Source organism: Hyalella azteca, unplaced genomic scaffold (genome assembly GCF_000764305.2).
Source record: "Hyalella azteca isolate HAZT.00-mixed unplaced genomic scaffold, Hazt_2.0.2 contig10249, whole genome shotgun sequence".
NCBI lineage: Eukaryota > Metazoa > Arthropoda > Malacostraca > Amphipoda > Hyalellidae > Hyalella > Hyalella azteca.
Window position 1 is genome coordinate 133378 of NW_025940295.1, and position 101281 is coordinate 234658.

Genomic DNA, 101281 nt, shown 5'->3' on the forward strand with positions numbered 1-101281 from the left:
TCATGAAATCCGTGGGAGCAGACGAGCTCTCACGCGTGCCACAGGCACGGGCCGGCGTCTCCATCTCACCGCGATCCGTAATCCGGATTACATGATAGCTCAAGTCAGGAACTCGTACGCTGCGTCGCAGATTAAGACGTGATAAATCCGCTCGTCATACGAACTTGTGATGTTGCGCTCCGGGTGTGCCCGTGAGTGGTGTGGTGGTGTGGTGTGGTGAGTGGTGGAGGGTGGTGGGTGGTGTGGTGGTGTGGTGGTGTAATGGTGAGGTGGTGTGGTGGTGTGGTGGTGGATGGTGTGTCAGGGTGATGTTGGGTGTCGTGTTGATGAGTGTGAGGCAGGGTGATGTTTGACGGTCAGGGTGATGTGTAGATGTCAGGGCAATGTGTGGTTGTAGTGTGGATGAACGCATAACAGGTCAGTTTGTAGGTTTTGGATGAGTGTGTGAGTATCGGTTTATATGATGACAAAGTATAAACAATCCCTTACTGACAAGGATTTTTACCTCGGGCAGGAATCCTTCCTAAACTTGGGATACTTTCTTTTGCGTAAAAACTAAATTATCAAAAGCTTTTTCCTTTTCAACATCAGAACCGCGTATATCAATCAATGATTGTTATTTTACAAATAAAATTTATTTATAATATGTTTTCTCATCTAATGCATTAAACTTGAATTTCCAACAGAAAACAAGTCACAAAGGTTGCTTACTATACAGGAAGTTAAAAATATATTGTCCGGTTCCCCCTAATCCCTGAACATGAGGACAGGGATTCGTTGACTAAGTGTGTGAGGAATAGTAAGTATATAAGGCACCAACTGCCTAGAGAACTTATTATGATACGGGGTGGTAATACATGAGAGTTATATTAGTGATATACGGCTAAGACGTCAACCGTTAGGTCGGAGTTTCCCAGCCCTTTGAAAGAATCACGGGCTAGGAACCTTTCCCAGCCCATTTATAGAATCACGACTTCCGCCCACTGCTGAGGTTTTGATCGCGTGATGTGTCGCGTGATGTCCATGCTGTCTCAGGTCTAGTATTTTTCCGTCAATCTCTACCACGTCTAGTGAATATTATGTCTCAATTAGAGATGATCTAATCTGAGATTATAATTATAATGAATAGAATGAGGCGCCTGACTGACACCGGGCATCGCTCGTTAAAAAATACACCCAGCACCGGCACACATTAAGGTGATACCTCACAAAATCGGATAAAAAAATTCACATTAGAATGACTTGATTCACATTTGTGTACTTAATATTTTGCGAGATGGAGGTATTCAAAGATACGTCAATATGTCAAGTTTATCATCATCCTACACTGAATTTACGCTCAACTTTTGATTTGACTGGCTTCTTAACTTTATAGAATGCCGGTTCAAGCACGCCCTCAGTCATATATAAGTCATCAACCATTTAATTTTTTTACATAAGCTAGTATAGACTTCATTAGGGCGAGGTAACATCATGAAGTGTGAGAAGACCACGACGAAGAAGTACTACGTTGCTATTCAACAGTTATCAGCTCCCGATGACAATCTTTTACGAATTTTATTTATCAGTATCCCAAAATTGTAGATTTCATTATCTGGTTATGATTAGTGCACATCCGCAGCGCCACATTAATGAGCACTCACATTTCCGCAATCAAGAAAACATACTCAAAATAAGCAGAAAGTTCCCCCTCAAAGCGATTAGATTATTCTTGTAGACGCATTCATTTGCTCGGCAAGTGCGACAAGACGTCATGAGCCTTACTATTGAGAGTAGTTACGACTTACGAGTATGTTACTACATCAGAAAATCACTGTGGGCTTTTCAAGCTAAACCCTCCAACTACAGACAAAAAAAAATATGCCGCTAAGTGTACATAAGCCGCCACTTGTATTTTGACGCTACATATACTTGAACCGTGTGTACTTGCAGTGCCGCTACGTGTACTTAATTAATAAAGCCTCTTCATGTATTTAGGCTGCTATGTTTACTTACTAAGCGAGTTTTGATAGTTCGGCGGTTAGCACAGGTGTGCTGCGTGGTACAGGAATGCTGACCTCAGCAGTTCAAGAATATTATTGCCAGCAGTTCAAGCAGTGTCAGTAATTAATATATTTGAGGCGCCACGAAAGTTTCATATACGTACACTGAAAAATTTCTCAGCTTGGGCTGAGAATGCGACAGCTTCTACGACAATAATTATGGGTGCCATAATCGGCAATTCAATTGACAATGAATTATTATGATCGTGAGTTATACTGATCGTAAATTAAATCTTCAATTAGTATATTAATTAAGGTTCAATTTAGAGCATGAAAATCGCTATTCAGACTCTCGTAGTTTTTGGTACGAGTTTTGGTACGAGTTTTAGTACGAATTTTGGACACTCGATGTGTGTTTTGTCTGTGGCATGTGAATTATCTTTTTATTTGGATATATCCTTTTCAAACTCATCCTCCATAGAAAACGATGGCACTTTGCACGATAAATTATTAAATTAACTGCAAGAGGATGCTTCTGTATCTACCATTCTATTCGGACTGGATAATTTTTCATTTATTTTCCATGTCACAATTGCCAAGAAATCCGTACTTATATTGTTATTTCTAATGTTTAATATTGGTTATCATCAATTATTTACGGCAATCCACCTTAACTGGCACAATTTAATAATATCTGTGATTATCATTCATAATTGACATAGGGCTGGATTTTCCTGATCATGATTTTAGGCAATTTATTCTTGATTAGCATTCATGATTATCACGAATGATTGTCATGTTTCGATTACTATTCTTTATTATCATACATGCATGATTACCAAATTTGGTAATCATGAATTAAATTATTCCTTATAATTCATTTTACACACATTATTTGTTGTTCTTGATCGTCATTGTTTGCTTACAATCATTTCGTAACTAATAAAATTCACGCTTACCTCCCATTCAACATGCCACGTTACAAAATAAATCAGCTAGTAATTAATCACCATGATGGCCCACATTTCGATGGCTATTTTGAAACAATTCCAAGAAATTACGCCAAGAAAAATGATAAAAATCATTCCTACTCGGTGGTTCAAAATTACTCAAATCGGGACAGAACTTTATAATCCAGAGTGTTTCATAAGACAAATAATTAATTATCAAATGAAAACAATTCAACTGAGGGCATCGCCAATGCATCGGCCCTAGAACCAGTCACATCCATTCACTGATATATAAGAAATAATTCCTAATAAAATAACAGCAGAAAAAGATCATTAATAATTTTGTTTAAATTGTTATTGTAGTGGTATAAATATCGTATAAAATATCTCTCACAAGTTTTCTCTTAATGGCATATAGACGGATACTTTTCTTAATAGTTACACACTCAAAAGATTTACTGGTACAAAATAACCGGGGATATCAAACACATTATCAATTAAATATTCTTACTCTTTAATAACGCGGTTATTTTTAAATTACTACTAATGGAAAATAACGCTGATATTTTCCAACCAATGACAACAGGAAGAGTAAAGTTTCTTTTTCTCGCTAATCAAACGCTGCTGTTATATTGATTAGGATAACTATATATATGCATTCCTACAGTGGTTGACGGAGTGCCTTTTAATACCTTATATGATATTAGCTCATGTGTGTCATATTTCAGGTCATATCGTGTCATATTTTCAATGGAAAATATGACACAAATGATTTACGGTATCTTAGGTACTTGAACAAATATTTTTATTATTTGTATCCGTACAATCATGTTTATCTTAGGATATGACCGAGCACAATAGATTAAAATGAAAAAGTATCATGTAAGTATCTCGTACAATACAACATTACATATTACACGTTTAAAAATGCATTCGTGAGCAATTTAAAATCGTACCTAAAACATTTGTGGATATGAGGTTGAAGTGCAGTGTCCACTAAACCGAACTAACGGAAAAAGGGGACACTTCAGAAATAGGCAAATAGCTAGGGAAAATCTAATCAACTATACTGTAAGTTTTAAATTAATAAATGAACAATTGAAATCGCCCACAATATTACTATCAATGTATTATATTATATTTACTTATCAATTAACCCTTGATGGAATTAGTGCAGCATCCATCCGGACGCGAGAGCATTCATCACATGTGAGCAAGATACACAGTTTATATGTTTGAATTATTATATCAGCCAATTAATGGGCAGTAATTAAGTATGAAAAACCTACTGTTAACTTAATTGTTAAAATATTTTATTCAACGCATTAATCCTGCATTAATTTAAACGTAGAAAAGTTATTTACGCGCAATAGCATCCGCAGCAACGCTGAAATTTCATTAATATGCTTCAAAAGCATTCCTTCATTCAGCATAATAATATGCTTCAGAAACACTATTATTAATAAATAATTTTAAATAGCATGCATTAGCATAGAATGCATATAATTACTCGAATTTTAAAAGCTTTTGCGGAATCCTAATAAATAAATTAAAGCTACTTGAATATAAAGTAGCTCTCCTTGACAGACACCCTCAACGCCAGATAATCTAGTAAACAATATACAGCAGCGAATTCTTCATGCATACAGAATAACTCACTCAAATTTTCAAACAAAAATTCATTAATTATGCATCACTTGTATAAATGCAGTAAATTAGACGAATTTGAAAAAATATAACTCAGTACTCACTGCAGTGAGTGACAGAGAGCGCATTTTCTCGTCGACGAAAAACGTGGTCACGGACGGACAGACAGACAGACGGACGGACGGACAAGACGAACACAATAGCGCCTTTTTTCCATAAATGAGAAAATGTGCTAAAAAGAGTGTTTAATTTGACGCGGGCTTTCCTCTACATCCTACAAAGTCCTAGAATAATATATTCATTAATCACTTCTCCGTATAAACTAATAATTTGGTATTCACCTTAAAGCTTTCAGTCATATAATATGAAAACCCGCAGAATACAATATTCCCTGCAACTTCTTTGTGTTACTAAATGCTACAATATAAATATAATAACGTAGTCATTAATTACTTATTTGTTTAAATTAATGATGCGGTTCCACTTTGAAACTTTGATTCAAAGAATCAAGGACAATTTTTTATTCGAAAAAGAATGCAAAACCATAGGATAAAATATTCAGTATAGCTTCCCATATTAATAATACAACATATGTAAAAATGAATTCAAAAACGAAATATTTATATTGATTATATATTAAATTATAATATATTATATTATATTATGTTATATTATATTATATTATATTATATTATATTATAATATATCACATTATTCACCTTGACACTAGGAGCCATGCAGCAGGCCGCGTCTCCCTCGCTGTTGGTGCCGGCCGATGTCTCGGGGCTGGAGACTGGGCTGCTGCGCTCTGCCTTGATTCTGCCCATGGGCAGCAACACGGTCGCGCTAGCCAACATGTTCATGCCTTTGTCTTCTTATATCAATAGAAGAACATAGACGTTTTATTGTTTGTGGGTTTTATTTATGGTAAACCATAGACGTTTTCTCGTTTGTGTGTCTTATATATAGAAAAACATAAAGGTTTTCTCGTTTGTGGGTTTTATTTATTGTAAACCATAGACGTTTTCTCGTTTGTGTGTTTTATATATGGAAAAACATAAACGTTTTCTCGTTGGTGTGTTTTATTTATGAAGAAACATAGACGTTTCTCGTTTATGGAAAAACATATACTTTTTTCGTTTGTGCGTTTCATTTATGGAAAAACATAAAAGTTTTCTCGTATGTGTGTTTTACACATGGACAAACATAGACGTTTTTTCTTTTACGTGTATATTCATTTACATTCTTTATCTGTATTTGTTTGATGCATTAATTCTGTTAATAATAATTTACGTTTTGTTGGGAATGTAATATTCTGATTGCTTTCTATAGCCGATTGATTTCTATAGTTCCATTACCGTTCTGAATCTGATAGAAATAATGTGCATTTTTTGCCTTAAAGTTTCCTGAACATGCCAACTCTTGGTGAATTAGATGCATTGAGATTGAATCACTCGGTGAATAATGTGGTGAATGATTGCATGGATGGATTTTCCGTGAATTTCTCTAGAGTTCTTCAGCTGATGAAAATCAGTCTCTGGGGACTGTTACACTAAAAAATATGAAGATCGAAAACGTCTCGCGAGAGAATCTTACAATTGCTATAGAATTAGAAAAAACGAGCACAGATTTTTGAGAATCATTCACCAATTCACCAATTTCCCTCTCTCTTCACAATTTTATACTCTTAACATCATCATTTGCTGTGTATAGGCTTCACGAGACATTCCAGGTTTGCTGTTCATCATTTGGGCTTTTTTATAACAAATTCGGCGGAAGGTTAATACGATTTACGTGTTCTCCACAAAGCTACGCGATGAAAAATCATGTCAATTTTATCTGTTCACACTGGGTACAAGTGATCGAAAACACGATCTAAAACACTCACAAGTGGTAAACACGTATGATTTATGAACCCTTCCGATCCATGAACACTTACGACTGGATAAATTTATGATCCACAACTCACTTACGAATCACGAACACTTGCGATCCATATATGAACACTCACGATCCCTGAACACTTACGATTCATAAACACTTCCGACTTAATTTTATAGCTGATTGAAGTTTATATACTACGCCTATGATTACAGGCACGATCGAGAGCCTGCGTTATACGAGGTCGAGGAACAACAGATCAGAGAAAAATTGTCTTTCTTCTATTCAATTAGTTCAGTTCATCGACATTCTGGAAACAATAGTTGAAACAATACTTGAATTAATTTTTTACCACCATTCAGAAGATCATACGTTCATATTCCTTGAAAAATTAAAGTTAATATGTTATGTTCAATGAAAAATATATTAAGTAAAACGTCGTAAAATAATTGAACTTCTACGCGAAATATAACACAGGTTCCAATTTATTCATGAATAAATTAACGTCTTTGATAATGAATAAACGTTTGAAGGAATACAAATAAAGAGAACGAATAAACGCGTTTATATTGGTGCCAAATGTAAAACACAATGAGGTTAATTTTCGGTGCTGTAAATAACTCGAAAAAATGTTGAAATTTTATGCTTTCAAAATGTATGCACAGAATTCCAATTTTGTTCGTCTTTATTCCCGACGTATACTGAACACCGTGCATTTTAAATTGTGTACATTACAAGTAAAAAATTGCACTAATTTCTCAATCAGCGCGACCATGTGCCGTGACTTATTGACTTGGTCTTCCCGTCTCCAGAAGTGAATAATCATTATAGTTTCCACACAAACGATTAACTTCGTAAATCATTAAATGATATCACAATTCCGCATTAAAGTGTTTAAAAAAAACATTTTTTCACGTTTGCATAAGAGAATTAAGGAAATGTTTATGGCATTACTTCAGTTTGTAAAAGCTGTTCAAACAATCCATACCCTACACAGTCACTCCAGTGGACAAACTGGAATGCTTGACTGTTGCCTGCCGGGGCGGAGCCTCCAGGAATGGGCGTGCTCATTCCCGATCCTTTTGGGGCCCTGGCAATCCTCCAGTCTGGAACCCATGGAAAAAAATTAGAAAATACTCATACCTGATTGGTGGTTGACGTTACAGGATAGAATTTCCTATTGGCCCAGGGATAAAGACCGGCCATTGGCTGTATGATCTCAAATGCGTGCAGTAGAGCAGCTGGAATTTTGTGACACTGAAAACACTCGCATGCAAGATTTTTTTTTTTAAATATCTGTGGTGAATTTGTATAGCAGAAAAACCCGTGCACAGTTCGCATAGAAAACATTGCAGTTTTGCTTCAAAATTTGGAGCCGCTCTCAAAATTTACGGCTCGCAAGAAATTTATTGGGTTGAGGTTTTTGCATTTCAGATTTTGAATTTAAGGATTTCTCTCTTTGAAAAACTGCTCCACCATACCAAATCCCATTTAAATTTTACGTTACCCCGTTCTGCCAACGCTGCTGAATTCACCCTCTTTTAAATACCGGAATTTCTACCTGAATTACTAAATTTAGCAGCTAGGCTGCACTCTACAGATCAAATTAACTCAAATGCTTCTATTGTTGATATTACATTTTTTCCGAAATATCCCATGAATATTTGAGAATGAGGAGAATTTGGGCGACAATTACTCATGAATGGCCGAACTGCCAAACAAAAACGACTTCGGTTGGTTAGCGCGTTCATTAACAAATATTAACGATCACAATTAAAAAAGATTACATATCTATAAAGGATATACATAATTCATTTCCTGGTTTAGCCAGATCAGAGTTTTTCCAGTACTGCATGAAACGATATTTTCCAGTCGGTACGAAATTTCATTATGCTTTTAAGAAAATGCTGGAACCCCTTTTTTCCCTGAATATTACAAAATTTTAAAGACGAGGCACTATTGGGGAAGAATGTTTCAAAAAATTAGGGATAATATTTTGGTGTGTAGCAGCTGTACGTGGTTTACTTTAAAAAGTTACTTTATGAATTGATGTTTTACGAATTGATGTTTATTAATTCATGTTTTTTCTTTACCGCTCCTAATTTATATTTAATTAAATCAAATTTCATTCATGAGACAGTCAAGTGAGTGTTGCATATTCATGTTTCTATGGTAGACAGGATGTACGTATACCTAAACACGTCCATTAAATTTGTATAGTTTTTGACACACCCTATATATAGCCCAAGGTGTTGTAATTTTATTATTATTATTATTTTAATTTTATTACTATTGTTAATATTATTATTCGGCGCTGGGAATTTTTAATTACGCCATCAAAACGGACTAAAGTTTTAATTTATTTTGCATTTGATTGATAATTACTTAACCAGATATATGTTCGATGTATTTCTTAAATCTAATTCCTGCATGCTGTTAATTCTTGACTCACAATTTTCATCTACTGAAAAATTCTGTTTATTTGAACCGATTTGTTTTAATATTTTTCCTTCAAATTTTTTTAATCGAAAGAATTAAGTTCTGAGTAATTTTAAGGGAAACGTTTTTGGATCCATTTATGAGAAACAAATCATTTTTTAAGGATACTTTGAATAACTTTGTTACAGTAATACTGCAATATAACTTCATTAGAGTAATGAAATTTCTGTAATAACTTTACTATTACTGTAACTATAACTATATTATCATTTCTATTACTCTAATAACATTGTTACAGTAATTATATATTGTAATATAATTTTAGTACAGTATTATTGCTAATATTCCTGCCAAGAATACTTCTGGCCTCATTGACTGACATTTATATATATGCACTACATTGGTTTACTCGCATTTGCTTTTTTGAGCCAGCGATCGGGTTAATGGATCCAAAAATGATACACGGTAAGAAGTCCAATGCATAATATCATTGGCATTAATTCATTGGTAAAAATTTTTTATGATACAATGAAACGATGATTTTTGGTATTTTCATATCACAATAATTCCAAAGCTCTTTTAGAATATTTTTGCAGGTGGTAGGTAAATCTCTGAAAAATTAAAAGCAAAATCAAAGCTAGAAATAATACTGCACCGAATAAACTAATATATATTAATTAATTGATTCATAGCTTTAAATTTTACTTGCGGAACATTTAGACAAGAAAAATCCCAAACTACAGCACTGCGAAAAAACGACCAAAGCGACAATTCTCATGAAAACTCTACGGTACCTACTCTGATTTTCTCAATATTAATCAATTTACTTCCTACAAAAAATTAATAGTATCAAAACTACTCATTGTTTCTAAGGATGAATGATGAAAAAGCCTACGCTGGTAGCTGATTACAAGCATTAAAGATTCTCTACAAGTAACTCAATTACCATAAACTTCTCCATGAAATTCATAAGTCAATATAAATCCGTTCGTTAGAGGAAAATTAATTCTTTTGAACTTTATTTGATATCAATAAATGTGCCAAGAATGTTTATGGTAGTTATTTGGTATAGATAAGTTTCCTGTAAATTTGTACGTGTTTTATGATATTTAAAATTAATAGACTAATAATGTCTTTGTTAAGTTCCTGTTGTAAAAACTCGCACAAGTTTTTTTAAATTTTTAAGGTTATTTAAAGCCCTAACGGTGTCATGCAGGGCGGCGACAAACTGTTACATGGAAGAGTTACAGGCTTACGGGTTGTCATTTGTGTATTGATTATTGACTTAATTAATACATGCAAGGCTGTCTGATTATGGCGCTTCAGGATGAGGACCTATAACACATCATTCCGAGCATGAATTAATGATTCTTGATTAGTATTCCTAGTTTAGGAGCATGATATATAGCCTTAGGAATACAACGATGTCGTTCTGATAAAAATATAACTTACTATCGTGCTATATTAAACAATGCTGAGTAATTGAAAAAATAGCTCCTAAATTATACGATGAGCATAATTTAAATTTCCAATTAGTTTACTGAAATTGATCATTACAAGAAATTATAGGCCGTTGTTTTTAGGATACACAAAAGTGTTAATGTATCTGGCTGACTTGTTATTTCCAGTCCTGAATGGCATGAAAATTAATGCAGGCTAAGAATGTATAGACAAAATAAATATTATCAAACAAAAACAAATTATTCAATTTTAAAACAAACTTAAAAATCACCAATCTTGAAAAAAGTGAAAATCGTGATTTATCTTTCGAATTACGTGATATAAAGCAGGGCAAAAGAAATTTAAAAATACATGTATAAGGTGCTATTTTCATTTGTCCAACTTATAGTAGATTCGGCGAGCGTTGGAAGCTTCTACAGCTCGTTCATTTGTCAACCATAATTTATTTAGTCTTAATTTCACGAGCAATTACAAGCCATTATGCAAATTACGAATGGTCTTCATTTGAGTCTTTCTAAATCGATGAGTAGACCTCCCGAGAGTGACCACGGACTAGCCCTGAGGGCACTCAATAAACTACTATTGTTGTTCTATCTTACCATACCCAAGATTTTGTCCTTTTCTGTCCTGTCAAATTGTTGTTTTAAATGTTATTTTGAAGAGATATGTTCCAATGTTCTCAGGTGACAGTTTCTTTCGTTACGAAAAGATACCAAGCTTCGTTACTCCGAGATTAAGATCAAAACCATACACCTCATATTGAATACCGTAACTATTATTTATATAATTTAATAAGAGAACTTGTACTGAGAAACCGATCAAAAAGATGTGGAGGGGGTTAGGCGACAGAGATGGGGGTGTAGGAAGGAGGAGAGCGGCAGTGATGGGGTGTAGGAAGAAGGAGAGCGACAGTGATGGGGTGTAGGAAGGAGGAGAGCAGCAGTGATGGGGTGTAGGAAGGAGGAGAGCAGCAGTGATGGGGTGTAGGAAGGAGGAGAGCAGCAGTGATGGGGTGTAGAAAGGAGGAGAGCAGCAGTGATGGGGTGTAGAGGGTGAGGGGAGTGATGGAGTGAGGACAGTTAAGGGGGTGAGGCCCGGCCCCCCAGCAGCGTCGGAGGCCAGGTCTGACGTGTACGGATGAGGCGCTGATGACGGCGCCTGAGACGTGTTAATTTGCCGCGCAATTGTGGCCTCCTGGCGGGCACACGGGCGGCGCGTGGGGGGAGACTGATACATATAAACTGATATTATTATTGAATAAGATTGAATTATTTTAATGTAAGTCTGGCATAAGAAGATATGTTTTTTCACTACAGCGGCAGCGAAGGCGCATAAGGGGAGACTGAATAAACACAGATTATTATTAAATAAAATAATAGTATTGTAAGATTAAAAAAGATTTATTTTTTTTAATTATTAAAAGAAAGATTTATTTTTTAATTGAAAAAAAACAAAGCATTACCAAGAGTAGAAAAATAGCGGGAAGACATGTGATAGAAATAAGAAAGATATATTGATGTTTGGCTCCACGACATACTATTCAGTGAGAACGGAGTGTGTCATGGGGCCACGGCACATTCAGTGAGAACGGAGTGTGTCATGGGGCCACTGCACATTCAGTGAGAACGGAGTGTGTCATGGGGCCACGACACATTCAGTGAGTACGGAGTCTGTCTCTTATACACATCTAGATGTGTATAAGAGACAGGTGATGGGGCCACGACACATTCAGTGAGTACGGAGTGTGTCATGGGGCCCCATGACACCCTCCGTACTCACTGAATGTGCAGTGGCCCCATGACACACTCCGTTCTCACTGAATGTGCAGCTGTCTCTTATACACATCTAGATGTGTATAAGAGACAGCATTCAGTGAGTACGGAGTGGTGTGTCATGGGGCCACGGCACATTCAGAGAGTACGGAGTGTGTCATGGGGCCACGGCACATTCAGAGAGTACGGAGGGTGTCATGGGGCCACACATGGCCTGGCCCCATCAGGTGCACTGACTCGCCTTGGGACCCCTCAAGTCTCCGTCAAACGTCGCCGTGAAATCAATTGATCTGGCAGATCAGGAGATCCGGTGGCCGGAGACGCCCTGCAGAGATACAAGCGATCCACCCTCGTGGTCTGCAGCTGCGACTGCAGGAGGCCGTGTCTATCCAGGAGGTTAGCAGCTGCGGTACAGTCGCCTGCTCATGTAACTGATTGCAGGTGTACCTGCTACTATGTGAATGATAGCTGATATAACTGTTAGTTATGATAATTTCAAGTATACCAGTTATTGTTATGTTCGCATGCATGTTTCTTTATTCAAAGCAACATGCATGCGATTCTCGACCAAGAGGGAAGCACCACTATCGTTTTTACATTTTTACGCTTCAAATGTGACGAATGGTAGATCACGAATAAAGAAAGATGTGGCACATTATCACGTATGATAATGTGCCACGCATCACGAACAAAATGTCACGTATCACAAATGGAATGTCGCGAATCACGAATGGATAGTAGCGAATCACGAATGGAATGTCGCGAATCTCGAATGGAGTGTCGCGAATCACGAACGGAATGTCACATATCACGATATATAAATGGCACGTTTCATGAATAATATCTCACCTACCATGAATACCATGTTGCGTATCACGAAGCACGAATGATATGCCACGTACCACGAATGATTTTTCACATCACCCGAGTGATATGTTGCGTATCACTAATCACGAATGATGTATCACATATCACGTATTCGTCAGATGTGCGTGATTCACACATAACGGCGTGCGTGGAGTTCGGCATGTTTGAGCTGCAACGTCGAGAAATTGTGGGTCAATGCGTGACGCTCGATGAGTTTTGACTTACGCTGCTTCCTCATTATATATTTTCAGACCTAATTTTTTTCACGCAATTGCGTAGTGCACCGTTCACGTTTGAGTTAACCCACTTGCGCTCATATTGCTTCATTGGTAATCTATAGTATCAGGATCTGAATAAATAAATGGCGTTAAAATGTTTGAACTTGCAGCAAATAAAATCGTCAGTATTGTGGCCGCGTGGCGAATGAAGTTATATAATAAAATATTAGTAATCCAGTATAATAATCTTGATGCCTTCTGCATGAAGATGAAGATTACTTTCATTTCGACTCCATTTCTGAAATTGCCATCTACTTGAATTATCCCAGCGTCTTATAGATGTGTGAACCTTGTGCTTAAATCTAGAGCGGCAAATATAATTAATGACCTAAAACCTCCAGCGGCACCCGCGGTAAAGTTCAGGTACAGTCATGTCGTGACGGGAGCTGCATGTGCAATCACTGTTAATTGTGCCGCGACATTCGCAGTCACTGGAACATTGTAGTCACCCCTGCACTGGTGTTAGCTGTAACCATATTTGCAGTGTGACCGTGTCAGAGTGACGTTACTGAGAAGCGTTATACTCACGTATCTGAAATGCTTGGTGCTTACAGCCGTTAGTAAAATCTCAAATCGTTGTGTTGGTTCAGTGGTAATAAACTGGAAAACTGAGTGCATGCTGAAGAATGGTGTATTTTCATCAAAGTTTCATCGATCTTTAATTAGAAACATCAAATTAGTGAAGATCTGTTTTATTACTAGGGAAGCAATCAAAAACAAAGTTATAAACAAAAGTGAACGTTATGCCTGCGACTGAGAAAAAACTGTGCAGAGGAAATTAAAACAAGAAGCCATTGCACAGGAACCAATTTTATTTTCGAATGACCCGCAAACACACACCTGAAGAGACAACAAATTGGTCATTCTGCCGACAACTTATGAATGCCATTAATTTGATTCAATAATGTTCGCATTAAAAATGACTTTCAAGCCCGTTTTGTAATGTGATTTTTTTTGCATTAAATGACGAGGTTTTACTGTTGAATCAAAATCCATCTGTTGTGCGATAAAGCAATTGCACAATAAATAATTTCGGATGTATATCTGATCATAATAGACATCAAATTACTGCCTCGAATTTTTAACTTCATTTTTATTTACAAAAATGCTTTCCCACAGAAAAACAGCAGTTGTTTCCGTTTTTTCTCCTATTTAGTTCCAGCGTAAGTCATCAAATAAATGTAGTGGTCGCCATATGCCACATTGTATCACAAGAAGCAGAAAATTATTTCACACAAACTGTGATGAACAATGATGTACAACGTGGAAAGTAGACGCAGACGTAAGCAAAAATGGACAAAACTGGCGAAAATCAACAACGCGTGAACCCCAAGGGCATTTCCCGCATTCTCAACACAAAGCAATTACGTATCCCTTGACTCGAATCCCCAGTAGCACTCCCTACTTGGGGTAAAATTATGAGCAAATTAATCCCTACGGACCTGACATACCAATTCCCACCACTCCCATGTCCCCAAACAACGCCAGCATTTCCATACTAAAAAGGCACAACACGCGAGAGGCTTCAGATTTACGGGACTTGAATGGGAGCGCTTCCTCTTGATAAATTAAATTCCTATCACTACAGGGGTCTCTTTCGGTATACGTTATCGTATGAGGAAGTCGCGTCGTTTGTAGCAGTTCTTAACATCATAATGTTCTATGCTGTTGAGACTAATGGTAATCTAAATTATTTCATGTACATTATTGTAGCTGAATCCGATGAATCGATATCTAGATGCATTTTATTCATTTTAAGAGTATACTCACAGTAATGAACAAAGTAACGCTCGGGGTATATATAAGTTATAACATTATTCAAGTAAAAATCCGCTTATTCCAGACCTTAACCAATTTAGCACCTTATTATGAACATCCCAAAAATGGATCATAAAAATATCAAAGGGAACAATCGAACTAAGTATCAAAGTATTCCTTTATTTGACCCTATATTTTGTACAAGAAATATACAAATGTTAAAACGTGAAAATATCAAGCAAATTTAGTCGTACATTACAAGCATCAAAGCCTGATAAATATAGAAGTAGGGATGTGGGAATAATCGGCGCATGGCCAAATTCCAAATAAATTAATTAAATGAAGCCGGCGGCAGACTCTGCGACCCCCACGTCCAAAATCGCACGCAGCTCCTCCATCTGTGATATAATCCTGTCAAATTCAGCGGTCAGCCCCAGCACCTCGGGCCTGCGTAGCATAAACATTACGTGGAAATTAACAAGTTAACAAGACGAGCAATTTTACCCGCCAGCCTTAGACAAGTTAGACTCCATATAAGACTGTAAACATAAAAATTAAGTTGTTGAATTAAAAAAAAAGAAGAACCATAGGCTAGGCTCGGGGTTCGCAAATATCTTTCCCGACAGATAAGTAAGCTTGCTTACCCATCAGAGTTCTGCGAGCCATCAAGGGAGGCTGAGGAGGCGAGGGTGTCCTCGAGGTCAGAAACTCGCTGCGAGACGCTGACCTGTGTTGGACTCCACGGCCTCACCTCGTTCATACTAGATGGTGCAGACATTGTCCTCATGAGGCGGAAGCTCCTCTGACTGGCGGAAAGTAACACAAGGTCAGTAACACAAGGTCAGTAACACAAGGTCAGTAACACAAGGTCAGTAACACAAGGTCAGTAACAGAAGCTCAATTTATCGTCGTAGGCGCGACAACTTTAAGCCACAGCTAATATTGCGCACAATTAAATGGCACTTAATTAATGAACAATGTATTAGAAATATTAGAAAATCATTTGAAAGGAATAATCCCACTGCTTTGGACGGATAGGTTCATGTTTGCTAATGAGGCGTTTACATAGGCACACCGCACATCAAATAATATCATTCACTACATTAAGTAGAAGAATTAATTTATTGAAAATATAAATCCATAACTCAAGACTCACCCTAGCTGCAAATTTCATAAAATGAATGTGTTACAGAAAATACAATGCATGACCTAACCGGGACCGTCATCATGACTGGGAATTTTCCCTCGAATAACTAATGCATTTCGATGGAACAATAAATCAAGATGAGAAGCATAAAGCGCGGCGTCTCTCGAGTTACTTTGGCATGAACCAAATTCCGAGCTACTTTGGCATGAACCAAATTCCGAGCTACTTTAGGGTGAGAGGCAGTGATGGGGTGAGGGGCAGTGATGGGGTGAGGGGCAGTGATGGGGTGAGGGGCAGTGATGGGGTGAGGACAGTTAAGGGGGTGAGGGCTGGCCCCCCAGCAGCGTCGGAGGCCAGGTCTGACGTGTACGGATGAGGCGCTGATGACGGCGCCTGAGACGTGTTAATTTGCTGCGTAATTGTGGCCTCCTGGCGGGCACACGGGCGGGCGCGTGGGGGGGAGGCTGATACAAATAAAAAAATATTTTTATTAGATAAAATAATATTATTACGATGTAAGTCAGGCATAGAAAGATATTTTTTCATAACAGAGGCACCGAGGGCGCATGAGGGGAGACTGATACGTATAAACTGATATTTTTATTAATATCAAATCAAATTATTATAATATAAGTCAGGCATGGAAAGTTATTTTTTCACAACAGCGGCACCGAGAGCACATGAGCGAATAAACACAGATTATTATTAAGTAAATTAATAGTATTATAAGATTAGTCAGGTAAAGAAAGATTTATTATTGAGTTGAAAAAAACAAAGCATTACAAGTAGAAAAAAAAAACGGAATGCTTATGAAATAAATAAACTGATATATTGATGTTTGGCCCCTCGACACATTCAGTGAGTACGGAGTGTGTCATGGGGCCACGACACATTCAGTGAGTACGGAGTGTGTCATGGGGCCACGACTCATTCAGTGAGTACGATGTGTGTCATGGGGCCACGCATGGCCTGGCCCCATCAGGTGCACTGACTCGCTCTGAGATCCCTCAAGTCTCCGTCAAACGTCGCCGTGAAATCAATTGATCTGGCAGATCAGCAGATCCGGTGGCCGGAGACGCCCTGCAGAGATACAAGCAATCCACCCTCGCGGTCTGCAGCTGCGACTGCAGGAGGCCGTGTCTATCCAGGAGGTTAGCAGCTGCGGTACAGTCGCCTGCTCATGACACTGATTGCAGGTGTACCTGTTACTGTCAAGGATTGCAGGTGTACAAGTTACTGTCAATGATTGCAGGTGTACCTGTTACTGTCAAGGATTGCAGGTGTACAAGTTACTGTCAATGATTGCAGGTGTACCTGTTACTGTCAATGATTGCAGGTGTACAATTAAGTTACTGTCAATGATTGCAGGTGTACCTGTTACTGTCAATGATTGCAGGTGTACAAGTTACTGTCAAGGATTGCAGGTGTACCTGTTACTGTCAATGATTGCAGGTGTACAAGTTACTGTCAAGGATTGCAGGTAAACTTGCCAACGATTGCAGATATACCAGTTACTGTCAATTATTGCAGGTATACCAGTTATTATCAGTGATTGCATATACCTCTTAGTTATGATAATTTCAATTATCCCTGTTGATGTCATCTATTTAGAATTTAAACGCTGTCAAAAATACCTTATTTTATTCAATGAAACATACATGCGATTGTCAACAAAGAGGGAAGCACCTTAATTTACGCTATCCTATTCATATTTTTGCGCTTTAAAATGTGACGAATGGTAGGTCACGAATAACAAATGATGATATGGCACTCATCATGTTTAATAAAATGCCACGCATCATGAATAAAATGTCGCAAATCACGAATGGAGTGTCGCGAATCACGAATGGAATATCGCGAATCACGAATGGAATGCCGCGAATCACGAATGGAATGTCACCAATCACGAATGGAATGTCACCAATCACGAATGGAATGCCGCGAATCACGGATGGATTGTCACGAATCACGAATGGATTGTCGCGAATCACGAATGACGAATGGATTGTCACGAATCACGAATGGAATAACACATATCACGATATATATGGCACGTTTCATGAATAATGTCTCACATACCATGAATATCATGTTGCGTATCACGAAGCACGAATGATATGCCACGAACCACGAATGATTTGTCACATGTCCCGACTGATATGTTGCGTATCACGAATCACGAAAGATGTATCTCATATCACATATTCGTCAGATGTGCGTGATTCACTCGTAACGGCGCGCGCACTACGCGTGAGCTTCGTGCGTGGAGGTCGGCACGCTTGAGTTGCAACGTCGAGAAATAGTGGGTCAAATTCATGACGCTCGATGAGTTTTGACTTACGTTGCTTCCTCATTATATATTTTCAAGCCTAATTGTTTCACGCAACCGAGTAGTGCACCGTTTAAGTTTGATTTAATTCACTTGCGCTCTAATTGCCTCATTGGTAATCTAAAGTATCAGGATCTGAATAAATGAATGGCGTTAAATGTTTGAACTTGCAGCAAATAAAATCGTCAGTATGGTGACCGCATGACGATTGAAATAATAGAATAAAAAAACTGTAATCCATTATAATAATCTTGATGCCTTCTGCATGAAGATTACTTTCATTCGTGACTCTTTTTCTGAAATTGCCATCTACTTGAATTATACGAGCGTCTTATAGATGTATGAAGTTCCTGCTTAAATCTAGAGCGGCAAATATAATTAATGACCTAAAACCTCCAGCGGCACGCGCGGTAAAGTTCAGGTACAGTCATGTCGTGACGGGAACAGTGCAATCACTGTTAACTGTGCCGTGACATTCGCAGTCACTGGAACATTGTAGTCACCCCCGCACTGGAGTTAGCTGTAACCATATTTGCAGTGTGACCGTGTCAGAGTGACGTTACTGAGAAGCGTTATAGTCTGAAATGCTTGGTGCTCACAGCCGTTAGAAAATTCTCAAATTGTTGTGTTGGTTCAGTGGTAATACACTGAAAAAAACTGAGTGAATGCTGAAAAATGGTTTATTTTCATCAAAGTTTCATCGATCTTTAATTAGAAACATCTAATTATTGAAGGTCTGTTTTATTACTAGGGAAGCAATCAGAAACAAAATAATAAACATAAGTGAACGTTATGCCTGCGACGGAGAAAAAACTGTGCAGAGGAAATTAAACCAAGAAGCCATTGCACAGGAGCCATTCTTATTTTCGAATGACCCGCAAACATATATACCTGAAGAGACAACAAATTGGTTATTCGTCGTGGTATCTGCCCACAACTTAAGAATGCCATTTGATTTGATTCAATAATGTTCGCATCAAAAATGACTTTCAATCCCGTTTTGCAATGTGAATTTTTTTGCATTAAATGACGAGATTTTACTGTTGAATCAAAATCCATATATTGTGCGATAAAGCAATTCCACAGTAAATAATTTCGGACGTATATAAGCGATTATAATAAACATCAAATTACTGCCTCGAATTTTTTAACTTCAATTTTATTTATAAAAATGTTTTGCCCCAGAAAAACAGCAGTTGTTTCCGTATTTTTCCTACTTAGTTTCAGCGTAAGCCATCAAAGAGATGAAGTGGTCGACATAAGCCGCATTGTATCACAAGTAACAGAAAATTATTTCAGACAAACTGTGATGACCAATGATGAACAACCGCTGAAAGTAGACGCAGACGTAAGCAAAAATGGACAAAACTGGCGAAAATCAACAATGCGTGAGTCCCAAGGGCCTTTTCCGCATTCTCAACACAAAGCAATTACGTATCCCTTGACTCGAATCCCCAGTAGCACTCCCTACTTGGGGTCAAATTGGGAGCAAATTAATCCCTACGGACCTGTCATACCAAGTCCCACGACTCCCATGTCCCCAAACAACGCCAGCATTTCCATACTAAAAAGGCACAACACGCGAGAGACTTCAGAGTTACGGGACTTGAATATGCCGGTCCTTGAGAAAATTCATGGGATAGGAAACGCTTCAAACTTCAGAGGATCATATGAGCCACAGGTGATTCCCGCACAGAAAATGAATCAAGTTAAAGATTCAAAAGAATTTGTAAAACTTCACGTGAATTCCAAAGATACTGTAGAGAAAATCGACGAGGCCCAACAGGTTCAAAATAACAGTGATGTAAACGAGCCTTTCATTATTACGGAAGTTCCAAATTATCCTGACATTGATACAGAATCTACCAAAGTGTCCCTAAAGCTGACTGTACTCGATGCGTTTGCTCCAACCAAAATAATCGAGAGGCCCAACGTGTATTTCCGAGGAAGAAACGACGCAACGGGCAACATTTTCCCGCGAATGAATGATTCGCTAGGTTTTCAAATGGCTCCTATGTTCATAAACGTAAACTCCAACAAATCTCCAAGATTCATACAGATTAATAACTATCAAATGCCAGGGACTACTGGACGTAAATTGAACAGCAAAAATTTCTTATCTAATGAATTGACGAAACCAACATCGTATCAACGAATTTCTATCGGTTTGAATGTTTTAACGAAGGAAAACACATCTGCCACCACTTTTACGGCTGCAAATAGCGGAGAACCAAGAGCGGAACCTTTTAAACAAACCCTTCATCTCCTGGAGTCACCTTACGAAAATTTGTCGCTCCAACCTTTCGAATTTGAAGATGAACTTGTGTGCCAAATCCATAAATGCGATGGCTACGACGGACCATCGAACCCTGAGGAAGAGGAAACTTTATGGAAAGCGGTGATCGATATGGAAATCGATTTTCACGTTGGGACGAACATCCTTAAAGATATTTGGAATAATCACATCAACGCACATAAAACGATTGGGCTTGAAGTGGCTGGTAGTGAAGGGATTGAGAACCGAACTGAAAACGGGCCATCTAATGAAAAATCTCCTTCGACAGCTGATGGCGCGATTCTCAATTTTTCAACAATTTTAAATAAAGAAAACTCGACTGTGAGTCAATCCGACTTGAACACTCCGGAAGCAACGAACATACACCTGAATTTTGACGGCCAAAATGATTTTGCAATGTCCAACGATAAGGATGCCATTCTTCATTCCTCTGAAAGAGGAGTAACTAATCAACTAGAGACAGTAAACTTAGATGAAAACCTTAATCCGATTATAAATAGTTTATATCCTAATTCATTACATTCGGAAAATGAAGCAAATCAAGAAGTTGACTTCAAATCTGAGCAGTTTTTTAAAAATGTGCACGCTTTAGATCTGAGTTTTCACGCACAGAGTGAAATGGGGTCGGGGAACGACAATGTGTTTATAGAAAATGTTTTATCTGTTAATAAAGAGCAACATGAATTTAAAGCTGCCAATTTATTGAATCTTGACTCCGTCTCAACGCACCTGCTGCCGCCTAGTATACTCCCATCCATTCATAAAGATGCCACTGAAGGGAGGGTTGTCCAAAGTGGACAAATTACTCGTATAATCCTTCGGCTTAAATCTACAGAAACCAATCCCAAGGGCGAAATTATAGTAGTTCCAGCATCAAAATTTGATAAAACGGGAACTGCATATATTGTGCTTGACAATGGAAGAAAAGTGACTGTTAAGCTTAAGACTAACAACCATAATTCACCTTACAAGAACGATGCGACGACCGAGTTGAAAAATACCAATCAAAACGATGACCTTTCGTTTGATTTTTCTGGAGGTCTTTCTGGTAATTACCCTGGAGTAAAGGGTGATTATCCCATTCCAGAAAATATTCCCCTTACTATTTTAAGAGATGCAATGTCTGGGGAACCTGTGATGGTATTACCCGGGTTAACACAAAAACAAAACTCGTTATTTCGTTTCAACGGCATCACGACTCCAACAAACGTGCCCTCTTTTTCTCCGACGTTTGAGCAGACCAGAGTACCCGACGTTCAGTTTCCTCTGACTTTTAATCCTAATTTCAACCCAAACATAAATTTTGGAAATCAAAATTTGAATTCACAGCATTTCAATAGTTTTAACAATCCGCATTTGGCAATTAATTCAGATACGCATGTGAGCACGACAGCCCCTTCCTCAATTTTTGGTCAAAATTTTGCAACTATGACCAACAGGCTGCAGTCAGGAATCAAAAACTTAGTAGAACGCGTTTCAGGAGTGACAAGCCGCATGGAAGAAAACGTCATGGGATCGTTCCAGAATTCAGTGGATTTCTTGCGCACTTTCTATGAAAATGTTCTTCCGGAAAATTATTCAGATGATTCAATGACTTTAATTTCTATTGCTGCTTTCCTAGCTTTCTTGGGTGCAAGATTTTCAGACATCACTGCAGCCTTGGGTGTTTCAGCTGTGGGCAGGAAAGCGTTAGGTGAAGTAGAGAGCGTTCTTGGGAAGGAAATTTCTGATCAAATTGAACATTTCCTTAACTATGTCCATAGCAAGCAATCAGAAGGACAAAAATCAAAAGGAAGAAGTTCAAGAGGGGAATATAAATTAGAGGAAAATTTAATCTCGTATCCATTTGATAGACCAACCAGAAATATTTTCAGCCGAAGCAATGACTATGAGACACTTATTCAAAATATTCCTTTCGACGATCAAATAAATCAAACTACCACTAAAACCAAATATACAGACCCGACAGAGAACACAAGAATTCCTTTAAATCCTAAACCAAAAGACGACATGACGGTGAGAGCCGAAGTTTCTCCAGAAGAAGAAGAATTCTACGCGGAGCTACAAGAAGCAGCGTCCATGTGGCACCAGAACTTGGACCTCCTCTCCCTCGCGCAGCGCCGTAGCCTGGCGTGCCTGCAACGCGACCTCTGCCTCGTCAACACCGCTGGGGCGCGCAGAGGAGGCTTTTCAGCCTTCATCACTCCCATCATCAGGTACTTTATCCCTGATAATGGAGTAGCAATTAATCAACAATTTAATTCAAATGTATTTACGAAATCGCCGAGCGAGCCCATTGTCGATGCATAAAACTGTTGTCACACACTTGTTTTAGAAGATCTATAACATACGAGAATCAATTATTCTTGCTCAATTTAAACAAATAATAATGGACGATGATCAATACTTTGAATAAGTATGAGTATCTAATGTCATGAAATTTAGAACATTAAAAAATTTCGAAAAGCGAAGATAGCGTAAGCATTTCAATCGCTAAGCCAACTAAATTTATAAGTAGACATAACTAATAAGACAACTTTTCTAGTAAGACAACTTATCTAATAAAACAACTTATCTAACAAGAAAACTTATCTAACATTACAATTTATCTTATAAGACTTACTTACTTATCTAATAAGACGATTTATCTAATTAGTTACATCGATATTGATTAGTGACCAAACTAATATGACAATATTAATTAAGAAGCATGTGACGATAATGTTCGAGCCGCATGACACGTTCTTGCTGCCGGCAGCGTCGGGGTGGCGGCGACCCAGACACCAGGGCGGGGGCTGCGGGTGCTGCTGGACGCCCTCAGACCGCTCTGGATGGCCCAAACCAGCGCAGACCCCAGCGCCTGTGAACAGCTCCCGTGTTATGAGTGAACATACGGGGATTAATGCAGCTCTCGTGTTATGAGTGAACATACGGGGATTAATGCAGCTCCCGTGTTATGAGTGAACATGCGGGGATTGATACAGCTCCCGTGTTATGAGTTAATCCCCGTGCTTCCATTAATCCCCGTGTATACGGGTATTAATGCTCACTATTCATGCTCTGAGAGAACCCGTTAGAGATTATTACCTTAAAACTATGTCCATTCACATGAATTATAGTGCTATTAATATGGTGAGAACTTAACATGAATTTGTGAGGATCACTTCTCATTAATTACGTGCATTTAATGCGGAGATTTTTTATCGTAAATTATAATGCATTTAATAAGGAGGACACGTCTCCTAAATTGAAGTGCATTAATATAGGAGTCACTTCTTAATAATTATAGTGCATTTAATATGTGAGTCACTTCTCATAAATTATGGCGCATTTAATTTGGGGGTACTTTCTCATTAATTATAAAGCGATAATTATGGGAGTCACTTCTCACAAATTATAGTGCATTTATTATGGGAGTCACTTCTCATAAATTATAAGGTATTTAAGAGCCGCATCAACATATCAGGAATCGCACTATCAAAATTAGTTCCCAGTTCGTAACTTCATGAGCCAATCACTGCATGATAGCTTGCAAGTTAAACCCACCAATCACAGACGAGAAATCTGTCACTATACGTTTACTTAGGTTGTAATAATGTGTACTTGAGCTAGTTTTTAAAGTACGACCTTTGTAAATTCAAGATCTACATCCGCATACAACTTCCATGAATCGAATTTTTCATAACCGAGGGCATACTACTTTGAAAAACTCCCCGGCCATGAATGTTTGTATTTTGTATGAGTATTAAGATTAAATCGTCTAAAGAAGTGTGTATGAGCTGATAATTTTTGCTACATATCAGAATTATTAATCATATTTACTAGAATATAAGCATATGAACCAGTAAGAAACTTATTTTCTGTTACGAAATGTTTTCATTTACAAACAAAACAAACATTTACAATCAAAAAACAATTCATGTTACTCAAACGCATGTATAAAAAGCCTACACCAATTTAATATTAAATGTGCTTTTGATAATACTGTATGAAATGTAACCTTACGCGATACGTTCATTATAATTCTAAATAATTATGCACAATCGGTAATTTATTATGTTATTCATCATGATCAGAAATATCTGTCACTACGCCCCAATCACCATTCAATACACACCTGCCACCTGCGAAACGCACTATGCAGTATCTGCACCACAAGCTAAACGCACAACATTCAACAGCACCACGCACCACACAATATTCAAACCCAGGAACTGCACACCATTCACTACTCACTACTCGCCACGCACCATACACTACTCAAAAAGCACTATACCTCAGGCACTGCCACCACACACACAACACCACGCACTACTCACCAAACATTCACTACGCACTGCGCACCACACACATCGCCACGCACCACGCGCACTCTCACGCACCAGTGACGTCGCGCACGCAGCTTGCCGTAACAGCAGCTAATAGAGCAAACAAAAGCGTCGCGTAACGCAATAAACTCGTGTAATGCAATCACTAATGTTAATTTGTGGCGCCACCACGCGGTACAATGCCTCCCGGGGGGGAGGGGGGGGGGTGTGGGGCCAGAGTGCACATATGTGGGGCCCTGCTACTGGGGCGAGATGACAATGTTCGTGAATGCACGTCAACATAATGCCAGTGTTTCGGTATGTGGAATGTTAGACCTAGAGGATGAACACGCATTTACATTTCTGATGATGCGATATGTATTATGATTAAATATGTTTCTTTACTAGCTAGCATGTTTTACGATTCATGGTGAGACCATAGCATTTGATTAAACATATTATTTGGATCTTTGTGTTGCACTTTCGGTGATATGTGATAACATAATATTTATGACTAGATGCTTACATATCGCCAAGTAGTTGGACGGACAATCAATGAAAATATTATTCCATATAATACTATTCAATATAATATTATGCGATATAATACTTCACAATATAATACTATTCAATATAATACTAATACAATAAAAATACTATTCAATTGGTATTATTTTTTATCGCTGAATGTTCGCCTCTACTTCCTTTGTTCGTTTACTACCATTCATCGCAATTCCTTAATTCCCGAAACATTCAGTTTTGCCCACCATCGTTCAGATTTATCACCATCGTTCAGCAATGAAATTCATCATCACCTCTCAGCACTGCCATTCATCATCATTTCTTGCTTTTCGTATTCATTGCTCAGCACTCGCATTCATCGCTCAATTCTAGATTTTATCGCCTCCTTTATCGCCTCCTTCAGCGCCTCATTTATCACCTCCTTCATCGCCTCATTTATCGCTTCATTTATCGCCTCCTTCATCGTCTCATTTATCGCTTCATTTATCGCCTCCTTCATCGTCTCATTTATCGCTTCATTTATCGCCTCCTTCATCGCCTCATTTATCGCTTCATTCATCGCCTCCTTCATCGTCTCATTCATCGCTTCATGCTTGCATTTATCGCCACATGCTCCCATTCCTACGCGCGTGTCGTGCTGAGCGTCTCGGTGGTCCCACATTACGCGTAATGCGCGTATTTGTCACAAGTGCCCTCGGCCCTACGTGGCGCCCGCGGACACCCAGGCCTTCACGCGCGCACTTTGATTAATTTTCATGTAATTACAAGGATGATGTTTTAAATGGTGGAAATAATATGAAAATATAGAGCAATTTCCATTTCATTTTTTTAGATTTAGTCAGGTGCGTTTTTTCCGCCTGATTAATATCACGTGCGGTTTACGTACTTTTTTTCTCGCATAGCCGTCGTAGTTTTTTGCAAAATAATGGATAATATATACGTGCATGATTAACTGAATGGGAAATCAAATAAATCTTCGCTCGTTTGTCTGTTTAAAACATGCATTGTGTATTTTCTAGTCTGTGTAATTAAAAATTCTGTTATTCTCGAACTCAATTATAAATTATACTCTGGATACAGCGCCACGTACATGCAAAATTCAATCGCACACATGGCTGCCAAACGTGCAAGTGCTCTACACATATATTTTATTTCTGTTTAAAATTCATGCTCCTCAGTGGCTAGAATTTATAGGCATATATTTTGTAAAATTATTTCTAAAGTTATACTTAAGCTTTACATTGTATTCGTATTCCTTTGGTTATACACGTTGATTGATCCTTACATCTATATGGTTCCTCCGAGAGCTCAACCGTATCATAGATACCCTCGGTGTTGCCATCTGGCGATCCGTGTTTCACATGCGTAATCCACTGAGCAAAGTCGCGGGACCTATAACAAACTTATCAGCATAATATAGGCGAGTCCTGCCGGCAGTCGGACCGTAAAAAACACTGTACAATAACGAAAACTCTGGGTTTTTTATACGCATTGTTAATAAAGAGCTTGTCAATGTATATTTCCTCGCTGTAGTAGCTGAAAAGACTAAATTCATGTTTGAAAAGTAATTTTGAATGATAATAAATAATGAAAAGCTAGATCTTAAATCAACATGTATTTGAACAAAATGAACAAATGACATTGTTAACTATACTATAAATTAATAAACTTCATGCTAGAAACACTTGATTACAAATTGTAGCTTGCGAGTGATAGTGTCTTTGTGAAATAATTCTTTGTTCATTTAGATTTTAAGATATATTGAATTTGCATTTCATGGAAGGATAAAGCGTGCTTCATTGGGGAGTGTGGGGAATAATAAGTGAGTGAAGGGATGAGTTGGAGTTGAGTCAATGAGAAGGAGTTGAAGAGAGTGCACAAGTCTCTCTTCAACAGGGAGTTGAAGAGAGTGCACAAGTCTCTCTTCAACAGGGAGTTGAAGAGAGTGCACAAGTCTCTCTTCAACAGGAAGTTGAAGAGAGTGTTTGATAGGCACATCAATATTTTCAATTATGAAGTCTCCGAACAAAGTGACAGGCAATGTGATGTTAAGGCGAGTTTATTAACGAAGAAATAATGGTAATCTGAAGACCATTGACTCGTAACACTTCTAATGCTATATAAACTCGGATAACTGGCATGTTTTAACCTTACAGCCTGTCTTTCCAATTCAATGTCATTCTTTTGTATTTTGTTGCATTAATTTGACTAACTTTTTTTTTTAATGACTTGTGTGATGGAGTAATAGAAATTTTATTTAATGATATTTTAATTATTGAGATCCTAATCATCCACTATTGCGACTTGAGTAAACTACTATGTATTAATTAATTGAAATAAACTTTGTCAGAGTTGTTCATTATCATTACCTTGTGTCGATCTGTCATTGTTTCGTGAACTAATTTTTCTCAATATTCTCAATATGCTAATGTTCTGATTTACCTTATATGAGATTTCACTCGAAATTATTTGTCTCCAGACATTATTCATAATAGAAAATATCCTCAATTAAAGTGAGCTTGACAACCAATCAAGCAATTATGCAGATACGCGTTTCATTCCCAACAACAGAACACGAGAGAGAAAATCTGCTTTGAGCTCTACAACTGCCGCGGCTTTGAAGTAGCTTTCAAAATACGCGCGCACTGATTGATGAAAGACCTGCCTCCACGCCTGTTCATGCATCTTCCGCATGCGCATTCATTTTTGCTCGCATTATGTGCTATGAATTTCCGGCGTACGGAGTATGATGCCGGATGCCAAGTACGGAGTATGATGCCGGATGATGATACTTAAATGTGTTAGATTTGATTGTGTTGCAAAATAATGGTTTATCCATATACTGATGTGTTGCAGAAAAATTGCGAAATCCAACTGTGTTTTCAATTATTCAAGCAAGAAAACTGTTCATTTATACATTTGAAGTATGATGCTGATGATGCCGCCAACTATGATGCCGGATAATGATGCCATGTATGATGCTGGAATTTCGTAAATTGAGAAAGAGATTGATTTAATTGAAACAAGCATTTGCGCAATTCCCTCTCTGTCATTCGCCGCGAAAGAAAAATGTTTGAGTTTACGAAACAAATTCACCCAAATGCTGGTCTCGTTAGAAAATAATATTCATATGGAAAATAGAATTAAAATATGTGGGACAGTATTATATTGGAAATATTCAGCTGATGTTGGATCATAAGTAGGAACCAGACAATTTTTTCAATAATATATTCAACAAAATAAAAGCAACAGGATTTCTCTCAGTGATGTCTACCTCAACAGCCTCTTTAATCGTAACAAAATATGGCTGGCTATGTAATTCGTCTAGACAAGACTTATCAGAGAATCAGTTGGAAAACATCATATAATTTTATTAAAAAATTACAAGTGACTTTGGAATGAAAAAGCTAAGTATTATTATCGTTTTAACTCAAATTGAAATCACTTGAACAAAAATCGGAATCCATATAAAGTCAGAATATAATTTTTTCAGCTGAAATTCTAGCCAAATTTTTCAATAAAACCGTCTAAGTTTAGATTATTTGATGATATTTTTATTACGCGAAAATCGAAATATCTTTTTTTGTTTTATTACATTTCTTATCAGATTGTTACAAAATCTCAGTTTGTTTTATAGAAAGAACGTCTCCGACTCATGAATTTTATCTTCTCTTTTTATCCATTCCAGATTTCGAAGCGAGTCTGACTCGCGTTTTTTACGACGTGGCCGGTCGAGCGTCAATAAATCAAGATGCGGTGAAGTCAATAAGGCTCAAGGGACCCGCGCACAACTTACAATCAATCGACCTAAACTGTTTAGCTCGCTCCCAACGCACTCCCTCGAGCGAGGGCAGTAGCTCGCTCCCAACACACTCCCTGGAGCGAGGGCAGTAGCTCGCTCCAACACACGCCTCGAGCGAGGGCAGTAGCTCGCTCCCAACACACTCCCTCGAGCGAGGGCAGTAGCTCGCTCCCAACACACTCCCTCGAGCAAGGGAAGTAGTTTGTTCTCCCTCTCGCAGCTCTCTGGCTAAGAACTAACGCAAGCTCGCATAAACTTATCCAGTGGGTTTGTTGTTCCGGTTGACTACAGGTTATTGAATGCACTCATCTTCCACCTATAAACCAGACTTTGTTCATAACTAGATAAAGTTTAGCAATGCTGGTTGATGAATTACATAAAAGCAGGAGGCACCAAAGTATGTATTAATATCATGCTGTCAACCCATATAGCTATGATGCCACAGAGCACAGTTACTTGGTTCAGACTCTGATGTTTGTTGAACTCGACTTATATATTCGATTCTATAGGTAGGCTGACGATGGAGGAAGGTGGAGTTGGAGGTAGAATCTGCTCTTGAAGTTGTACTAAATCCTGTGCTATAATTAAGGACTGAACTATGATATGAGAACTGTACTGAAGCAAATGTCCTAAAAACTTTATCAGAAATTCTTTCCTTCATAAGTTTGGGAAATCTATCACTCAACTGAACCTGAGTGCATGATAAATTTTGGTTATTGAAAACTTAGAACGAAGAAACTTTATTTGAACGTGAGATCGGTGTTATTCTTGTCTCGAAAAACAAATTAGTTTAATCTAACGCATTGCGAAAACAAATCGAGACGATTAAATTATAAGGAACGTGACAGGCCGCATAATGACTTCTTCTCCACAACCATTTTAGTGATCGAGTATCGCTTGGGGCCAAGTCCCCCGTACCATCAGGTACCACCGCCTACCGTGAGTACTTCGTTATTATGCCTCTGATATTGTAATATTACTATCATTTTATCTTATTAATGTGCTGAAATTTTGCGCACTGAGTGAAGTTATTGCTTGAATTTAACAGTAGCCGCCAGAATCATATAATGTTAGATGTGGAAAAAGTTGAGATTCGTTGAAAAATTAGCTATAGTGTTGGCTAGTAAATTTTTGGCGAACATAAATACAAATAACAATAACTGTAATTTAAAATAACGTTGGGGACATATTTATGATGGAAAATTTTGTCATCGAAATTTGTTTCTGTGACTGGTAAAAAACAGGCTGAGGAATGTATCATGCATCGAGCTACAATTTCTCGTTGGCCAAAACGACGATTGGTTAATCAATGATGATTCTTACATTTTCTGCAATTGAAATTTTTCATGGGTGTATAATTTGTGGGAAAATGTAGGCTAATTTGTTTTAAGGGTCATACATACTACGAAGAAAATGGCAGAAAGCAAGCAATATTTGAAGAAAATAATGGGAGTGTACGTTGAAATAAGCTTGTTCTGGAACGGGAGCAGTATAAGACCTTCACTTTTAAGACGCAGGCAATAAATGAAAAACTTGAGAAAATGCAAAAGTTCGTAAATATATAGTGGAGAGAATAAGGCTATGAGCGGTACGTGGGAAGAGGAAGACATGCGACAGTGAGCGCAAAGTGTTTGAGACTGAAATAAAATTAAGTGGGCAATAATAATGGGGAAAAATATGTCAGTAATTAAGAGAGAAGGAATAATTAGAGCTAAAGAATGGAATGTGTAAATAAAGTTAAAGAAAATGTAGCACGAATAGAAAATAAAGTCAAGTTTATGGCAAAGATCAAAAGAAAAAAGAAAAATTATAAAGATAAAAATATATGAGTGAGTGAGCAAATGGAAGGATACATGGACACAAATATGATGAAAGAATTACAGTAACAAGAAAACGTAGGAGGGCAATGAAAAAGGAATGAACTAAGATAAAGCAGACGAACAGTGAGCAAATATTATTGAAAATCAGAGGCAGCAAACAAATAGGTTTAAACAGAGTATGAAAAAAACTGTACATGAATAAAGCAATCGGGAAGTGATAATGAATAAATAAGAGAAAATATTGCCCGAGTGAAGTGAGGGAAAAAGGGCATAAATAATGTGAGGGAAAAAGGGCGGAAGTAAAGTGAGGGAAAAGGGACAGGAATGCTGGCCTCATACCAACGAACATGCATGCACGCAGGCTAAGTTTCAAGAAGATATTGATATAAGTGAGGGAAAGAGTACACGTATAAATAGTGTAGGAATCAATGCAGTAATAAAGTGAGGGAAAATGGTAGGAATAAATTGAGGGAGAGAGGACAGGAATAAAGTGAGGGAGAGAGGACAGGAATAAAGAGAGGGAGAGAGGACAGGAATAAAGAGAGGGAGAGAGGACAGGAATAAATAGAGGGAGAGAGGACAGGAATAAAGTGAGGGAGAGAGGACAGGAATAAAGTGAGGGAGAGAGGACAGGAATAAAGTGAGGGAGAGAGGACAGGAATAAAGTGAGGGAGAGAGGGCAGGAAGGAGTTCCCAGAACCAGCGCCGTCGCTTCGTTAGCAGCCGAGGGGAGCCACCTGATTGGATTACCCTCACCTTCCCTCCCTGCCTTCCCTCAGCTTCTTTATCCCATTTTTCCTCTTCCTTTCTTGCACATGACTCTGCTGATTTTATTAGTTTTAATCACAAAATTAAATTTGTTTAAATCTTTACTGTAAATCCTGTTTTTCGAAATTGTTCCCTTGAATTATTCCTTTCCATTTTGGGCCATCTATACTTCCTTTTTTCATTTTATTCATTCTCAAAATCCAACTCGTCACACTATACATTTCTTCGTATTCTCTCTTCACATTTGTCCTTAATTACCTATATACTTACCTGCCATTAACTCGCGCCATTTAAATTTCTTCTCACAGTGTCAATTAAATTTTTCAATAAACTTCAGATAAGTATTTTTCATAAACTAGTAGTTCTTGTTACAATCATATAGTTCCCCTATTTTCTATAGCCGATAAAAATTTAAGTGATAGCTTCAACTTTCGTTGTCGGCATAAATTATTTTGAAGATTTATCACAGCTGCATCAATTTTTCGGTTCTCGTATTCAAGAATTAAAAGAAGAACACTTGTAGCAACAATCCCCATGACACCATTCGTCGTTTTACAAATGAAATTTGCAAGCAAGATTAAGGATTAAAATATTTACATTTCATCGCGAGACTTCATAGTAAAAGTCAATATCTAAATTCAATTCATGCATGCTATATGTACGTCAAAATAGGATCAAAGCGTATTGGTGAATATTGTGAACTAGTCTCATTTCATGTATTCATATTTCCTGTATTTAACGTCTTCAATAACTTTCTTGAATACTCAATTTTCATCTCTACTCTCTACACACAGTAATTGGTGACCACACAAATTTACTTGGGCACAAGTTAGACGTTGACATTTGCTACCTCCTGTTGTCCAGAACTGTCGGCAGTGAATGTTTCTGTTACCTTCACCAAATACAGTACCTCGTAGGCTTTAATGTAGCGCTTTGCCTTCTCATAGTTCAACAGCGGACACAGATTTCCTGCTGAGAACATCTATGTTACCCTCATTTAACGCTCGATGTTGTTTGCATCTTCTATGCCCTCGTAGACCTTCCCTCAGAAACTCCGCCTATGCGAACATCTCACCAACCACCGACTTCCAGGACACAGCGGCCTGGGATTGGCTGAGGGGAAAAGACTGAGCTTCGAAAGCAACTACCAATTTCCTACAGTTTTTTTCCTTGGATTGTTTGCAACATTTGCGTGATATTTATTGATAACGCTTTATTCGAGCCCGAAAATTTTTCGAGGCATTTCTATGATGAAAACCCTGCACGAACTTTGCTCTTTCTGCCTATATCGTCTGATCGAAATAAGTTGCAGTTACCTAAGTTCGCTGGAAATGATGCTCACATATTTAAAATTCATATTCCGTGTACTAAGAAAATAAAGATAAGTGGGATAATAAGATAAGGCATCACATATAGTCCTATGATGCCTGTTGATGTTCCTAAATAATCACATATAGAAGAATAAATTCGAACGAAAATGCAACCGAAATTAACGGGCACCGTAATAACCGGCACCGGGATATTTTCTTCGTATGAAGCAACGGATATTATTTGTCAAATCCTTCTTTCCAGGCGATTCGAATATGATTTTTTAAAACGCTGCTGTACCATCAGTTAATTTACCTAATCATTCACCACCACGGTTGGAGCAGCGAACTGGGAATTCGAACCCACAGCTTGCTGTGAAAATTTTGGTTGAAATAGGCAAGGTTATCCGGTTGCTAGGAATCGGCCACAGGTAAATATGGCATAATTAATGATGACTTCAAAATTATATTTATTATTCGTCTCAATTTACAGTATTCTCATAAATCTTGAAAACCATTGTGTATTGTATAATGAAATGTAACCGCTGGGCCAACCCACTCACTCGACTCAGAAAGAAATTATTGGATAATGCCGACCTTGATGGAGTCAGGACAGAGAAGAAGATTGAATGATTGAATCTACGCTTAGCACCGAGTAGCTATGCTCGTTTAAAAAACGCGATCACACATGCAACCGATTGGTGGACCAATGCTATTACTAAAAATGTCTCTCATCCCACAAATTAGTGAATGTTCAAAAGCTGTGAATGTTGAACGTCGGTTTTAAATCGATTTAGTAAAAAAAACAGTCCTCAGATCTCTGAAAAAAAAACAAGTGAAAAGTATTATAAAGGTTGGCGACAAGCCATACCGTACTAGGTATTCTTCAAGACCGATATTACTATATTATGTTATTTCTGAGAAAGTATTTCTTTGCAGATAAGTGTCGGTCAGGAAAGATCACGAATAAAGATTGTGGTGAATATGATCAGCAATATTTATTGTTTTAGCAATTTTTTGATTGTTTTTATTCAATTTATTCCTTGTCATCCAGCTTATAATATAAAAACTACATAAAAAAACATTCATCAGCTTCCACAACTTAGGGAGTGACCTTGGAATTCCCAGTTCGCAACTCGGCGATTCGCCAACTGCGGAGGACGGAGTCTGGTCGAATTTTATTTATTGAAATATTATTTTACCCATAACATTGAACTTTTAAGTTCTATCGTCAATCATGTGTAGTGCGATACGCTTCATCTCTTTGTTATCATATTTTTTACCATTTAGTTTCTATTTGAGGGTCGAAGCGGCTGCTATAGGAACAGAATCGTCATTACAAGGTATGTGCTGAAGCTGAATTGCTGAATGCTGATTAGTGATTATCAATTTATCAGCGGAGCCTGACAGGCTGACAGCCAGAGCATGTTGAGCATTGCAATTGCATCAAACTGAATAATGACCCCTCAGTGACATCAAAAAATTATCAAAGCTTCCTAAGGCTCAAACCTATGGCAAATCCCCTAAGTACCGTCAATGCCAGTGCCACTAAAGTCGCCATGCTAGATGATGCTACAGAGTACAGGGAAAAGGAAGTATTTAGTAAAATGGACCCAATACAAACATTTCATTACCATAGAAAAATACTAGAACATTTATTAACATTGCTTAAAGATAGTATAATGCATTTCCTACACCTAATTTGTTCCAAAGCAACATGACAAAAATCGTGCAAGCGACACAAATTTTTTCCTTCTCCTGTCTTCAGTGCATTTGGGTGATGCTCTGTTGCCAAGAAAATGTTTTCTGTACAAGCTCGGGGTCATTCCGAGCTGAAGCGCAAGCCGCAATAAAAAGAGGTTCATATTGCTTGTACTCCAAAATAAATAATCAGTGTGGAATTCTAGAGGGATATTAAATTAACCAGTCCACATAGCATATTGGAAAGCAGGACCTGAAAGGTTGGAAAGTCCAGGAACTTTCCACTTCCAGTCCATTTTATTATATACATTATACATATCCTATCATTTTTCATCTGTAATTGGTTTATGGGATTGTGATTTTACTTTTAGCCCCCTTCCAGCTTTCCAGCTGTAATTGGTTAATGGAGTTGTAATGTTATCTGCTTTCTAGCTGTGATTGGTTGCTGGGGATGCTTTCAAGCTGTGATTGGTTGATGGGGATGCTTTCCAGCTGTGATTGGTTGCTGGGGATGCTTTCAAGCTGTGATTGGTTGATGGGGATGCTTTCCAGCTGTGATTGGTTCATTTGGTTGTGCCCATAAGCCCTGCCCCCAAATATGGTATATGTACTACAGTACTGGTTAACTAAATACTTAACTTAAACTTGATCAAACAAAAAGCCTGGAAATTTTTCAAAAAATCCATTAAATAAAAGAAAAATAGAGAATATCTATCAAACAAGAGACATTCAAACAATTTTATAACAAATCTGAGGTACTATACAATTGAAACAGTTTGTCCACTTTTGATCCTCCTTTTCATTTATAGTCAGTCACCTGGCAGAGCACTGTATCTAAGGAAAGCATTTCACCTTGGGTGGAAAGCTTTTTTATAAGTGAACCTCCATTTCTAGAATTCCACCCTGCTCCAAATTCTAGAGACAATTTAATATAGTCATTAATTTATTCTATATATACCTGGCAACTTTAGAGCATATAAATTTGGGATAAATGGCAAGGTTTGTGTAGGTCATTTGCTTCATGAGGCTGGATATGAAGGATAATTTTTGTTGCCAATTTATACTAATAATGCAATGATAGTGTCAGAGTTGAGAGTGTTGCCTTAAAAAATTCAAGAATTGTTCCCCATTTATGTTCTTTCGCACATAATTAGCAATTACTTTTTTAAAATGTTGTGAAAGGACTTCAAAAGTTGCGCACGACACTCTTGCATTGATCGGAGTTACGCGAAACGGCAAAAGAAGTGAATAGCGCTGCATTGAAGTGTCTGAGCTTGTTGGAATAAGCGTGACACGAGTCGACTTTCTTACATAATAAGGTAAACTACCTCTTTGAATATCGTTTCGTAAAATGAAGAGATTAAAACAAATAAAAACAATTTCAAGCACTTAAATAGACTTCAAAGGATAAAACCCATGTCGGATGATAAATATTTACATACGTTATTTTGTGTGATAAAACGGTACATGAATTTGTTCAAGTATGTTAATACAATTATTTTGTACCATTCAAGAAGACTTAAAGAAAAGGAACAAAGCTAAGATTGTGGAGGCAGAAGGACATGGATAGGGGCTCTTGCAGCCTGCTGAGATTAGAATCTTCCCGCATTAGACTCTGCCCGTACGTTCAATGTGCCACGCAAGACACTCAGGTCGCCTCTCGATAAGAGTCAAGGAAGACTGTACCAGGCAAACCAACCACGTCGTCAGCAGAGCATGAGCTGTCACTCTGTACAGCAATCCCTTGATTAATGCGGTTAATAAATCCCCGAGTTTTACCGTGTTAAGCAAAACCGCACTAATCAAACTAAAGAATATATGGGAATAATTATAATGAATCCTCAAAAATGGCAAAGGAAAGGAAAATTATGTAGTTTGATGAAAGTGAGCAGTAGATATGGCAGCAATCTTGAACAGTTGAAGGCCAACGAGTAACTAGCCCTTTACGCACTGAATTATGTTTCGAAAGTGAAAAAACAATCTGAATTACATTTCAGATCACGCGCAGTCTTCGTGTTGTACTGGCAGTAGCGGCGCACCTACTCCATCAAACGTCGTTCGAACGAGTTCACAACATGTGACGCTACCGTCACACTTGCGGCTAGACTCCAAACATGTAATTACTCTTGGTAGAAGCTTTTATTTTCTGTGTGACAAATTCGTCACACAGGGCTAGAGCACCGTCTTAAAGGGCTAGAGCACCGGCATGGCGCACTTACCGGCGAACGTTGCCGAACTCGATCATTCAAGTTATGAACGAGACAAGGCGCGGTTAAACCGACTCTGTAGTCAGCACGAGTGCCTACGGAACGGGACCTTATTTATAGAATTATTGGCTGAAATTCATAAAGTAACAACATTTGGCAAATTTTTCCAAAAGTCGTAACAAAAGTAACAACATAGGATCTAATAAGCAAAAAGTAACACTTTTGTTACGAACGTAACCCCTCTGGCTAGAGGCGGGAAAATGATGCGTTGTGAAAAAAAAGTTGCGCTAATCAAAACTGGCACCGCGTAGATTAAGGGTAGATCGCAAATTTTTATTTCCGCGTTAATCAAAACCACGGTATTCAAAACTGTGCTAATCAAGGGATTGCTGTAATTACATTGAATTTGTGGCAAATAGAGGTTTTCCTTTTACCGTGGCACAAATTTCAATGTTTGCCTGGTGCATTGATCGCAGGTCCAGCTTCAAGAGACATTTTTGGTGAGAGAGGCCTTGCTACCAACGCTACTTATGGGGGTTTGAAGTTTAGTTCCAGACACCCTGAGTCAGTCAAACATCGGAAAGCTGAATGCTTAGATCGTGGCCGAGCAATTTTTTTAAACAAATGAAAATTGGATTGATTCTTTACAATTTCTGCGAGATGCTCACGAGTGTAATAACGTTAGTGATCGTCCCCATGACATGGTGGTGGTCCTCAACAAGTTCTCGCAGAATGTTGTCTTGCCTCAGCGAGTGAAGAATTCCCATTCTTGACAAGTGGCATAACAATAACACAGAAGCATCGATTGCTGCGTTTCACCGTACCTCGAACTTTGGACGGCAAACAAGCCACTGTCTACATAGATTGTGAACTTATCCCACGGTGGCTCACGCTAAGATTCTTGGCATTTTCTCAGCCATCAACAGATGGAACAATAATTCTGCTACTGCGATAGCCCCGCCTTGCATTGCTCCTTCAGATATTGCCTATGTCAGGCAGAGCAACATGACATTTCTATAGCATCAATGCCTCTCACATCCATCTCTGTCAGCCACTCGAGGTTGCCGTCTATAAATCTCTGAAAGTTTCTCCCTCAGAGCTTTTAAAATTTTGGCAAGCTTTTTGAGGAAGCATGTGGATTGGAAAGAAAAGAGTTCTGTGTATCAAAAACTGTTTATAACATTACAACAACCGTCACAACGGCTTCAAACATCAAATCTGGATTCAGAAAATTTGGAATTCGTCCATTTAACCCGAACACAATTGACACGTTGCAACTTACAGGAATCATTATTTGCCTAGCTTAGACATAAACTTACCTATTAGGCCAGAAAACCCTTAAAGTCAAATTCAACTTGTGGATGAACCATCTACTTCCACAGTTACTCTCAAGTTTGGAGATGCTGCACTGCTTTCCAGCAATGTTACTTTAGTGCGTACCGGAGTTTTGAAGCCAGATGAGAGCGTGGATTGCAACAATCAGGAATAGATATATGATCATCTCTTTCAGACAAACGTGAATTGGTGGCAGAGTCTGAAAGTTAAATCATAGCCTCGAAGCCTAAGGTTGTCCTCATTGGACTTGCCCGCAATGTCTCCACAAAAAATTTCGAATGCCAAGGCAATTTTTGCTGGTGATATGGTCAGCACTCAGTTTCTGTATTTACGGTCTCTGACTGTCGGTGCAAGTCCTGAAACGCATGACAAATTAGGGTTTCTTTGAAGCAGTAAACCCATAGGCCAGAAAACCTCCGGTCATCTCTTTCTTAACATTGGAGAATTTTCACAGCTTGTTGCGGTTTCGAACACGCACCTCCTTGCTGATTTGACCAGCTGTAGCATGGTAGCTGGGATCAAACCCGCACCTTACTGCTCCAGTCACGGTATTCTGAACTGTAACCACTGGGCCACCTTTCCCTTGTATCTTGAATAATTCGCGTCAAGAAGTGGAAACAAGGGTAAATATTGAAATGACTAAAACCGTATTTGACAGAAAATTATTTAAATTATAATGCTACCACTTAATGCGACTCATATTCACAGTACTACGCAGTACAATGCTGCTTTCTTGCTTTAGGCCGTGTGCACATCCACGGTAAAAGCAGGTCTATGAACCTCTTTCAAGACACAGAGAATGCAACGATGAACAGCTAAAGATGCAAAGATTGCACGAGGCCTCTAACGCATGCTAACCAATCCTGCAAGAGGTTGTTCGCGCGAGACTACTCTTGAAAGAGACCGTTGGCGACAGACTCACTAACTGCTCCTGAAAGAGGCCATTTGCAAGAGACCCATTAACCACTCTTGAAAGAGGTTATTTGTGCGAGATCTATTAACCACTCTTGATAGAGGCCGTTTAAGCAAGACCCATTTACCACTCTTAAAAGAGGTAATTTGCGCGAGACATTAAACACTCGTGCAAGAGACCGTTTCTGCCTATTCTACTAACCAATCCTACATAAGCCATCTACGCATGTCCTAAACTAAGCTCACAGGTGGGAACAAGACCCAACCAAATTGACAGTCGTGTATGATACCACAAGCTCTGCAATACGCCGCCTATGGATATTGCTGGGAACATAGGACTTCCGTGTACCTGAGGCTCTCGTCAAAAGGGAACGACGTCATGTTGATGAAGTCGACGGAATACATTAAGGTCTTTCTCTTTATTTCTTGCAAGTCTGCGACATAGTTTTGTGGGTGTAGTTGCTTTTAATATTACAGTGTCTGGCAGCGGACTCTACAAAAACATTTCAGCGGTCGAGATCTCCTACTTGCGGGCAATGCGCTCTTTCTGTCGGCCGTAATATTGGCCCCCGAGTTAGTGATGGGGTCGGGAATTGCATTTTTAGATTCAAAGAAATCATACAGGGTGGGGCAGAACTAATTGAACAGTTTTGAGGTGAAATAAAAGAGTAATGGAGGTACATAAAGAAGAAAATTTATTTTCCTCAAGATTAGCATAACATACCATTTAAAATTCTTACATTTTGAAAACAATATCAGGAAGATGGGGTTTGTTAGCTGCATCACACTTTTAAAGTTGTTCTCGGAAGTTTTCTACAGCACGTTCACACATATGGTGAGGTATGGCCATAGCCTCTGCTGCAATAATCTGTTCCCTTAGCTGTGGTAGGGTGCTGTCTCTTATACACATCTAGATGTGTATAAGAGACAGGATAATAACTGTAGAAGTNCTAGCATGCCATGTGTTAATGGTGGCAAACTTTTTGGAGAGATTGCAGACTACCGATCAAAACAGAAACTATTTCATAAGCCATACATCTGGAATGCTGTGAAACACACCACACCATCGACTTGGTGGTCTGGCTTGTGTGGCTCCACTGAACTATCAAAAATCGCCAGTCAGATACTGAACTTGCCTCCCACAAGTGCAGCTGTTGAACGCTCGTTCAGCAGGCACTCGCACGTGCACTCAGCGAAGCGGAATAGATTGACAGCAGAGAGGGCGGGCAAATTGGTGTATATAGGGCATAACCTACAATTGATCGACGATGCCGATAATGAACCTGCTGCATTGCCATCAGCCTCAGAAAAATGGCCGCGATTGTTAACAACTGCAGGCTTAAACCAAGAGCATCAAAACGAGTCAGACAGTGACACTGACAGCCATATGGACATGGATGATGTTCATGACCCTGATGGAGATCAACAAGAAGATACTCTTCCAAGTCTTGGTGATACAGTGATAAGTGATAGTGACTCTGAGTGAATCATGCCTCACGAGTCATGGTGAGTGATGCCGACTCGATGAGGCACGTGACCCACGTCACATACCACAAGTGACTTCAATATGTTTACTTGAAATGGAGTAATTTTTTTAGATGCTTTTATTTTTTCTACAGATTTTGATATCAGAGTCTGGTATCTTGTTGGGAGGGACTGAGTCATAGTCTTAGACTCATAGGTCATGGTGAGTGACTGAAAATGGAATGCTTTGAAAATATTTATTTTTTGTATTTTTTGCATACTTTGATTTTTAAGTACAATAAGGAAATGAAAAATTTGTTTATTTACCTTTTAAGCTTTGAACTAGAAGTATTAGGCTTGATAAATTATAAATCACACATGAGATATGTTAAATAAGATTTAAAAACACATCATTTCAATGTATATTAAGGGTATAGATATATTGATCCCAAATAAATACACGAAAGAAAAAAACAATAAAAAACAAAAAAAACACATAAAAAAAATGTTTTTTTTTACTAAAAAAACACTCTGAAAAAAAAAAACGTTTTTTTTGCATCTCTAGATTTTATTGACCTTTTAGGCAATTAGAAAGATTTTCCACCCTAATACGAGTATTCTAATTGAAATATTTAATTTCATCTTTAAATATGTCAATTTAAAACTAGAAACAAAACAATTACAATTACAGTATAGGGCTATATATAAAAAAATTAAATACAGTGAATGGATATAAAATATTTGAATTGTGCACATGTTTATTTCAAACAGTGTTAGCTTTTCTCATAACTTGAGTCTCATTTCAAGTCATATGAGGTTTGTTTGGTCATCATTCAGTTTATGTTTAGTATTGGTTTATTGGTCTGAATTAAATGGGAACAGTGCAGTCAGTCACTCAGTCACTACTAGTTGGTGTGTATAGAGGGTAGAGTCTGGTAGATTTATAGGACATAAAACTAGTAGATCTATTGATAGTGCTGTGCACTGTGCTAAATAATTGTTTACCCAAAAATCCCTAAGTAGTAAACACCACCTTGGCCATTATTAAAGGCAATAAGTGCCCTCTTTAGCCATCCATTATGATCCACATACTGTTATTGTTAGTAGGCTAATTGCAACATAAAAAATAACACTTCAAAAAGACAAAAAAGCTGAAAAAAAAACAAAAAAATCAAATAAATCAAAAGAATCATGAGAGAATAAAAAAATCATTGATTTTTTATTTTTTCGATTTAAAAAAAAAATAACAAAAATCACCAACCCTGGTTAAAACTAGTCCTATAAGTTGCATTTTCTTTCATTTTAAGCAATCATCTTTAGCAAATACAATAAACCAAGCTAAACACTAATGCTTGAACTAAATAATGACTGCCGTTAGTGAGTAATGAATGGCAATAAAGAGTCTCTCACTCTCTCCACTCTCCTTAGTCCTTACTCAAAGTAAACTAACAGCTCATTAGCTAGTACTAAATATGGCTTATACTATTTACTCTTGACAATCGACATAATGGTTGCAAATTAAATATAAAAAAAACATTTATTGCACCTATTCGTTATGTCAGCTTTCAACATGAGGATAAACTCATCGGCAATCGGAGAAACTTATTGAAGAAGAGGCAATGCACAACAACAATATGACTCTTGACTCAGTTGACTGACTAGACTACTGGTAGCGTACTTGGAAAATTTAGCATTCAAACCTTTAAATTCTGTGAACCTCGTAATTTATACATTATTAGAACTTTAGATGGCTCAAAATATATCACGTAAAGTTTTCACTCAATAATAGTCTTGAAGTGTATGAATAAAACCTAAGGAGTATAAAACTGAAGTGTCCACTGAAGTGGGCGGGAGCTTCATCTGCATTGCAGTTACCACATCCACTTGTTCCGGTTGCGTAATGAGAACTAAGTAAACTAACCAGGCTGAGCCAAAAGCTTTCCCGCCAGCTTCATTGCATACGATTGATACTACATGCAATGCATGTATAACATTTATAACCATTATTAAACCATTCTGTTGAATGTCAGTTACTAAAAATTTACAATATATAAGAATTCAAATATTTCATTTCTTCACAGAATATATTGATATCATATTGTTGGTGTCTCTGTCATGTGTCACCTTCTTTGTTATTGTTTTGGTACAGATGGTATTCCTGAATCCTGACCGTGAGTAGTTGTCATGTCTCAGCTGATTTCATCAGTGATCAGTTTTTTATTTGTTGATGAAATCATACGCAGTTTTTCATGTATTTGTGAGTGAATGTACAAAGTGAAGATGTTATTCTTTGCGATTTTCATCAATAGTGACATAACTACATTATTGTATTAGGCCCTTGAAATAAGTGTAGCATACTAGCATTACACATTAAATTAGCATTAGTGCGTTAACAATGTGTGCATTTGGGGCGGTCCATTCTAGCTTTCTAACGCTGATTGGATTCCAGTGGCTGTGACGTTGCACGCATTCTGATGGTAATTGGATTCTTGTGACTGGCGTTGTACACGTTCTAGCGATGATTGGATTCATGTGACTGTGATGTTGGACGTGTTCAAGCGATGATTGGATTCATGTGACTGTGACGTTAGATGCGTTCAAGTGTTGATTGGATCCTTGTTACTGTGATGATGTTAGCTCTGTTTTTTCCAATGAAACAGCTGTGGCAGCTTGCAGAGACTTGTCAGTGATGATGATGGACTGAAAGTGGAGGTGTTCTGGCCATTCCAGATTTTTAGGTCATGCTTTCCATTTTGCTATGTCCACCAGTTAACATATTACCCCTCTGGAATTCCACACTGATCAAGATATACATGAATAATTAAATGAGCTTAAGCAGCAGTTGAGATTTAACATGCAGTTTATTAAACAAATAAGAATTTGCCTTCAAATGGGGGTACTAAGGGATGGGTGGGATGATTTGGGACAAGCATCCCACATTTTGTAGAAGTGTTGTAGCAGCTAAACTAATCAAAATATTGCAAAACTAAAAGTGGTGGTGTAAAGTTCACTACCATCAAACGGGGTAAAAAGGGACAGGTGGGATAAATCAGGACGTGCATCCCACATTCCGTAGAAATGTTGTAGCAGCTAAACTAATCAAAATATTGCAAAACTAAAAATAGTGGAGTAAACTTCAACATTTTTACTATCTATTATGTATAAAGCTTGTCAAGAAATCAAACATTTACTATCTCTAAAAAATTGCTGAAAAAAAGTGTGAAAAATGCAATTTTGGAAAAGTACCTCTGCTAAGGTCTGGAGCAAAAAAAAATTTTTGCCGTATTAAAAAATTTTACTTACATGAAAGTTGCTCCCAGGTGTTGGCTTGAAAATGTAATTGACGGAATTTGCCTATCTCATTCCAAAAAAAATGGCAGCCAATTCCGCATGACGGGGTAAAAAGGGACACCCTTAAAAAAGCATTTACAGTAGAACCTCAGCAAAGGCTCCAGTAATAAAAAAAAATTGATTAACAACAAAGAATTTTGATGACATATACCTTGCTCAGCAAAAAAAATGCACTTATCAAAAAATTAGTGCATCATCGGTCATCACAAAATTGTACATAGAATGCTATATATAGAATTGTGCACCGGGCATCATAGAATGAAAAGTAATTGACCTAAACTATTATTTATTTCTCCAAAACATATGATGTTGTCACTAAAACATTTTCTGTTTCAGGTATGTTTTTCACAATCTTTTTTGTTATAGTGAAATCACTTGACTTGATTAAAATTGTGCGAAATTACAAACCATCCTGTAAGCTTACAGATACGGAAGAAATGCTACATGGCTGCTGATATGAAGCTTGCATTGGACAAGGTTGTTGTAAATGCTCAATGGCATGTTCATAGATACGGTAATATCGCATCAATAATATGGTAATTAATGTATATGGTAATATCATATCAATAAAGGAAAAACAAGTAAAAATCACAGAAAATGTCATTTATTCTACCTCTACATCATCTACAATGAAAGAGGAGGACTTCAGATTACTGTTAGTAATGGATGAGTACACTCTGCATGCTTCAAATGTTTTAAAATGAAGTTTTATTCCAAGTGTCCCGAGTAGCCCAGTTCGATGGGGCTTCTCGGGACACTTTTTTTTTGCTTCTGGCACCTTACGAATAGCATATGACATTTTTTTGGAGTAGCCATGTGATAGCCCTTGCAAAGAGCTTTAAAATGAGCCTAAACTTGTGTATGAAATGTTTCATGGTAAGAAGTTATGAATGAAAAACGTTTGAAATCGTCCTGAGTAGCCCCGGTTGACGGTAGTGTGAGTACAAGGTAATGGCTGATAGGAGATGTGCAATTTCAAGTAACACTGACACATGAAATAATGGTCTGCAATAAGAGCAAAGAGAATGAGATGGAATGCACTAATAAACACAAATATAGGTAATGTTCACTATGAATGTCAAGATTCAAAATAACTTCATATTAACTCAGAACTGGGGGAGTGTTACTTCTCCAAGTGGGATAAGGTAACCACCACTCTCTAGCAGTATAAGAGTGACAACTTATAACAATGATGACCCACATTAGGTCAAAAGTGCATCAATATTTGGATCATGTCTCCCTTATTCCTCTAAATGCAATATTTGTTCATTTATTAAACACATAAGATGACACTGCTGCTTGAGTAACGTTAGATAGCTGACATAAACAAAAGTAGCATGGTCCTTTACAGAGCCAATGGTTCCAAATGAAAACATATAGAGCTTTTCTCTATGTACTAATACAATCAAAAATGAACTGCCACTTCTTCATTACTCACCTACCGCTTCATCAAACTACCTATCTTCATTTTTGCTTCAAACACATGTTCAAAAAGCTTCTTCTATAACCTGAAACATGTTTTCTGATTCTTAGTTTGCATCCTCCTATGATTTTTTATGTGGTAGCAGTCTGCAATCACAATCACTCTATTCATTTTTCTATTTTATTGTTAAACCTTGCTATTAAGGAGCATCTTGATACATTAGAGATCAAGTGTAAACTTTCCCAGCATTTTTTGCTTTGGTTACCACATTCTGGTTGTGAGTCTTAGTAATGTTGTTACCAGTGCAACTTTGATATTTTTCTTTCCAATACTAGAATTTCATTGGTGTTCAGCTTATGCACTCAAAAAAATATTCATTGGTCAAAATAACTTATTGTATTTTTTTGCTTCTTGTGAAAGTTCAAACTATATCATATAAGAAATTTATAGAATTTTATTTATGATTTTTGTTAATAGCTTCATTCTATTACAGATCTGGGGAAGTTCTGGCAGATTACAGATGTACACTGGGACTTGAACTATGCACTGGATGGTGACCCACTCAAAATGTGCCATCGTCATTCAATATCCAGCCCTCCCAGCAGCTCAGCTACTGTTGAAAAGCTCCAAAGTAAGATATATATGAGTAAAATTCCCTAAATAAATAAATTATTGGTGGCATTTGCCTTGTAGGTACATTTGTAATATTTACACTTAATTTTTTATCAAGACTTTTTCAAAATGTATGGTATGCTTAAACTTGTACATTAAAGAGAACTCTCAGCCAATGCAAATGTATGAATCATTAATTTAAATTTTCTAATCTCAGCATCAAAATCCCATAGTACTGTAATTTGTTTTAATTTATTCTGAACATTTTGCTGTGAACCATCAGCCCAGAAAGCTGTGATCTTATATTATTCATATAAAATATACTAAACACTTGCAATTGCAGCAAATGGAAGGTATGGCAATTATCTCTGTGATGCACCATGGATGCTGGTCAATGCAGGGCTTGATGCAATGATGAACATCGATGCCCATCCTGATTTCATCTTGTGGACTGGGTGAGTGTAGTCTCCTTTCCAATGGATGATATACATAATCTCCATTTTCTCAAAGAGTATTTAATGTGCCTCTGTAAAATATTTTTTGTGCAAACAAGCTCAGTTCATACAAATGCATTTGTGGTAAGGAAATTAAATACCTACTCATAGTTTTTTATACACTGCAGATTTTGTTCATTCTACATTGTTGAAACTTAATTTTTAGGTAGATTTTTTATACATGATAGGAATTTCTTGAATTCATAGGAACAGGGTGCGTTCTGGTCATGGAAAACCTGGAAAGTTATTGAATTTGATTTTTCATTTTCCAAGCCTGGAAAGTCATGGGAGATCATTTCATGTTATGGAAAGTCATGGAATTTGCAAGTAAATGAAGAAAAAAGGAAGTGTTTTTCTGTGCTGCGTATGTTAACCCAATAATGCAGAGCAGTTCCATTTGGAACCGGCGGAGAGAAATGGGTTCATAATAAAATTGTAAGATCAATTAAATATGCAAGTGGATGCGTAGGCTTGATAAACATCTATTACATATTCTGGCAAAGTTTGGTACTGCTGTGCCAACTACTCTTTTTTCAGTTAACATTCAAAGATTACTAGAACCAAGTAATGGAAAAGTCATGGATTTTTTTAAACACTGGTACGCACCCTGTAGGAAGTGATACTTGTGATTATGAAACTCTGGGACACTGTTGGAAGATAAAATTTTGTTGGGTGCATGTCTATGACATTCAGGTCTTGCACATTGCCTAATGCTTCATTATTTACGCATCATTTGTAGATGAGTCACTAATATTGTTCAACCTGATATAGCACAATACCTCGGGCTAAAAAATTATTGCTTTCACTGTATATAAAGCCCTGTACATATTAGTACTATAATTTCAGGGTGCGTACCGGTCGTGGAAAACCTGGTAAGTCATTGAATTTGATTTTTCATTTTCCAGGCCTGGAAAGTCATTGGATTTCATTTCAGGTCATGGAAAGTCATGGAACAAAAGGCATTTTGATTTGCCTCAATAAGGTTGGTGTTGTTTACATGCCCAGGACCGCGATAAAAAAACAGCTTGCAGACAAGAAGGCAAGTGCACTGCAAGTTCTCACTTTCAAGACACGAGCGCGGGACTTCATGCAGGCTGTAGTCCAAAGTTACTGGACAAGATCCCTATCAGATATGGCAGGCAGGAACCTGAGATGGCTGGTGCCAAAAATCTTCATCAAGAAGCACTGTAAGGAAGCCGACAAGACACAGTTGAAGAACTGTCTCACTTTGCTTGTTGATGCCAAGAGATTCCCTAACACAGATGTGGATGGTGTTGTACGATGAGATGTGCAACTTTAGAGATGAATCACAACATTGCAGTAAACTGAACGCACAGTTTCAAGCATTTTCAACTTTTGATCGGCTTGACACTTTTTGGCATGCCATTCTGTCCAAGAGCACCTATACAAGAAGCTCTGGAATGTAGTGCAGATGCTCATGATCCTGTCTCATGGCCAAGCCACGATTGAAAGAGGGTTTTCGTTCAACAAGGAAATCATGACATACAACATGAAAGAGCGAACGGTGGTTTCCCTGCGTCTTGTGGTTGATCATGTTGCACCAGTTGGTGGCCTGGACAAGATGACCATCACCATAGATGCTGCTTGCAGCTGGCAGTGCCAAAACAGCCTACAATACTTATTTGGCAGAAGAGAAAGAGCAGAATGCGAAGGCCCAGAAGAGGAAGGCTTTGTTGGGTGATCTAGATGAACTGAAGAAGAAGAATAAAAGGTGTACGGAGGAGGACATCAAGGCGCTTGAGCAAGCAGCAGATGAATATGCAAAAGCAATGGAGAGAATGAGGGATTTGAAAATTATCGCAAAGTTCAACGCCATGAGGCGATCTTTGAAAACAAAGCTAGACGCTTTTGAACTGATCATTAAAGAAAAAGTTGATTAAATAGCTGCCAGTTGAATGTTAGGGTAATGGTGTTGAAGAGTGTTCTGAACTGTATTGACATTATCATATACAAACTTGTGTGCAATACTCAATATTTGTTGTGATTCCACACTATTGAATTTATAATAATAGCAGTGTGGGCTTGATTTTCTGATGTTACATATTTGTTCCTCTGTCTGCCTGCTCTATGCATTTACACGTTTTCTATTTATCAACTGTAGGAGATGATAGAATATGCACGGTTAGTTTTTCAGTCATGCTAAACTTGTCGTATACGAGTCTTGGAAAATTATATTGATGGTCATGGAGAGTCATGGAAAAGTCATGGAATTTTTTTTATAAATACCAGTACGCACCCTGTAACTTGCATACTTGGTCAGGTCCTCATATGGGATCTTTTCTTTCATCACTAATTGCGTGAACCCTCACAGCTTGTTCTTGAATATATGCTTTTTCTTAATCTTAATTTCTAAAAATAGTCAACTGGTAAAGATAAGAACCAAGAATACAGTCCGTTGTTTCCTTGTAGGGACATTGGTCCTCATGTGTCGGACCCCAAGCCCTCCTTAGACGTCATCTTCCAGACGATGAGCAACGTCTCCGCCGAGTTACTGAGACGCTTTCCTCCCCCAGTGGCAGTGCTGCCTGTGCTTGGCAACCACGACTCGTTTCCTCAGGTATCCCTCGCTGATATTTCAAGAAATATCCCTGGGTTTTATGACGTTTTACCACGGGTATCTCCAATTATAACTGAGGAATATCTGAAAGTTCTTATCACTCTTTACCTCGGGTTCGCCTCCCCATAATTTTCAGAAATATACCAGTGTTTTATCGCTCTATTCTTCATGTTTCCTTCCCAATAATTACCGAAGTATACTATGGTTTTATCACTCTATCCTTCAAGTACCGTTCCCCATAATTTTCAGAAATATGCCGAGACTTGAATATTCATAACATCGGTTACCTCTTGTTGTAATTATTGGAAATGTCCCAATAATTACAACAAGTATGACCACAATACTTTCCAGGTCATAATCTCAAGCACCCCTCGCCATAATAATAAGTAATATCCTTGCACTTTGACTCATTACCTCCTGTACTGCCCGCCGTAATTAGAGGAAAAAATAAACAGGGATTTAATCACTCATTACTTCTGGTATCTTTAATCCTAATCTTTGGAAACGGCCTATGATGAACAGATATTTATGAACTATATGGTCTTGAAGTGGATCAGATTATAGTTCATCACAGTTCTTGAAAAGCGTTGATTTATTTAGTTTAATTGAATTTCAGGACGACTATCCAAACTGTCCATCGTCATTTTTTGAACGTTATTTGGAGAAGGGAGGCTGGAGCTCTTTCCTAACCTCCGAGCAACAGGAGTCCTTCAGGAGAGGAGGCTACTATTCCTACAAGGCCCCTGCCAATGTCAAGGTAGCACGGCACTAAATTCAATTAATTTCATATTACCGTACTCATGTAAATTTACAATTACTTTTGTAAATTGTGGTTAAAATCTCGTCAGGCCCGTTTCGTTCGCATCAGTTCAATTATTTAGGAAGAAACAATTAAGTATTAACAAATATTGGTTTATGTTAAAGCCGATTAATTACATTACAGGTGCTCGTGCTTAACACCAACATGTACTACTTTGGAAACGAATTGGGCACCACAGATCCTGATCCCTGCCGCCAGTTCACGTGGCTCTCCAATGAACTGGACACTGCAAAGCTTCACAATTACAAAGTTAGTATTGTACTGTTCAAATAGTATTTTTTGCCTTCTTCACATTGTTGAGAAATTACGCAGTTTTTAAGGGCTTACTATGGTATGGGTATGGTATGGTAGTTAAATTTGCTGTGACGTATGAAATTTGTTGCATTTTATAACATAGCTCCAGGAATTTAAAAGCAAAGAAAATGGCCAAAAAGTTCACCATTTCTTATAAGAGAAAACGTTTCGGAGTCCAGCTCCATCGTCAGTTCAAAACCTAGAACAAAGGTACAAACAATTAGTAACCTAAAATTCACATTCTAACAATTCACCTAGACTCGAGGACATTTGAACCAAAATCGAAAATAAAACAATCATAAATGAGATAACACTTGCAGATGGTAATTTTAATACGTATAACATAGCTCGAACTATCTGAAGAAGTCATTTAAATGCTATAATTTTGAAGCCTAAGTGATGGTAAGTAACGTTCACTAACGCTAGTTATTGAAAAGAGCATCTGTTGTTACATGAGCTCGAATGTTTCATGCTACCAGAGAGCAAAATGTAAGTCACTTCTGTAAAGTACAACTTTGTTAATAGTTGCTTAAAAACAGGTGATGCTGGTCGGCCACGCACCACCTGGATTCTTCGAACGGTTTCCAATAATTCCATCCTTCAACGTCACTTACAACGAACACTTTATTGACATCGTTGAACAGAGCGGAGCTTTGATCCACTCACAAGTATATGGACACCTGCACACCGACACCTTCAGGATCTACGGCTCTATTGGTATTGCTCGCTTGCTTCCTACAGAATTAATTGTTATGTTCCATTAATACCTGAGCCTTGATTTATCATTAGTAGCTTGCGAGAACCTTGACAGTTGAGAATTTGATGTTGCTCCTTCTTCTTACCCTTGCTGTTATTTTCTTCTACTTGAATTTAAAAGCTATCAAGTTGATTGGTATGAAAGTTTTTCGAAGGGTTCATAAAGTAGCATTAACTAACTCCATTGTGCGAGACTCGGTTATCAGTATATTATTAATTAATGTATTTTCTGCCAAAATATACAAATAATTCATAAACTCACAGAGAGTGGGACGAGCAGCGCGGCGTTCATGGCTCCATCTTTGACTCCATGGCAAGCAAACCAGACGTTCGGTGGCACTGCTGTTAATCCTTCTCTTCGTCTATACTCATACGACTCTGTCTCTATTATGGATTACAAGCAATATCTCTTGAACCTCACGCGTGCTAACCAAAGACCTACCAACCCAAGCTTACTTGTGTCAAAGCTTCTGGAAGAAGAAATACCTCGTGATACGACGCAAATTAGCGTCGAGAAAATTAACACTGAATCGTTTATTGCTAGCGGTGATCAGAGTTCAGGTTCTTGGAAATCCGAGTTGCGAAGTGTACATCAAAATGTAGACGTTATGACTGAAGCAAATATGATACAGAACTTCCCTGACGATGATCTTCATTTCACTACAGAACATTGGTTAGGAAGTAGAGATCTGAAGGGAGTCGACGAACATCTCGAAGACCCTAAACATTCTGCGAGACCCTTTGGGACACCAGAACCTACTTATGCTCCTTACACGGATGCTGATTTGCCAGATTTGAATTGGGAGTTGTATTACGAAGGGAGGAAAGCATATTCACTTGACCGTCTTGATGGTGTAGGCATGAGCAAGCTTTATGAATCGCTCGAAAGCAACGAAGACATTTTTGACAGGTATTACAAACGCAATTCCGCTGGTTTTAGTTACAATAAAGGCCTTTGCAGAGGCCACTGCCGAAAGCAGCAGCTTTGTGCTATCGCTAATTCTCGAGTAAGAGATCTTTTCTCCTGCATGGCTTTCAACAAGACGTACATTGATTCAGTCCTGAAAAGGACTTTTGATCGGATTTCAGTATCTACATTTGATGGTTACTTCGTTGATACGCCAACTGCTGACACCACGGAGCACTTTGAGCCTACCACGCCAGTTGAATATCCTATTCAGGACACTCCTTTGGATGTCTGCTCTTCAAAAAACTCCTTGTCCAACCATTGCATAAGTTGGTTCTCACCTACTGTCATCATTGGTATTGCTTTGTTTTGGGTCATTTTGATTTCATTTCTCGCCCTGATCTGGAGGAAGAATCGCTGCACGGCTCGCACTGGTTCGTCATTGCTCAACAGTTCTACCCACGGTTACAAACCTCTGTCTTCTGACGAACATTAGGAGCCAGGCTGTAGTATGAAACGCATGAAAATGCCATCAAACAGCTAACTATTAAAGACACGTAAAGTTATTGACCTCCAAAAAGCCAGTCACTAAATGCATTATGCCTAAAACTGTAAGTATGTTATCTAAGGCGGGAAAATAGGTAGGGCTTAGTCGTAGCAATGAAATGTGTGAATGTAAAAGGTGATTTCACGTGTGTAATGGGTGATCAAATTTAAGATGTTTTTGCAAAGGTTCTGTTAGCCCAGATTCGCACAGTGGTTCTACTCCTGTAAGTTAGAGACGCACAAATTTGTTCTAGCGCTCATGGATCGAAATGTTAAAGGAACATACGAATTGTATTCCGAAATTGAGGGCGTTGCGGCTTGATTCTATTAGTTATCGGACCAAGTCATAGTTATTGGATAAAATGTCTGTAGAATAATTTTGGTGGAATATTAATGGGAAGTTGATGAGCCGAGAACTTTTATGTGATAAATCTAAGCTCACTTTCGTTAATTTTATCAGTATCGATTTTACATAGATGGTAACATGTGCATAGTCGTTTACATTATTATATCGAGAACTAAATGATTTTAGCTTTTAATTTAGTGAAAGAATGGCGAACTTCATTGGCGCTACATTAATCGGGAAATAGACTAGAGTAAGCTACCATTGAGTTCACAATAGTAGAGTTTACAATTTTTTATGGAAATTCTGGAATTTTTTACCAGCGGGTGAAATGGAGATTTAGACACAGGAAATTATGAGCAAAATAGCCAGATAGACGGGTCAGGTAACAATAGAAACCTGTCGAATTACAATTTTGTTGAGACACCACTTTCGTTTATCTGGCTATTTATGTTTTAATCTTGAGTAATTTTTGTTTTTTCTCTTGAGATTACTCTTTGAAGTTTAAATTATAATCAAGAAGGATAGTATTTTTCTTGAATGGTTTTCTGGAAGTTTTGAAATGATGGTCTATGGAACGTTTCCAATGAAATTAGGGCGAATTTTCTGGTCCTTGTTTTTCGCTCTAAAATTTTTGATCAATTTGCGATTTGAGGTAACTAATAATATAAATAAGTAGAAAATACATTTCTGCTCGAACTTGCCCGAAGATGCAATTTTTATTTACACTCAAACCTACCAGTGTAAAATGTTACTAAGGACGTCAATTGACCCAATATTTAATTATGAAATCCTGAGGTGATGTGATGTAAATATCCTAAAAAATACTCCTGTAGTGCCTTTTCATATCTTTCTATTTACGCTTATTTTCTTCGGCGCTCTGGACATTTACCACTGAAATTTTCTTCTATACAATTCAACCTGTGATTGTGATATTAGGTGATACCGTTCCTAAGTTCGTTCCTTTCATGAATGTCTGTCGATATTATCGTGTTTGATGATTTATCAAGTTATTTTAAATGGCTAACTTCGTCCGTAGGATAATTATCGTGGTTTATGATTCGCGTCTTTCATTACTGTTGTGATGTTCTTTTCAGTGATAATTTCATTTTGAAACGCAAATTATAGTCATATTTATTGCTTATTGACCAAAGGCTATATAGTCTTTGTTTTATAGTAGTGTATTTGCACGTTTTAGCGTGAAAATTAGGTCTCCATCGACCAGCTGTAGCTAATATTTTTTGTTGCTAAGAAACGATTTTTTTTAGAAGCTTGAAATTTCAGATTTTTCCTCACTTTTACACGATGCCCTAGGCTAATTGGTTTTTCTTTCAAAGCTTATTCTTAATGTGAAATAAAGATGAAGGATAATTTTTAGTTGTTATATTTGTTACGCAAGAGGAATCGTTAGGTCACTCAAGTGTTGTTAATGTTTACAATAAATTTAGCCGCTTGAATTTAATGACACGAGTGGATATAACATACAATAAATTGTATTATCAAATTAGTTAAACTTGAGAAATATATACGTTGTATCGATTAGCAGTGTTCTTAGTCATTTTCTGTAAAGATTAATGCACAAAATAAAACCAATTGAAACTTCACCGAGCTCTACATCTTCACTGCTAGGCGGAAGCATAACTTTAACTCCAGTTCATTAAAAATTTTATCTTAAGAGTATTTCTCGAAAATATCATTTTTGCAATGACCTGCCGGTGTCCCACTGTTACGTCCACTCGTCCTAGTATGTAAAAACAATAACGCAATACGAGCCTTAGTTAAAACTCACCTCTATATCGCTGCTTGCCGGTCTGTGGTCCTTACGAGCATCCTTCGTCACTTTCCCAGGTACATAAATTAAATTCCTATCCCTACAGAGGTCTTTTTCGGTATACGTTCTCGTATGAGGGAGTCATGTTTGCAGTCTTTCTTAACATCATAATGTTCTATGTTGGTGACACTAATAGTAATCTAAATTATTTCATGTACATTATTGTAGCTGAATCCGATTGTACCTGATGCATGACGTTCCGGGTCTGCTATAATCTTCTATTGCTAGAAATGAACTGTAAATCATGACACATAAGACCACGCAGTAACGTCCAATCTACATGCCGACAAGTCTGCCCATCACTCAAATTGCATGTGATAGTTCTAAAAATACTGAAGAATTAAGTAATAGTGTTGAATTTAACAACCAACGTAACATTGTTCGGATACACTGTGCTGAATAAATTCAATACAAAATAATCATCTCTAGAATACTTATTCGCTGCTTTGAATGAATCGATATCTCGATGCATTTTATTCATTTCAAGAGTATATTAACAATAATGAACAAAGTAACGCTCGGGGTATATATAATTTCTAACATTATTCAAGTAAAAATCCGCTTATTCCAGACCTTAACCAATTTAGCACCTTATTATGAACATCTCAAAAATGGATCATTAACATATCAAAGGGAACAATGGAACTAAGCATCAAAGTATTCCTTTATTTGACCCTATATTTTGTACAATAAATATACAAATGGTAAAACGTGAAATTATCAAGCAAATTTAGTCGTACATTACAAGCATCAGAGCCTGATAAATACAGTAGTAGGGATGTGAGAATAATCGGCGCATGGCCAAATAAATTAATCGAATGAAGCCTCAAGAGTTACCTGAATCCCCTTAATATGAACGAAGAAATTTTTTTTTTTTAACAGTTTTTAACATAGTCAAAAGTGTTGTGATCGACAAGTTTAATTGATAAATTAACTAATAATTTTACTATCATCGCATTTCGAATTAAGCTGGAACAGCTTCTTGATGCTCTAGTTTCGCGGACTGTAGCACTGAGTGCAAGTCCTTGACGCACTGCCGTTTTGCCACACATTATCCTACAAAAAACCCTAATCTCCAGCAAGTGGAGGATAGGGTCTCGTCCTGCCTGTGGGCTCACACTTGTAAAAAAAAATCCGAATTTCGAACGTGTCAAAAATGGATAGGAAATTGTAGAATAAAACGGCACTCGCACAAAAAGATCGGTGCAACGAGACGTGGTGCCAGAAAGTAAGAAGAGGGGGCGAATGCCCCCCGCCAGCACAGTGCTACGTAGAAAGCGAAATCCGATATTCTTTTACGCCTAGCTTAGAGTCAAATAATGTTCAGAAGCATGAGATGCTACATTACAAGTAAAACGAATATATAACATAGTACAACATACAATTATATCCATTACATATGCTAGTAACATGCATTAAAGTTACTCATGGACGAAAGTGATAACTAAGTAATTGCGGAGATACTGTTACGTAAATATTTCAAGTGTGAACTTGCCTGTGTTATTGCAAAGCCGATAAGATAAAATGCAAAGAGTTTTTTATACTAAATTTTTAAACTAGATCGACGCACTATTGAAAGTTATAAGGTGGCACAGAGGACCAAATGAACAACATAAATAGATTACATATGCTTCATATAATATGACGTTACCCGAACCTTATACAACCCTGCGTTTTTTAAGTTCATTTAGAAACTTGGAGATTACATAAAATTCACCTGAACATTGAACGCAGTCCAAATAACTACCAATACTTTGAAAGGCATCAAATGCATTAAAAATTTGAAGATAATCTCAATCACATGGTTTTAGAAGAATTAAATAAATGCACGCTAATAATATTGACGGCAGTGAAGCGCTTATGCACTTGTTACTATTTGTAATTGAATTATAATTATAAAGCTATAATTACATTACCTACTCACTGGAACAGTAACCCGTTTCTTAGTAGTTTCTTAGAACGACAAATTTTCATTAGAAAAAATATATACTTCAAAGATATTCCGTTCCATGAATTAATTTTAAATGTTTGATTAAAAAAAGTCAGATGGGTTCAACTCGTACGCAGAATACATCATATTATAGGACTATCCACAGTCTCTGTCATTTCTATGTTTCGGCAAACGCTAGAACTAAATCGATTGTTAGACACATGAAAATATTCTTCGTTGGGAACATTCCATTTCGCACGCGAAGTTTTCTGACGCACCGAATCCCAAAACCTTGGTTTTATAATTCCATCAATGACGTAAATGCTATCTACGGTAGATGCGACAAAAGAAAGTAAATGAACATTTAATTGTTGTGGTGAATGTATTAGGAGGTTTCTGCTTGTAGTTGTTATATAAAGAGATCAGACTTTGAGTTTACTTACCAAAAACAAGAGTTTGACGTGAATGTTGATACGGATATAAATGTAATTGACGTGAATATAATTACGCCAAACAGAAATTATTCACTTATGCTAAGCAAACATGATGACAACTGCTTAAGTTTCTCGTGTTTCACTCGACAAAGATATTATACTTTTCAAGTAGGAATATTAAAGTAAATCAAATATATATATGAACGCCTTATTATTCTTATTATCATACCCATTAAATTTATTAGCAAGTCAATAAAAAACTATTTTGACGCCAATGCATGAATCAAAAAGGTAATTAATTAATTTAGCCACAAATACAAAAATAATTTGTTTGAAATTCTGAATTTATCCATCATCTATCCACAAATTTTGTTGAACTTGTTACAAACGGGACCTTGTTCCCAATACCAGCTAATGTCCAAGAATTATTTCAATAGTTGTAACTAGTAGTCTCAAATTCCAGCTAGTCAATATCAAACAAAAAAATACCCTCATATTACTTCTACGTAAGAACTAGTGTACAAAATGTAACAAAATACTTTGCATATGATTGCATTACCATACAAGGCTTTTCAAATTGAATAATTGATTGTGGAGAGCAAGAAGTACGATTATTGAACACCTGCAGTGCTTTAAATAACCATGCACGACAATGAGCTGACACCAGTAACATTCATAATAAGGCAATTATCGTACATTAAATATTGGAAAGATTTTCGAACTTGGTCACGATTTCCCCATACGCCCATCAATGATGGCAGAGAAAAATGATTTCCACGTAAGCGAACAGAATCATCTTTCCAACTTCCATCAGCACGTTGCCTCCACCACTTGACACCATAGAATATCTTACTTGAGAAAATTCGCTAAGAAAGAGCACTACGAATAGAGAAGCACGCGTACGAAGGTAGACGCGCTGCCTTCATTAGAAGAGGATTCGTGTTTATTTAAAGATATCATGGACTCCGAAATAAAAAAATTATGTACAATTACACAATTACAATCTCTGTCAAAATTAAATATTTCTTAATTTATGTCAATTCAACTAGTTATGAATTAAAAAGTATCAGATAAAATTGCTTAACTATAAAAAAATTACATTTCCACTGCGAATGCTAAATAATGAAAAAACTGAGTTATAAAAGAAACAAAGATCCCTCAATAAATCCTTTGAAAAAAAAATTCAATTAGGAACCAGAACCGGAAGGAGCATAGTAATTAGGCGTAAATACCGTAATTATCAATACATAGATAAAATACTACGCGACCACTAAATATTCGAAAAAAGGACACGGGAGTAAATGCATGATTATAGATGATCCTCTAGGTTAAGGCAGCCTTGTCGGCAGCGTAGGCAACATCGGACAATCCTTACCATATTTTAAGCAATATGAACTTTTAACGGAATTTCGAGTTTTTTCTGAAAAATGCAACGGTCATTAATAAAAGTTAGCGACGTTGTGAGGCACACGTAGGAAATGTAAGTCCACCAATGAACAAACACATTGATGGATATGCTCTTGAGTGAATGAGCTAGTTCACGTAGGATCGAATTTTCTAACAGCTACCTATGTTGAATCAGAATGAATTTCTTCAAGCTTTATAGACTGCTGTCCAGGGAGCAGTAAGTCGTTGAGGACTGCTGAAGCCGACACCATAATATCACGATCCAGCAGGCAAACTTAATGAAAAAAGTTTCAAATTCTATTCTATTATGCAGCGCCATTCATCTAAATTATCTATATACAACTTTTAAGCATAAGGCAACGGTCTAAACTCATAAAATAAAAAATTCATGAACTAAAAATAACGACAACAGAAACATTTCCTACAACGCCCTTTTTGCGAAATTTGGTTCGCAGTTCACCACACTCAACACAATACTTTTACTGTTCAATTGGAGGAATTGGCAGTTGTATCTTGGGCTTTGAAATCCATTTAAATCATTATACTCCACCCGCAAATGAAAGTAAACAGTCAAGCTTCTATTCCACTCGCCTTCTTCTAATAGGAACGCATTAGTTACGTACTAAATTTTCTGTCAAAATCCCTTGTAAAATTTTCCGTTGGTCGCACAAAAATAAAAAAAAATGTGACAATAGATTTCGACAATTTAGACACAAGACAATTTCGCCAGTAAAGTGTCAAACCTAGTCATCATCAAAGCGCAAAATAATTTTTTTATCTCTAACTTTGTTAATATATATCAATGAATGGCTAATAGATTTACGCCTGATTTTCATACTAGCACCAAAGCTAAAACCAGCGAAACTGAGTGCGCCATAAAATAAATTACATAAATTCAAATATGTTTTATTTCAATGAGGAGAAACCATTCAAATATAAATTCATGCAAATGTGTTGCATCGAATAGTATTTCAAATACTTGAGTTAATTAAAAAAGAAGTGACTCACAGGTTAAGTAATTTTGAAAGATTTAGGATTTCTGTCAGTATTTTGAATTCAGTTGCGCTACATTCTGCCAACAGGTCTTGGAGAAAAAATTCATTCGAGTCAAAATTTCAAGGGAAAAATTCGCGTGAAGTTCAGAACGTTCAATCAGTACGCGATGACAGCGCCAATCATGGTGAGCACAAAACCAAACGAAGCACCATAAACTGCACCACCATTAACACCCACTTGGGCAGAACGAGGTGGTTTGCCGCCAGAGACGGGTGAAGGGGTGGTTGATGTTGTGGTAGTGGTAGTGGTAGTCGAGTACCGAAGTATGGTGGAGGTTTCTTCTAGGGTAGCGATGGGCGAGTTGTCGGCGAGATTGAATGGTTGTTCAAAGTCCACCCTGAGCTCGGCCATGCGAGTCTCTGAGTGCAAGGCAGTGATGGGTCGCGTGAGTTGGAACCCGTCCTCGAAAATGGCCGTGAGCGAAGCGGAATACTGAGCGGAAAGTTCACTCATATTAGCGATAAGTTTTCCTTTGACTGCCGAGCCTGGAGGCAAAAGGTAACTCACGCGTTGGGTCATTGAGATCTGTTCTTGGTTGTAGTCTCCAACGAACAAGCCCGACTTTTCGGGAGTAGAGAATTTGGTTCCAGTCACAGCACCTTTCACGGAACCCCAATAATGTTGAACATTGACGGTGAAGTCCTCCTCGACTTCAACAATCTTTTCTTCTGTGGAGGGATTTTCCAAATATACTTCGGACTTCACAACATCCGAGAACGTTTTCTTCATGGTTTTGGGTTCTAATTCGATGCCGAAAAGCTCGTACTCTTTAGGCTCTTCTTCGGTGATGATTGTAGCCTTTAGACTCTTTTCAACTTGATCTCCGTTCACGAAAAAGGCTTCCTTTTGTTTCGGGTCAACGAATCCAGGCTTAAAGATGCCAGTTTCGTGGTCTTCGAGAACAGCCAAGATCATCTGAGGGGTAGTGATTGAAAAACTTGGGAAGACAGTCACTCTATCCCAGTCACTGTAAGTTAGTCGCGTCGATCCGTTGATCGAAATCAACGCATCAAATGAAGAGGCATTGCGGATATCGTTCAGGAAAGGATACTGACACGCGCCGTCACGGATGACTCCTGAGGCCCATTGCCCGTGTATCTGAGCCCTACACCAATGTTCCGACGAGCCTTTGATGGTCACGGCCCCTGGTGGCAGTTGCGTCTTGGGCCTTACGGTTATCCATCCCAAAGTGGAAGATGTGGACGACCTCAGGTTGTCCTGCCTGAAGAATTTGGCCATGTCGAGGGGCAGCTGCGCAAAGGAGGGAACAGCAGCCAGGAGCATCAGCACCACCAACGTCAACGGCAGCTTAGAATCTGCACGAAAAGAAGACAGTTAGACACAGAACATTAACTTCTGAACAACATAATCATGTATTTTTACCTTTCACAAAACGTTCTGATGTTTGGATTCATCGCTGGACTACGTTGAGAATCCGAACTAGCTTGAAAAATCATCGAAAAACATAGAACTATATTTCAGTGCATCAGATTTTAGGATGTTACACAGTCAAAGTTCTAGTTCATAAGAATACTTCTAAATGAAGCTTCATCACCAGCAAAATCCAGACAAGAAAAAGAAGAACATAATTCCGCTCGACACAGGTGCCATTGTAGCACTTAATAAATATTCAGAGATGTAGAGCAAGGGTGTGGCACTTGGTCAATCAACACGATTAGTTAGTTAAGCACGCTTTGGGAGCGGTTGGTTCTGAAGGCCAAAGTGAAGTCGTTGTACTATAAATACAGAACTGACCTTGACCGAAACTGCGTGCAATAAACTCATTTCAAATCTGTTGTAAAAAAACATTACAACATAGATTTTTTTAAATCTATTACTTGGAGAAAATATTAGAAATCCATTGCGAATATTTGCATGATCAGAAAGATCAATATAGTGACTGTGAAGTAAACCCGACGACGATCTAGAAAAAATTGTGTCGACCGAGCCAAGAAAAAACATTGGAAAGAATAAAAAGGCGACTTGAGAATTAGTTATCGACTAAATAATGCGACATGATCGTGAATTAACGTAATGTCTCGGAGTTAAAATGGTTCGAAAACTTAAGTCCGACGTGACAATCGTCGGTGATTATGCATCGTGAGTGAGAAGTGGCTGCTGAAACTCTCCCCTCCCTGGGGACATTCAAACTGAGTAGAGAAGCGTGTAGCCGGTCACAAGGCTTGATGAGAGGTGAGGGCAGCTGACACCTACTATGAGGAAATGACAATAAACGACGAAAATCGGTTATGCACACCACAATGATGTCATCATTGAATAACCTCAAGCACAACAAACTTCCAACACTTCGTATTCGTTTTCAGTACGTGGGTATTGGGCATGATTGTAAAAATTAATATTTCATCGAGAAACGAACATCATAACCTCCGTTTGAATCGATGTAAATTTCTTCACAGCAGCTGCACACAAAAACATTTTTTCTACTTTTCAAAAGCAGTCCGCGGAGAAATATTAAAGAGAGTAGCTCAGAACGGTGACTGCACTCAGAAAAATTAATGTAATATTGTTCAACTATTGACACACTTTTTACACGTATAGCACTGATACATCTCTTTTTCTGAGTAAAACTGGGTCAGGATGAACCACGAAAGCAGGAAGTGCGTCGCTGTTCAGACAAATTTTCCTTCATTACTCTGAGTGTGGATGCACATCGACAACAATTAATTGGCGCGCGGAGACTGAATACGAAGCGGCCTGGAAGAACAATGGGATTTGCGTTGGTGAAAATCCAAAAGAAGGGGAAAAGCACAATCAGAATGAGGTTAGACGAAAATAATGCAAGAAATTAAAGATACAAGACTAATTATTTCACGATTCAAGTAAGGTAGTTTTCTCACTCAAAGTATATAAAAGCTTCGAATTAACAGAGCTTACAAGCTTGAACTGATTTGAACGCTCGAAGCGACAGCTGAATTGCGAATGGACATAAACAATGAGTGCATTATCTCCCTATTGGATGCCGAATAACTTTCACTTTGCACGGTAAATTATCAAGGCGAGTACTTGTACAGCAGTTGAAAGGAGTCCTTCATAACACAACCTCCAATTAACACGACTTGGGCTTTACGAAGAACCACCACACGAACCCTATAAGAAGAGACTTCTTATGAAAACAAGATAACATGTACTTAGAATACCGGTAGTATCCATTCTATAAGTCAGAAAACCGAATTTGAATTGCCAAAAAGTGATCTATTAAAAAGTTAACCTTTCATAGATAATTGAAATTGTGAACAATAAGATTGTACAGATAATGAAACGATTGTTCATTGCACTTTTCAACTAAACGTTTATGATCGCCCTATTTCGATCCACTAGGTATCGCAAAAAGTATCTTTTACTTCACTTCTTTCAAGCAACAAGAAATAGCCGAATGCACCCCGTGCTTCTAACTGAATAATCAACCTGAGCTCCCGAGACCGCGATAATCGAAAATCGCCTACAACCATTGACGAGGAAAGTCGGGCGGCCCTCGGCAGATGGCTGATGGCGATAAGGCAAATCCTTTGAAGCCAAAGTGAGTCTGATAGGAAGAGTGCAGCGCATTGTCTTAAATAGCGGCGGGGGAAGCAGGAGTGCAGCGTATTGCCTTAAATAGCGGCGGGAGAAGCAGGAATGCAGCGCACTGCCTTAAATAGCGGCGAGGGAAGCAGGAATGCAGCGTATTGCCTTGAATAGCAGCGGGGGAAGCAGGGGTGCAGCGCATTGTCTTAAATAGCGGCGGGGGAAGCAGAAGATCAGCGAGCTGCCTTAAATAGCGGTGGGGGAAGCATGAGTGCAGCGTATTGCCTTAAATAGAAGTATAGAAATAACGGTTAAAGGAAATAGAAATACAGTGCGTTGTTACCGGCGAAGAACATGAGAGCAGTGTCTTGCATGCAATAATGACGGAGGAAAGCAGAAGAGAGTATTGTCTTAAATAACACTGGGATGGAAAAGGATTTAAGCACATTGCATTGAATAACGGTTGAGGAGGAAACTAGGAAAATATAGCGAAAGATATCAGATGTGGATAGCCGAAGTGAGCAATCGATAGAAGAAACAAATTTAATAATTTTATAACCTAGAAGGAAAAATGAGGCAGACTAAATTAAGACTGACGAAAGAAAAGTTTATGCTGGGTCAAATTGGTACGGAGCTAAGAATCGCGTATGCTCAAACATATTTAGATCCTGTTTCTTGCACGCAATCATTTACTACGACGATCAATCACTCCCTCCACGCTGATGGAAATTATACGCAAAAGGTTGAAAATTTATTTATTTCAGAGTCCAATGGAATCCACACAGACGCCATTCGCAGCTATTTACGAGCTCACTTGCTACGTCGTGTTTTTTAAAGAGCGTCGCAACGCAAGCTGAGGCGTAAGTACCGAAACTTTATCCATTTAGCGTAACTTACACGTCGGCCAAAACAAGGGGAGACGAAGAAAACTGACTGCGTGAGAGGACTGACGGCGTTTACAATTGAAAAACATTGGTGTTGTTTTAACGGCCAATGAAATCTCGATGGTTGGCCGCCGATGAACCGTCGGCTGAAGTTTAGAGACGAAGCTCACTTGGCCGCGAGCGTATTATGCTAGGGTCCCGCGGGATGCATTCTCTTCGTTAGGACCACAGGAAAGTCGAATATAAAAATCAGCTAAGGGAAACGTAGCAGAAATGAGGCGGAAATATATACACGTAGATTCGCCAAGCCTACGGTAAATTTTTAATTAAAGAAAAACATTTTCAGCAAAACGAAAAGGATTAAAATTAGGGGGAAATGAATCCTTTCCTTTAGGAGTTTATACGGTAAATGGGCATAAAAAAATCGAAACAACATATATTCTTGTAGTACAAGTCCTTCAGACCGCTGAGAATTTTAAGAAGGTTAGACGGAACACATGAATAGCAGCGCCGGATGATCCTAAGAGAACAGGAAGTGGGCGCCAGGTGCACCAGTTGACCGTTCCCTGCAACGGCCGCTGCAATATAGGGGACGGGTCCATGGAACTCAAGTCATGAGATATTTCAAAGCAGGAATTCAATGCGTGGAAGACTATAAAAACTTGTATATAGTACTGTCATTTAATACGGAGAACACACGTAGGTGTCGGTATTTATTGCAATATGTGGGACTATGGAACTAGAGTCATGCGATATTTCAAAGCAGAAATTCAACGCGTGGAAGACTAGAATAGCTTCTATTCATTACAGTCATTTAATGCGGAGAACACACGTAGGTGTCGGTATTTATTGCAGTAACATAAGAAGTGAACCATTCGAGCTTGCGTTTAGTTCAATAATTTAATAGGACTACCCAAAGAGCTCAATTTGACAGCAATAGTTAATTATTGAGCAATAGGCGCGTACATTATTGTCTTTGTTCTGTAACACAAAGTACCATATCAACTTTAATAGCAATCATCACTGAAATTTATGCAGTAAGAAAGATACGAACAATATTTAGTACGAACTCTGAAAGAAGAAGTGATTTAAATTGCCATGTATGAGACGATTTAATTGGTAATTCAAATAATGAATAAGTCTGAGCAATGAGGGTCAGGCAGAGTTTATTGTTGAAAGCATTGCCCATAGAGTAACTCTTTGGCAAGGCCGACTTGAGCCAGTGGGCCATTTATTTTACAATACCAAAGTAAAGCCTGCTTAATTTGCAATAAAAGTCGTCAAAGAATCAAATTTTCCTTCGTGAGCATTCGAATGCATAGTTGAAAAATTATGAAAGAAATACCTTTTCACGACTTATCGAGTAGAACTAGTAGGTGAGCGCAAAATCATTCGATATCTTTGCAGATTTCCGGCACTGAAAATATCATGTTAAGCAATTTATGCGAAAAAAAAATTCAGTTATCTAAGTCTATATTGACGGCAGTCATGTAAGGAGCCGACAATAGGGCAGTTGGTTTCGAATGATTCAGAGTCCATCTCAAACTTTATACAAAATAACAAACGAGAGATGGTGAGGTTTCGCATATTAATGTGACTCAGATAAGAATAAATATATTCAAGTTACAAGCACTCCAGCAACCTGATCAAAATGTGAGGGGAAACGAAGGTAACTTATGGGAGAGGGGAGAACTCGATACTTTAACCGAAACTGAGCACCCTCGAGTGAAAACCGGGTGGACGATTGCGTGGACAAAACAATCCAATTCCATTGATGAAAATTCTGAACCCGACCCTTTAGTAAGAGTGACATGTAAATAAAATGGACTGTTTTTAAAAGTTTTGTATCAATATAACATTTCGCTAGTTGCATTCTTTAGTCAATCATCAAATTTACATCCCGAAGATGGGTCTGCTCACATGCATAATCAACTTATCACGACAGACGCATACTGCTGAATTAAAAAGTAAGAATTTAAATCCAAACAAATACGCTGAAATTTTGAAAGGAATAGCGATAAAAACATGAGAATATTACTGACTAAGAATGTCATAATTTTGTGTGAAAAAATGTAGAAACCTATCCCTAAATTTAAATTTCAATATCAAGAGTCAAGACTCAAGACAGAAAAGTGAATGAGTGTAATGCTCATAGGTCAGAACAGAAAGCAAGTGGAAAACCGAGAATTATGGTAGAGCGGAAATACTACTATAACCTCCACCCCAGGTTGAACTTTGAGCGCAAACATGCGTGCGTTTTCAGACGCGGAATTTTTTTGCGTATTTTTTATCCGCGACGAGCCCTATCTGCACGCAAGTCAAAATAGGGGACAGTAACCCCCGCAACAGCGACTGCATTGCGAGTTGGCTTAGTATATACGTGGTAATGGACCTCAAAAATGGCAGTATGAATGTAACGCAAAATAGAGGAAGTGGAAAAATTTGGCACATAAGTTTAACTTAATATGTCCGGTTAACTGTTTTTTTAGTAAAGAAAACTTTAATCGTAGCAATAGTTTTGCGCTAACCTAATTAACGAACCGAAATTCTTAACATCAAGTTACAACTACTGACCTACAAATGTACATTTCACACAATAGATATAGAAGTGTCGGCGCCGAAGAAATAAGCCTATGACCTGTTGCCGATTCACATTTTGTGACTTGTTCAGAGAAGTTCTAAAAACTGGCAATTTGACCAAATCTTTTCAAAACTGCATGGCTTTCCAAAATTGCTTTGCTTTGCGTTTTCAATGCATCATAGATATCATAGTGAATGCCTGAAAATAATTTTTTGGTAGAAAATAAGGCCTTTCTATCAAATATTCTTCGAAGTTTAATTACTGTTGGTATTCATGATACTCGACGGTTTGCCGAGTATATCAATCCGCAGCGAAAGTATTCGAATCAAGTATTTGAATACGCTTGCTGACGTTTCAGTTAGCAAAAGTTTTCAAATACTTCTCAAATACAGCTTCGTTAGATCCCGACGGGCTCCCCTGTTCGTTGCGTCGGATGCCGTTGCCGGTTTGGACTTCGAAGTTGTAGGCGCCGTTGAGGGGACCGCTGCTCGTCTCGCTAATTATTGGCATGATTTCAAAGGGGCCAGACAGGCGGTTATAGTTCTGGGGCGCGCACACGGCCGCCGACACCAGCGAGGAGGATTACGTACTGCCAAACATTGTCAATTCATCATTTGAATCATTGATGAATAACGATTTTTCGGGATGAATAACGAAAAATTTCGGGATTTTTTACATTAATTTCAATGCGCACGTCGTTTTCTAGCATTCCGCGAATTTGTGAAAAAATTGTAATTGCTATTCAACAGACCAATCTTTATGAAATATATATTTTATGAACATATTATACTCTCAATATAAACGATATTGATTGCACGAACGCACGTCTATACCCTGGGTTGGCCTCTCAACTACCATTGCAATCATTTGCGAAACATTTAATAACTTTCGCGATGTTTATCCTTTACTTGATACCTAATAATGCTTTTGACGCCAGGCGTTATCAGATGATAATCTAAAAATTATAACAAAATTTATAAGAACTTTCACAGCTACTATCGTAATCGTAGTAATCGTAGCACAACGTTGCGAATTCGGGCTGTAAGCAGTTAGAGCAAATATATGTATGTAAGTTCACTTGCTTTAAGCTGTTTTATAAGAATGTACTATTGGCATTGCTTCGACCAAGATGACTGCGCACAGTCAGGCCAGCGAAGGAACATTGCGCGAGGGAGAGAACTTCCCTTGCTCATTAGAGAGTAACAGTGAGGCCTATCGATTGCTGATGAATGTGCTTTATTGTTCATATCCGCTGGCGCTTAACTGTTCATTTCCTACGGAGCACATGCATTACAATTATTGTCTGTGTGATATTTTACATTCAATAAACACACCAGAATTATAAATTTATTGCCTCAGAATGTTTGTTAGTTTGTAGGTTCAAATCGCAACTATAGACCAAATTAAAAAAAATTCCTCTCATAAAATAAGCTCGCAAAAAAAAACTAAAATTATTCGCACAAAATATCCAAACAAACATTCATGCAAAATCGATTGATTCCTGCACATCTTTTTAAGAATTCTTACACGCTTCATATTACACTGAAAAAAATTTCTATGGTAATCTAGAAAGCACAGAACGGCTCCAGCCTGCCTGCTATAGGGCTGCTGTCTACAGTGCACCTGCGTTTCTGTCCTGGATAAACTGAGGGAAGTAAACAACCGAGCCAACATGGAAGACGACGGCCGAAAAAGACGAAAAATAAACAGAGGGGCGGTTATAGACATCAAAGTTCCACGAGCGATCGCGGAACAGGGGCGTTGATAAAAAAATATGGGGATTTGACTGGTATGAAACCGATATTATGATGCAAAGAATTGGCTCACAAGAAGTCGATTATAAAAAAAATTACTAGAAAAATCATATGAAATATCTGAAAATATGCTTAAATAAAATAAAATAAAATCTGTACATAAATAATAATATAATGTTAAGGTAGGAGCTATACTTAAGACATTAATATTAATTGGATTAAAGGTTCTGAATAAATTGTGCGGTCGCTCCGACCCCATAGAGGCTGTTCCACGACCGTGGCTTTAGGAAGGAGGACGAGGGCTGCAAAATAGCTTCGTTATTTCCATAAGAGGCGCCCCCAGCAGCACACGCTGCACCTCAGAGAGCTTCCTCCAATTCATCTTTATAAAAACTCAACATCGACCGTCGCGTTCCTTCCTTATGCCCTCAATCCTTTCAACAATCACATGCACAAAATATATTATATACCTAATTAGTTTGGATATTGAAATTATTGCTGAATTATTTCTATACAAGAAATATAGATAAAATGGACAATACCGATGAAAATATAACATGAAAACAACAGAGAATTTGAGAAGAAAATTAGAAAGAATGCGACAAATATTCACAAAACCATACTGTATTACAGACATTTGCATAGAAACGCAACTGAAGCACGAATAAGTTTATTACAGACGTAATAAATTACTCTCCTCTTCTATTGCAGGAAATTGCACCGCAGGCAGCGCCGTTCACACGAATTTATACCTTCGGCCGACACGTGCGAGTCGGCAAGTCCGCGGGTGAGTTAGCAAAGCGGAAAAATTTTTGGACTCGACTATTTTTGGACTCGAGTATATATTTTACTTATATTTGGACTCGAGTATATTTTGGACTCGAGTATAAAAAAATTTATATTCGACTAAGTTTTGTTAAGACTCAATGATCATTATTAACCAATCAAAGTCATCTAATTTTCTCATATTAAATTTTATATGTCTTATAGACTTCAATATAAACTATAAAGATACAATAATAAAATCTCGTCTATTGGCGACCAAGTTTTGTAATGAAGAAGTTTTCCACCATAAATGAATGCATATTGAGACGATTTTTTCAGATGCTTGATAGACTTAAATTCTTAATTTTGGCTTCTCAAAAATGCTAAATAATCATTGGTGGGAAATATCTGTATCGTGGATGATTGCCACAAATGAAGCTTAAATAAATTATAAAATTGTACAGGTGAAATTCGTGTAAATTTAATATTAATATTGAAAGTTAACTATATATCAGTATTTAGAGAAAATTAACCATGGTAAATTTAGGAACGAAGGAAGCAAAGAATGAATGTGAATCTCCGAAGATTCTGGGGCCTCAACGTCTAATACCAATACATTGGATGGACACATCCAATATGCAGTACGGAATAAATGAATATATTTATTTCCTCGTATAAAAACACTCAATATCCTAGGATTTATGACAACCGACGACCAGCGAGAAAGTTAATCTGTTCGCCGACGAAAGAGTAACTAAACAAAACCCAGAGCTGCTCGAGATACATTACTCAATAACAAGACTTGATCAAGAATTTCCTGACGTGCAACAAAAAAAAATAACAATTAATTTTATAATACTACCGATTACCGAACGTATAGCATCGCTATTGTACGGTTAACAGAGGATGATATGAGATAGGTCATTTACATGTAGTTAAACTCGTGATAATTAAACCACAAGCAAACGGGTTTCAAACGCTAGTTAACCTGATACCGGGGAATGACGCAGAAATCAAGCTGTATTATAAAAACTAGGTTGCAAAATTAACAAAATATCAACAACTGGCAAATATTTTCATATTTTTAGCCTCTCAATAGCGAAGAGTATTTCAAGCGTGTACTTACAATAAAGAAAATTCATGACAATATCAACACAGAACAGAAGTGAAACTTACATCGCGTAGAAATAAACACACGAGTCCCCCCTATACCTAAACATATTATCGAGCCATAAAAGCGGGCTGTTGTCATAAAAGGCCCAGAATTTAAGGGCAGTGCTCGCTCATAAAACGAATTATTATAATGAATTGTGAGGACTCTTAGCTGATGCAGTATTTACTGCAGACGTAGGGCTACATTTCGCGTGAAATAATAGATAAAAAGTGGGACTAAAACTCGATTCTATTACAATAGAACATTGTTTCTTCCACTCACATTTTCTTGTATAAATTGTCTACATTTTTACTGTCTCACATTCCGCGATATTAAACTGCCGTTTCCATGTTAAAAATAAAGTTGACTGCTAACGTGTTCACTCAGACTATTTATTTTGAAAGAAGCAGCTGTCAAATGAGGACCCAAATATTTATTTCTAAATGATACACATACAAGTGAAAGCTCTATACCAGTGGTTCCCAAAGTGGGCGATATCGCCCCCCTACGGGCGATGGAAAGATTTTGGGGGGCGGTAAAGAAGAAGAGGGCGTTTGGGGGGCGATAGGGGGGCGGCAGTCGGAAGTCGAAGTCAGAAGTTCGAACGTTTGTTTGACGATTTGTACACAGCACGTGCAACGCATCATGACTCACAGCGATGGTTTTTTCACACAAGATCTGTTTTTAGCGCATTTACTCATTTATGAAAAAAATGCACTTTTGTGCTGGCCATGTCCGTCCGTCTGTCTGTCTGTCCGTCTGTCCGTCTGTCCGCCTGTCTGTCAGTCAGTGACTTCACGTTTTCGTCGACGAGAAAATGCGCTCTCTGTCACTCACTGCAGTGAGTACTGAGTTATATTTTTTTAACCTCTCCTGGGTTTACGTCTCCGACAAATTAACGGCCGGACTCACGGCCGGGCTCGCGGCCGGTCTCACGGCCAATTTCCAAATTCAATGATCAAGGAATACCTCTCAAACTAATAAACTTAACTGGATGAAACTTGGTACACATATTCATTAGGACCTAACGGTAATGTAAAGCTCGTGAAAATTTTTTTGAATTTTGCCTTCAATTGTTTTTGCCATACTATATGGCAATACGTACGGGCCGAATTCACAGTGATCAAGGAATTTCTTCTAAATTACTGAACAGATTCGGACGAAATTTGTAATTTACAGTCCTAACTTCCGAACGGTGATGTTTAGCTCGTGAAAATATTTTCGATTGTGCCTTCGTTCACGAGTTTCATTCGTGATTTAAACAGCAATACGTGCTTAAATTCGCAGTAATCAAGAAATTTCTTGCAAACTACTGAACAGATTTGAACGAAATTTAGTATTTTAATACCTAACCTCAGCATCGTGATGTTTAGCTCGTTAAAATTTTTTCGTTTTGCCTTCGTTTGTGAGTTATACGGCTATACGTAAACGGCTCTTGGTTAAACCAGCCGGTAGAAAAGCCAATCGTTTCTCCTATATATATCTGTGTAACTTGCGAACGAAAGCGAATAAGGAAGTGTGAAATCAAGAATGACGGTAAAATGAAAAAAAAATCTCGCAAACGACGGTACAATAAAACTTTTTTCAATCTAAAAAACACCATTTGGTAGATAGGAATGTATATTCAAAATTTCGTTCAAATCTGTTCGGTTGTTTGGAAGAAATTCTTTGATCACTGCGAATTTCAGCCTGTATCGCAATATAACTCACGAATGAAGGGGATATTTAAAAAATTTCGCAAGCTAAACGTCACCGTTAAGTTCTGATGAATACATGTTCCAAGTTTTATTAAGCTGCGTTCATTAGTTTGGGTGATATTCCTTGATAACTTAATTTGGAGATTGGTAGTGAGACCGGCCACGAGTCCGGCCGTAAATTTGCCCGAGACGTCCCAAGTTTCTGGTGCTGAAACGGTTAAAACAGCTGAAAAAACACATTGGTTCACTAAAAGGGTCCTATTTGTGAAATATACATTTGTGTTTAACCTTTATCTTTTAAAATTGCAGCGAACTAAATTTTATAGTAAGAGGCGCATGATTTTATATGTGTCTGTGGGGGGCGCTAGAAATTCACTAGGGAGCCAAAGGGGGCGCCAGCCTGAAAAAGTTTGGGAACCACTGCTCTATACGGAATTAACAAGCTAATTCGTTACATCCAAAATGTTTAAAAACAAGGATATGCATGATGAGGGTCTCAACATTGGTAACAAAATTCCATCAAACAAGAAGCCAAAGAGCGTGCTCACACGCTCGGAAATAGTAGCAAAGCAGAAGAATTGAGGGGAAGTAATCCACGAAACCTTCCCACATTTTCTATCATTTTCTACGGGGTGCGGAGAATATAAAAGATTAAAATGATACCAGTCTTTATTTGTAATAATAGTAGCAAGAGAGCGATCCAAAATCTAGCTCCCACCCTCTTTGGGCCTATCGATGGTCAAAAGAAGTTTTGAATGCATATTTTTGTCTTCCATCGCACAAAAAACATCGTTTACGTTAAATTTGACAAGTTTCCTAGAATAAATACCAGAACATAATGCGGCGGAAAATGAAGACAATTTTAGAATTTGCACAATAACAATGCGTTGGAAGTACCTCATAACATCTACGAGGTTTCATATAAAACTCGACTACAATATCATAAAAATTGCGCCATCATTTTCAATTAAGTAAAAATAAATGAGCATTCTAAAAAAACGTATAATATTGGCATCCACTGCATTCACAAAAATCAGCATTATTCTCTTCATTGAAGCGTATTGGTGAAGCGGTTCACCACTAACACTAAGAGGGAACCAAATATCGCTCTCGGTTTAGGTAATAAGAGGCAGTCAGACAACCTGAATTAAAATTTCCCAATGCTATATATGAACTTCTCTAAGATAATCTTGTAGATGTCGTATGTGGAGCACTAAATTTTTCCACAGATGACTTTAAAATGTATTTGTTGCTATTTTGTGTATTGGCTTGGTACTTTTATTCCAGGTTGAACGATACATTTTACCTTTAATTTCAAACGACGGAATCAAAATAGGATCGTGATGAGGAATCGTAAACCACGTACATCAAAACGTAAATTTCAGAGAAGCTAAAGAGTGCAAAACGGAATGGTATGGTAATCCATCTAGAAAACTGGTGACAATTAAGACCGTAATGTCCATACGAGGTCTCCGTCGAAGCAAGGGTGGAATTTGTAAGCAGTAATAAAAGATAAGTTAAACATGTATTGGATCGAATAACTGGAGTCCAAGGACAATACATTTGCAACTCTATCGATCTTTATCGATGGTAGCCATCGATCTTTATCATGCGAGCCACCATTCCTAGAATTTCACCAGCTGCCAGCACAACGAATTCAGAGCAATTTGAGCACCACAGGTATTACTGAACGAGCTGCGCAAGCAACGGGAATCAATTACTAGGATTAATGATGTTGTGATAACGCTAAATGATGTTGATGGGATAGACCAAAACCTCGCTGATTAAACGGACGACAGTGTAGATGCAGTTGAGACGCACCCGATGATTGCCCGGCAAGCAAGTTCTGCCATTTGTTGTCGCACGTACGTGACACAGCATTTGAGTTCTACGATATGTTCATGTGGCAACTGCCAATTCAAGCACACAGGCCATTCAACCTCAGAGCTAAGCAAGAAAAATTGTCACTAGGTTATTCCTTAGAACAGGGAGTCATAATAATTTTTTCAACCGAAGTGATGGAACCGAAATCGAAAAAAATCGACGCAACTGATAATGATGCCAAATGAAAAGTTCGTTGCATTGCAAAACATACAGTGGCCAAAAGGATTATACACCAGACCTCTTTAACACGTTTTCGTTTTAGTAGTAACTTTCACAGAAGCTGACTCGAGAATGGTTACCTAATATTAAAGCCAAATATAAGAGATCGCGACAACTCCAGGCCTTCTGGATCCAAAGAATATGTTCTTCTGGAGTATTGACACTAAGAAAAATGAAAAATCGAATGATGGATTTAATGAACGCAGTGATTATTTAGGAGCCGCTGACGGTCAATTTAATGCTACAATTCCCCTAAAAGAAAAGGGCGATAAACGCTCGGTACATGACCTTTTCAATTTAAAGTTAACTACCAAGAACAGTTTATGTTTACGCATCATGCCAATTACATTACGGGTAATAAGGCTTGTGCAAATGCGAATCTTCATATTTGTACATAAACAAGGTTCTCCACTCGTCCACCTAGGCTGCATTGTTGACCGTTTATTTCTTTGAAATATTTTCCTTCACGCCTAAATGCCGAACCAACTGCTGGTTGAAATGAAATGCTAACAATAGAGTATATTTACGGTAGTCCACGCACCAAGAAATCGACTGCAAGTAGCTAGCCGAGTTTTCGGTTCACTCGGCTTCCTCTTGCCTAGAGCGGAATCTGTATTTATTTTTTGTCTGATATTGTTTACTGACTCGACTCAGGAGTGTTGGACGCAAGGCCCTAATATCTGATCGCTGATAAGTCCTAAAATTAATGTGCCATAGAATGCCAATTTAAAAAATTGAATAAATTCTTATATCTGACCTATCATGCATTTATGTGACGATTGAGGCTCTGTAAGAATACTGAAATTTAGTTCGTATTCAGGTTCGTGGCTCCTGAAACTGGAGTTGCTCTTCCAAAAAGCCACTTTATCTGCCACGATGTGAATGCAAATTATACAAACATAATATAGCAGCTAGGACAGTAGACAAAATTATTGAACAATATGATCTTAAATGTTTCAATTAACGATGTTCTGCGCGATGGTCATATCGTTAACGTTGATAAAAGGGCTATGAATTACGTGCGAATGTTCTTGAGTTAACCAAGAGGAACTACTCTCTAGGTTCACACTCTGCACTCTGCAGGCATTGAGGTAATGAAGGGATTAGCAGACCAGCTTTGTGGGGAACATTCGGCAAGGCTGTCGGTGCTCCCTGATCATGGTGAGCAATGTGTGTATCATCACAAATGAGTACCTAGTTTAAACTTAAAGTACAAATGTAGAAACCTTTCTAACTTGAATTTTTACCGTTGCGTTTCAGCTTTAAGTCTATACCTATGGGTATGGGTTTAATAAAGAAGCCTATAACAAAGTTAGGTGAAGCGAAACGACTTAACGCAGGCCTACTAGGCAGCTGCAGGACACGTAAAAAGTCAATAAAATATGAAAATGACAACCTAACCTTAATGGAGATATTAAGACCATATCAACAGGTAACAAAATTAGCCATAGGGGTTTCGATGGAGCAGTGGTCTGTCGTGCATCTTCCCAAGCGAAGAGAAGGGAAAATGTTGTATATATTTACTTAAGTTGCAAAGCAACAAACATTGTAAGGATTCGTGCAACCGGTTTCTAAACAATGCGGGAAGATTACATGAAAAAATTGCCAAAAGAAACTGACATTTTTTCACATGCACACCGACCGAAAGCGAACGAAGAAGCCTATAGAGCAGGCATTTTTACTCTATGTATATGACATTTGTGGCACTCAGTTGCCTAGACTATCAAGTATTAACATATAATGGTAAAAGAAGCAATAATACATTGCCACAAACAAAAATATTATAATAAAGTTAAAGATACATTTTGACCGCATTCTTTATTTCCTCGAGATGTAATTATACCCAGTGAGAGAGTAAATAAAATAAATATTCAAGAATCTTCTTGATAAAAACATATGGGGCTTCAGAGAATAATTGATCAATTAATACTCACGGCAATCAAGCGCCATAAACACGCACCATGATCACACCACAAAACCAGAGTGCGTCGTTAACCATTCAGTGAAAAACTAAAAAAAATCTGCTAACCGCGATCAAAACAAATTTGTATTCCTGCATACAGGAAAACGCTCACGTACGTATCTTCACCTGCCTTTGAGAGGAAGTATAAAAAATTTACTGATCAAAGGGACCGGTCTTCCTCCTTTCATTCAGAGACGTACCGTAGTCGTGATGTCTAAGTTTTTAGAAGAGACGAAAGCAAAATGTTTTTCTCCGGGAGATAAGGGCAAGCCCAAGTGGCTAGGCTCACACTCATGCCAAAATAAACAAAAAAAAACTGAAAAGGTTCTTTTGAAAATGAAAAAATGAGGTAAAAATTTTGCAGGATCGCGGATGTTTAGGGTGCATTAATCAAGCCTCAAAGAAGTTAAAATAACAAAAGGATAGATAAGCAGAGCATTCATCCATTCATCATCTTAATGCTAGTGATTTTCGGAAATAAAATTAAACGCCACCTTTATCAGACTTGAATTGAAAGACAGACGACAATTGAGGTGAACGAACAAAATGAACGTCAAGGAGTAAGCGGATTGGAAGAAACAAAACTTTTGGATTAGCTGATTCTTCGGTACCAGCGTTGGTAATCGTTTTATCGAAAAAAGTAGTAAACTCCTCTCCCCCCCCCAAAAAAAAAACTTGAATTCTTCTACGATATCTCTAATTAAGGTTTATAAATAAAATCGAGCGAGAAATCGAAAAAGTGTGAAGCGGGATTACGGCATCACTCTTCCTTTGAGGTTTGGGCTCCATTCTCTCAAGGTTGGGAAGAACAGGTGGCATATTTATTTGACGGAAGCCTCGATAATCTTCGATAAGCTGACAGTAAAAGCACTTAAGCCCTCTGAACTGAAATGATAACCTGAGCAGCAGGTACATAAACAACCAGCGCATTTCGGCGAACTTCCTTAAACCCGTTACTGCAGTGTCCATGTTGACCTAATATACTTCTCTTATTATTAGCGATATGTCAAACAGGGAATGCTTTTCATTTTCTATACGTTTTAACGGTTGATTAAAACAAAAGAATATTGTATGGTCGTTAACTAAATTTTTAGGTCTTATCGAAATTTGACAGGTTAATTGGTAAATTTCCCTTTTAAGCACTTTCTTACGTAACGGCATTGATGACATTGCTCAAAATATTCTGATGGTTTCAATGAAATTATTTAATAATATATAAAAACACATATTTACACTCTACACTGACGGTTCAATAAAAGTAAAAAATTTCAAGGAAATAATACAAAATATTAAATCTACACATACAAAATTATTCCATGGAATATATTACTAGAACTAGAAAGCAGTCTAGTTCTGGTTAGTTAATTAAAAAATCTGTGGCTGGGTGTTTTGAAAGCAGTAAACGGACAAGGTACGGTCTAAAGGACATACCCAAGCATGATTCAGCCGTTTTCCCGTACAAGGGCGCGGCAAGAGGCTTGTTCACTCCAGAAGCGCCCATCTAAGAGCGTCCTCATGAGCTTGCGTAACACTGACGTCACCGAGAACAGAATAGCCACCAACCATTTGACGTTGAAATAACGTTGATTGAACGTTGTTTCAACAAAATTAATTCGTGATCGACGTTGTTTCAACGTAATTTGCCAGGAGGGTAATTTCGATGTTATTTCGGTACAAATATCATTCAGTGGCTAGTCAAAAATTTAGGAAGCTATACAACCACAAATGTTGTGACTCACTCAAGGATGGAGTGTAGGAAAGCGGCACCGTGAGTCAAGGCTGACCGTTGCATCATGCTGACGTAAAGGTGATCGCTCGGTCATGGTCGCAGGAATGTAAACTCATAGAAAGTCTAGCGCGTTTAGGTCAACGAAACACAATTTGTGTTGTGTTTTCCAAACAGAAATAGTGTGTTGAAGTTTGGGGTTGATTTGCATTCAAGTACTGCTGACATGTTGATAAAACTTTAATAGTTTTAGTCGCTTCCTGCATCCTTACTTAGAGAGCTTTACGTTCAATTTCACCTTTCGGCATTCTTCATTTAAGAACTCCTCCTCAGTTTTGCTTCTCAGTAATCTTTCCCAGTTAAAGAACGTAGATATTGAAGCATTACTACCTAAGCAAGCGTTCTCACAGTACGAACTAAGCGGCCATTAACAAAAGTTTCACTGCAATAAAATAACTCATTAAAACCAAGCAATGAATAAAAATAATACAAAGAAAATCTTCGATTTATTTAGCGTGCGTACGAAAATTAAATGACCTCACACAATTCAAGGTATACAACAAACGAGCGAAAAAATGATTACATTTCTGTGCAACTGGAAATTCAAATCAAGAATTTCCTGTCAAAAGAGCGGTCAGCAAATATTGCTGACTCACTTGACAAAACTTCTCAAGATCTACGCGCAAGTTGTCGAGCGGTGGCTGCTACAAGGGGTGAATGGAAGAGGCTGAGTCAGCACCTTTTGAATGACAAGATGCGACCATTCACTGCCGATATAGAAAGGACAACTGTAAATGGGAGCTCTTCGTATATAAGTAAATGAAAAGTTATAAGACGTGGATATTAATAAATGGACATGAGATTACAATAATACGTTGAACACACACATACATTGAGCTTAATACTTCAAAAAAGGTTAAAAAAATATCATATGAAACAATTTATTTTATGAAATAATAGTTGAATTTATTATTATAATACTCAGATGGTTTTCTATATCGTAGTGCACTAGCTATTACTGAGTAAATTTATGTAGTGTTAGTATAATGAGCGGCTGTGTTCGAGGCAAGAGGCTTGACTTTCGCATGCTAGGCCACACCGTCTATACAATTGCTCGTCGTTCATCTCAAGGAAGTGGAACGAGTTAATGGTCGAGTTTGATGAAAACAAATTTCAAGGCTGAATAGTATATTCAGATTCGATATTCAATTACATTTAATTGATTCAGTGAATCACCAGTAACCAACTTGAAATGATTATTGATGCACCAATAACCTGTTTTACGCGAAATCAATCTATTCCCGACCTTCAAAGATAAAAATCCTAACATGTAAACATATGGACACATTCACAGAACACACTTTCTAAACTAAAGCAAGTTAATGAGAACATTCAGAACTAAACACAAACTAGAAGTTCTGACTTCGATCGGTTGGGACTCATCACAGAAAATAGCCTTGTCATAATACGAGTAATGCAGGTTTTGTGTGCAGTGTCTTCACATATCAAGATGAGACCTCATTGCTATGCTAGGGGCAAGCTGGACACGGAGGGACGAGTCTTGTATTAACGCCGGTTTTCCTTACATCACATATGCTAGATATTGCGTCCATCGCTGCACGGAGATCAAAGCAAACTGTTCGTCTCATCGGAAAAAGAGATATTATTCAAAGAGTATAATAAGTTTCAGTCAAAGTATTCACATTATTTCCTTAGTAAAGGAAATAATTTAATCTTGAATATGTTTACACATTACAGCGCTTGCATGCGAGCTCAGAATTGTGAAATTCAACATTAAACACAATACATGTGATCTAATGAACCGAGACAAATCGCTGAGATAACATGTATTGTGTTTTCGCTGAGTTCTTTGCAACACAAAAGCTGCCTGGTCAAACCGATTTAAACGCGTTTTCTCTCGTAAAACGTTAACAAGATCATAGATGAACACAATGAGTGAAAAGACTGGTGCGACGAACAGAGATGAGAGGCGGGTATATTTCGAGGTACGATTTTTTTAAGGATGGCGTCGCGTGTTTTAATTAATATTGATCAGCAGTGTTAATTGAAGAAAAAAACACTGCAAATACCGGTGGTAATGCTAATACACCAAATGTGTGGCAACACGAAGGAAATTTATCGGCATCAATGGGTAAAAAAATCGATAGAGAGAGAATTCAAGTTTCAGTATGCGTAATAACGTCTTGACATTGCGTGGATATCATCAAGCGGAAGATACCATCATACCAGTTCAAAGTTCTTATTCAACCGAAGTTAAAACGATAGTAATTCTTTAATAATTTTTCCCGGCTCTATACCCAATATTTCACACGTATCGATTAAACCTTTGTTCATGCTTTAGGAATTAATCATGCAATACTCCACGCTAGATGATGAAATACGGCTATCGTACAGAGCAGCTTTGCATAAACGTAATGGAGGAATCATCATTGAAGAAAGTTAACATTCTCGAGAGCACGGCGGCTGAATAGCGAGGTTCGAGCAATTCTGAGGGTGCATATAAGGCAAGGCGCAGTTAGCTAAGAATAGCGATGAGGCAAGACAACCAGCAAAATTACCTGATATCTTCAGAATCTTTGCTGAAAATCCTACACAAGATTAAATGACAAACTTGCACAAAATGCTTCAAAATTAAATAAATTGAGAAGCAAAACAATGCGGACACCGCACTGAACATATATATGCTCGATTAAAGAAATCCTTTGGTATAATCGCTGGTCATCTAAGCGCATCCACTTATCCAACAAAATACTTTGTAGATCCTTACATTAGTTATGCACGCTATCAGTTTCTACGTAAACATATTCACCCCCAATAACGAACTGAGTGAACAAAGGGCATGTAAATCAAAGGAACTATTAAATAATGTACAAACAATCCTGACGAACCCTGTTTATGGCAACCCTATAAAAACGACTACCTATGCTGCTGTGTCTGTACAAGTACACAGAAGCTGAAATAAGCACCAGTTAACGATGGGCTTGTGTACACTCATAAGTTGAGCTTATGTGGCCGAAAATAAATCAGGGCTGAAGGTTATCAAAGCTACAATTTCAAAAGCTGTGGCAATGCATAGACGTGTCGACATGCGGCAGCTGGTGAGCGGCCTTGCAGGTAATGTGGTGACCAAGAGAGAGGAGACGTCGGTCATTCTAAGTACCGTACTGGACTTTTTGGGTAAGGAGTTAAGGTTACAAAATTAGCAAATTTTTATGCGAGGGACGTTGCGTTCATTCGAGAATTATCGAAAATCAAACATTGACACTTCTTTGCTGCAAGGGTGGTCGAAACTCAATTGATCGCAGTTAAAAAAATACCTCCCCGCCTTAGTAGTTACTATCAGCGCAAGCCTATCGGGAAATATATTGCAATGAGTGTTTACACTCGGTAGCGTTGTCATGGCGACAGGCGACAAGCACCAGTGAGGTTCAGTGTACAGAGGGCGAGGACAGGAATATGACAGCACTGCTAAAATATGGCATCACTTCCGTCATGCGTGTTAAGAGATCCCAATCATAAATAGTCTATGCCTTCGAATAGCGTAGAATGAGTGCTGAATCTGGTTATTAAAGCCCAACATTTGTGCACAAATGATCAACGAGCACAAATGTGCTCGTTGATCAAATGACTGATAACGAGCACATAACGAGCGTTGACTGATAACAAATGACTGATAACGAGCGCCACGGATTGATCCAACGACACAATATTGCACTTTTACTCTACAATTGTCACATATTTTTAAATTATTATACACCAACTATTTTTATAACAGCTCAAATTTTTAATGAAAATCGGACACAGAAAAATCGTATCATTCTACAACACTCAATCAGAACGTATATATTTCGAAATTTGTTAATCCATTTTAATGAACCTGCTTACAGCCTGTTGATCCTTCTTAAAGTAGACAATATTGTCACTGAAACATTAACAGCCAAGCAGAATGACATAAATTAAAGAAGCAACGATCGAACGAATTAAACGAACGATTTGCAAATCGTTATAGCGCGTACCAGAAATTAAGGAATCTAATACCAGCTTTATTTAAGAAGCGTGTATGTTTTGGATTTGCAAATCCAATGATCAAGATCGTCAAAATCCTGCAATACTTTGAACAAACAGACAATAAAAGCATAACATCGGTCAGTGCCGAAAATCGCACACATGACGATTCATCGCGGTGAAGAATCATGCCGCGTTGCATCGTTCAAATATCACAGGACTAAATAGAGAATGTAAGATACATAAATGATATTAGCGACATACAACGATAGCCGAATTGCACCGATTACCAGGGGTCATGTCTTATTTTAATGCAAGTATTCCTACAAATTTTAGTAAGTTATAAATGTGCAAACGATGAGAAAGAAGACCCATAGTATTGCCTTGATATAAAACAAATTTCTGCCGATTGGAAGTCGAACAGTGATGTTACAGTTACCGCAAAATGCAAACGCGTAAAAAAATTGCACTCTCGTTCAATAGACGACATATGCAGATAAATGGCTCGGTCATGAAAAGAAGCACTGTGAATGAGGGAGAATGCAGTCACTTTTATTAAAAGCCCCATGAATTCGAGCTCCTTAAAAGGCGCAATGGGAAACACAAACACGGCACGCAAGTGTTTGAGGAGCACAATGCTGGTGCTCATACGAGTCTCACACACCCTTGAGCAAGTACAATTACCCACAATTGACTTCGCATGGCCACGAATGTACGAAAGTAGGTGCATCATGTCGCATATGGCTGACGTTCATCTCGAACACAGAGCGTGCACATTAATGCCACAACGTTGCGAGTCAATAAAGCCTTCTATTATCATCAGCGATGACTGTATAATAGTCCTGCAACAAGTAGGCGCTAATGTCCACAAAGCCAGTTCAATAGCTCACTCAAGGTCATAAATTCCCTGACTTAATTAAATAGGGCAAAAATTATATCGGCAACATTTGATGCGAAATAGAGAGCGAAAATTTACACTGTACAGTTAAGCAATGCATCCAGAATAACAAATTAACAGAAACTGAGAATAAGTTCATAAAATACCTCAACATGTATTCCTAAATTACCAATATTCGTCATTTTAGAGACAGATGAAGGACGTATAGCACTTGTAAACATCAAACGAAGAGATAAATTAGAGCAGAACCACACATAATCAACAACAAACATCGATGCTACAGTCTAGACAGAGTAAACATTCATAGCAGTATAACAGAAGCCTAGAGCTTTAATTAGTCTTATAAATAATGTGTCCTTTGAGACTAGGGATGCCGCGATGTTAGTTTATCAGCAGAAAACAAATTGAAGCTAAAGACAGATCTGTACCTAGATGCTATGTTCTCGGCTTTTATATACTTAGAAATGAGACTTTACCAAATAACGAAACACTCATCGCATATGCGTGTGTGGGTCATCCTCACCCAGTTTGACCGAGCAAAATTGCGTATCATGCAGTGCTACGAACTCTCTCTGCTCGTACAGTGTACGAGCTAGTTTTTCATTATATTTAAACAATGTGAACCATTCAAATTTCCGAGCTTATATACTATACCTGAAATGTGCTTCACTGTTGAAATTTTGTCAGTTATTAGCCTTATTGGCTAAAAAATTTTCGTCTTAAAGAAGATTTCAGCATCAATGCCATTTTCATTCGTTTTATTGGAGAAGGACCTTGACCGTTGTGTCAATAACCAAATGTCGGTTCAATGCCGGATACTAAGCGAACTAACAATAGAAGAACAAATCATTTCATCAAAAAATTGGATCAGGACGGTACTCACTGCAGTGAGAGACAGAGAGCACATTTTATCGTCCGTCAATAAGTCACGGACAGACGGACGGACGGACATGACGAGCACAATAGCTCCTTTTTCCATAAATGAGAAAAGGCGCTAAAAATCGCATAAAATGTTTCAACACTTTGTATCTTGCCATGTAATGAACTAGCATTGAGATTTGAGAGGCAAATCTATTCAAGACTAGAGATCGTGATTTGGAAGATGATGAACCAAAATTTTCTCAATTAATAGTCTTTTTTTTTGGTTTCGAAACTTTTTTTCTGTTAAGACTTATTTGCGTATTTTTTCAAATTCCTTTTTAAAATAGGACTTTATCAAAACTTTTTGTCTAATCAATTAAACTTCCTTAAAATTTTGAGGCAGCAACTAAATGCTAATTTGTGAAAACGAAGGATATGCATTCAAATGTATAAGTTAGGTGATACAGGGAAAAAATTCGGGATTGTCCACAGCAGTGTTCGTAAAAAAATTGTATTGAAGAAAGGGCGGAGAGCTCAAAAAAGGTTCAAATAAACTATATGTTATGTACAGTAATAATGTACTACACGAAAAACTATAACAACTCCATTAAGTTAACTTGAAATGAATGATCTGTGGTAATAGGGGAGAAAATCTCCAACTTAAAGTAAATACAAAGGAGCGCTAATAGTGTAAAGGTTGTTGTACGTGACAGCGCTCTATGACGGCAGGCTCACGGAGGACAAGGATTCATTGCGCCGAATGGACGACTCCGTCGCAGGCTGATTGATGGACCTCGGTACGTCATCCACATCGATTACGCACAGCAGCGTCGTAAGTCCGAACATGCAGAATGTTATTGTGCAGCTACCGACCGCGCAAGCATAATCTTCATACATCAAACACCGAACATGCAGAATGTTATTGTGCAACTACCGACCGCGCAAGAATAATCTTCATACATCAAACACCGAACATGCAGAATGTTATTGTGCAACTACCGACCGCGTAAGAATAATCTTCATACATCAAACACCGAACATGCAGAATGTTATTGTGCAACTACCGACCGCGTAAGAATAATCTTCATACATCACACGTGTCGTTGTTTATCTTCGTTAATATCTCAGTTCAAACTGTTAGGAATGTTATTGCAAGTACAGTGCTGTTCGGTGCCGATTAGCGTTATTTTACCAACTACGCCATTTCATGATTTACCTTTAGGTTGTAAGAAAGATTTAGTCAACGTCAATTATTTCAGAGATAAATGCATGGAGCTGAGAAGTCTATAATTTCAAATTCAACGATGTACCAAATCATCCATACATTTTGAACATATATAAATAAATTTTCGCTTTATTCAAGCCAAGTAGGAACCTTCAGAAGCAGGTAGATGCATGACCTGTCGATATAACAAGTGCGGCCCAGCAACCAGGGCCGTACTACCAAAAATAGTAGTTTGCAAATCCGCCAGCCAATCACTTTCGGCTTTTAAATCACAACCCACCAATCACAGACTTGAATTCGGCCGCTACGTGTACCTAAAAAAGTTTCATAGTACGGCTCCCGAACTTCATGGACTCTACCGAGGACCTGCGGGACCATGTTAAACTGGTGCACGCAGCGACCAGTATAGAACCTCGGGGAATAATGAACTTGATAAACTGGTCAGGCAGGACCGGTTACCGCGACGCGGTTAGAAGCTGCACAAAACGTGCCGCTTGGGCAGGTAGGCTGCCGACTGCATTCAAGACGCTCCTAATTCTGGTGGGAGGGGCTGATTAAAACTTGTTTTTAACGAAGATGAAAATTTTTAAACAGCTGAATTCCATTGAAATGCGTAAACACGGGTGTTAGGAGGAGTTGAGGCCCAGTCTTTCAACATGCGCGTTTGATTTTTATTCTAAATAAATTTCAAATATTTGATTGAATTTTTCAAATGCATCGAACCTAAGCTCATGTTCATTAAATTTTACCGAGTCAATATCTCAAGTAATTTTATTAAGCGAAAATCAGTCAGCAATTTCAAAAGTGCAAAAAATTAGAGATATCCTCTAGTGTAGTCTCAACATATCGATCGTAGGTATAGTCAAATGGGGTAAGACAGGATCGCAGCCTTCATGGGGTAAGAAAGGACCAGCCCATGGCCCACATTCTAATTGCACTGAATTTAATTTGACAAAAGAATATGTTAGAGCAATCATTGCCTGTCATTTCAGTGTTTGTTTCAAGCCTCTTCTGCGAATAATGAATTTCTGGCTAATTTTTAAAGAAAACCTATGTAAATAAGGGTCACAAAATAGTTAACCCTGTTTGGGAAATAAGCTCTATCTAATGACAAAAAAATTTTTGGCCAGGTTTGTAGATGTAGGCAGGTAACCTCAAGTAATAAGCAACTTTTCAGACATACTAGGCATTCCTACCTGCTACCATCACTGCCTGACATGTATTCTAAAATGGGGTAAAAAAGGACCAGACATGGGGTAAGACAGGACCACTAAATGATCCAGTTTTACCCCACAAGCGGTCCTATCTTACCCCACAAATGGTCCTCTATTATCCTACAGTTTATCAAAAATAGTTTTTAAATGTATATATTATTGTGCAGTACATAGAGTTCTTTGGTCAAAATTTTTATTTTTTGCTCAAACTTCATTATAACTTGTTAGTTTTTTAAATTAGAGAAATTTAGTGCACTATTTTAATTTTTAAATTGCATCAAAGGGATATAGAAAAAAGGGATGTGAGTGAGCTGCAGAACAATGTGCAAGATTGGCTGGGGGAAAAATCACTGTGTGAAACATGAAAAATAATTATGATCACAACTCTGTGAGAGGGCATGAGCTATGTTTGAAGAAGTGCACCACAAATGCAGTTAGCAAGAAAACACATAACGTCTGAGTCTGACACTTAAGTTATTATACATTGGTTTTATTACCAATGTGATACAGTTTTCAGACAATGACACTAATGGAATATACATGAAGCATTTAGCAGTGTTCTACAATGAACCAAAGCCAACCCACTATTACTATGCTTAACAAAGTTTTCTCGTGACAAAAACTTCAATGTGACTGATAGAGTTGACTTCCCACAACACAAAACAGTAACAAGTGGTTGTTTAATCAAATAATGTGTTTCTAGATGGATAATATTGAATATTGGATTTGTACTTTTATTAAAAACCTTGTAACATAAGAATTACCAGTTGGTCCTTTCTTACCCCAGCCTGGTCCCATCTTACCCCAGTGGGGTAAGATGGGACCAGCTCACTTTTTTTTATTTGTACGAGAACTATGTTAGATGCAAAACGTCTGAGTTGTAACTTAGAAGCCCATTGCATAACTACACCTTGTGATAGGTTTAGGTTTTTTTTAGTTATTCATGGTATAGATGCTACAGGCTTGTTAGTGATTTCGGTCCTGTCTTACCCCATCTGACTATACTTTTTTTAAGTAAATACATTGAGCAAAACTCTGCAAAAAATTAAACCAACTACGTAGCCATTGCCTCCGGACAATTTCGGGAAAGACAGACAATGCAATAAATTGTTCAGGAAAAAGTCCGGCACTTTTTATCCGTTATGCGGCAGACAAGGACTAAAATTCCGATCGATTTCCCTGGGCAACTCGGTAGCTAGAGCTATAGTTTGCTAGGATACTGGTACACAAACCCATCAGATGCGAGTGGAAAAATCGTTAAATTGCATCTTTATTCTCCTAAATTACCCATTCAAAATTATCATAATATCGCTGATCAACCTTTTAAGGATTCGTACATATATATAGCAACTCGAGACCAGCGTAAGACTAAGGAAGATTTTTCAAGACGAGCATTGCTTTTCGTGCCGAATTTCTAATAGTGGAGATAATCGATCAAAAGCGACGAAGGCTAAAGATTGACAGGACAAGGCAAGCACTAATCATCGACTAAGGCCTTGAATTTATTTACTTTAGTAAGCAACTGATCGTGAGCAACTGATCAAAAGAACATACAACGCAGAACCAGATATATACCAGAAGTGTAAAACGAAGGAAAGTTACACATCGGTGTTCTGGTTCAACATGCATTTAATAAGAATTGGCACACAATTCGCCATGCCGATGACCTTTTTTTGCAGCGTAGCAGTACTACACAAAGATGTGCTCATCGGCATTCAGTGATCAAGAAAAGTGGTGAAAACACAATCATCTGCCTTACAAATAACAGTGGAAAGTTCAATTTCACAAACAGTGCGTCTTTTATCCATGGCAGTTCAGCATTAAGATATCAGTTTATATCACTGCAGCTAGAACCTGCATGTTTACTTTACTGGAATTTAGAAGTATAATTAATACGGATGAAAAATTTTTTCTATTAATTCGGTCTGCAGGGTGGATTTATAACAGTACACTTTAGATCAGTTCCGTCTAGATGCTCAGTATTACCTAGCTCTTAATTGGCTGCAAAAAGGCTACCAGTTGGCTTTTGGTTGCCAGGTCTGATATTTTCTATGATAAAATATAAATAGCATTGTTTTCTATAACAAAATATTCAAACTATACACGTGTATATTTGAATTTTACTGGTTCATCCATTAACTCCCTAGAATTAATCACCAATTCACTTGAGAATAGCGTCAAAACAAGTAATTGAATTAGTTTTCAACAGAGGTTAGGTACTGGTTATGAGTTGTGTGTCGCCATCGAAAGACAATCTGTTCCAGCGCCGACAGATCGTGCCGAGCGGAAGCCGCAAGCAGTTTCTTTCCTGCGAAGCGGAACCCGGCGTGAGAGACTCCGCAGGCAAGATACCGAGCTCCGTGCGCCCAGAACATGACTGTCGCAACACCGCAACAGTGGGCTATATCCTCGGACATTATTAATATTATTGTTAGGTAGTAAGATGTTTAACCCTCTACAGCCTGACATGAGTAACCGGAGCAATATTGTCACACAAGCCTACCCAAAATGGATACGTTGCTAGTAAACACAAAATGATTTGCACTGATGGTTGCCGGTACGTCTAATTTTAAAATATTCTCTATTCCGTACAAACGTCCTCAGGTTGCTACAGTAAATAGTTGACGTTTAATTTAATTTGAAAGTTATGTTCCCGGAAAGTAACATATCGCGGTAGAGGTTTAGTACGGTGAAAACTCCAACATGACAGCGGAGACACAAGGCCTATAGGTTCCTTGCATGAGATATAAGTTGATACTAAGATACTATAAGATGAGATAAGTTGATTAACATACTATATAGGTTGTAGGCTGATATGAAAGTTTCAATGTCGAAAATAGCCATGACATTCGGAACACGACTCGCCAGTTCAATAAATCTGGTTTCAACACTGCGAAAATTGAAGCAAGACCTTAAATTCCATGCTGATTAATTTACATCACACGTACATGGTCAACACATCAATTTCTAAACATGTATTTTGGTGAAATTCTTGCGCAAGAATTTATAATTTTCCCATTATTACTTTGTTAAATCAAAGTTGCCAATCAACAATTTTGATTAAATACAAATTTTGCATTCTTCGAACGTACAGGACAAAGGAGAACCCCCACACATAATGACTGGAAGCCCCCGCAGCGAGGTAAATTAGGCACAAGTAAATGATGCAGTGAGGCACAATTAAGTTCTTTTGGAGCCAGCAGTCGGAACCTCAAGATAAGGCAAAACAAAGGACAGCTCGGGCCTACCCAAGATAATATAAATATTACACGACATGTAGCATGACGCTCGTCAATTCAAATGAGTTATTCATAATTCCTCATAATCTGAAATACAATAGATGCGGAAAATAATTTTGGATAACATGCAGTGAAATCGAGAAAAAAAATCCTTTCGCAATATCACGATTGTTACAAAAGACGAGAAATCGAAAGTCATAAATTTGTTACAGAGAAAATTTTACGCGAAACCCAATAATGTGATATTGGGTACGTAGCGGAGAAGACCGCCCTACAAACGCACATAAACGTAGGCAAGAAATCCATCACCGAGGTTGGCTCCTATAATATCACGACGACCGAAGTGACGGTCTTGCCACAATGGGTGAAGCAGAGGAGGGAGAGACTGGCATTTATTGGACGTGTGGCTGGGAACGGTAGCCCTAACATAACATTTGAAGGTGTTGCCTCCCTGCAGGAGCATTATTATGGTGCTACAACCAGGCACACGATGTGCTGGTAAGTAGCCTAAAGTAGGTAATATATCGGTTACGTCCAAACATAATAAACAACTGACGCGGCATCCAAAAATGCATGCGTCAGAGAATAGGAATTTATAATTTTCTCTTGAAACATCAGGCGCGGTTTTAGGAGCACAAAACAAATATTTCGAATGTGACTATTCAGATACTTAAAGTACCGGTAGCGAATTTTGCATTGAAAAAAAGTGATGCGATGGTTTTACTGAAGAAACCTTAAAGTCTGAAGAGGAATTGCTTGCCTATACGCAAAGTTATTTTATGACAGAAGTCGATTAGAGCACGAGTTTGAAACAACTAAAATATTGGTATTATCACACAGGGTAGGTTTATTTTATTACACGACTTTTTCCATTATTCCCCACTACCCTCTAGATTTTTTCGATATATAATCCATGTACAAATAAGAAAAAATGCTTCTAGAGTCGCTAGATATGGTCTTTACAAATCGAATGATACGTCTCTCAGTGCTGAAGCTTGAAAATCATAAAATGAGATGGATTTTCAAGATGGCGTATTTTGAAAATTTTAATTGTTCAGGCCAAATAAGTAAGATATTTTGAAAAAAGAAGAAATACTAACAAATTGCTTGATACTGTAGCTCCAGATTTTCCATTGCCCAAAAACTCGTACTTAGGGTAATATCACGCGTCCCTAAACTTATTCTTGTTCAGTTTTTCTACGCGAATAATTAAACTGGACAACCGCGAATAAATGGTAATTTTAAGAAAGTTCAAACGGCCTTACGAAAAAATTATTTCATGCAAATCCATGCTATTTGCTTTGTTGAACGCGCCCTGTTTGCATCTGCAAAATGAGTCCAAACACATCGCAATTGACGCGAATAATGATCTCTAAATTTTTCAAATTAAGCTTTGTACATTTTGTCTAAAATATTCATTTTTTCGTAAATTTGGAACTGCCTCAAGTAAAAACTGAAGGACAAACATATGTATGTTTGTTTGCTGCGTTAGACCCGCATAATTGCAGCTACAAAAAGAGCTTAAAACCAGCTTAATTAACACAAATAATAATCGATAAATACTATTCTTCTTAAATAAATCTCTGTACATATTGTTAAATAATGTTCATTTTGCATAATTTTGAAACTGCTTTACGTAAAAACTAGAGCACGCACATACATGTGGTTTGCTGCGTTAGACGCGCCTTTTCCGCAGCTACAAAATGAGCACAAAAAACGGAAGAGAAAAATTTTTCGATTTTTTACCCAGACGCTCCCCTTAAGGGGACCGCCCTAGCTAAAATTTGAAAATTTTGAGTTTTTCTGTTTCTTATCTCATCTTAAAGGTTGTTTTCTTGCGCATCGAACGGTATAAGTATCGTCCCTGTACGTCGAAAAATGACTTTGTGACAGCTCCTCAAGAAAAATGAGAAAAAATGGGAAAAATAGAAAAAAAAACGCAATAAAAAAAACTAGATGGAAAATGAAAAAAGTGATGTTAGAGTCAATAGATATGGTCTTTACGAATCGATTGATACGTGTCTCGATGTTGTAGGATGATATTTGTGGGAGGAGATAGATTTTCTAAAGTACCCCTTTTTAGCCGTTTTCTATGAATTTCACGTTTTCTATCAATTTTTTCGAAAAATTCATAGGAACAAAATGTTTTTTTTTTACATTTTACGTATGTATGTGAAGTTTCATGACAATCGGATAATAACTATAGAAGTTTTCGTATGCTAGGGCGGTCCCCTTAATAACAGCAAGCTATAGTGAACAGTAACAGCGAAAAAATAACAAAATACAAAAAATAGAAAAAACAATCGTCGGCAGAGCACACGAAAAAATGCAAGGAACCCATGTAAATTTTTTTTCTCTTTTCCTCACAGAGATTACTTCCACTCGGTGAAACCCCTGACTGTAAATACATTTATCAGCCTCCTCGACAATTTGTACTGAGGAAAGTATTTTCCTATCGCTGCTAAAGCCATATTTGCCGGAAATATCACTCCGTTATCCATGATTTTCGATTGCACTTGCAATCATGTTCACAATAAATGACATTCAAGCGAACGTACGATCTCACTCAACTCTATGGCAGATAAGGAACACTTGATGTCCCTGAAATGCGGCACGTGAATAACTTATGAAGTTGCTAAGCAACTATCGTGATGAAGGGAAGGGACGACCATTATCCGGCGGTAATCTAAGTGAGGTACTTGACCACAGCAAGTGACAAGGCCTCGGAGAATGTGCTTAAATCACTGCCACGACAACCGCTCCCATCGCGAGCGCGCACAATCGTGCGTGGAGACCACAAAATAACAAATTGGCTAATAAAAAAAGATTCTACACAATGTCAAAAACATTACGAGGTTTTTAAGCACGATTTCGCTCCACCAAAAAAGGTAAGAAATTTATAATTTTTTATTTCACATTGCATATTAAAAAGATTCATTCGCTAAGTACAAATTTTGCAGGAAGATAATTATTCACAATTGAAACGAATATACAATCAATCTTTATTCAACGATTATTCTTTCTTCTTCAGGGGTAGTGTCATTTTATGAAACCAAACGCACTTTACCGAGGCCACAAAAAATACGAAGGCTGCCTAACAAAACACGTTTGCTGGTCGATGTTCAGGATATTACAGATTAAGTTTAAAATTGTAAATATTTCAGCAATAAATTAAATAATTATTGAACTGTGCAAGTTCATGAAACTCCTATTCAATTAAGAAGTGTTTACAGACTGAAAATTATTTGAGGTATTTCAGGTCCTGTTCGTACGCTCCCATCAATGGCCTCACCGGAAGTTGTTGGTCAAAATGACCTCAAGTTGTAGTTCCCACGATCTCCCCTAGTTAGCGGCTTACCTTTGGGACGCTCAAAATGTCAACGTGACGAACTCGTGAGGTTTAGGAGCCACTAGAATCTCTACAACTGTACACATTCAGGCATTTATTGCTAGCACTGCAGGCATCAGGTAGAGACATTATCACGGCAGATAGTCATTTAAATCAAAGAGTAAAAAATAAAGCTGCAATAATTGACAAAGAAAAAGCGAGTATGAATTGATGTTCCTGTTCAAAAATCACTAGCGGTAACAGTAGTTCCTGTTATGAAAAATCAATACAATCCGGATCATTACTAAAAGGAAGTGTGTAAATTTTGGAACCTAAATCCAAGCTCAACAGTGCAAGCGATCAAATTAGCTACCATCAATATAAATTCAAACGTTACATTAACATTAGAACTACACAGAACACAAGCTACTAATTCAATTTCAATTCTCTAGTAAAACGAAAAGCGTGAGAGAAATGTGCCTGAGGCTTAATAATGTAAATACAAACGGTGGGCAGCGCCGTAACTTTGCGAGGTAAACTACAACGGTCACGCGATGACCACAACACTCCTAACCAACGTACGTTATTCTGAATATGCCACAAGACATCGTGGTACATTCATTGGAAGTCTCGGCGTGAAATACTCGAAAGAAAGGAAAAGTTGGAGCAAAAGCCTAGCCAGTGAAGGCATCCAAAGCTTCCTATATAAGCTCTTTTGTGACGCAATTGCCGAAAGAGGCTCAAACCATGAAGCCGATGCACCATACGCTAGTCCGTTTAGCCGCTATAGAATGGCCTTCAGTGTTATGGGGTCTTCTATGTTATGGCGAATGCCTTCACTGGAAAATTTAGTAGTGGGAAAACATGACTTCGAAATAAGAGAGCATGCCAGTTAAGCGTGCGATTTAAAGAGAAATTTTCAAGGTATTTGTGAAGATAAATTTGTCATGTACGTAAGATGCTGCAGTCACACATTTAAACACAGGAAATTCAAAATTCGTGTACCGTTTAAATTATTACGAAAATTATTTCCGTTTCTAAAGCTCGGACTAAACGAAGCCGCTGTAAGACGGATCGATTTCGTGATGAGTAGAACAATTGTAATGTTCCAAGTTTCCAAAGCCTCTCGCGAAATTGAACGAGGAAGCTCATCGACAAATGAGTCGGTATTTTTATTTCTTCGTTAAGAACACTTAGTAGCTTAGAGAAACTTATGGGAAACTATAATGAAAAAAGTATAAGGTATTAGATTTTGATATCAATAGTACGAATAAAAGTAAGTAGCGTCAAAGTTTGAGATGATATCAAGAAAGAAACATAGTATTGGCAGTGGATAGTCATTGAGAAAACCAACTCCGGAGTTGTTGACGGATCCACAACCGTTGCCACTTGCCTGTGCCCACGAATCATGGAACCGGAAATAGTTCTGAGGCAGTATTCCAACGCCTTTAGAAGATGAAGACAAATTACAGTAGCACCTATACCTAATTCGTCTATCCAATTGAATCATTCCTCGTTTGCAACAGTTTATGAAGTCATTGAAGTTTAAGTATGAAGTCATTGGTTGTCATTAATAATGATAGATAGCTTTCCGATTAGACAAATGATATCAAGTGTTTTGTGATAAATTTCTAATAAATGAGTGATAAACGAAAGTGCCAACTCAAAAACTTCAAGATGGGTAATAAGATCATGGTAACCGTGGCATCAAACTAACAACTAGGCAGAGTGGCACTCGACAAATCACAAATATAACGGCGCGGTCGGCGCCCACAGCCTGAACTATATGCTTGGCAAAGACAAACGCTTTAGCTAGAAGTTATGAGAACGATGAAATTTCGGTCTCCGGAGCTCAGAACGCGATTCGGGTGCGGCGGCATTGAGGGCCCCATGATTTGTTTTGCAAGTCTTTTAGTCGATATTTTATAGGAGCCTGCGACTCAGAGTCAGCGATCTAGGCAGAATGAGAACCGTGAGAAGATCAAGATATATACAATAGATACATTTTTGTCTGGCCAAGCGATGGCACTTCGCCTGGGTGAATGTTGAGTTTAGGCTAACTGCTTCGCCGTTTCCTTTAAATACACTTGTAGCTAATTTTACGTGTATGCAGCATAATAAATGAGCATATTCATTACTTACATTGAATGTTCTAAAAATTTTGACGAATCATTTTAAATGGTTTAAACAGGCTTACCTATTTTAAAACTTCACGTCAACTTTCGCCTTTCAACAACTCACCTCTCATTTTTGTAGACGGACTTGAATCAAATAAGTAAATCTAACTTAGGTTGAATGTTCTGTAATCAATCAACGAATCTCCAATCTTGCTGTATAGGTAGGCCTAGGTAGATTCTTCCCTAATTTGATTCGAACCACATAGAGTAAAATGTCCAAAACCTTATAAATTACCTATATCAAAAGCCAGGATACGTCAAGTCATGTCACACCAAAATCGTTAAAGTCACAAAATACTGAAAAAAACTATTATTATGAATTAGGATTATGGCTTCAATTCGTCACACTTAGCCTAACTAACGGCGGAGCAGAGACGGTACATCCGGCATGACGATGTCTGGAAGAGCTTTAGCACAATAGCTTCTAAGAAATTTTATGGAAATATAATCAAATAATCTATGTTTAAATATCTCATGTATTATTCAATGTCGGATAAAACCATTATATTTCTCTATATAATTCAACTTGAATTACCGGGCTATTCGTCACATGAAAGAAACTAAGCTAGTTTGCCTAGCGAGTCACAAGTGGATGCAACAGCCGCGCAGCGTTTGTGTCACACCTCACTCAACGGCAGCCCAAAGCAAACTGGCGCCAAGTGACGAAATGATCCAGGAGCGCCCTCTCCGGACTCTACGTTAACTAATCCCACGGCAGTGACAGAATTGTTTACATAAAAAATACAGGATGAATTGCACGTCACTTATGAGTAAAGGCACTTACCTTATATAGTAATAGTCTTATCTTTTATCTTGGTATATTTATATAGTGAAGGCTTATCTCTTGGCTCATCTAAGATAGATATTTGCCTAGTATATAGTACTGTTCAATTCGTAGTTGAAATGAATAAGCCAAAATTATAACATAACTGAGCAGCCATTTATTTACTCATCCAAGCCAGCGCAAGTAGTTCTTTGTTTATTTTTTAGATAAGTTAAACACTCAGACGAATTTAAATTACCATTGCGTGAAATTGCCATTCAAAACTTTTAAGGAAAAACTTTATTCTCGAGGTAAATGCACAACACTGTTTATGCCAATGTTCAACGCTATAGGTTTATTCCAATTATTTGCACGAACATGGTGAACTCAATCAATAATACAATATTATTGAGTCAGCTGATCGATTGTGAGCAGCACGAGACTACGTACTCATGAGATCGATTGATGGATTCGTGAATAACTTCCACGCAGTGACTCACTCTCGTTCGCAGTCCCGTCTCAAGGTCAAAGCTTGGAACTACTTCCAGCAGATCAATGCAATTAAAGTAACTTGAAGCACCTGCCTGTTATGCTATGCATTCGCTTGTTTACATTCGTTTGTAGAAATTATTACTTGCAACAAATTCATTATCCTGATTATAACTAAATCGGATTACTAAAATTTTAAGTTTCTTTAAAGTTAACGTGAAGAAGATTCCTCAAGATAATTTGAAATTATCGTTGGCCGCATATGTACGTTGTTGGGTAATATATATTTCAAAATTATTGTTATTATTATTTCAAATTTTAAATTGTACCATGTACATAGAATGAAGTCTAATTTGAACGGACACAACTCCGCTCTCACGATAACAAATTTCGTTAATAAACCGGGCTTATTTCTGTACTTCGACATATGAAAGGTTTCAATTTCTTCTTCGATTTGGAACTTACTGATCCATACTCCACTCCAATGTTGAAGCAATCATAAACTTTCTGAACTGGAATAGAGAATTTATGCAGATAAACTTTGGGCATCTGCATAATATCCGAGCGCATTATACGAGAACCACTACACTTGCCAAATCGGGAAAAAGTCTTGGAACTCTCCTGAAAAAGTTATCACATTCACGCGCTTAAAATAACGCAATTTACATTCTCTATCTGAATTTAGTTCCGTCCTAACACACAAAAAATTCTGGAATTTTCATTCCTCATAGATTGTCAGGGTGGAAGTTAGAATTGGTATTTTTCGAATTCTCTCTCCACTCAGCGAGCGAAAGATCATCCAGCTATCCTGAGTAGCCCTGTAAGATGGACGATGAACGTCACTTCCGCCAGAAGAATCAGTTCGTCATCTTTAGGAGTCTGGCCTGACATCGCAAGCGATGGAGTAACCGGCGCGGCTTTGGGTTATAACAATCGAAAAGAAATTGCCGGCGTATTCATTTTCGCTGAACGAAGCACAAATGTGAAAAGTTAATATTACATATGTCTCGTTCAGTATGGAAGATAAATGAATAGATTTTTTACTTGTAGGACATATAAGATTAAATCTTGTTAATTATTACTTTTTTATTTACGCTGATTGCATCATATTCGAGTATCGAAGCGGTAAAACATTAGAAGAGATAAAGTTTAATACATGATATAAATCGATTGATGTAAACTCTCAAAGTAAAGAAGATGAAAAAAATCATGATTATGTCACATAGGCTCCACGTTTGTGGTAGATAATGATAGTAACTATGGCAGCCGCTAATGAACAATCTAATTGGGCGCTCCAAAGGCTTTGTCCTCTGGCCCCTCTAGGGGGCATTGCCGCTAATGACTTAGGACTGGAGTTGAGAACAAAGGACAGATAAGATTGTCAGGCGCCGCGGGAGTCCTTCTACAGAATTAGGATCACCATGGGTTGTCTGAAAACAAAATAAAGCTTAAAGGGCCGCCAGTGCGCTGACTTCAGATGCCACGGAAATTGGTGGTGGATTGACAATCGAGTTGATTTGCAGAAAATATCTTGGTACAGAAAAAAAAACATTTTATTGAAGACCTTATACCTGCCGATACAATGATATAATTTTGTTGATTAATGGCAAAATGAAAGAAAGCAAGAAGCACCTTTATAAGATGAGTCTGCAATTTACGACATTGTAGTAAATTGAAATTGAATTGAATTTAGGCGCCGCAAGTAATGAAATAAATTTTGCTTTTCAGTTTGTTAAAATTGCCAATGGTCTACAGTGTACACAGAGTGCAAGGCACACAGAAGGTCGAGGGTAAGGCCATGGAGGGTAGGTGCGACGCAGACGAGGGGAGTGAGGGGAAGAGTGAGGGGTTGCGACGCGGCTGGTGCCAGCTTGCTGGAATCAATACAGAGGGAGACGACGCTGTAGGGGTGAGAGAGCCTCACAACACCCACCTTCTCTGCCTCCCTCTCCCCAGCCCAACCATGAAAGAGGGGGGGGGGGGCAGGAGGAGAGTAGAGGACAGATTAGTGATGGCATCGAACAAATCCGAGTTTCCTTACTTTCCGCAAAAAAATCTTAACTAATTTTGCGGTGTACAAGCATTACATCAATAACAAGACAAATTGTATGTTGCAAGCTAGGTTTACAATATGCACTAATTTATATATATACGTAATTCAATTAGATTTATGACACTAAATTTTGTGGTTGTTTGAAATTAAAAAAATTTTGAACGTAAAACTAAGTTATTGAGAGGAGCACTTCAGTGGAAACTTATGCTAAATTTTTATTCATGAATGACGTGAACGCGAATTGCGTTTCTCCTTCAAGAGTTTACATCCCGTGAGTGATGACACTGAATATACACAGAATAAAATTTTAATTCAAATTCGAATTATTCGGACGTGATTTTAAACCGATTATGTGCCGTACGTGAAGGCCAGATGCAGGACACCGCTATTGGCACTGCTAATGTACATGGGACAACACGTCACGCAGAAAAAGAAATGGGTCGTATTGTCAAAATATAGACTGTAATAATAGACACACTTGCTGCACTTGGTACCGCAGGGCCAAGCTGGATCAGAGTGACGCACTCAAGGGGGCAAAAGTGCAGCACTGTTCGGACAAAGCGTCACCCATCTCATTGCATGCGTGCAGTTAAGTGAATTATATATCAAACTTTGGAGGCGCAGTAAGTTATTTAGCGGAATTGGCGAAAGAACCCAAGATATTAATTAGGAACATAACAATAATTCAATAAATTTCAACAGTAGAATATCATGACCAAAATTTTATGCTACAGTTATGATTTCAATCTTGAAAAGCTTTGTTGAACTAGGTACATGAAATCAACTTGATAAATACCAACCTAATGTCGTGAACGTACTAAAATTACATAAAATTGCATGAACAAGTTTCTCTTCAACACTACTGCATTCAAATAATTTTCCGAGTATTATTATCTTCCGTATTCCCCTTATCATGTAGTTCGAGGCATAAGAATAGACCGCAAGCAGCTGCTCAACCTCTATGCCAAGACAGGCGTCGGGCACCAAAAGATTGCGTTAGCCGAGCAAGTGTCATATTTTTCGGTACATTCTAGCGCATACTGCAGGAGACTCACGAAATTCAGTGGCACAAATTTCTTTAATATTTTCAGGGAGGATTTAATTAAACTGAACAATGTGCATTAAATTTTAGGTCAAAAACGTGTATGCAATATTTTTCATTATGCTCTTTGTTGAAAATGTATAGTATAGTATAATGCTGTCAGTGTTGAAAATTAGATCAAGTCTGGTACTCTCATAGTGTTCTTAATTTGTCAATAGTGTTAAAATCACTTGACTGCTTAAATCGCAAGTTTATCAAAAATTTAAAAGCAAAGAAAAAAGCCAGAAAATTCACAATTTCTTAAAAAGGAAAACGTTTCGCAGACCAGCTCCATCATCAGTTCAAAACCTAAAACACAGGTACAAACAATTAGCAATAAATTCACATTGAAGCATAAATCGTCAAATGAGAAACAAACAAGAATGAAGCAAACACGGGCAAAAATCTATCTATTTACAATTTCGAGGGGATATGAACTATTAGCGGCATTTAAGATAGGCTTTTGTTTAAAAATATAAAGGGACTCTAGAATTCGCAAGTCGAAAACACCGGTCGTGAAGGCTAAAATTCGAAAATCACTATCGGACACTGGCACGTTGCACTGCTCGGCATGGACGCGTACTGCTGAATGAGGGGGATGCGCAAGCAGGTTTCCTGTTCTAAAACTCCTTTCTTTATGCTCCGCCAGCCTAGTATAAAAGTTGCGAGATGTCATACCAACATACGCAGATGCGCATAGCGCACAACTATATTGATAAACTATGGACGATCGCATAGGAACAGGAAGTGTGTCTTTATACTTGAAAAAAGAACTGATTTTAAAATTATTCACCAGCAATGAATGAAGATTTACAATTGGGATGTATTTAGAGAACAAATCTTTCAACTCTTTAGTCATAGACTCAGAAGCAAATGAACAATAAACAGCAAATTCCGCCCTGTAAGCAGCAAAGATTGGGCGGAATTGAAATTTCAATGCGAAATCTGGTTTATGAATTTTGGAAGGAATTTTAGAACAGGAAACCTGCTTGCGCATCCCCCTCATTCAGCAGTACGCGTTCATGACGAGCAGTGCAACGTGCCAGAGTCCGATAGTGATTTTCGAATTTTAGCCTCCACGACCGGTGTTTCCGACTTGCGAATTCTAGAGTCCCTTTATATTTTTAAACAAAAGCCTAACTTAAATGCCGCTAATAGTTCATATCCCCTCGAAATTGTAAATAGATAGATTGTGCCCGTGTTTGCTTCATTCTTGTTTGTTTCTCATTTGATGATTTATGCTTCAATGTGAATTTATTACTAATTTTTTGTACCTGTGTTTTAGGTTTTGAACTGATGATGGAGCTGGTGTCCGAAACGTTTTCCTTTTTAAGAAATGGTGAATTTTCTGGCTATTTTCTTTGCTTTTAAATTTTTGTCAATAGTGATCTCGGGGTTTAATACTGACTGATCTATTCAAGAGACTTTGAAGCTAAGTAGCTGCTGATCATACATTAGTTCGTTGGGTGCGTGGCATTTATAGTCGAAAGTCGAAACACATACCTCTACAAGGCTTCATCTGGTTTGTTCTTGAACGTATTCATGTTAGAATCGTCAACGATGTAGTCAGCGAGGCTGTTCTATATCATATATGGAAGGTGGTTTGAAACGAAAATAAATGTTGTCGCATGAATGAGTTGCAACGCAGTTTTTAGTTTATTGCCGTGGCACCTGGTATTGGATTTTGTTTCAAATTCAAGTAATCCCTCGGGGACCTTGTATATACCATGAATATACTTGTACATATATTTCAATGAGGTTCTCACACAGTCGTCGATAACAGAGGCTAGGAAGCTTCATAATCTTTCTTCATAAAGCTTGCCTTTTAATCCTGGAATTTTCTTCGTTGCACGTCTTACAACACTCTCTATTAAAATTTTTTTTTTTCGTCTTTTTCTAGTTTTGGTGACCCCACGGCGTTCACTAAATGACGCCTGATCAGAACATGCCGTTTAATTGTTTCATTAACATGCGTTACAATACACTTTAAATATTTCAACTCATTGTTGACCTAAATTCTCACATCTTCTTCCATTGCCGAT

At 37.9% G+C, this 101281-nt stretch overlaps 2 protein-coding genes and 1 long non-coding RNA gene across 4 annotated transcripts; 1 reads left to right on the top strand and 2 right to left on the bottom strand.

Annotated features, from left to right (window-relative positions):
* Nucleotides 1–14068: 14068 nt before the first annotated feature.
* Nucleotides 14069–15836, bottom strand: LOC108675056. Its single transcript, XR_001931082.2, has 2 exons — nt 15680–15836; nt 14069–15482 (listed from the first exon to the last, which is right to left on the bottom strand). It is a non-coding gene; the product is annotated as an uncharacterized LOC108675056 (long non-coding RNA).
* Nucleotides 15837–34469: 18633 nt separating this feature from the next.
* Nucleotides 34470–56348, top strand: LOC108675057 (acid sphingomyelinase-like phosphodiesterase 3b). The gene is made up of 8 exons (XM_018163039.2): nt 34470–34676; nt 46220–46357; nt 46682–46793; nt 49263–49410; nt 50027–50167; nt 50354–50479; nt 51064–51241; nt 51545–56348. Exons 1-8 carry the CDS (start codon nt 34571–34573, stop codon nt 52681–52683), a joined length of 2088 nt encoding a protein of 695 aa, XP_018018528.1. The 5' UTR covers nt 34470–34570; the 3' UTR covers nt 52684–56348.
* Nucleotides 56349–58958: 2610 nt separating this feature from the next.
* On the bottom strand, nt 58959–95452 carry LOC108675062. Of its 2 annotated transcripts, XM_047882342.1 has the most exons (3): nt 95389–95452; nt 94918–95150; nt 58959–61050 (listed from the first exon to the last, which is right to left on the bottom strand). In XM_047882342.1, the coding sequence occupies exons 2-3, from the start codon at nt 94922–94924 to the stop codon at nt 59831–59833; spliced, it is 1227 nt and encodes a 408-aa protein (XP_047738298.1). In that variant the 5' UTR covers nt 94925–95150; nt 95389–95452; the 3' UTR covers nt 58959–59830. The 2 variants fall into 2 exon arrangements, with proteins under 2 accessions (XP_047738298.1, XP_018018534.1); XM_018163045.2 differs by lacking the exon at nt 95389–95452 and having other exon boundaries at nt 94918–95154.
* Between the last annotated feature and the right edge of the window lie 5829 nt (nt 95453–101281).

Bases quoted from the DNA above. Each gene is read 5' to 3' on its own strand.
- LOC108675057 (XM_018163039.2), top strand. From the start codon at position 34,571: ATGTGTAGTGCGATACGCTTCATCTCTTTGTTATCATATTTTTTACCA. The intron at 46,358-46,681 runs GTAAGATATATA...TTGCAATTGCAG, and splicing joins TACTGTTGAAAAGCTCCAAA to CAAATGGAAGGTATGGCAAT. The intron at 50,168-50,353 runs GTAGCACGGCAC...ATTACATTACAG, and splicing joins AGGCCCCTGCCAATGTCAAG to GTGCTCGTGCTTAACACCAA.